The sequence below is a fragment of the Staurois parvus genome, unplaced genomic scaffold (genome assembly GCF_062004578.1).
Source record: "Staurois parvus isolate SC_StPar_1 unplaced genomic scaffold, SC_StPar_1.0 ptg000340l, whole genome shotgun sequence".
Classification (NCBI taxonomy): domain Eukaryota; kingdom Metazoa; phylum Chordata; class Amphibia; order Anura; family Ranidae; genus Staurois; species Staurois parvus.
In genome coordinates this window covers 1,703,648-1,835,996 of record NW_028318136.1, presented here as the reverse complement: position 1 = coordinate 1,835,996, position 132,349 = coordinate 1,703,648, and the positions used below count along the sequence as shown (strand labels likewise).

At 42.3% G+C, this 132,349-nt stretch overlaps 1 protein-coding gene across 1 annotated transcript; it reads right to left on the bottom strand.

The window, feature by feature from the left end:
• Positions 1–29,614: 29,614 nt before the first annotated feature.
• Positions 29,615–107,153, bottom strand: LOC149456944 (gap junction delta-2 protein-like). The gene is made up of 2 exons (XM_089684232.1): positions 105,957–107,153; positions 29,615–36,323 (listed from the first exon to the last, which is right to left on the bottom strand). The coding sequence occupies exons 1-2, from the start codon at positions 106,025–106,027 to the stop codon at positions 35,492–35,494; spliced, it is 903 nt and encodes a 300-aa protein (XP_089540358.1). The 5' UTR covers positions 106,028–107,153; the 3' UTR covers positions 29,615–35,491.
• Positions 107,154–132,349: the final 25,196 nt, after the last annotated feature.

The window sequence follows — 132,349 nt, the reverse complement described above, 5'->3', positions numbered from 1 at the left end:
ACCTTTAGTAGACATGAAAACCGAAGACCAGTTGGCAGCCTTACAAATTTGCAATGTAGACACCTAATGCTGAAAAGCCCATGATGCTGTAATGGATCTGGTAGAATGAGCCTTCACCAAAAAGGGAGGAACCCTATCTTTCGCTTGAGCCAACACCAGATGAACCCACCTAGCAATGGTGGAACAAGATTCAGGGAGCCCCCTGTGATATCTTTCCTGGAGCACAGTGGGAGTTTGATTATCTTTTTAGTGAGGCTGTGGTTGCGAGGTAGATTTTAACAGAACATTTGGGAGTGAAGTGCCACCTCCCTTTCCCTTTTGAAGCAGGGAAAAAGCATGAAAGAACTGTGTCCTGATTGAGGTTAAGGGACACTACCTTAAGACCTCACAGATGATGAGACTATCGGACGAACAATTGTATTTTTGTTTTGTTTTTTTGTGCTTGTCCCTTCAAATTTGCAGATAAACTGTGTATGAAGGATCAGATTCCTGTACGGAGTGTCAACTTTTTTCAAGGGAGGACCTGAAAGATTATGTAGGTCACATAATTCCTTGGCATTGTTTTATCGATTATATCCTATTTATTTGGGGAGGCACCTATTCTGAATTACAATCATTTCTGTCAAAAATGACTAATCAATTTAACCTGAAATTTACTATCAATTGTGTTAAAAAAACATCACGTTCCTTGATGTCACAATATTCATTAATAATGATGGAAGTATTGGTTCTTCGCTATATAGGAAGCCCACAGCAGGAAATACGGCAATACATGCCACAAGCTCATGCCCCAAGCCATTGATATCTAGTATTTGTTATAGCCAATATCTCGTAATTAAACGTAATTGTACGAATTCCATGGATTTTGCCGACTAAGCTAAAGCCTTACAGACATGTCTTCTACAACATGGCTATTGTAGGTCTTGTTTAAAGAAAGCTTACAATAGTCAAAAACCTTAATAGGTCCCAATTAATTGACCAATCCAAAATTCGATCAACACCATCGACCACTAGAGTTATTACTCGCTTTAGAGGTCAAGAGCACTTAGTGCGCAATATTCTAGGCAAATATTGGTATTTACTGCAGGCAGATGACACGGTTTCGCAGATCTAGATCTTTGAAGGATCAATTGGTACAGAGTCACTATGTCAGAAAAGATCTACCCAAATTGAAATCAAGGGGTACATCGCCGTGTGGAAAATATAATTACTGTCGTTATTTGTTAAGAGCTATTGCAGTTAATTTACCAAATGGACACATTTATACTCCTAGATGCTCAGTCAATTGTCAAACTATTGGTGTAGTGTACCTAATGCTATGTGATTGTGGGGCATTTTATGTGGGTAAAACCAAGCTTATGTTTTTCCAGCACATCCGCGATCACATTTCTCTAAGAAAAAAAGACTGGAAACTCCCATCAGTAGAAACATAGGTCATATTGGTGATAGACACCAATCGAAAATGCACTTTTTTGCTCTCGAGCACATCCCCATCCATGAGAGATGTGGATTGTCTCTTATTGCAGCATGAAACCAAATGGATTTTTACTCTGCAGGCTACCAAATTTCCAGGGTTAAATGATTCCATAAGTTTCAAACTCAATAGCTCAATTAATTTCTGTTGGATCTGATCCCAATAATGGCCATTTATCAATGGCTCTATATGTTTTGTCTTTAAATCAGGTATACTTATCTTATTATTATTGTCTATTATTGAATGGCATTTTTCGATTTTTGATTACCATATTAATATCGTTTAGTTACTGATGTTACATTGTTTTCAGCCTGGATATGTGAGACTCTTGGTGTTTTGGTTTCTGACTTGTTGGATGTTCACTGTTTCCCGCACACAAGCTTGTTGTTGCCAGTTTTTATCAACATTGCACTTTGCTGCTTTATCCTGTAGATGGCATCCAAATTTACTGCTGAGTTTTAGGATATACAACCAATCATTGGGTCCAATCATTGGGTCCATTTATTTGTGGCTCTATTGTGCTTTTCTGTGCAGTGATGACCTGTTTCTTTTGTGGTGTCTTTCGTGCAATGCTGTGGTGTGGAACCAAGTTGGTTGGCGCTGTGGCAAATGGATGGCGGAAGTGACATTCTACGCCGGTGGCTTGGCGTCATGACGCCGTCATTGTCAGGTGGGGCGACGTCAGTTTGACACAAATTGTGGTTAGATGAGGAGTTGGTGGTGTTGGGGCATACTTTGGTGAGACTGTAAACACTAATTTGAGTTGGCGGCTGTATAATAATGTATTGTAGGTCTCCCACTATCATTGAAATTAATTTTCTTTGTATTTTTGCTTTTCAGCCTTTCTCTCCCTTTGAGAATTGGCCTTTTTTGGGGCCGTGGTTGATTGCTGCCACCTTCCCCTTTATATTTCTAAGTGAACAATTGAGGTACATTTGGCATTGTTTCATTATTATTCATAATATTGACAGGGTACTTTGTTTTTACCCCTTTATTTTTCTTAAGTTATATTTTTTGTTTTCCATCTTATCCCATTATTTTTGGCTGTTCGATGCAATGCTACTAATATGGCGCTGATAATTAGTGCCCACTGAGCAGCTATTTGTTTGATGTACTTCCATCTCTACAAGGTATATTGTTGCCTAAATTGGTTGAGTAAATATGGGGACTTTGTGAGTGGTAGTTGATACAATTCTTGTATATCTTTACAGTGAGCCTATATGGGTTTCTCTGTCAACCATCTGAGTTGTCTGTGTTCAGGCTGATATCAGAACTTTGTTTCTTTAAACCACTCGCTAAGTGTTTTGCATATCCAAGTGCCCTATTGAACCAGTCATACAATAGCTGGTAAGTTGCTCTTCAATGATCTTTGAGACATTCGTTTAACCTCCCTGCCGGTATTCCCGAGTGTAGCTCGGGGTTAATTATCGGTGCCAAAAGTGGTAACCCCGAGCTACACTCGGGATTACCCTGCAGCGTTGCTCTGTGATCGCTGTTTCACATACCTTGTCCTTTGCTCCCGCCTGCAGCGTCCCCGGCCATCTCCGGCCGTTGCCGGCATCAGTCTTCCGGGTTGTAAATTTAAAATTTTGAAAGTAACATTCAAGAAATACACTAAAATCACATAAAATATCACTGTTTCAAAGAATTTCACATACATTTGTCCCTACTGCTTTGTCCTGTGCTCTGCCTGCATGTCCATGGCGCCCCTTTATGTCAAAAGCAGTTTTAGACCAGCTAGAGAACAGTGATCGTAAATCAGAACCACTTGCAAAATTGAGTGATGATTTGTGGGGAAATTCGCCATCAGACACTGAAAACTATACTAAGCTCAGTGATGTGCAAACTTGGCGCTATATTTCAAATTTCAGTGTTTTTGGTTTGATTTATATTATTGAATTAATTTTATTATGATTATATTATTTATTATTTCGTGTTTCAAATTTTCATACCCGGGATGTTTACTAGACTCTTGTTTGGACAGATTTCAGTGAGTTATTCCTAAAAATTACAGGCCTACAATAAAAAAAACTACATATTTCCATGCAAAAAAATATACCACTTTGAGCACAGAAATATTGACATCATACCACTAGGGAGGTTAATATATAGCATACAGTGCATCCAGAAAGTATTCACGGCGCTTAGCTTTTGCCACATTTTGTTAGGTTACAACTTTATTCCAAAATGCATTAAATTAATTTTTTTTCCTCCAACATCCTACAAACAATACCCCATAATGACAATGTGAAAGGTTCATTTTGAAATTTTTGCAATTTATTAAAAATAAAAACCGAAAAAAAAACACATGTACATAAGTATTCACAGCCTTTGCCATGACACTCAAAATTGACCTCTGGTGCATCCTCTTCCCACTGATCATCCTTGAGATGTTTCCACAACTTGATTGGAGTCCACCTTTTGGGAAATTCAGTTGATTGGACATGATTAGGAAAGGCATAAACCTGTCTATATAAGGTCCCACAGTTAGTGCATGTCAGAGCACAAACCAAGCCATGAAGTCCAAGGAATTGTTCGTAGACCTCCAACAGGATTGTATCAAGGCACAGATCTGGGGAAGGGTACAGAAAAATTTCTGCAGCGCTGAAGGTCCCAATGAGCACAGTGGCCTCCATCATCTGTAAATGGAAGACATTTGGAACCACCAGGAATCTTCTTAGAACGGGCCGTCTGGCAAAAATGAGCAGTCGAGGGAGAAGGGCCTTAGCCAAGGAGGTAACCAAGCACCCAATGGTCATTCTGAACGAGCTCCAGCATTTCTCTGTGGAGAGAGGAGAACCTTCCAGAAGAACCATCTCTGCAGCACTCCACCAATCAGGGCTGTATGGTAGAATGGCCAGACGGAAGCCACTTCTCAGTAAAAGGCAAATGGCAGCCTGCCTGGAGTTTGCCAAAAGGCACATGAGGGACTCTGATGAGAAACAAAACTCTCTGGTCTGAAGAAACAAAGATTGAACTCTGGCCTGAATGCCAAGTGTCATGTATTGGAGGAAACCAGGCACTGCTCACCACCTGGCCAATACCCTCCCTACAGTGAAGCATGGAGGGGATGTTTTTCAGTGGCAGGAACTGGGAGACTAGTCAGGATCGAAGGAAAAATGAATGCAACAATGTACAGAGACAGCCTTGATGAAAACCTGTTCCACAGTGCTCTGGACCTTAGACTGAAGATCTCTGGAGAGATCTGAAAATGGCTGTGCACCAACGCTCCCCATCCAACCTGACGGATCTTGAGAGGTACTGCAAAGAAGAATGGGAGAAATTGCCCAAAAATAGGTGTGCCGAGCTTGTGGCATCATACTTAAAACGACTTGTGGCAGTAATTACTGCTAAAGGTGCTTCAACAAAGTATTGAGCAAAGGCTGTGAATACTTACGTACATGTGTTTTTTTGTTTTTTTTATTTTTAATAAATTGCAAAGATTTCAAAACGAACTTCTTTCATGTTATTATGGGGTATTGTTTGTAGAATGTTGAGGAAGAAAATGTATTTTAATTCATTTTGGAATAAGGCTGTAACATAAAATGTGGCAAAAGTTAAGTGCTGTGAATACTTTCTAGATGCACTGAATGTATGATTACATATTTTCAATTCATTGATTCATATACTTATGTTTTTCAATCTGTTTAACACATTCATTATCATATTCTTTAACTTGGCATGATTTGTTGTAGGTGCTACATGCAAATACCTCCTGAAGAAGCCTTAATCATGTGAAACATGTTGAGAATTATTGCACCGAATATGTAGCACTGACTAAAATATCAAGTTTGGGATACTCAAATTGTATTTCTTTTATATGAGGTTTTTTTTTTCCATTTTTTATGGCACCTTTAAAGTCCAATTTACTCTTCTTCCCAATGAGTTTATTCTTCCCCTCTTTCTTTTTCTTGATATTTTTATGCCTATTGGGATGTGGTGCCTTTTGAGCTCCCCTCTGAATTTCAGAATTCTTTTATTTCTTCATCAATTAAGCAGATGAAAGGTCTGGAGCTAATTCTAAGTGTGGATCTATTGCTGTGTACCTACATCATGCATTCAAAGGAGCTGTCCATGCAAGTGAAACAGGTCATTGTAAGGCTTCAAAAATAAAACGAATCCATGAGAGAGCAGCAACATTAGGAGTGGCCAAATCAACAGTTTGGTACATTCTGAGGAAAGAATAATGCGCTGATGGGATCAGCAACATAAAAAGGCATGGATGTCCACAGAAAACAACAGTGGTGGATGATCGCAAGATCCTCTCTATGGTAAAGAAAAACCCATTCACAACATCCAGACAAGTGAAGGACACACTTCGGGAGGTGGGCGTTTCATTGTCAAAGTCTACAATCAAGAAAAGACTTCACGAGAGCAAATACGGAGAGTGCACCACAAGGTGCAAACCATAAGCCTGAAGAATAGGAAAGCCAGTTTAGACTTTGCCAAAAAACCTCTAAAAAAGCCAGACCAGTTCTGGAAATGCATTCTTTGGATGGATGAAACTATGATTAATCTGTACCAGAATGATAGGAAGAAAAAAGTGTGGAGAAGGCTTGGAATAGCTCATCATCCAAAGCACACAATGTCATCTGTAAAACAAGCTGGAGGCAGTGTGATGGCATGGGGATGCATGGCTTCCAGTTGCACTGGGTCATTGGTGTTTATTGATGATGTGACAGAAGACAGAAGCCGCAGGATGAATTCTGCAGTGTTTAGAGATATACTGTCAGCCCAGATTCAGCCAAATGCAGCATAGTTGATTGGATGGCATTTCACAGTACAGATTGATAATTAACCAAAACACACTGATCTGGTGCATTCCATGTGGAATTTTTGGATTCCCAAGTATTTGTTGGTAAACTTAAGATTTAAGATGGGACAAACATATGTTAGATTTTAGGACTGTGAATAAGTTGGTGTAAAAACCTAAAACCTTTCCCCCTCCAGAACAGGTATCCCCCCCCCCCCCCTTCCATGAAGGAAGCTGGTCTGAAGAGCCTGAACTCTCTGTGGAGAGGAGGGTAGGGAAGACATGAAGCAGGGAGGGGGTGGAGACTGAAACTCCAGTTTGTACTCTCGGGTGATGACAAATGGCCCAAAGGTCTGGAATGTCTTGAGCCCAGATGGCTATGAAGTTCAACGTGTGTTCCCCTACTTGGTTGAAAAAAAAAAAAAAAAAAAAGTTAAGGCTTTGGAACCAACCTTAGCTGGCTTGGGTGTCCCAATCGCTTTCCAGGAGTGGGCTTGGTAGATTATGCCTGTGAAGAACTAAAGAAAGCCTTCCTCTGAGTAGAGGTTGGGTACTTGCCCACAGAAATCTCAGGCTTGCATTTGCTAGGCAAAAGGGTACTGTTATTTCCAGTGACATTTTTGATGAAAAGTCAACTTCATCTCCAAACAGACATCATCATCCTGCAAAGAAAATCCACACCAGATGGGTTTTGCATGCTGGCTTTGACAAGGGATATTTAAGCCACAGGATCATGTGCACCTGGACAGAAAAACAGTCATAAACATATGATGCAGGAAGTTCGCCAAGTTCCATGCACAGATTTACTGCAGAGGAGCTGTCTGGAATTTCAGGTGCTGAAGGAGCTCTGGGTCTGTAGTGATAGGTCATGTTCTTGGGAAATGTGTTTCCTCCAGAGTCTGGCATACTGCCAGAGTGGAGATAACAGGCTGCATAGTCTGACCAATCAGGGTGAAGGAGGATTTGAAAAGGCCTTCAGGTCTCATAGCCATGGTGTTTTTAAAAGCTTGGAGATCCTCCACTGGTATCATCATCGATCTGGCGAATAGGGCAATAACTGAATCAACCCCCAGGCCCACCAGTATTTTCAGAAATTAGTCATCTATAGGATATTGTTGAGCAAAGTGCTTAGGCAGTGCATATACTTTTTCAGGATGCTGGCAGTCACTGTTTAGTATATCATCCATATGCCAGTGTACAGGAGAGGTCCTAGATGCTTTTTAAGGGAGCCCATATTGGTGGCCTTAGATTGGGAGCTTTTGGTGAACTGTGCTCTCGCACCTGCAGACTACGGTCAATGTCCAAGATACGTAGTACCATCTGGCTGAGTGTCAAGATGACCACCATGCTGTTCTGCACATAAGCATTTAATTTGAGCCACTGGGGACCCTAAGGAGGGCAGCAAAACTGTCCGGCAGTGCTCAAGCAGCAGGTTAACCCCTGGCCGCCCACAGTGAGAAGCCAGTTAGACAATTACAAAAGGGGTGGGGGCCAGAAGCAAGGAAGACGGCTTGGATGCCCCATTCACTTAGGAGGGAAAAAACCCCACCCTGGAAAAAGGAGGCAGCTAGGATAGCATCTACTCAGATCCTGGTGAGTCACACAGGAGAGCATAAGGGAATGACCCACAACACCCCTGACTTCACCTACTTCGGATGGCAGATCCCCTAGGAGGGGTTCAGAGTCTTCAGAGACTGTCACACTGGTGGGGATTGTCTATTGCGCCGGACCTCTATAGCACCCTTCTACTAACCCTACATTCCAAGGTGGGTGCCTAACATGGGTGCAAAAGCCCAAAACAATTTTACAATCAGCCCTGCATCTACCCTGGTGGGGACTAGGTACGATCCATGAAGTTCTCGCCATTGGATACTGATCCAGAAACTGAGTAAAATGCCACACCAGGGAAAGCTGATTAAAGAATTCAGCAAGTGCCACTAACAAGCACAGAGAGGATACAACCAAAGACACTAGCAAAGTACTGAGGATTGCTGGGAGCAAGATGGGTTTTATGAGGTTCTCGGTTATTTTATTTATTTTTTCAGTGTCCAATCACCTGAACCTACCCATACCCACTTTTCTGAATTTGACTGTGTCCTGTACTGTATCAACAGGAAATATGTTTGAACACATTTGCCAGTATTCAACAGGGTCTCCTGGCCTCATCTCAGCACTTTATTCCTCTTAACAGCAGCATTTCGTTGACATCCCTTTCCTATGTAGCTCAATGGGAGCAAGATCTTGGGTCAGCTATTGAGGGAGAGGACTGGAGAATTGCTTGAAAGATGGTGGCAAAATGCTCATTCAACACCACTGCCCTAGAGGCCGCTTCTAAAGTTCTCCTGCGGTGGTACTGGGTCCCTGCTTGGATTGCTTATACATATCCAGGCAGCAGCGACAGGTGTTTCAGGAACTGCAGTCAGCAAGGGAAAGTCCTAAAAATTTGGTGGTCGTGCCCATGTCTGATAGGCTTTTGGTCCAGGGTCTGCAGCTTGCTGCAGACTATTTCATGTGACTGTGCAAGGATGCCAGGTTGGCCCTTCTACATTGCCCTATTCTGGGCCTTTTCACATCCCAACAGAAATTGGCTTCCTATCTTTTTATCTCTGCCAAACGTACTATAGCTCAAGCTTGGAAGACTCCCTTGGTTGTTTTTCTGGGTGTGAAAACCCGGATGACTGCCATGATGGTCAACGAGTAGATGTCTAGTTTCCTTAAGGACTCGCACCCAAAGTTCTTTAAAGTTTGGGAACCCTGGATAAGCTACGCCTTTCCATCCCTACTTCCAACCAGTTATGGCAGCTTATAGCTGTCGCCTGTGCTGGTCCTGGGTCCATAATATCCTTTCTTTTCCTCTCTCTCATTTTTCCCTTCTTCTCTACGTTTTCCGTTACTCTTTATTCCATCTTCATTTCCCCCTTTCCTTTTATCTTGGCTGATATTTGTGAACAGGGACTGCCACTTCATAGAGGACAGTTTTGGCAATAATAGCAATGTGGCTTTGACCTTCCCACTGATCCTCATTGGATATGGTCCTAACTCTGCAGATTTAACATTATACATTGCCTACTGGGAATAGTTTTTAAATGCGACTGTTTTGAGGGCGAACCGTGAGCTTGTTTTGGAAAATTCAATAAATATATTGAACCAGAACATGAAATATGTTTGACACTTGTGAATAGTCCAACATCATTTCCATACTCTGCACAGTTAATGTACACCAACTAATCAGACTGTATCTGGAAAATATTAAGCTCAGTAATAATGTGCTCCAGTTCACTTAAAGTCTAATGGAATGCAGCGGCGACTGAGGCATCCAGTGCAAAAGATTTGTTGCCAGTAGTTCCATGAAAATAGGACTTTGGTACCTGACAGGTAAGCATTACTGTTGGGACTGTATGTGACTTGTACCTGCAGAAGTATTGCCGTAATGTTTGTGTACGATCAGTGTCCAGTTGTGAGTTCCACCCCCTTGCTCTGTCACCACAGCAGTGAATTGCACTGGGCTTGGAACATTGTCACAACATGCCCTTATTGAAAATGAATCCCTTAGGACTTGTTTACACTTGCAGCTGGGGAAGTAAAAATAGGCGGTTGAGAATGTGGTTTTACTGTCCTCTTAAGCTATAAAGGCAGACTAACTGGGTTGTACACATGCTGCGGCAAAAAATTTACTCGTCTCGTTCAGCAAGCAGTAATTCCACAGAACATGACCCATTCAGGTAAAATGAAAACAAAAGGGTGCTGTAGGGGTGTGCTTTACTGGGTTACAAGAACTGCCATTCTGAGTGCTTAAAAATATTTGCAACAGTCCTCCTCAAACTGCTAAGTCTAAAGCCTCAATAAGACAGGACAGTAAATGCAGGGAGTGGCCAATGTCTCCTTATCTTTCCCATAGTGCATTGAAAATCCTTTGTCATGGAATATGTGTTCATTTAATAACAGTAGGTGGTGTGTGTATGGATAGATAAAGTACAAAAATAAAGTTTTAAAAGTTATGAATTAAAAAAAAAAGTATAATTGACCGAAAGTTAAAAACAATGTTTTCTCTTGAATGTGTTTTTTTTTGTTTTTTTGCAGAGTTCACTGAAGGTAATCTGTTTACACAATTTAATTAAATAATTAGCTTGGATTGCCCACGATTGTGACCGCATTCTCCCTAACACAAACTATCACTTAATATGCTAGTAGTGGATGGAAACTATCTGTGTAAAAAGTGCCTTGTGGCTAAACAAACAAACATAATTCAAATCTTCAGTGTTTAAATACAACATGAGCCCACTATTTTTGGGATTTATGACTGAAATGCTAATATGGTAATATCTTGTATTTTAAAAAAGCAATTGTACTTTTAAGCTCTGACCACATTAATGTATTCTTGATCAGACTTCTAATTTAATGTTGTTAGCTGGATGTGACTGTACACATCAATATAGCTGCATATAGTCCCAAACAATGGAACAAAACAAATTACCGTAATCATGCACAACAGGGCACAGAACAGAAAGTTATAAACCATGGATTATTTGCCAATATGTTCAGGTGATTGGACACTGGCAAAATCTTTTCTGGGAACATCTCTAGTTCGCCCTCATATAACCCTACCAACTTCATGGGACTCCAGTTTTTAATAATGTCCTTAGGTGATGGACATCTGGTGTTTTTTTTTTTTTTTTTTTTTAATTTTCTACTTTGACACTTCTTTTAAGATCCAACTGCTTTACATCTGTACGTGGGGGAATAAAAGGTAAAAGGAAAAAGTAAGGTATTGTCAAGAAGGCCTTGGACCCTTAAGTTCTCTGTTTTGATTGATTACTATTTCTGTTATTCTGTCTGTTACGGGATCTGCGTATCCACATTTATCTATTTATGTATAATCCTGTTGCAGTAATAACATTGTAGATTCTGTAAGCACTGTTCCATTTTTTTCATTGTCTTGGCAATAAAAGTTGTTTGGATTTAAGATCCAACTACATATTACCTCTGGGCTCAGTAGCAAATTCTGGATTGGTTACTCGATGTACAGTGCATCTTATGAACCACACCTGGACCCCCCAAGCCTGTTCTTGTTTGTAATGTTTTCTTTAGGTACTGGATCCTGCGTTCTGCACTTAACATTGTACATGATGCAATGAATGTAGTTAGCTGCAGGGTGTTATACAGGCCCATGGGCCATTCATATGGCAGAGAGACCCTGAAGACCCCCTATGGGAATATGTCTGTTTCTTTGCTTCCAGTAGCTTGGCTAAGGTAAGACAGGATTTCCTTGTATTTGTCACCAGGTCCTGTTTTTACTTTACATGTGGGGTGTTATTCACTGGACATGGGCAAATGAATAAAGAACACAATGCTGTCTTTTAGGACCTGGTTCTGCTACAATTGCAACTCATGCCTTCTACCCTTCTATTTTGTGTTGATGCCCTAGAGAATGCACATCGCCAGGTCTCTAGGGTGGCAATGCTCTGTGGTGTAAAGGTTTGTCTTCTGAGCCTGCTTGCAAAAGGCATTTTGTGAATGCCTTTGGATGGTGAATGCCTGTTTGGTGAATCCCCTTATACATTTAGTGAGAGGGGGAAAGGTACTTTTACCCCACCAAAAACAACCTAAGCATAATACTACCTACTCTCATCAAGTTTTTTCACTCTCTAGGTGTCCTTCTTGAAGTCAAAGGTGAGTCCATCCTTTTGTTTGCAAGTCTTGGATGCCAAGATCCTCCAAGCCTATACAGGAGTCGTCCTCACAATGTAGTGGTGCCTTCATTCAACAGAGTGGGGAGACGTCTGTTGGCATTTGCACTGGTCTGGATCAGAGAGATCCTGGACTTCTGTGTCCAATCTGTCATTTCAAGTAGCTACAAAATAACATTTCTATCACTGCCCTATCCTTGAGTTGAGTTCTACCCTCCTATCTGCCAGCTTTACCTGAAAGACAAGCTGATTTATGGGCCACCTTGAGCCAGCTAAAGGCACAAGGAGTAATAATCAGAGTTCCTGCAGAGGAAATGCAAAGGGTTTTTTCAAACATGCACAGTCCCATAACTGAATGCAGCCTCATTTTGGCCTTGAAATCCCTAAACAGATATCTTCTTGTCTCCAAGTTCTGCAGAGTCTGCAAGATCTGTCATTGCTTCTTTCAGATCATGAAAATTTTTGGCAATAGTGGACATCCAAAGTGCCTATCTGTACCTCTCCATCTTTCCCATGCACTGGTGCTTTTAGTGTTTTGCTGTGAGAGACCAACATTTTCAATTTGTCTCTGTCATTTGGGTACTCCTCAGCACCAAGAGTCTGTACAAAAATGCTTGAACCACTTCTGTCCTGGCTAAGAACTCAGGGCATTCATGTCTCAGGGTACCTAGATGATCTACTGCTAAAAGTTTCCTTAGCCACAACACTGTCTTCCATCATCTGATAGGGACCGTTTTCTGCCTTATCCATTTTATTGCAAAAACCTTTGGCTTTGCACTTTCTTGTCAAGACCTTTACACAAGGAATTGTTCATGTAAATCCTCCTCTCCAACCACCTATGTCTCCCTGGGATTAAATCTGGTACTGTTGTATTTTCAAAAAAAAAAAAAAAGCTTTTTGGTGCCCATTCCTTCCATAAAGCATATCTCTAAGTTGGCAGCTTTTTCTGGTAAGGAGCTTTTTCTTGTCTTTCATAGGGAAAGGTAGTCCTGAGACCCAGACCCTCCTTCCTCCCCAAGGTAGTCTCTTCTTTTCACCTTAATGAGGATATTGCTCCCTTTCATAAGTCCTGCTCTGAAACATGCTAAGGAGAGTTCACTCCACTGCCTGGATGTGGTAAGAGCGGTTATGGTCTACCTACCTGAAACATCTTCCTTTGGGGAAAAAAACTTCAGAGTCCCCTTTTGCCCTTCCTGAAGGTCCCAAGAAGGAACATCCTGCTTCCTGTTCCACCTTTGCTAGGTGGCTCCATCTTCTCATTTCCAGGGCTTACAACCTGGCTTTCCCTATCGCGAACCAATCAATCACATCTGTGGTTGTTTAGCAGAATTTCAGCATTCATTTCGAAGGTTTGCAAAGTTGCCACCTGGTCTTATGTTAATACTTTATCGAAGCTTTACCAGGTGGTATTCAGGCCTCTGCTGATGCAAACTTCAGCTGCAAAGTACTTTAAGGTGGGGGGGTCTGTTTATGTTGTTGCCCACCTCTCATTTTACGGCTTGGGGATATCCCATGGTCTGTGAATTCCAGTTCTCTGTACTGTCATGTATGATTAGGATAATGGTAAATTTTGACTTACCAGTAAACTCCATATCTTAGAGTACAGGACACAGTCCCTCCCTCCCTCCCTTCTGCCCTGCTTCTCCTTATTGCTTGCTACAGGTGAAACTTGAAAAATTTGAATATCGTGCAAAAGTTAATTTATTTCAGTAATGCAACTTAAAAGGTGAAAATAATATATGAGATAGACTTATTACATGCAAAGCAAGATAGTTCAAGTCGTGATTTGTCATAATTGTGATGATTATGGCTTACAGCTCATGAAAACCCCAAATCCACAATCTCAGAAAATTAGAATATTGTGAAAAGGTGCAATATTCTAGGCTCAAAGTGTCCCACTCTAATCAGCTAATTAAGCCAGAAACAGCTGCAAAGGGTTCCTGAGCCTTTAAATGGTCTCTCAGTCTGGTTCAGTAGGCATCACAATCAGGTCAGCAGTCTTTCCCATGACAATTGTGCAGTAAACCATCATTGACACCCTCCATAAGGAGGGAAAGCCTCAAAAGGTAATTGCAAAAGAAGTTGGATGTTCACAAAGTGCTGTATCAAAGCACATTAATAGAAAGTTATGTGGAAGGGAGAAGTGTGGAAGAAAAAGGTGCCCAAGCAGCAGGGATGACCGCAGCCTGGAGAGGATTCTCAGGAAAAGGCCATTCAAAAGTGTTTGGGGACTTTCACAAGGAGTGGACTGAGGCTGGAGTCAGTGCATCAAGAGCCACCACACACAGACGGATCCTGGACATGGGCTTCAAATGTCGTATTCCTCTTGTCATGCAGCTCCTGAACAAATGTAAGAAGCGTCTTACCTGGGCTAAAGAAAAACAGACCTGGTCTGTTGCTCAGTGGTCCAAAGTGCTCTTTATTGATGAGAGCAACTTTTGCATCTCATTTGGAAACCAAGGACCCAGAGTATGGAGGAAGAATGGAGAGGCACACACTGCAAGATGCTTGAAGTCCAGTGTGACGTTTCCACAGTCTGTGTTGTTTTGGGGAGCCATGTCATCTGTTGGTGTTGGTCCACTGTGCTTCATTAAGTCCAGGGTCAACGCAGCTGTCTACCAGGGGATTTTGCAGCACTTCATGCTTCCTTCCGCAGACGAGCTTTATGGGGATGCCGACTTCATTTTCCAGCAGGACTTGGCACCTGCCCACACTGCCAAAAGCACCAAAACCTGGTTCAATGACCGTGGGATTACTGTGCTTGATTGGCCAGCAAACTCGCCTGACCTGAACCTCATAGAGAATCTATGGGGCATTGCCAAGAGAAAGATGAGAGACATGAGACCGAACAATGCAGAAGAGCTGAAGGCCGCTATTGAAGCATCCTGGTCTTCCATAACACCTCAGCAGTGCCACAGGCTGATAGCTTACATGCCAGGCCGCATTGAGGCAGTAATTTCTGCAAAAGGGGCCCAAACCAAGTACTGAGTATATATGCATGCTTATACTTTTCAGAGGTCCGATATTGTTCTATGTACAATCCTTGTTTTATTGATTGCATGTAATCTAATTTTCTGAGATTGTGGATTTGTGGTTTTCATGAGCTGTAAGCCATAATCGTCACAATTATGACAAATTGCGGCTTGAACTATCTTGCTTTGCATGTAATGAGTCTATCTCATATATTAGTTTCACCTTTTAAATTGCATTACTGAAATAAATGAACTTTTGCACGATATTCAAATTTTTCGAGTTTCACCTGTACATCTCTGGAGTCCCTCAGTGTGGATAGAATTTCATATAAGGGTGCACTGGGGGCAATCCCAGCCAAGCTTTTGCCGGTGTCCAATTGCCTGAACGTGGTGGCAAATAATCTATGGTGTATGACTTTGTCCTATGCCCTTTACTGTACTCCAAAATATGGAATTTACTGATAAGTCTAAATTCCTATTTTTTCATAAAGTATAGGACACAGGTTTAGTTTTGGTCTACTGGCTTATATGCATCCACCTTCAAGTGATTTGGGTACTGGAAAACAATTGTTTAGACTGCCCCATATAACCCCTCCCACTCCCCACATGCCATAGTTTTTTGTTAGTGTCCTTTGGTGTTGGATGTTTTTCTCTCCACTAAAAGAACCAGTGGGAATGTATCTGTAGATTCTGGTTCAAGGTTCTGGTTGCAATGTACCCTAATATGGTTGTTCCTGCTACTTTGGGCACTAAATCTTGTGATAAGTGCTCACCTTAGCATGTAGTGCAAATGTGTTAAGTCAGGTGCAGGGCACTATAGTGGTCCAAATAGGCTCCGCCCTATGCATTTCATGGAAACCCATTTCTTCAGGGACCTGGTCCCTGAAGATGTGGGTTACCACAGCGTGTAGGGCAGAGCCTATGTTGTGACATTGTGCACGCCTCCATCGGGCGCGTACCGCCATATTACCTGCCTGTATTCTGATATACTTGTGACTACCACATAGTATAATAAGTGTACATTGTGGAAGATATTGGGCATGGTTTTTGGTTCTTTTATTTCTAAGTGACAGTGGTGCTTTTCCTGGAGCTGAGGCGGGCAGTGAATCCTGGGTGCCATCCATGCAGATCCATCTGATGCTGACCTGCTGTGTTTGGGATGAGTGGTGAACCATGCTATTGTAACCTCTTATAATATGGAGGTTAACCCCTTGGTAAGCAGGTTTTTCTGATGGTCATGGTCTCTCACTCAGAGGTGCGATCCTTGAATCACAGCATCGGTGGGATAATAGGGGATGTACTCTAAGCCTCTATTATGCATGAACATTTATATATACTCTATTGTCAAAAGTATTGGGATGTCTGCCTTTACACGCACATGAACTTGAATGGCATCCCAGCCTTAGTCCATAGGGTTCAATATTGAGTTGGCCCACCCTTTTCAGCTATAATAGCTTCAACTCTTCTGGGAAGGCTGTCCACAAGGTTTAGGAATGTGTGTCTATGGGAATGTTTGGCCATTCTTCCAGAAGTGCATTTGTGAGGCCAGGCACTGATGTCGGACGAGAAGGCATGGCTTGCAGTCTCCACTCATCCCAAAGGTGTTCTATTTGGTTGAGGTCAGTCAAGTTCCTCCACCCCACACTTGCTCATCCATGTCTTTATGGACCTTGCTTTTCGTACTGGAGCACGGTCATGTTGGAACAGGAAGGGGTCATCCTCAAACTGTTCCCACAAAGTTGGGAGCATGAAATTGTCCAAAATGTCCTGGTATGCTGACATTTTAAGAGTTCCCCTTCACTAGAACGAAGGGGCCAAGCCCAACCCCTGAATAACAACCTCACCCCATAATCCCCCCTCCACCAAACTTTACACTTGGCACAATGCAATCAGGCAAGTACTGTTCTTCTTGCAACCGCCAAACCCAGACACATTCATTGGATTGCCAGACAAAGGAGCGTGATTCATCACTCCAGAGAATTCGTCTCCACTGCTCTAGAGTCCAGTGGTGGCATGCTTTACACCACTGCATCCAACGCTTTGCATTGCACTTGGTGATGTAAGGCTTGGATGCAGCTGCTTGGTCATGGAAACCCATTCCTTGAAGCTCTCTACGTACTGTTGTTGTGCTAATCCTGAAGGCCTCATGAAGTTTGGAGGTCTTTCCCTATTGACTCTGCAGACATTTGGCAACTTCTGCTGTGTGCTTCAGCATGCGCTGGCCCTGCTCTGTCATGTTTCATGGCTGAGTTACTGTTGTTCCCAGTTGCTTCCACTTTGTTATACCACTAACAGTTGACCATGGAATATTTAGGAGCAAGGAAATGTCATGGATGGACTTATTGCACAGGTGACAACCTATCACGGTACCACGCTTGAATTCACTGAGCTCCTGAGAGCGACCCATTCTTTCACAAATATTTATAGAAGCAGTCTGCATGCCTAGGGGCTTGATTTTATACACCTGTGGCCATGGAGGTGATTGGAACACCTAAATCTAATGATTTGGAGGGGTGTCTCAATACTTTTGGCAATATAGTGTATGTTTGCACTATTTCTGAGAATCATTACAAGTGTTAGACTAAATGCACTTTGATTTCATGCATCATAGCACTTTATGGATTTTTAAGATTTGTATGTATTCGTTATGTGAAATGTTGAACAGAATGACTTCTAAAGAATTCTGAATTTATTGAATATGAATTTATTTGCACATTAGCACTTTGTTGTCTTGCACATATTAGCACGTTATGACAGATTAACTTCAGTGTGTGTAGCACTTTATTGATTTAAAATGAGATTAAAAACCCAGCTATGCAACCTACTGTTCCCACAATGGCAACTTGTCAGCCCTGTATGGCCTAAGACCCTGATTAATCACAGATCCATCTGTCCTTGAACTCCTGCCTGTGACCTTGTGCTATTGCATGAACAGGTTGGCAAACATGCTTTGCCAAATGTGCAGGATGAGCCTACTATCTATTCAGATGTGCTGGATCCTTAGTGGGGAACACAGCTCTTCTGTGAATCCTTGGTCACCTTCATCAAGAAATTCACTGGTGGGTCCATAATGTCTTCAATAGGAAGTAGAAATTAGAGCTTGTCTCCACTTCCAAAAAATTCCATTAGTACACCCCCCCCCCCCTTACACAAAACACTAAACAGTTAATATAATTTGAAAATCCTTACCATTTAGGATAAAAGTCTAAATGAATTTTCATGACTCCATCTCTGTAATTCAAAAGATAACAGCATCTGCTTTGCAAGGTGGAAGTATAACAAAAGGGATTGCATCATATCCTCTCCTCTCTTTCTGCAGTAAAAGGAAACTACAGTTCCCATGAACCACAGAAAATTGTAGTGAATGTGGGTGGGTACACTAGGCCTGTACATTTTGATATGGCGCTACCCAATGCTTTAAGATTAGTGCTAAAAGGTGTGCTAAGAAATGGAAATCTAAAGTGCTAAAAAACACCTCCCTCCATTTAAGTGCATCATTTTTCAAACTTAAAATGTTTTTGTGCATTGCATTACAATTGCATCCTCCTCAAAATTAGTATACAATGTACTACAAAACACCTCCCTCTACTTAAACACAACATATGCTCATGTGTGAAATCTATACAGTTATAAATATTTATATCAGCCACTTATGCAAATATACAGTTTATGCAATCCCAGTAGCGAATCCTTGAAAGTGCTCTTATGGTGCAGTCCACATAAAGTGCTCTTAAATTGATAAATAAGTGCTATGTTCCTCCGTGTGAAACTCATGCTCCTCCCTTTTTTGGTTCCGCACTTCCCAGAACTCCAAGACTCCCTTTTTACATGCCCTTGACTTCCACCGTCTCCTTGGCTCTTCTGTGTCCCCTCTCAGTGTTTCTTGGGTCCCCATTCTCCATCTTCCTCTACTCCACCAATTATGTTCCAAGAGAACCAAAAAGCGGAACTCCAATAGTGTATTATCGTTTATTAAAACTTCACACAAATATGCAGAAATGCACTTACATTAAAACCATCCAAACCTGCTTTACTCATGGTTCAAGGATGCTCTTGCGTTCCATGGACCGGAACTATACATGCCTGATGAAGGGGTCCTGCGCGGCTCCGAAATGCTGCACTTTCTTTTGTGATGTGATCTTTTTGCAATAAAAACCTCTTTGGCCCATATTTGGAGATCCTTGCTTTGCTGGCGAATATGTAAATTTTTCCTATGATGTTTCCAGTCCCAGCTGGTAGTCGCTACAGCACCCGCCATTGATGAGCGGTATTTCCAGGAATGTGTGCGATGGGAATATAGATAAGAATGTCCCCTCCTGAGTCAGTGACAATTTCTCTCCACACCAGGTCTTCCTTTCAGTCCACTTCAGTCCAAACCACACTCACAGTCCCACTCTCAGATTGCCTTGTTCCCGTCCCACAGACCTGCATATGAGGCTCCAGCTGCTCTGTACACCTCCCTTGCACCATGACATCACACAACACACTCAGGCACCGCCTCTGCCAGACCACCCTACCAGCGCCACCCAAGCACACTGTAGCAGGCACTCGGATTGTCTTGGCTAGCTCAGGACCAGAACTGTACATGTGCAGTTCCAAGCCAAGCGTCAAAGCCATATTTTGAACTGGCAACCTTTTCCTGCCACTGGCGTTTACTGGCAGTAAATATACTGACTGTTGGCAACACTGACCTTTTAGGGATTTTCCTTTAATTGGTTTACTATTCCAAAGGCAGAAAGGTGGCATTTACCCTGAAGGTCATCAAAAAATTCCTCTGGGTCCAAAAATCTGCAAGGTGTCCTCTCTTTAGTAAGGGGATCTCCTGGACTCGGTGGACATGAAGGATGTTTACATCTCCGTTTTACCTCCACCTCAACACCTCCTGCATTTTTCTGCGGATGAACAGCTCTTCCAGTTTGTTGCTCCTGCCTTTTTACAAGTCCATGGCTCACTGGGTCTTCAATAAAGTGCTAGCCTTTGCCCTTGTCCTTGCAATGCCAAAGGCATTCAGTGATCCTTGTTGCACAAACTGGCCCATTAGGACAAGATACTCCATTTCACTCAGACTTCTGGCATTCCCTGTGGCCCATTCCAGTCCTCCCAGACCTTCTGTCTCAAGGGCCAGTCCACCATCCTGCTATCACAGCTTGGTTGTTCATGCCCAGGTCCTGAGCAGCAGGGATGTGTCTGATTTGGTCATCCCTATGCTTCTAAAAACTAGAATGTAATTTCTCCCATGGTCTGCCATTTCACCTGAAAGGTTTATTATGCCTTGTGTTAGAAGAGGAGGTTCCATCCTAGGAAGTACTCCATGTATCCTGGCATTTCTCCAGTCAGATCTGAATTATGTTTGACCTTGAGCACCAAGGGGATGACCTTGCTACTGTGGGCACTTGGCAAGGGGGAGGAGCCAGGACCGTAGGCAGGGGACCCAAAAAGAAGAGAATCGGGGAGGTTCTGTCTAAATTTTGTGCAAAACCATTACGCAGAGCAGGTTAATAAGATGTATTTTTTTCCTGTTGGCCCTGCCCAGTTCTCTTCTGTAAACTTCTGATACCCCCATGTTATGAAGATGAGGTAAGGGTAGGCGTTCTGTAGTACAAATCAAAAGCGTGCAGCCCTAGGCGACAATGTTGCTCATGTGTAGATACAGTATAGTGAATGTTGTTATCCTGAGACAGGAATTGTGATACTGGCAGGATCAGAAAGTGAAAATAGAGGATAAAAATAGACTATCACAGGGCTTGAAATTTCCACTCGCCTGCTCGCCAATGGCGAGTGGAAATTATGGTGGGGGCGAGTGTGTCCCCCAGGGCCGTCTTGCTGAGCAGGCTCGGAGCTCAGGCCGGATCTGTCATTGGCACTGGGAGCCGTCAGACTGCTCAATAGCTGAGCGCAGTGAAGCAAGGAGTGTGTGCTGTGCTCTCTGCCTCCCTCTAGAGTGCAGTACTCAGATCTGTGAGTGAACAACGAAGTACTGCAACTTTTTATGTGTGTGTACGTGTACTTGTGTGTTTGTGTGTGTCTGTGTATGCATGTACAATTGTACATGTGTCTGCGTGTATGTACGTGTGTGTTTGTGTGTATGTACGTACATCTGTCTGTGTATGTATGTACATGTGTCTGTGCGTCTGTATTTCTGTGTATGTACATGTATCTGTGTGTATGCGTGTCTGTACGTGCCTGTGTGTGTATACTGTACATGTGTCTGTATGTGTGTGTACATGTGTCTCTGTGAGTGTGTGTATATGTTTCTTTGTGTGTATATGTACGTGTGTGTGTGTGTGTGTGTGTGTGTGTGTGTACAGGTGTCTCTGTTTGTGTGTGTTTGTTGGTGGCGAGTAACTCTAAGGCCTGGCTAGTAGCTCAGGACTTGAAATTTTAAGCTCTGGACTATCACATCTAAAACTGATGCCACATGGTCGAGACTGCTGCTAGCAACAGAACCGCCAACAGTAGCTTAGTGGCTAAGTGGTTAGCACTTCTGCTTGGCAGCTCTAGGGTCCTTGGTTTCGAATCCCAACCATGGCATTACCTGCCTGGAGTTTGCATGTGCCTGTGTGGGTTTCCTCTGGGTACTCCGGTTTCCTCAAACACTCTAAAGATCTGCTGGTAGGGTAATTGGCTCCTGTCGAAATTGGCCCTAGTATGTGTATGTATGAATTTCAGTTAGGGACATTTGATAGTATGCTCCTTGAGGGTTAGGGGACTGATGTGAATGTACAATTTATATGGTAATTGCTGCATAAATTGACAGTGCTATATAAGTACCTGTGATAAATAAAAAATAAGTCAACATAACTAAGAGGCTGCATGTCTGTCCCTATGGAATCACTCCCTCAGAAGCTGAAATGCTCCATTGAACACTGCCAAATCTCAGTTGCTAGCAATGGGAGCGACATCTTGCTTCCTTAGGTAGTGAGGGAGTGATACTACAGGGAGGCAGGTTCTCATTGATTCTGCCGCTGGTGATTGCGGCCGCACTCTAGCTGCAGAGTTGCCCATCTGACATCAGCCCAAGGATTGGCAATCAATGTATTTCTTTGGTTTTTTTTTGTTTGTTTTTTTTGTTTTTTTGTTTCTTTGTTTGTTTCTTTGTTTTATATTTACACTTTAGGCCAGATGTGGCTTTAAAAGCACCCTTCTGCAATCCACCTTAGCCATTTGTATACTTTTTATGTATTTATGGTATAGACTTTGACACTCTATGATTTCATTGCATGAAAGACTATACATCCTGATGGAATTATATGCTCCATTATTTGTTGTGTACAGGGAGGGAGGTGTTTATTAAATTACATGGTGTAGCTGGTATCTGGAGAGATGCAATACAGTCATTACGAGTTCATAGTCTGAGCTTCGGCTTAATGCAGAAATGTCCTTTTCCCCCCTAATCCCCGACTGCTCATTCTTTGGTTGTCTGCTGATGTGAGGTTTCTTGGCTGTGCTCCATGTATTATTCAAGGGTTTAATGCATTTTCACTGTCTTCCATTCTGTTATGCTTCTTCCTTTCCTGCTGATGCTACAGAAATAGAAACACTGAATTTGTATTTTTTTTTCTTCTGTCCTTTTTACATTCTAAATTTAGCTGTGAGGCTGCCCTGCGGTTCTTGTGGCGCAGAGAAAGATGGGGGCTCGCGTGTGGAGGAGCGAACATGCAAGTCTCCGGGGCTACCTTGTTCTGCTCTGTTGCTGAAATCTCATTAACCGTTGCAGGAACCAAGGCTATCCAACCATATTCTCACAACGTCAGCCACTCCGTACATATGGAGTGTGTGACCTCTACTTCTCTGTCTTGGATCAATGATGATCTCAGCCCTCCCAATTCCAAGAGGGGGTTGCTAATGTATGACATATAATTGATTGCAGTAAGTTTCATTTATCTGACCAATCTCATTAATTGGTCTTATATTTGGGAAAAATGGTCAGAAAAAAATAAAACAAGGAAGGAATACCTCAGACTTTCATCCTATACTCCTGATCCAAGAACCTCCATAAAACAGCAGCCTGTCTTAGGCCTCATGTACACATGAATAAATAGCATATGGATTGTGCATACATTAAACTTAGTGCAATAATATATAATTTTTATATATATATAATTTTGACATTTAATACACAGATATTATATTGATCTTATTCAGTCCCAGTTCCTGAGAAATAAGGTGCAAAAGTGCTAAATACTTGGTTGTGAACTCCGTAATAAAGTGACAAATGCTCTACTCTGCTCAAAACGATGCCCCACATGGATTTGCACTCACCGTCATCCCATGACCACCTATCTCTAAGATGGTCTTATGCGCTTTGCTTGGGACTATCCCAGTGTGCTGCGTAGTAATGATCAGGGGCGGACTGACAACTCATGGGGCCCCGGGCCATAGGGGAACATGGGGCCCCTGTGTCCTTGCCCAAACTCAAAAAAGCCTCTGAATAAGGTACCAGGGGCATCTCATGGGGCCCCCTATTGACCCGGGGGCCCTCTGGCAGTGCCCCAGTTTCCAAATGGTCAGTCTACCCCTGGTAATGATAACCAATAATCCGTCTCAGGGGGATATACAGCGCTGCTAGTTGTGACTGATGTTCTATGACAGGTTTTGAACAGTGTTGCTAATGGTAACAGTGTAACTCCTCAGGGGCTGAATCAGAATTCCTCCTCTCCTCCACAGGCAGTAAAGCAAGAATTGCATAAAAATAGAGACAGAAACGGACATCCCATAGTGTGAAACCATAAAACTTTTAATATTGGGGAGAAAAAGTAAAAATACAACTCACAAGCAAAGTGCTCATAACCTGGCACTCGGTGTATTCAGCCTTGTTGCTTGTGAATGGAAACCAAGATGGCCGCCGCGTTCCAGCGTGCATTCCAAAGGGTGGAAGTGATGTCAGCGGAAGTTGCGTCATCAAACCTCAACGTGTTTCGATCAATAGATCGTCATCAGGAAGTGCACTTCCTGTCCACGATGATGACACATGAACCAGCTATACTGGTGTGGGCAGTATTGAGCCTGTAGTTTTAGCCTTGACTATATGAGAAAAATGGTTTACAAAATATTGTAACCTATGGCTTGGTTCACACTGATGCAATGCGAAAAACGCACAGGAATCGCTGCGTTTTCTGCATAGCACCACATTGCAATCACACTGGATTCATGTGATCTGCGTGTGTCAATTAACAGTTGACACCCCAAAAGCATGTCGCAGAACGCAGTGCGTATGCCTGAATTGGATAGCATGGGTAGGAACACCTATACAATCCGATTCCAGTACGGCAAAAAAAGTGCCTGCACCTATTTTCACGCAGATGCAGTGTAATTTCAGCCATACAAAATAATGGGCTCAAATCGGACCGCACAGGAATGCGGTGCGATTCCTGTGCAAATCACATGTGATGTGACAGTGCAAATTAGGGCTGAAGCTACCTACAGACATTGAGTGGCAGATGGCTGGCCATGTATTAAAATCCAGCACTGAACAATCTTTTCAGCCAAATGTCATAGAACCTTAGTTATTCCCATCATGCATAGAATGGAAGGGGTAGTAGTCTACTGACATTGCTATATTCCCTCGAATAATGAGATCCTGAGATGTACCCTAAAAACCAGAGACTCAAGTTCAAAAATGTAAACGTTCTCATGATGATGGCAAAAACTGACCAATATGGAAGTTTGTCAAATGTGGTGTGTTTGTAGGGGACCTTAAGGCAGCAATAAACCCAAAACCAATCATTAGATGTAGTGGCTGCATTCATTTTCTTTTTTAGCTTTCTTTTCTTCTGTTTTCATAGGTGATCTGGCCAATAATACACCTCCTGTATTATTGAAACAACTCTGAATGAATGAGTACAGGAGGCACAGCAGACAGCAGTATTGTCAGTCTTGGAGTGGGGAGTGTTGGATGGACTAGCAGATTTAAATCCACTAATTGAAACTCCAGCTAACATTTTATAAGCAGTTACAGCAACAGTTTTTTTTTTTCCTTTTGGGATAAAGATTTTACTTGAGTAAAACTGATCATTGTAACTTCCCCTGCTAGTGTTGAATGGTTTGTCTCATCCCTGTCACTGATATAATCTGCTAGAGAGCTTGCTCTTTTGAAAAATAACAGACTCACTGGCCAGATCACCAGATGAAAATAGAAGAAAGAAAGAGACTAAAAAAGAAAACTAATGCAGCCATCACATCTATGAACTGGTAAGCTGCAATATAATAAATGCTTGCTTTTGGGTTAACACAGCTTTAATCACAAATGACCATTCATTGAGTCTGTTTTGCACCTAACACCCAATCTGATTACACCTGTCATTTTGCTGCAAGCGTGACCATACAAAGAAAGGATTTTAGTAGTTGTGATCAGCAGTCATCTTATTTTCATGCATAAGATGTGACAGTATGGGGGTTATTTACTACAACTGCATGGTGCAAAATCTGGTGCAGTTTTGCCTAGAAACCAATCAGCTTCCAACTTTTATTGTTATTTTTGTTGATCAAGCTGAACTTATGCCGCGTACACATGATAAGAAAATTGCCTGAACAATTTCGCGGAACCACTGATCGAACGCTTTTTTTTTTCGTTGATGAGCAGGATGTTTTAACCAATAACGATATTGTGAATGAAAAAATCTGGGTAAACAACAGTGAAAAATGTTGCCGTTTCTATGCGATGGTATGACGGTCGTACTAAAGAAAAAATCTATCAAGCGCTATCACGCATGAGCGGAAACAGAAGATGATCCGGATGTTTATGTCCAAGGAATCTTCGTAAACACGAACAAAAAATCCAAATGTTAAAAGTAGATTGGCCTAATGAGATAATGAAACCAGAATTACGCATATTATATTTTTATGTATCACTATGTATGTATATAGGTAATGTAATAAACCAGGGCTTGAAATTTCCGCTTGCCCGCTCGCTAAATGAGAGGGGAAATTCCTTTCTGGTGAGCACAATAATGCCCTGCACATTTATTGATGGAGCGGGTGGCTTGCAATGCGATCCCCAGGCCCCGGGGATGGATTTGCGTTCCACTTGTGCTCCAAGCCTCGTTTTGAGGCCGACTTCCAGTTTCCGACTTCCAGCTTCTTCTTCAGGACCGCCATTACACTGGCAGTGCCACTGAGGGGACAGGTGCAGGAGAGGTCCGCTCTCCTCCGCTGAGGGAGACGCGAGGAGAGGCCTGCTCTCCACCGCCGTGGGGGACACGAAGAGAGGCCGATATTTTGATTGCACCCTATTGCTATTAAGCTATTGCTGTTATGTTTAAATTGGCATAATAAAGCTATGTTATAATTGCTGTTTTTTACATTTTGGACTCCTCATTCTAAAAAAAATGTAATTTCATAAGCTTTAAAAGGGTGGGGTTGGGGGATGGGTCTGGGGATGAGTTGGAGGCGGACCTGGGCAAGGTTTGGTGGGGCAACTGGTGGAGAGTAAGGTTTTTGCCTGGCTAGTAGGTCTAGACTTGAAATTTTAAGCCCTGTTAAACTATATTCTACTCATTGCTGTTAATTGTGTATATCGCTCGTTCTGGCCGGAAGGGCGTGGCTACAAGGTCCCATGCACACTGCATCACTTCTACTTGTACAGAAGACATCACCACTACGTATTGCCCGACGAATGATTTTTTTTTAGATTGGTTAATGTGGGCCACAATTTTGACCAACAAACGAACGCCTCTCGGTCATCGGATGACTGGTCGATTTTCTAATCGTGTATTCCCACCATTAGAAGCTGATTGGCTACCATCAATAGCTGCACCAGATTCTGAGCGCATGACTTTTAGTGATTCTCCCCCTGTATGTTTAGTGCTCTAAACGTATTAAAAGAAAAATACATACCATGTATGGTTTTATCGGTCCTGATGAGCAATATTACTGTATTTGAAAAGTCCACATCTGATCTTTCCCCCAAATTACCAAATGTTAAAATATTAATCTTCAGTTGTATGTATCACATTATTTGAATGTATTAGAAGCACTATTCATATTTTGTCACATTTTAGTTCTATTTTGTGTGACAGCCTTACAATTCACATTATTCACAGCACGGAATATTGCATGCTTCTTTTAGGCATGATACCTTTTCTATCACACAGAGAATTCCTCAGTTCAGCGGTTATAGATTGACTGTCTTGTTTCTGTGTTGCCTCTATTAATTACTGTAATGGCTCTGACAAGCTCAGTGCACACAGGTTGAATAATTTAGTTTCCGCATGACTAACCCACAATGAGCTTATAAACATAACATCAGCCCTGTCTGAGTTTGAATGGGAATTGCCCTGTCAAACAAGTGAAGGAGAAAGTGATCAAACCATAACCATGCCCAGGAACTTTTGTAACCTCATGAGATCCTACTGAGCAAAGGTGGGAAAATAGGACTGGGAAATAAATGACAAGTTATACATGGGCAAAAAATGGCTTGTCGTAATATGTCAGAGGGTCCATAATTGAACTGTACATAGGCTCTAAACAGGCAATTTCTACAATATGTGGGCAACAAAGGGGAAATGGTGGCAATTTGTGAGCAGGAAATGGGCAGTCTTGACACTACTTGGGTATTACATTATGTTGGATTTTAGACTCAAAGAACTTAAAATATAGACTGACGGGTAGCTAGAGTTTTTTTAAAAACAATATTTTCAGCGGTAGCCTAATATTTTGTTAAAGGGTCTGAATTCAAAAAGTGAAGGTCTGCTTGTTTGAGGGAACATCTAGAAATGTATGGTATTAAAACCAAAATGAAAATGTATTATATCACAGCTTACCGTTTCTTAAATGTGTTGGCTGCATTCGTTTATTTGAAGCCTTTTTTTGCCCTTTTTCACCTGTTGATCTGGCCAATAAGTCGGCCAAAAGTGGCAGTTAGAGTGTTGAGACTATCCATTTAAAACTGACAGTGATGCTTACAATGCTCGGCTTTTATTTTTGAGAAAAAAAAAATCAGTTGCTGTAAGTGCTTAAAAAGTGTTAGTTTGTTAGTCGGGTCCATCTAAAGCTGTAAGCACTTCTTAAAGTGGAGTGCCAGTTGATTTAAAAAAAATTAAAAAAAGTCAGCAGCTACAAAAACTGTAGCTGCTGACTTTTAAAATACAGACACTTACCTGTCCCTCGGTCCAGCGGTGTCCTCACCACTGCTGGTTTCACCAGTCTTCTTCTCTCCCTGGCGACGGCATCTTCACTGTGGGCACCCGGCTGTGACAGCTTGCGGCTTCACAGCCGGGTGCCCACTGCGCATGCGCGAGAAGTGCTGCACTTTGTGAATGGTCCCGTAGTTTTCTGGGACCTGTCACGTGTCCCAGAAGACTACGGAAAGGGAGGTGGGGGGGGAGGACAACTTCCGCTTCCGATTGCCTTAGGCGATCGCAGCGGAAGTGGGAGCGGGTACCTGTCAAATTCAGGTACCCGCTCCCCAAAGGTTCCAATCCTTAACGGGGAGAGGGGGATAATGCATTAAAACGAAACTTCCCCTTTTGGGTGTAGCTCTGCTTTAAGCTGACCATACACTAGAATTTAATTTGAAAACTTTCCTTTTAGGAACGTTCCTTCAATTTTCAGATCATTAGCGGGGGTCAAATTGATCGTTTTCAACCACAGTGGCAAGAAACTTTGGTGCTGGATGGAAAATTTTTTTTGAATTAAATTTCTAACAGCATATGTATTTTTTGTTTAGAAAATTACATTCATTCCAAAAATCTAATTTTGAAGTACTTTCAAATGACATTCAAATGTGCTGATAAGAATTTTTGGAAGAACGTTTGTTTGAAACTCTGCTTAACACTACCCTCTCCCCAAGTTGACAATGCTGCTGCCTAAAAGTGTCTACGATGTTCCTCCATCGAGAGCAGGGGCACCTTAAGGAAGGAAATGTGTTACTAGCTTGACCACTAGGTGAAATTAAAGGGTAAAAAAGGCAAACTAATGTAGCCATCACATCTAAGGAATGGTAAACTTCAATATGTTACATTTTTGTTTCTAAGTACCCCAACAAAATGTCATACATTCATTCTGAGAAATAGCAGTGAACTTTCTGGCATGTGAGAGTGACTAGGCACTCCTGTGCCTATAGCTTTATAGCTGTTTATGTGCAGTATGAGATATAAGGCTAGCCATATACATTTAGAAATCACTTTTTCCCCCATCCATGCTAAACGGGAATCTTTCTTGCCAGCTTTTGTATTCAGACAGCCGCAGCACTTGTGCCTGACAGAATACCCAAATGGCGACTGCATCTAATTAGATTGGTTTGCACCCAACAAGTATTTTGAGCCTGGTGGTGCCGACAGAGCCACCCGCATCTTGAATTTTGGCTTATTCAGCAGGAATTGTCAATTTCGAGCCAGGTATGGCCAGCATAACAGACTGCTGCCTTTGACTGCTATTCTTGGGAGATTTGGGATGAGATTTGATGTGATGTGCCTACTGTGTTGCTCACTGTTCTCCTTGCTGGAGTTTCTGACCTGAGGAAGCAAAGCCCTGCCTCTACCAAGATGGCTGCCTCCACACAGAGACACAGAACAAGGCATGGTTTAGTTAGTAATGGAGAAATATCAGCTGCAGGCAGACCAGGGGTAATACAGGTGACTAGTCCATTGCCCTCCTTTTTTTTTTTTTTTTTTTGAGCACAGCTTCCAGTTAGTTCCAGTTAGTCTGCTTTAAGTAAAAATTTCATCAATGAAGCCCAATATTATTAACCTTCATACCTTTAACATCTATTCATGACATATCAAGAAGATATTTATCAGCATTTATTTATTCATGTTTTTTTTTCCATTGGATGCCTGAGACTTATGATTCTCTTAATATTGCACCTGTTTGATAGCTGAAACCTGCATTGCATTGTGGGACTTGACATGCGCTGCATCGCAACTTCAAACCCTCCCACCCCCTTCCCCGTCAGAAATGTCACTTCTTGAATTCAGCAATTCATTGAGAGTTCTGTACATTTGGTTGATACGAGCACCGTTAATTAGCTTCCTTTTTGGCTGTATCCTGAGTCTGACCAGGTGTGCCGGTTTCGTGTCAGGCGGTGACACCACGAAACAGCACTGGTTTGCTGATGAAGGTGGGCATAATGTGAAGCAGATTTGATGAACTGACTCCGCATGGGAAATACCTCAAGAGATCCATAGTGCCCACTGTCATATCCCTCCTGAGGAAGAATTTGCAAGGTGCAGGCAGTGATTTCTTTTAGGGACTTTTTGTTAAATGTATCAAAACCCCATTACATGTCCCCATAGCAGTAGTTCATCAACAAAATAAATAAACTATTATTCCATTATCATAATGTCCAACATTTCTCTTTTTGTTTTTATAAAACAGGCTAATAAATACATGCTTGCATACCAGGTCATAATAATACAAAAATCTCAGGTTATGGTGAATGTGGAGCCTTGCAAAAAAATAAAGCAAATATGTATATTTTTAAATTCAGAAATATAATTAATCAGGCCAAAACTTGCTTTGCCTTCCACCAGAAGGTGTTGTTACTTGTATGTTTTATGGATCAGTTGATATGTAAGTGTATGGAGTTCATGGGACAGATTCAGCATTTCTTAAAGCTCAACTCCAGCCAAATCTTTTTTTGTTTCTAGTTTAAAAAATAGTAGGAATAAGATAGAACCTTCATAAGGTTTTTACTGCAGTGTGACTCCATTGTCAGAACAGAAATGGATGGATAAAGCTCTCCAGTGTGATAGACTGCAACAGTAAAATGGAGAAGGGTTAGAATCTCTGACAAGTGAGTATAACTATCTGTGTTTTCATGTCCTGGTGACAACTGAATCTCTCACTTAACCTGCTGGCACAGGAACAATCCAAACTTGAGAAGTATATACTTTTCCTACATCTATCCAGAAAAAGAAGGTTTTGGCTGAAGATAGGACTTAAATGTAACCAAACCAAAGCCCAATTTTAGTTTGATAAAAAATATCCAATACCAATACATTGAGGGTACAGTAAAAGGGTATATGGTAAATGTCTTACTAGTTTACTTGCTGCTTCAATGCGAAGAGCACTGACATTTCCAAAGGTGTTTAAAACAACTAAACTAGGAAGACATTGGCCATATATCTTTTTATCGTACTCGCAAAGAATTGTTTTTTGAAAACTGAATTTGGGTATTAATCTTAGGGCACCAAATATAAGCCCCAAGGAAGGTTGTTAAAGGGATGGTTCAACCAGCAGTGATATTTGGTTATAGGTAGATGCAAGTGGTCCAAACCACTTAGTTCTTGCCCCTCCCAGTATCTTCAAGTTGAATCCTTCTATCAAATATTTTTGCACTTTTTTTAGCTCCATTGTGAAATCTTCCTCTTCTTGCATTTGCCCTAATGTAAAATAAATGGGGACCCAGTGGAGAGCTTGATAACATTTTGAAATAGCTATGGCACATGGGCAGAGATGATAATTCAAGTGCAGATCATCATTGGTGTCTTTTGAGTGATATAAGATGCTAGAACAAATTTAGAAGGAGGCCAAATCTTAAAATTGATGACTGTTCACAGATTGTTTAAAATTTAAAGTGAACTTGTCATAAAAGTAAATATTCTTTGATATTTTTTTTGAAGTGCAGACACCACAAGGTGCTTTCATATTCCTTCAGTTGTATTTATATAATTTTTGGTGCAGTCAGTTCCTCTGCCTGCATCCCACTATGCAATTTCTATGACTGCGTAGAGTGTCTCTGATAATAAAGGTCACTGGAGGTCATGCCAAAGGTGTTCAATCTGAAAGAAGCCAATTTCTTTCTGCTGTGTGGCAGGATCAAAGGAAATCATAAAGTTATAAATTTTCTTTTTTTGTAGGATAGTTTTGCTTCTAGTACCTTACAAACAATTGACAAATCGCGATCGGCCAGATATTTGTCTAATCTAGATGGATATTACTACTTGCATTAACCTTGTTACAGTGATGATGTCAGCTAGGATTACATCATCAGTCAAGCTCAGCGGGAGTCTGTGATTATGTGAAGCTGCCAACACAGCTGACTGGTGGAAACCTCAGACCCAACATCAGGTCTTGTAAAAGGTACCTAAAAATATCTAAAAAAGAATAGTTCTTATTGTTCCTAACATAGGTTACTTCTTTTATAATCTCTTAATGAAACTGTCAGCTGAATGGTTGGTGTAATTAACAATAACTTTTTCCATACACTTTAATGCAGTAGATCTAATATTTGAAGCTACCCAGCTCCCCTTTGGTGGTGGCTGTAGTTGTTGAAGCCTGATCATTGTAAATTCAAGACCTCTTATTTTATAAGAATGCTGACACCAAACTCATCTAATTATTTTAATGCATGCTCATGCAGTTCTGTTGACCCCTGCCTGATACGAATGTTCAGACTACATGTACAGCTGACAAAAATTGATGGCCATGATGAAGGTTCCCAGATTATCATGGATTAAGCTGAAAAGTTTCCAAAACAGGAAATTCAGTAGGTCAGACCATCAAAGCACTGTATGCTATTGTTGGCCAAATGAGAAGTTGAATTGCCTGCGAGATTCTTGAAGGTTGAAGGAATTTCAGAGACGTGTCTGCCCATCTGCCCAAGCTATTACAAGTTGGTGTTTTCCACATTAAATATTTTTTGTTATCAATACTCCTGAGTGGGGCCAACAGGAATGATTTTATTGTGGTGGCCGGGCACAGCCAGCCATTCTAACTGCTGGAGTCCATCAGACAAATAAAAGTTGGAAAGTTCTTCAATACTCCAGAATCCACCCATATTGAAAATATCAGCTGGGTTGATCCCTCAAAACCTATTATAGACCTATCTTGTGCATTATGCTGGTTTAGGTTGTGACATCCTGGCCACTTTTTTAGTCAGATATTTTATATAAAATGGTGAGTTATTCTGTGTGGAATATGCTGATGGTATCTATGTAAACATGTATACTGTATGAAAATGAAGATAGCACCACAACATGCTGTCACGACCGTTAAATTCACTCCAAGTTTTCTTGGGCTTAAGCCTAGACTTTCATTATCCCAGAGACTTAACCTCAAAATTTCTCTTTTAACATGCAAACATATTTACTTAAAAAAATACCCTTACCTCCATACTTGTATCAATCCCCACTGTATAAAATCTGCTCTGAAGCCTTATCCTCAAACTTTTGTTGTAGCAGCAATGTCTCACATTGTTCTTTTTGTGAGATTTAATTGCCTACCTGCTAAGCGTTACAACTTTCACCTTTTGCCTTGTGCCCCTTTGTCTGCTTCCAGAATGACGTGTTTTTTTTTTTCTGCAGAGTGTTGCAGTATCTATTGAGTTATATTTTGTTTCATTATGTTCCTAACCATCTTGTACTTTTCCCTTCCTTGTCCAGTGTTGTTCAATTCTCTAATTTGCCTACTCAGACACGTTGCCAGTTGAGTGAGTTGCTGTACTGTTGCCTGAGTGCGGAGAGTTGTAGAGCTGTTAACAGATACATCCCACTACCTACTGAACTATGTAGCATTACATTTTATGCCTATCTAGAATTACATTTTTGTACACTACCTGCTTGGGGAGTGCTGCTGTGTTTTTTAAACGATTGTTATATTTTGCGGCATATCCCTACTTTCCTGTCTTCTTGTTAAAGATTGCTTTGCTCCCCTGCCTGCTGAATGTGGATTGTGCCCTGCCTACCCAATATTGTGTTGTTCTCCATCTCTATGCTGAGTTTTGTAGTGTGCCCTGCCTACCTAGTTGACACTATAATGCTTGCTGCCTTTATATTTACTGTTGGATGGTGCCCTGCCTACATAATTACATAACGGACATTGCAGTGTCCCCATGCTTACAAACTGAATATTGTAACATGCCCTTCCTGCCTAATGAATACTGTAGTGTCCCCCTGCTTACATGTTGAATATTGTAGTGTCCCCTTCTAAGCTATTGAATATTGTCATGTTCCCCTGCTTACATGTTTAGTATTGTAGTGTGCCCTTTCTGCCTAATGAACACTGTAGTGTCCCCCTGCTTACGTGTTGAACATTGCAGTGTCCCTTCTAAGCTAATGAACATTGTCATGTTCCCCTGCTTACATGTTGAATGCTGTAGTGTCCCCTTAGCAAATAAACCTTGTTGTGTTCCCCTTGCTTACATGTTAAATTTTTTAGTTTGTCCTGCCTACCTAAGTGTACCCCCAACTTCCTGAGATCAGAAAGATGGACACCTTTAACCACAAAGCATGTAGGTAAAGAACATGCCTAGGCCACATGCCTATACCACAACCTCAGGTAAGTAGACTGAAGAGAATTAATACCAAAACCAAATCAAACCAAAATTCATTTTGGTTAAACCCAAAAATTAATTTTTTGTCAACATTACTTTTACTTTATACTACCATTTAAAAATAACAATTGCAGTAACTCTCTTCCTATATGTTGAATGCTCTTCTGTGACCTGCCTGCCTGATGAATGTTGAGATGTACAATTTACTTCCTAATTCACCATTATTTTTGTGTTCCCCAGGTTGACCATTGAACATTAAGGAGTTCTGTGTCTTACTTGAGTAAAATGCATTCCTTTTTTTGCCAGCTGTGTTTCCTTGCCTGCCTTCTGAAAATTGTAATGGTTTTTGGTCTTTGTTTTTCCCTATCTGGCTTATTCACACTGTTTATTTACCTATCTGTTGCCCATTCCAGTGCCTTTTTTGCTGAGTGTTGTAGTGTTCTTCAACTTTCTTGACTAGGTATTCCTTGCCTTCTGGGTGCTGTACAATTCCCAGTCATCCAATGCGTGTAACAGTGTTCCCTCCTGTAACTGAGTATTGGAACATACCCATGTCTTCTAGTACTGTAGCTCATCTTTAACCTCTCTACTCTTTGTTTTCACTTGCCCTTCAATGTCTTTTTGTCTGCTTTCTGTTTTCCATTTAGTGTCTTGCAGTTTCCTCATCCCAAGAGTTTTCCTCTTCCTACTTAATGGCCTTTCCTTTTCTCTTTGCCCCACCAGTCTGTTGATGATGGTGTCTGCTTGCCCCTTTAGGTCCTCTGTTATGGTGTTTGTTTAAAAAAAAAAATCTGACTTATCAGTTTTTGAAACGTCATTTATGTTTCCAGAGCTAGTGAGGTGTGACTGAGGATTTTTTTGGGGGGGAGTTTGCAGCGCATGGGAAGTGAGAGGTATATAACAGTCATGAGAGGCTTCTTAAACTCCTCTCTAAAGTACCCCTATTTGCGTTTTTTTGTTGCTCCTCCCTGCCCAGTTTTTATGGCTTCTGAAGTGTTAGTGCAGATCTTCTAAATTTAAATACCCATCTAAGAACTCCACACTATCATTACTCCATTTAGCAGCCGGCATAAAAAAAAATATAAGGTAAAGATTACAACAGTACCAAGCAATATCCCTTCACTTTACAGTCCCAAAAATTGTCTTTATAAATAATGTCCCCATACTTGTGTCCCACCCTTTTCTCAAATATCCCGCCCCACTGGAAGCTGGGTTCTGCTTCCTGAAATAAGCCAGCAACTCCAGTTATCAAAAGGCTACTATCAAAGTCTGGAGGGTCTCCACTGATGGTTGGAAGACGGAAGCCAAACGCAGCCATATTTAATAATCCTCCAATTACATTCTCTATAGTATAGAGGAGAGCTCTAAACCATTGCCATGACCAGAATGGGGTCAAACATAAGCCGATTCACTGGACTGTGTCCTCCCCAACGTTGGCACTTGAGCCAGAGTAGATGGCTCCTTTTTACGCACCTCGCACACTGACTTTCTGCGAGCCTGAACTCCCCTCATTGCTGTCTTGATTTTTCTCCAGCCGAGGTGGTTAAGCTCGGCTAAGTTGAGAAGGACACAAATGCCGCTTACGGCAAACATGAAAACCAGGAAGACTGTCTTCTCAGTGGGTCGAGATACGTAGCACTCAACTTCCTTTACGCATGGGTAACGGTCACACTCAAAGATGGGTGGAACACTGAAACCATAAAGGAAGTACTGTCCTGCCAAGAAGCCGATCTCCAAAGCATTCCTGAAGAAGACCTGAATGATGTAAAAGCGAGAGATGCCCTCCTGTCGCTTGACCTTGGGGCTCTTTGCTGCTTTTTTAGGCGTGCTTGGGATCTCTTTTACCTCCAGGCAGTCTGGCTCATCCTTAGACGAAAGGTCCTGATTCTGCATCAAAATTCCATTGATGTTTTTCATCCTTCGGTTCTCTCGTGGCAGTTCCTTCTCTAAAAGGGGATAGAGGAAGGAATATCTCCGGTCCCTCTGCTTTGCAGACTGGTGGACAGAGTATGTGATAAAACAGAGGCTTGGGGTACACACTAAGATGATCTGGAAGACCCAGTACCGGATGTGGGAGATGGGGAATGCTCGATCGTAGCAGGCTTGGTTACAGCCAGGCTGAAGAGTGTTGCACATAAACATGGTCTGTTCATCTTCATAGACTGTCTCCCCAACGATGGCCACAATTAGGATGCGAAAAATGACCACCACAGTCAGCAAAATCCTGCCAAAGAGAAGTACACAATGAGTAGTCTATTATATAAAAGATCCATACATGTTTTGACACACACACACACACACACCTGTGCAAGAGTATTTGCCCCCTTCCTAATTTATTTATTTTTTGGGGGGGACATATTTGTCACACTAAATGATTCAGATCATCGAACAAATTTTTATAGCACACAAATATAACTTGAATAAATACAAAATGCAGTTTTTTAAATTATTTCATTTATTAAGGGAAAAAAAACTGTTCATACCGGCTCGCCCTATGTGATAAAGTAATTGCCACCTAAACCTAATAACTGGTTGTGCCACCCTTGGTGGCAACAACTGCAATCAAGCGTCTGCAATAACTGACAATGAGTCTTTCACATCGTTGTGGAGGAATTTTGGCCAACTCTTCTTTGCAGAATTGTTTTCATTCAGCCACACTGGAGGGTTTTCAAGCATTAACGGCCTGTTTAAGGGCATGCCACAGCATCTCAATCAGATTTAAGTCTGGACTGTGACTAGGCCACTTCAAAAACTTAACTTTTTTTTTGAGCCATTCAGAGGTGGACTTGCAGGTGTGTTTCGGATCATGTCCTGCTGCATAATCTAAGTGTGCTTGAGCTTGAGATCACTAACTGATGGCCAGACATTCTCGTTCAGATAGAGCGCAGAATTCATTGTTCCATCAGTTATGGCAAGTCATCCAGGTCCTGAAGCTGCAAAGTAGCCCCAGACCATCACACTACCACCACCATGTTTGACTGTTGGTATGATGTTCTTTTTATGAAATGCTGTTAGTTTAACACCAGATGTAATGGGTCGCACACCTTCCAAAAAGTTCCTTTGTCTCATCAGTCCACAGAATATTTGCCCAAAAGTCTTGGGGATAATCAAGATTTTTTTTCTGGCAAATGTAAGACAAGCCTTTGTGTTCTTTCTGGTCAGCAGTGCCCAGTCTTTCTTATTGATAAATCATGAACACTGACCTTAACTGAGGTAAGTGAGGCCTGCAGTTCTTTAAATGTTGTTCTAGGTTCTTTAATGACCTCCTTGTCATTGTGCTTTTGGAGTAATTTTGTGGATAATGGGTTTCACCATGGTTTGCTTGAGTCCCAAAGCCTTAGAAATGGCTTTGTAACCCTTTCCATGTCAATTACTTTGTTTCAAATATGTTCCTGAATTTCTTTAGATCGCATCATGATGTGTTGCTTTTTTTAGATCTTTTTTTTGCGTGCTTCACTTTGTCAGACAGTTTCCATTTATGGCTTCATTCACACTAGGGAATTTAAAATCAGGTGCGAAATCACCGCAGTTCATTTCAATGACACCTAAAACGTGGGGCATTTTTTCTGCGATCATGGCACGGTTTTCCCCATGTCAACTTCGCATACAAAAGGTCCTGGAACCATTTTTGGGTGTTTTGATCGTCCCACGATTTTGTTTGATCGGGGCATGTTTGTCGTGTGAAACACTACCCATGATCGTGGCAAGAATGCCCCATGTTTTTTTTTTTTTTTTTTTTTTTATTTTATTTAAATATTTATTAGTAATTTTTCACATAAATAACCATAAACAATTTCATCTCCATCATTATAAATATACGATTTTTTCTTATTGTTTCAATTACCCCCCTCTTAAAACCTTGACCCCATCCCCCCCCCCCCCCCACTCTGCATTTCCTTGACTTGTATCCAAAGCAAGCATAACCTACCCAATTTTTCTCTATAACATTCTACTCTTCACTTTCTCATACTTATTACGAAATTTTCCCATTTTTCCCATTTCACGAGGTATATCTCCAACTTATCTTCCTGTAGATAATATGTCTTCTCCATCTCCCTAGTCCAATTTACTCTCTCTATCCACTCCTCCTCTTTCGGTATTTCTTTTTTCTTCCAATATTTGGGGATCAGACTTTTTGCTGCATTCAGATAGTACCCTAAACCTAATTTCTTATACTTACTAACTGATATCTCTGAACTGTGTAGCAAGCACAACCCAGGGTCTAACCCGATGTTCAATTCAGTGATGTTCTCTATTAAATATATTATTTTTTTCCAGAATATTTGAATCTTTGGACATTCCCACCAAATATGAAAAACTGTCCCCACTTCCCCACACTCTCGCCAACACCACTGTGGTTTCTCCACACTTATCTTACCCTCCACACTCGGAACAATGTGCCATCTTGTCAAACACTTGTAATTTAATTCTACATCCCTCAAACTTGCATTTTCGTGAACTAATCTATTTATTTTCTTCTGTTTTCCTTCATCTAATACCACCCCCATATCTCTTTCCCAATTCACAATGTGCAATGGTTTAGAGTTTGTGTCTAAATCTGTGAGAATTCTATATACTTTAGCTATTCCATGTTTCCCATCACCCCGTGAGTCCAGCAACCTTTCAAACAAATTCCAATCCTTTTTCATTCTCAGGGGTTTTGGGAGGTTTCCCCAAAAACTTTTTAATTGATGATAACGCCACTCATCTAATCTAGTGAATATATTTCCCTTTTCCTTTTCCAACTCTTTAAAGGTCTTCAGTTTCCCATCCCCCATTATATCTCTGAGTTGGACATCCTCCTTTATAAGCCATCTACCTGTTATCTCTTCTCTACCTGGTGGAAAAAATTCTGTGTTTTTTAGTGGCATAAGTATAGAATTAAATTCCCATTTCATATATTTGTGTATTTTATCCCATTCCCTTAATACATTTACAGTGTACAAACTTAAATCTTCCTTCAATCCTCTATATTGTGTCGGTAGCCATATTATTCTATTCAAATTGGTTCCACTAAGTGTATTCTCTATTTTTACCCAACTTTTCTCCTCTAAATTAAACGTCCAATCAAAAATTCTCCCTAATAATACTGCTTTGTAATATCTCTTTATATCCGGAACTCCCAAGCCACCCTTCTCTTTATCTCTACTTAGTATTGCATGGGACACCCTTGGTTTTTTCTTCCTCCAGATATATCCCGTTATCATTCTTTTTATTACATTAAAAAAAGTTTCTGGGAGTTTAATTGGTATCATTTGGAATCTGTATATAATTTTTGGTACAATTATCATTTTTACCAAGTTTATACGACCTAACCACGATGGGATTCCTCTTTCTAATGCTTTTAATTCTCCCTTTACTTCATTTAATAAAGAAATATAGTTTAGCTTATACAAGTTTTTATACGACGCGCCCCATGTTTTCAGCTGCCATTGAAATAAATAGCACCTGGACACGCGATTGCGCGTTTTCACATTGTCAGAGTGCATTTTCAAATCGGGGGCAGAATCGTGGCGATTCTGCCTGTGATTTGAAAAGCCCTAGTGTGAATGGAGCCTAAGTGATTTTTTGCTTCAACAGGTCTGGCAGTAATCAGTCCTGGTTGTGGCAAGTGAAATTTTACTCCACTTTCCAACAAACGTGGTTAATCACAGTTCATTCATGATTTAGCAAGGGAGAGGGGGGTGCAGGCAGGTTTGGGCAGCTTTTTCCCTAATAAATGAAATCATCATCTATAAACTACATTTTGCATTTACTTGCGTTATCTTTCTGTAGTATTAACATTTGTTTGATGATCTCATTCATTTAAGGGTGACAAATAAGCTCATTGCATGAGCCAGATTTGATTTCAAGATGGCGGCTGTGGAGAGCAGCAGTGTGGGGAGAACTTTCCTTACAAGCAAGACAATGCTGGACTCCATAGACTAGTGTTCTTTTTTTTTTTTTTCTTTTTTTTTTTTTATACAGGGACAAGGTTTAGGATTTAAAAATGTTATTTCCATAGTAAGGGTGGAGTTCCTCTTTAATGTTGTTTCTGGTCCTAAAATCCAGCTAGAAGGGAGAACAGTATTAGAGGTGAAATCTCCCAACAGGGAGCTGGTGGCCCCCAAGAGATTCCCTTAATTTTCAGGGAATTCTTATCACTCCCTTTTTTGGTTGTGAGACAGGAAGTGAAAGTATGTCTTCCCAACGGGGCACAGATGACAAAAAACCTGACAGAGGTTTTAACCCTCCCTAGCTCTATACAAAATGAAAAAAGTTTTGCCTTTTAGTTCTTGGTAATGCTCCGATATTTTTGTTATTGTTGCATATTTATTCTTTAATGTGTATTTAAAACCATTTTTCTGTTAAAGAGTAGGAAATGGTTAAAAAAAATTTTTTTTTTCTTGCTGTGTTCCATTAGGGAGATTTCTCTCCCATATGACGTCCTTCCATTCTCACCGCGCATGCGCGGCTCAGGGAGCGCGCAGCACGGCGATCGGTGGTGCACTGTGTCCCTCGGACACGCTGTGCCACCTAACAGTGCCAGTCAGTGCCGCCTATCAGTGCTGCCTTTCAGTGCCCATCAGTGATGCCCATCAGTGCCACCTACCAGTGCCTCCTCATCAGTGCCACCTATCAGTGGCCATCACTACAGCCTCATTAGCACACATCAGTGAAGGAGAAAAAACACTTATTTACAAAATTTTATAACAAAAACTAAGAAACTTTTTTTTTTTCAAAATTTTCAGTGGTTTTTGGTTTGTTTAAGAAAAAAATAAAAAACCCAGAGCTGATTATATACCACCAAAATAAAGCTCTATCTGTCAAAAAAAATGCTAAAAATTTCATATGGGTACAGTGTTGCATGACCGCGCAATTGTCATTCAAAGTGTGACAGCGCTGAGAGCTGGAAATTGGCCTGGGCAGGAAGGGGGTACAAGTGCCCTGTAGGCAAGCGGTTAAAGGACAGCTTCACAAAATGTGGAGTTATGCTTTACACTATACTCTTTCATAAGAATATATATTTAAAAAAACAACAAAAGTTAAACTATATGCAGTATTTCCTGGATTACATTTCACATTTTCCTGCCTGATTTTCCTTACCGCCTGAAGTGATATTCATTAAATAGGATTTCACTGTTGCACTTTAATTTTGGCAGATAGGAATAAAACTACCATAGTCAGAAAAGCCTTTTTTGAATGTGCTGCTTCATGTAATGCAAATACACTTGAACAGCTGGTACTACCCCTGCAGGTGCAGTCAGCACACATCAGCAGAGCTGTCTCATGAAGTATAACTTTTATTTACACATTAATATGGATTTACCGTTACATGACATCATAGCGCGTTTAATTCCATCTTATACAACCCACCGAATACATTTCAAATATTGCTTCTTCCAGTGAACAGGCATGAAATGCTTATCGGAAGGGAACTATTGCACCAACTGCTGGAAGCAGGTCGTGTAAGAACCATGAACCTTGTCCAGGTATAATCAGAGCCTGTACATCTGTCATGCCCGTATGATGAGGGATGTGGATAATAATGAAATGCTCTCATGTCATTTCTCATTTGTGCTGGGCTGGTAAACGCTTCTACCAAGCTGATCTGACCAGACAATGTTTTCATGAGAATAAATATCCAGGCATAATGTGGTGAAAAATAGAAACTGGAAAGTAACTTACCCAGGTAGAGCAGTTTTTGAAAATCATCCCGCATTAAGTTACGGAGATGAGCAAAATGATATTACATCAAAGTGATTGTAAAGGTAAGAATTAAAAATACAAAAAAAAAATAAAAAAACAACCATTTACCTGCCCTGTGTAAGAGCAGCCCCACTCCTCTTCTACGGTCCCCACCGGCACTCCTGGTTCCTCCTTCCTGCTGAGTGCCCCATCGCAGTCCACTTGCACACTTGTGTGGGCTCACTCCTGAGCTGGCTCTCTGTGTCCATAAGACACATAGGGCGAGGCACAGCCCCGCCTCTGCTTTGCTTTCTCCTCTCTGGCTGTCATTGACAGCAGTGGGAGCCAATGGCTGCACACTGAAAAAACCTGCATTTAGAACCACTGTAAAACCGTATTCTGTGTAAAAATTGATCTTTCAGCAAGGGTGAACTAGAACATTGTTTGATTGCACTATATCTGCTACTACAGGAAGTGAATTCAATGTTATTCCATCACCTACTGTCAGGAATGGACTTGCCAGTAATGGTGGGACTCACCTGCCTTGTGGGCTGCAGTACCAGGGCTGGCCAGCGGGTGCTCTCAGCAATCAGAGACTCAACCCTGCAGTCAGCCAAAACACCTGAGGCTGATCACAGGTGTATTTAAGGGATGGCCAGACCTGCAGTCTGTGCCTTGGTGTGTGTTTTTCTATGGGCCCCTGTATCTTGTTACCTGCATTCCTGTTCCTGTTCCTGTTCCTGTCTGACTGATTCGTTGCCGACCCTGCCTGATCCAGACCTCTGCTGACTTCTCCTGTTTGATCCCTGGCTTGTGACCCCGACCATTCTCTGCCTGACCCCCTGTACCTACCTGCCCGTTAGTTGCTGTACCCGGCTCATGACCTGACTACTCTCTGCCTGCTCCTCCTGTTCCTACCTGCCCGATTGTTATTGACCCGGCTTGCCTGACGACGCTTGCATTGTATGTATTGTTATCTGTGGGTGGTTTGGTTCGTTTGCACTGTGTTATGTTTTAGTATTGCACTGCGTTTATGTATTGTTAGTATTAATAAATTATATTGTTTATAACTTATCTGAAGCCTGCGTTTCCCTGCGTCAGTTCACATACCTCTGGTCATACCCTGGAGCCTTGATACCTACCCATCAGTAGACCTGTTGAAGTCTTCTTTACAAACAAGCTAAGAATCATCTCATTCAGGTAGAAATGGGAACAATCCTAGGTCTATGACAGTGGTCTCCAAATTGTGGCTTGGGGGCCAGATGTGGCCCTTTGCTTATCTGGCCCCGGCCTTTGGGGCACTATTCCTTCCACTGACACCAACAATGGGGCACTGTTTCTTCCAATGATGCCAACTATGAGTCATTTACTCCCACTGATACCAGGTCATTTTCTACTTACACTGGCCACAGTACTAAAGTTTGAAGGATAGTAAACTGGCCCTTTGTTTGGAAAGTAGGGCAACTCCTGGTTTATGGGAATCGCAGACAATCCTGTCCAAAGACTCTTGAAATAAAGATCAATTGAATAGTTTTAAAAATCTTGTCTGGTCACTGTTCTTTCTAATGATATACAGTGGACATAAAAAGTCTACACACCCATCAAAAAATGTCAGGTTTCTGTGATGTAAAAAAATAAGACAAAGATAAATCATTTCAAACCTTTTTCCATCTTTAATGTGACCTATAAACTGTACAACTTAATTGAAAAACAAACTGAAATCTTTTTTTTTTCTGGGGGGGAAGGGAATAACATAAAATAATGTTGTTGCATTAGTTTGCACACCCTATTATAACTGGAGATGTAGCTGTGTTCACAATTAAGCAATCACATTCAAAATCATGTTAAATAGGAGTCAGTATACATCTGCCATCATTTAAGGTTCCTCTGATTAACCCCAAATAAAGTTCAGCTGTTCTATAAGGTCTTTCCTGAAATCTTCTTAGTCACATCCTACAGCAAAAGCCATGGTCCACAGAGAGCTTCCAAAACCATCAGAAGAATCTCACTGTTAAAAGGTATCAGTCAGGAGAAGGGTGCAAAAGAATTTCCAAGGCATTAGATATACCATGGAACACAGTAAAGACATTCATCATCAAGTGGAGAAAATATGGTGCAACAGTGACATTACTGGGAGGCTGCCAAGAGGCCTACAGCAACATTAAAGGAGCTGCAGGAATATCTGGCAAGTACTGGCTGTGTGGTACATGTGATAACAATCTCCCGTATTCTTCATATGTCTGGGCTATGGGGTAGAGTGGCAAGACGGAAACCTTTTCTTATGAAGAAAAACAGCCAAGCCTGGCTATGTTTTTTAAAAACACATCTGAAGTTTCCCAAAAGTATGTGGGAAAATGTGTTCTGGTCTGATGAAACCAAGGTTGAACTTTTTGGCTATAATTCCAAAAGGTATGTTTGGTGCAAAAACAAAACTGTACATCACCAAAAGAACACCATACCCACAGTGAAGCATGGTGGTGGCAGCATCATGCTTTGGGGCTGTTTTTCTTCAGCTGGAACTGGGGTCTTAGTCAAGGTAGGGGGAATTATGAACAGTTCCAAATACCAGTCAATATTGGCACAAAACCTTCAGGCTTCTGCTAGAAAGCTGAACATGAAGAGGAACTTCATCTTTCATCATGACAATGACCCAAAGCATACATCCAAATTAGCAAAGGAATGGCTTCACCAAAAGAAGATGAAAGTTTTGGAATGGCCCAGCCATAGCCCAGACAAAAATCTGATTGAAAATCTGTGGGGTGATCTGAAGAGGGCTGTGCACAGGAGATGCCCTCGCAATCTGACAGATTTGGAGAGTTTTTGCAAGAAAGAAGTAGGCAAATATTGCCAAGTCAAGATGTACCATGCTGATAGATTCATCCCCAAAAAGACTCAGTGCTGTAATAAAATCAAAAGGTTCTTCAACAAAGTATAAATGTAAGGGTGTGCACACTTATGCAACCACATTATTTTAGTTTTTATTTTTACTTTCCTCCACCTAAAAGATTTCAGTTTGTTGTTCAACTGAGTTGTACAGTTTTTATGTTACATTAAATGAGGAAAAAGTTCTGAAATGATTTATCTTTGTCTCATTTTTTTACATCACAGAAACCTGACATTTTAACGGGTGTGTAGACTTTTATATCCACTGTAAATTGTCACTAGCATGTACTCAATCCTCCCTCCTGTTCCACAGGCAAGCTGAGCATGCATGTTAATGCACCAACCTCTGGCCACAGACAGTACTATCCTGCCTGTATGTATAACTACTGCCTAATATCTACTGTTGCCTTTAGACTGGTACCACATATCATATTCAATATATATATCTAATATAACATAAATGCAGTTAAAGACTGCAAGTATGCTACAAATATGGTCAAAGACCACAAACCTGCTATAAGGGTTTTTGGAGCCTGGGTTGTAGACTGGTATACTGGAAATCCATTATTTAAGACTGCCAGATGTCACTGCTATTACAGCCCCTTTACAAATCAATGTTTCCACATTTGTTCTCCCTACAGCCCGCTTAAACATTACTCAATAAATACACTGTATTGCCAAACGTATTGGGACACCCCTCCTATTCACTAGATTCAGGTGTATAAAATCAAGCCCCTAGGCATGCAGACTGCTTCTACAAACATTTGTGAAAGAATGGGTCACTCTCAGGAGCTCAGTGAATTCAAGCGTGGTCCCGTGATAAGTAGCCACCTGTGCAATCCATCCATGACATTTCCTTCCTATTAAGTAGTCCACAGTCAACTGCTAGTGGTATTATAACAAAGTGTAAGCAACTGGGAACAACAGCAACTCAGCCACCAAGTGGTAGGCCACGTAAAATGACAGAGCGGGGTCAGCACATGCTGAAGCACATCGAAGCCTTACATCACCAAGTGCAATGCAAAGCGTCGGATGCAGTGGTGTAAAGCACACTGCCACTGGTGGACGTGTCTGGGCTTTGGCGGTTGGGCTTGACCACTTAGTTCCAGTGAAGGGAACTCTCAGTGTGTCAGCATACCAAGATATTTTGAACAATTTCATGTTCCCAACTTTGTGGGAACAGTTTGGGGATGGTCCTTCCTGTTCCAACATGTCTGTGCACCAGTGCACAAAACAAGGTCCATAAAAACATAGATGAGCGATTTTGGGATGGAGGAACGTGACTGGCCTGCACAGAGTCCTGACCTCAACCCAACAGAACACCTTTGGGAAGAATTAGAGTGGAGACTGTGAGCCAGGCCTTCCCGTCTGACATCAGTGCCTGACCTAACAAACGTGCTTCTGGAAAAATGGTCAACAACTCCCATAGACACCCTCCTAAACCTTGTGGACCGCCTTCCCAGAAGAGTTGAAACTGTTATAGCTGCAAAGGGTGGGCCAATTCAGTATTGAACCCTATGGACCAAGACTGGGATGCCATTAAAGTTCATGTGCGGGTAAAGGCAGACATCCCAATGAAAAAGGAATAAGTGAGCGCTAAAAGTCAGTAAGCAGCTAAGGTACCAAAAACCTCCAAAATAAACAATAAAACAGCAGGGTGTAGCGCTTATAAGAAAATGTTAAACACTAATAGTCGTGATATGATAAAAGAAACCATGCATCATATATCACATGTCGAGCCTTAGTAGCAATTTATAAACATGACGTTTAAAAGCATCAATATATTGAATGATGAAAGTTCCAAAATAGGTGACAAAGTGACCTAAGTGTAAATGCATGTAAAATAAATAGGTGTAATGCGTCCTAGGGAGGGGCTACAGCACTAGGACGCCATGCTTCCGGCACCATATCGGTCCCGGCAGCCATCTTGGATCACCATACTGGTCAGTGGTTTTTGTTTATTTACCTGGCTAATAAAGCACCCTCTGTTCCTACGGTATCACGCTATTGGCCTCCTTTTTTCTGAGCTCCTCGAGCGCCTACCATCCACAGAGGAGGCGAGCCATCCATGAGCAGTTGATGTCGATTTAAGAGGGGCACCAGACCTGACCAGACCTTTAAAGGGGACACCCTGGTTCTTTGAGATTGATATCCCAATACTTTTGGCAATATAATGTATGTAATGTGGGGGATGTGTACACCCAAGAAAAGGTTGTTAATAATAACCTGGGGGTCATCAATCCGAAAAATAACAATTATTGCAAATAATGAAAAACTAGGGGATTCAAGTATGACCACCAGGTAATTGCACAACAATATGTGTACTGTAAAATACGTATGCAATTCCAATATATAATTAATATATACGTATAGAAAACAAATATATACAAACATAAATAGTTTTTATAGTATGTCTATTGTTGTGAAATTAACTGGTGGTTATCCTTGAATTCCCTGGTTTTTAATAATTTGTAATAATCCTGCTAAACATTAGTGTTGCCACATTTTTCTCATAAAGGTCCATTATAAAAACATAAACAGAGGAAAGAGATGGGCAGCAAAAAATACTTGTCAATATATGTGGGTGGAAGGAGAGCTCTGTTGGGGAAAATTTGTGAGGGAAAGCTCTGTATTACTGAGGTGGGAGGGGGACAGTCATTTTTGCTTGTAAAGTAATGTGTGAGATGTGCACTCCTAAACTGTGCCTTCTGTACGCAGCATAGTCCTGAACTCTACCCTCTGTATGCATCATACGCCTGAACTCTGCCCACGGTACACAGTGCACTCCTGAACTCTGTCCTCGGTAGGCAGCATACTCCTTAACTCTGTCCTCTGTATGCAGCGAACTCCTGAACTCTGCCCTCTGTACGCAGTCTACTCATGAACTCTGCCCTCTGAACGCAGTGTACTCATAAACTCTGCCCTCTGTATGCAGTCTCATGAACTCTGCCCTCTGTACGCAGTCTACTCATGAACTCTGCCCTCGGTATGCAGTATACTCATGAACTCTGCCCTCTGTACGCAGTCTACTCATGAACTCTGCCCTCGGTATGCAGTGTACTCATGAACTCTGCCCTCGGTATGCAGTGTACTCATGAACTCTGCCCTTGGTATCCAGTGTACTCATGAACTCTGCTCTCTGTTCACAGTGTACTCCTGAACTCTGCCGTCTGTATGCAGCATACTCCTGAAGTCTGCCCTCTGTATAGAGCATACTTCTGAACTCTGCCTTCTGTACCGAGCACCCTCCTGAATTCTGCCCCCTGTACCCAGTGCCCTCCTGAACTCTTCCCTCTGTATGCAGCGTACTCATGCACTGTTCTCTCTGTACGCAGCATACTCCTGAACTCTGCTCTCTGTACGCAGTGTACTCCTGAACTCTGCCCTCTGTATGAGCATACTCATGAATTCTGCCCTCTCTATGCAGCGTACTCCTGATCCCTGTCCTCTCTACGCAGCATACTCCTGAACTCTGAAGGTGTTTGCAAAATATAGACCCATTGTGGAAAAAAATGCTCCAGTTCGTGTATTTTTTCTGTCGGGCTGTTTGGGCCTAAAGCAAATAAATTCATACTATAATCATAAGCTGCAAATTGGATTTGCACAAAAAAACAGTTGTCATTATTATAAGAGTGTCTATGTATGTGTGTATTTACTGTATATATGTGTGTGTGTGTGTGCGTATGTTTGGGCTTTGGGGTGTGTGTGTGTTTGAGCTCTGGAGTGTGTGCGTGTGTGTGTGGGTTTGAGCTTTGGGGTGTGTGTTTTTGAGCTTTGGGGTGTGTGTGTGTTTGAGCTTTGGGGTGTGTGTGTGTTTGAGCTTTGGGGTATGTGTGTATATGTTTGAGCTTTGGGGTATGTGCGTGTGAGCTTTGGGGGGTGTGTGTATATGTTTGAGCTTTGGGGTATGTGCGTGTGTGAGCTTTGGGGTGTGTGTGTATATGTTTGAGCTTTGGGGTGTAAGTGTATATGTTTGAGCTTTGGGGGGTGTGTGTATATGTTTGAGCTTTGGGGTGTGTGTGTGTGTGTGTGTTTGAGCTTTGGGGTGTGTGTGTTTGTTTGAGCTTTGGAGTGTGTGTGTTTGAGCTTCAGAGTGTGTGCGTGTGTGAGCTTTGGGGTGTGTGTGTATATGTTTGAGCTTTGGGGGGTGGGTGTGTAAATGTTTGAGCTTTGAGTTATGCGTGTGTGTTTGAGCTTTGGGGTGTTTTTGAGCTTTGGGGTGTGTGTGTATATGTTTGAGCTTTGGGGTGTGTGTGTATATGTTTGAGCTTTGGGGTGTGTGTATGTTTGAGCTTTGGGGTATGTGCGTGTTTGAGCTTTGGGGTATGTGCGTGTTTGAGCTTTGGGGTATGTGCGTGTTTGAGCTTTGGGGTGTGTGTTTGTTTGAGCTTTGGAGTGTGTGTGTTTGAGCTTCAGAGTGTGTGCGTGTGTGAGCTTTGGGGTGTGTGTGTATATGTTTGAGCTTTGGGGGGTGGGTGTGTAAATGTTTGAGCTTTGAGTTATGCGTGTGTGTTTGAGCTTTGGGGTGTTTTTGAGCTTTGGGGTGTGTGTGTATGTGTTTGAGCTTTGGGGTGTGTGTGTATATGTTTGAGCTTTGGGGTGTGTGTATGTTTGAGCTTTGGGGTATGTGCGTGTTTGAGCTTTGGGGTATGTGCGTGTTTGAGCTTTGGAGTGTGTGTGTTTGAGCTTCAGAGTGTGTGTGTGTTTGAGCTTTGGAGTGTGTGTGTTTGAGCTTTGGAGTGTGTGTGTTTGAGCTTCAGAGTGTGTGTGTGTTTGAGCTTTGGGGTGTGTGTGTATATGTTTGAGCTTTGGGGTATGTGCGTGTGTGAGCTTTGGGGTGTGTGTGTATATGTTTGAGCTTTGGGGGGTGGGCGTGTAAATGTTTGAGCTTTGAGTTATGCGTGTGTGTTTGAGCTTTGGGGTGTGTGTGTGTTTGAGCTTTGGGGTGTTTTTGAGCTTTGGGGTGTGTGCGTGTGTGAGCTTTGGGGTGTGTGTATATGTTTGAGCTTTGGGGTATGTGTGTGTGTGAGCTTTGGGAGGTGTGTGTATATGTTTGAGCTTTGAGGTATGCGGGTGTGTTTGACCTTTGGGGTGCACACCCTAATGCAACAGGCTGCACACACCTATGTCTCTGATTAAAACCAATAAACTCTATGCAGTCTCTATTCATGTAAATCATTTGCAATGCCCCTAGTAGGCACAGACCATGTGATCTAGACTGCCTAGGCTTTAGGTCACATGAGGGAGCCTGGGGGCAGCAGTTTTTTTTAATTCAAGGCAACAAAATGGTCCTTTTTTATAACCTCAAAATAGTATTTGATTCGGTAATGCTGGCAAATGCTGTATGGATTCATGCGAAGTATGAATTGTAATGTAGATGCTGCCTGCTTGTAATCTATTGTCTTACTGACTGTAGTAAAGTGTGTACTTACATATCCTTATTCCAATGCAGCATGTTGGAGTCCACCGCCTCCTTCATCTTCTTTTTCTGTGAGCGGGCAGGTAGCATTGCCAGTTACTAGGCAACCAGCTGCGACGCGTTGAAGTGGTGCTGCACGATGGTGGGAGGACAGCACTTTCTGAGTCCTTAAAGAGGCAGCTCCGGCCTTGTTCTGCTGCACCCGCTTCTGTGGTTGCATATCAATGCAGCATGTGTGAGGGGAGATGGATTCGGGAACACAAGGCCATCTTTGGGTGTACATCTGAGAACGGATCTATCCTATGTCAAGACTCTTCACAAGCTGCTGTGGAAGTGTAGTGTCAGGACCAGCTGTCTGGGCATTTATTGTGGTATTGTGGTGCGTTTATTTACAATAAGGATTTGTATTCATCACACACAGAATATCTGACGTATGCAGGTATTCAAGAACTGAACTACTGGATTCACCAAGTCTTTGTATTACAGGGTTAAATATATATATATACAGTTGTGTTCAAAATAATAGCAGTCAGACATCACTAACCTGATCAATCACTGTTTTTGGTAGAAATGATATTTCTACATGGCAAATCATTTACTAGCAGGGGTAGTAGAGTAATAGAAATCCAACAGACCCAACAGTCATGACATGCATACTGCTGATTCTGTGTAATTGAATCACTAATTGAAAGGGGCATGTTCAAAATAATAGCAGTGTGGAGTTCTATTAGTGAGGTCATTAATTCTTTGAAAAACAGGTGGCAATTATTGCCCTTATTTAAGGAAGGAAGGCAGCAAATGTTGTACATGCTGGTTACAGTGCATTTCTCTCTGAAATTCTGAGGAAAATGGGTCATTCCAGACATTGTTCTGAAGAACAGCGTACCTTGATTAAAAAGTTGATTGGAGAGGGGAAAACATATAAAGAAGTGCAGAAAATGATAGGCTGCTCCGCTAAAATGATCGCAAATGCTTTAAAATGGCAACCTAAACGTGAAAAATGTGGAAGAAAGCGAAAAACTACCATTTGAATGGATAGAAGAATAGCCAAAATGGCAAGGACTCAGCCAACAATCAGCTCCAGGAAGATGAAAGAAGGTGTAAAGTTACCTGTGAGTACTGTTACAATTAGAAGACACCTATGTGAAGCCAAGCTATCTGCAAGAAGCCCCCGCAAAGTCCCACTGTTGAAAAAAAGACGTGCTGAAGAGGTAACAATTTGCCAAAGAGCACATTGACTGGCATAGAAAAATGGCGCAACATTTTGTGGACTGATGAAAGTAAGATTGTTCTTTTTGGGTCTAGTGGCCGGAGACAGTTTGTCAGACGACCCCCAAACACTGAATTCAAGCCACAGTACACTGTGAAGACAGTGAAGCATGGTTGTGCAAGCATCATGATATGGGGATGTTTCTCATACTACGGTGTTGGGCCTATTTATCGCATACCAGGGATCATGGATCAGTTTGAATACATCAGAATACTTGAAGAGGTCATGCTGCCTTTTGCTGAAGAGGAAATGTCCTTGAAATGGGTGTTCCAACAAGACAACGACCCCAAACACACCAGTAAATGTGCAACATCTTGGTTCCAGACCAACAAGATTGACGTTATGGAGTGGCCAGCCCAATCTCTGGATCTTAATCCAAAAGAAAACTTGTGGGGTGACATCAAAAATGCAGTTTCTGAGGCAAAACCAAGAAATAGAGAAGAACTGTGGAATGTAGTCCAATCATCCTGGGCTGGAATACCTGTTCACAGGGGCCAGAAGTTGGTTGACTCCATGCAACACAGATGTACAGCAGTTCTCAGAAACAGTGCTTATACAACTAAATATTCATTAAGCGATTCAAAGGCAAGCAAAATCTTCCAACATTTTTCAGTTTATATAGTGAATGTTTGAGTTTGTAAAGAAAAATACAGTCTAATATTCACTTTTCTTCAAATTTTTTAGAGGAACAACACAAATTTGATCTATTTTTCTTCATGTTTTGATTTGGAATAGAATGTGTAGTGTTCCCAATGCATATGTGTGTATGGAAATAAAAGCTATTAGAAGGATTTTGAGCTTTATTCACTTTTTTCAACACACTGCTATTATTTTGAACACAACTGTATGTGTGTGTATATGTGTATATATATGTGTGTATATATATATATATATATATATATGTGTGTATATATATATATATATATATATATATATATACACTGATCAGCACATACATTATGACCACCCACGTAAACTGTTGAGGAAGGGACTCCATTAGACTTCTGAAGGTATGCTGTGGTATCTGGTGCTAAGCCTATCTGTAGAAGATCCTTTTAGGCCTGTAAGTTGGACCTCTATGGAGCGGACTTGTTTTCTCAGCACATCCTACAGATGCTTGATTGGATTGAGATCTGAAGAATCTGGAGGTCATGTCAACACCTTGAACTTGTGGTTGTGTTCCTCAGACCATTCTTGAATTCATCAGACCAGGCTGCCTTCTTCCATTGCTCCGTGGTCCATTTATGATGTTCATGTGCCCACTGTAGGCACTTTTGGCTGTAGACACAGGTCAGCATGGGCACCCTGACCAGTCTTAGGCTATGCAGCCCCATACAAAACAAACTGTGATGTGCTGTGTGTTCTGACACCTTTCTATCAGAACCAGCATAAACTTTTTCAGCATATTGCGCTGGAGTAGCACTTTTATTGGAAACAACTACACAGGCAAGCCTTCACTCCCCACGTGCATCAATGATCCTTGGTTGCCCATCACCCTGTTGCCAATTTGCTGGTTTTTCTTCCTGGGACCACTTTGGTAGTTCCTGACCACTGCAGACCAGGAACATCCCATACAAGCTGCAGTTTTGGAGTTGCTCTGACCCAGTCATCTATAAAATCGAAAAGTCTAAAAAAAACTTTTAGACTTTATAGATGACGTAGGAAGGCGTAGGAATACCATTCAGAATGAATGGCAGCACCATGCATCTCGTAAGAGCAGTGCAATTTGTGGTGGTTGTGGGTGCGGAAACAGGTGCAAATCCTACACCAGCAACCAACCTGCAGAATGCAGGCAAGTGTGAACCTAGCCTCAAGGTATCAGTGTGGATTTTTTTCTGTGCAAGAATCTGAAATGTGTATGCTGTTTTCTATGCAGAAAAAAAATCTGAAATTACACCAACACTGTGGTGTGAACAGAGCACATAGCTGACGTGCATAAAAACTCTATGAAACACATTTGAAATTTGATGTCAACGGGCATAAAAACTCACTGAAACGCATTATAAAACTAATGCAAATTGATGTGAAACTGATGTAAACTCATATCTCTGCAAGTGAAATCTGCGTGGTTTTCCAGTTTTCATGCACATATGGTGTGAACAAGCCTAAACAGACCAAGCTGTCCAGCAAAAGTGGCAGTTAGAAGGTTATAGATAAACCATTGAACATTGACAGGGGTGCTTACAATGGTCAGCTTTTATTAATTTATCTAAGGGCAGTTAAAACCAGAAGGCAGTGCAGGAAACCTATGTTCCATGCGTGTTTTCCATGTTTAAAACGCATTGCACTTTTGATCTGCAGCAGGTGTCAGTGTTAACTACACCTCTATCGCAGTGCCTGCACTACTACAGTAGTACCATGCAATGCAGTTTCTGTGTTTTGTAAAGTAGTGCAGGCACTACCAGGGGCAGACTGACCATGTGGAAACTCGGGCACTGCCCAAGGGCCCGGGGTCAGTAGGGGGCCCCATGAGATGCCTCTGGTACCTTTTTCATAGGCTTTTTTGAGTTTGGGCAAGGACACAGGGGCCCCATGATCCCCTATTGCCCGGGGGCCCCATGAGTTGTCAGTCTGCCCCTGGGCACTACTGTGATGGTGGAGGTGAACAGTAATGACTAGGTAACAACTAGGCCTCACTTAAAGTGTTCCTAAACCCAGGACCCTGCATTCACTATATCTGGTCTCTAATAGTACACACAACATGTAAATGCAATTATTTAAGTAAATATAAACTGCTAAATACCTTTTCTCATAAGCAGTATATAGCAGTCTTGTGTCTTCTATCAGTGTCCAGCTGAGCACTAGCTAAAGCTTGTAGGAGGAGTTTTCTTTCTGCTCTAGAAGGATGCAAAACCCCTGACCTCTGTCTGGACAGTGCTGATTGGCCCTGTGCTGAACACATGCACTATCCCAAGAGAAACAACCTCTCTAGCAATATACACAAAATTGAGCATGTGCATGGCTATGGTTCAGTCTGGAGATAAGAGGTGGTCACTTGAAAAAGAGGAGGAACAGAGAAAAAAGGATCAAACAGCCTTTTTATCCACTTCAAGTCCGGACACTTTCACCCCCTTCCAGTCCAGGCCAATTTTCAGCTTCCTGTGCTATCACACTTTGAATGACAATTGCGCGGTCATGCAACACTGTACCCATATGACTTTTTAGCATTTTTTGAGACAGATAAAACTTTATTTTGGTGATATGTATTCCCCACTGGGATTTGTATTCTTTTTTTTTGCTATATAAATGATAAAGTCCAAAAATGTTGAAAAAAAAGTGTTTTAAAATTTTGCAAATAAATAATCTTTCTTCATAAATCTTGGCCAAAATGTATTCAGCTATCTTTTTAGTAAAAAGAAAAATAGCCCAAATTAGTTTATAACCAAAAATCATATTTTTTTCAAAATTTTTGTTTACATTTTTATTTTATTTTTTTTATATTTTTTTTTTTTAACATACTGTCACCCTATCAGTACAGTGTTACCATAGTGACACTGTACTACTTGGGGGTGATGAAGATTTTTTTTTTCTTTTTTATACACTGATTGCTTTTACACCCATGAAGGCTGTAAAAGTAATCATTTCTCCTCTCTGGCTGTATTCCTGCAGCCATTGAGAAATACTGTGAGAGCTGTGATTGGTCACAGCTTGTCACATGGTACTAGGCTGTTGTGAATAGCCCTGTACCATGTGAGCTCTGTGATCATTCACATATTTCACTAGTAGTAAGCAATGATGGCAGGAAGTAACATCTTGTTTACTACTATTCATGTGATCACTGATTGACCAATCAGTGATCACATGATTGGGACCTCACACAGAGGTCCCGTACAATGATCTGTGCTCTGCTGTGTCCTCCGGACACAGCGGGCACTGATCGCGGTGCCATGTGCTCCCAGGGAGTGTGCACAAGCAATGGATGTGGGGGGACGGTTAGAAACATCCCCCCGCATTGGCAGCACTCCCATTCGGCTGTTTATTTACATGGTGTCATGAACCGCCTGGTGGGATCTCTAGCAACCCGCAGTGCGGGGTTCCCCAGGGCGCGGAGTCTAAGTCCCAATCTGCTTGTTCACCAGAGCCCCTGATGGTGGGGATGGACTTGGAGCAGACTGAGACCAGGTCGCAACCCCTGAGTACGCCCGACTGTGGTAGAGGTAACTGCCAGAGGTGTGTAGAAGAAGAGAGCCTGATGTGAAGAGGCTAGCAGACCTGGGCAACAGGGACTGGATCTGTGCGGGATGCATGGATGACCGTGAAGCTATAGCGTAGTCAGACAGCCAGGTCAGCAACTAACAGGCAGGTAGGTACAGGAGGAGCAGGCAGAGAGTAGTCAGGTAACGAGCCAAGTTCAGCAACGGGAGATCCAGTAACTTTACGTCCGTGCGAACCTAAAGTACAGAAACCTAGAGGACAGAGGCTGTCCTCGACTGGAATGTGGGGGGGGCACTGGAGACCATGGACCATTTTTTGGTCCAGTGCCCTTTCAATGCGGAGGTTCACAGGGGGGTAGGGGATGCCATTGGCTATCCCCGCCTCTCCTCGCCTCTCCTCTCTGTCTCTTCCTGAGCGGGTGTATGGCAACTTCAGAGTGAGGGAAGGTTTTGAGTTGTCTAAACTTTTTTTTTGTTAGCATAGTCACGCTTTTCTACACTTGGCACGCACGTTGTCTTCTGTCCACTAGGGACAAAATCCTGCCTGTCCAAGAGGTGGTGAGAGACACTTTTGGTGAGCTGGTGAAGGTGCTTTATCTGAAAAGGAGCAGGGTTGGGTCGGAAAGGAGTGCCCATTTATGGAGGGGTTTCCACTTCCAGCCTCCTTAAAGGTACCAACGCTGCCCCTTGTGGTGCTTGCTTGCTTTACTTTGCTTTGCTTTCTTTGTTCTGCTTGCTCTGCTTGGCTATCTATCCTTTCACTCGCCTAGATTTTGTACTCTCTGTTTTTGAAATAGGGCTGCAGACGTCTAAAGACTTACATGCTCTGCCTTGGCCTAGGTAGATTAGTGGTTTATATGTCAGGAACAAAACACCTGTGAGAATACGCAGCAGCCTTAGCCAGAAATAGGGACTGCGTATGATTTCTAGGTAGACTTCTTTCATCTTATTGTAGTAAGTAAGAAAGTCATTTATTTATGATGTTATGACTTATATCAACTGATAATAAGAAAAGCAAAGATAAACTGTAAGTAAGTAACAGTTTTGTTTAATTATATTTCCAGCTCCATAACGGCCTTCACCAGGAGTAAGGGCTGTAAAAACACCCATTTATATGGCGGGCCGCTGTGAAGAAAATTTTGGAAAGCTTATTTGACCTCTTTGTAAATATTAATGACAGTATGATTTGTAAATACAAATTAATGATATGACACATATTGCTAAACTGTATGACAGTAGCAGTTTTAAAATTAAAAATATTTCCAGTAACAAGGAGCAGACAGGAAAGTGGTCAGGACAAGCCAGGGGTCAGTGCAGGAGACGGTCAACAGGATCAGGATCAAAGCAGGGTCGGCAACAAAGGTACTTCACAGAACAGAGGAGCAGGAACAGGTAATGAGACCATACAGCAATTTACACATACCTATGGCTGGTTTAAATAGCGTGCCCTGCGCTGTCATTGGTGCCAGGCGCACGTCCGCGATCGCGAGTGCGCATGCGCGGCTGTCGCCGCTGTTGACCATGTCCTAGTGCCCGCCAGTTAACACGCATCGGCGTTCTGCGCATGCGCTGTCCCGTGTGCCACTGTGAGCCCAGGACTTTCTTACACATGGGCCAGATGGGAAGTGATTAAACAATGTAGATGATTAACCCCTTAGGTTCCACAGGAGTACAGCAAGCATGCTTTACTACATCTACAGACTGATTTTACTGTTGTGGGTTCAGTAACACTTTAACCTGTTCACGCCGCCGAATGCAAATGTGCGACCTCCCGACATCTGGGCCTAGACGCCGAGCGGCCGCACATTTGCGTTGTATTAAAAAAGAACATATGTGCTGAGAGCGCGCGCCCTGCACGCTCCCAGCACACATGTCCGGTACTCACGGAAAGATCCCAATCTCCTCTTTCGATTGGGACCTTCCCCGATCATGTGACGGCGTGCCACGGCGGTCACATGATCCTAAACCCCGCCTCCCGGCTTTTGAAACCCGTAAAGGGCCAGGAGGCGCCAGCGCCAAGGGGTTAACAACATCTTAGCAACATCCAGGGAGGTGTGTAATGGCCTCTGCCTATAGTAAGGGCATTGTTCAACTTTAGTCAGAGCCACAGTTTGTTTTTCTCCACAGACACCCCTTACCCACATAGACAGTTTTTTTTTTGTAGAGGTGAACTTACCCTTTATCTAGGAATTTGCTGTACTCTTTTACACTTGCTACTAACGTTTTTGTCAGTCCCTGAACCTTTTTTTGGGGGTTTGTAGTGATTGATATGCGCTGTCTGTCAGTAGAAGCAGATGGGGTCCTGATACGTCTTATACATAATAAAAGAGTACATTTATGACTGGAGGACTGCAGTTCTGTCATGCAGAGAGCGATGGACGCTTCCTGACTGCGTGCAGCGAGGAGCAGATGGAAAGGCCAGTCACACATGTGCCAAACTGTACCACAGGGCTCTAGCCATGCAACTCGCACACACAGCGCCACTGACTGCACAATGCCCTAGTGGGAATGGAGAGGAATTTGCACGAAGATGTGCCGGAGCAGCTGATGTCCCTCTGCCGGAGGTTGCCTGCAAACTTCAACCGTGCTAACTTTCCCATGATCAAGAAGTCACTGACAGGACAGCAAACTATTTGCAGCATTACTACTGATGGAGGGATTTCAAACCAACCCTTGTTTGGACACAGGGGTTGATTTATTAAGGCAAATAGACTGTCCATTTTGCAAGTGAATTTCCCCACAAATTAGTGGATGTTGTGAAAATTCACTTTGCAAAGAATACCCAATCACATGCAAGGAAAATTAAAAAAAAACAAATCATTTTCCTGTGCACGTGATTGAATTATTATTATTGTTATTATTATTATACAGGATTTACGTATATAGTGCCAACAGTTTGCTCAGCACTTTACAATATAACGGGAGACAATACAGCAACAATAAAGTTCAATACAAGAGGGATAGGAGGGCCCTGCTCCTTGGAGCTTACAATCTAGGAGGGAGGGGCTAGTGGTACAAAAGGTAGTAACTGTGGGGGATGGACTGGTTAGAAGAGTAGAAGATTCTATTATTAGCTGAGGGCAGGATAGGCTTCCCTGAAGAGATAGGTTTTCAGAGATTGCCTAAAAGTGAGCAGAGTAGGCGATAGTCTGATAAATTGGGGTAGAGAGTTCCAGAGAATGGGGGAAGCTCTGGAGAAGTCCTGGAGACGAGCATAGGAGGAGAAGACAAGGGAGCTAGGGAGTAGGAGGTCGTGCGAGGAACGGAGAGGACGGTTTGGGTGGTATTTGGAGACAAGATCGGTGATGTAATTTGTGGCAGAGTTATAAATGGCTTTATATGTTATTGTTAATGTTTTGAATTTTATCCGTTGGGCAATGGGAAGCCAGTGGAGGGATTGGCAGAGAGTGGAGGCAGATACAGAACGGTTAGTAAGGTGGATGAGTCTGGCATCAGCATTCATGATAGACTGAAGAGGGGATAGCCTGCGATGAGGTAGGCCAATGAGGAGGGAGTTACAATAGTCAAGGCGAGATATAACATGGAGTGAATAAGTTGCTTAGTGGTTTCCGAGGTTAGGAACGGGCGTATCTTGGAGATGTTGCGGAGTTGAAGTCTACAAGATTTGGACAGTGATTGGATTTGGGGCTGAAAGGACAGATGGGAGTCCAGGATTACACCTAGTGCCCTGGCATGAGGGGGGGACTGATGATCGTGTTATTGATCTTGATGGAGAAGTCAGGGGAGGGGGCATGGGCCGGAGGGAATACTAAGAGCTCAGTTTTGGAAAGATTGAGTTTGAGAAAGTGGAGTGACATCCATGCCGAAGTCAGCAGAGCTTCACCTCACTAAGCTCTGGGGAAAATTGCCTTGCAAAAAGCAAGATCCCTTGCAATGTCAATCGTCGATCTGCCTTTAGTAAATCAACCCCTTAGGCTTCCTGTCACCAAATGTGAAGGCTTTATTTCAACATACCTGTGTGAGGACAATTAAGCTGGCCATACATTAACCACTTCAAGTCCATACACTTTCACCCCCTTCCTGTCCAGGCCAATTTTCAGCTTTCAGCGCTGTCACACTTTGAATGCTAATTGCGCGGTCATGCAACACTGTACCCATATGAATTTTTTAGCATTTTTTGAGACAGATACAACTTTATTTTGGTGGTATTTATTCACCACTGGGATTTTTACTTTTTTTGCTATATAAATGAAAAAGTCCAAAATTATAGAAAAAAGGTGTTTTTCTTAAAACATTTTGCAAATAAATAATATTTCTTCATAAATCTTGGCCAAAATTTATTCGGTTATCTTATTAGTAAAAAAAAAAATAACCCAAATTAGTTTATAACCAAAAATTATAATTTTTCAAATTTGTTTTTGCATTTTTAGTTTATTTTTTCACATTATTATTTGTTTTTTGTTTTTTTAACATATTGTCACCCTAGCAGTACAGTGTCACCATAGGAACATTTTACTGCTTGTAAGGGGTGATGAAGATTGTTATATTTTTTTTTTACACTGATTGTTTTTACACCCATAAAGGCTATAAAAGCATATATTTCTCCTCTCTGGCTGCATTCTTGCAGCCATTGAGAAATACTGTGAGAGCTGTGATTGGTCATAGCTTGTCACATGGTACAAGGCTGTTGTGAATAGCCTTGTACCATGTGACCTCTGTGATCATGCACAGATTTCACTAGTAGTAAGCAATGATGTCAGAAGTGACATCTTGCTTACTACTATTCATGTGATCACTGATTGGCCAATCAGTGATCACATGTTCGGGATCTCATGCAGAGGTCCCATACAGCAATCGTGTGTTCCGGAGGACACAGCAGGCACCGGATCGCGGTGCTGTGTGCTCCCAGGGAGCGCACACAGCTTGAAAATGTGGGTGCCGTTTATGAACGGCAACCCGCTCCTGCACTGCTCCCATCCGGCCGTTTATGTACATGGGCCGGACAGGAAGTGGTTAAAGCGGAGATCCACCCAAAAGGGGAAGTTCTGCTTTAAGCCTTTGTCCCCGCTCCCCATTAAGGATTGGCACCAGAATTTGACAGGTACCCGCTCCCACTTCCACTGCAATCACCTAGGCAATTGGAAGCAGAAATTGTCCTCCCTCCCCCTAGTCTTGACACGTGACAGGTCCCAGAAGACTACGGGGCCATTCACAAAGTGCAGAGCTTCTCACGCATGCGCAGTGGGCACCTGGCTGTGAAGCCACAAGCTGTCACAGCCAGGTGCCCACACTGAAGGTGCCAGGGCCAGAGAGAGAAGATGGCCGGTGAAACCAGCAGTGGTGAAGACACCGCTGAACCGAGGGACAGGTAAGTGTCTGTATTTTAAAAGTCTGCAGCTACAGTTTTTGTAGCTGCTGACTTTTATTTATTTTTTATTTTTAGGTGGAACTCCGCTTTAAGTAATCTTCTTTCCTGCAACTGGTGGTTGCAGTAATGAAAATTGCACAATATCCCCATCAATACATTCAGTGCTAATGGGGGAATCCCATGGAGCTACTGTATTATGATAGCGGGAGGTTTCCCAACCGGCAGTGATCGAATGAAAAAAAATTCCAGACAGGCTGGTTGTACTGAAGTCGATTGATTGATCAACTTCATTACAACCAGCTTGCCCATAGATGGATCAGAATTTGGCCAGTCCCCACTGAATGGCTGAATTTCAATCCATCTATGGCCGGCTTTAGAAAGGAAGATTGTTCTGACCTTTTACAATAGATACATAGGATTTTAAAGCAGCTAAATTAGCATAATTAATTAATTGCATAAAAAAGGCACTCCTAGGATACATCACAAATAAGATGACCAATAGGGATCACATAAATAGTTCAGACACTCTGGGGAAAACAAAACTCCTCCTTTGCATTGGGGCTGGTCCTGCTCTGCAAGGGCCAAATTCTCTTTGCTCTGGCAGTCGGAGGTCCCTTGAAGTCGTCAAATCCAATGTAGCGTCCATAGACCTGTATTGGATATGAGGACTTGGAAAGACAGTCCATCACTGAAGTGTAGGGGAGTAGTAGAGAGCACTGGCTACCAGGGGATCAGAGGATCAGGTAAGTAAAACTGGTGTTCCTGGTTCCCTCAACCAGAGGACTCCAAACTATGGCTTTGCGAGGCAGATGCGGATCTTTGCTTGCATTTATCTAGCCCTTGGGGCACTATTCCTCCCACTGACACCAATGATGGGGTACTATACCTTACACTTACAGCATCGATGTGGCACTATTCTTTCCACTGATACCAATGAGGCTGCACTTTTCCTCCCAGTGTCACCAGTGATGGTGCAAATAAACTAATAGATGTTCAAATTAATATTTGTACCAAAATTTGTACAAAAATTCTCAGTCTATCCAATGATTTGGTGAATATTGTTTGGAACTACTTCAAAGTTTTGTTTGCATTTGAGTTTGGAATGAATGGACTTTACAAAATGAAAACCACATTTATAGTTATAAATTTGTTCATTTGAGAAAGAATTTGAGAAAACATTTTCATCCTGCTCCTTCAGATGTTCTTGTCACTGCGCTCAAAGCCAAGTATTGATTTGACCCCCACCAACAATTAAAACATGGTACGAATGTTCTTAAACCAAAACATGTTGAATTCTACTAATGTATGTCTGGCTTTAGTATGAACATTTGATAAAGTTTCAGATATATCCAGGGGCGGACTGACAACTCATGGGGCCCCCGGGCAATAGGGGTTCATGGGGCCCCTGTGTCCTTGCCCAAACTCAAAAAAGCCTATGAAAAAGGTACCAGGGGCATCTCATGGGGCCCCCTACTGACCCGGGGCCCTCGGGCAGTGCCCGAGTTTCCAAATGGTCAGTCCGCCCCTGGATATATCTGACATATGACATATAGTTTATAAAGCACAAAACGGTCACAGATTCCTAAAAATTGTAAGTGGCACATCACTGCAGATTATCAGAGTATACAATGTTTGAAATAAGCTTGGTATCAGAGATAAATTGGTTCTTTGAATGTCTCTGTAACAATATGGTGGACAGAAGTCTCTCATAAAATTAAGATGTAAGCCTTGCAAGTCCATAATTCCAACACGCTGCAAACCAGAGATTTACAGACAATTTGTTGCAAAAAATAGGCGAGCTAATTAAAGATGGACTCCAGGGAAGTACATGAAAGCACCCTATTATTCGCTAATCTTTTCCATCACAATTTATTTTGCAGTTCAGCAAATGATCTAAAAGCTTTACTTATACTGAACTGTCAAATACAGCTGTCCCCATGTTGTGAGCTAATGGGCTTCAAGGAAAGATACTTAGCTGGTAGGACGGCCAACCATAAAGAGATGTAGGGACAAAAACTATGTAATAATTAAGGCTATCTTTAAAATGCAATTTTCCCTGCATTTAATTATCAGCTACTAGCAACATTTATATAACATCTAAACATCACTCATGAGTCACAACTGAAAGCATTTGTCAGGGTCAGAAAGTTCAGTCAGTTAAACCTAAAGCAAATCTGTGTTTTATCCACTTAGGGCAAAGCAAAAAGTTGGCATTATTCCCACTGGTCCCCAAGAGCATATAATTACCCTTCATCTCCTTCCCCCTGCTCCATTCAGTAGCAGGAGCTGAAAAGAATTACCCATACTTCCATGTATGGAGGACTTGCTTCATGTGACAGCGCTGGTCCAATCAACACTGCCATGCCGGGCGTCCACACCCTTGTGCAACCTACTACTGCTGTGACCTATACCCTACACAGAGCTTTCTGTTCACTCCCAGCAGCTGATCGGAGTGGGGACTGAGTGAAAGGAAGGTAAGAATATGCTTCTGTAGAGGTCAGCATTAAAGTAAACTATTTATTTTTTATTTACCTTCATTGATTCACTTTCACCTTTTTCCCACCATGTTTTTTTTGCACACACGTCAAAGTAGTTCTTCACTCTGTTTAAATAATTAAATTTACTGTAGCTGCTGGCTTTTAAAAATGAACACTTACCTGTCCAGGGATCCAGAGCTGTCCTCACCCAGGCTGGTCCATCGCCAGCCTTCAGGTGCTAGCATGTTTAATGTGGAAAGCCAGCTATGACTTGCGGCTTCACAGCTGGCTTCCCACCACACTGCGATGCGAGAATCGTCCCGTAGCATGCTGGGACCTGCAACATGTACCAGGTGGCTGTGGGCTGGGGCGTGGTTGCAGAATTTCCGGTGGAATTCCATAGGTAATCTGACCAGAGGTGGTAGAAGATACCTACCAAAATTAGGTACCATTTCCAAAAGAATAAGAGGTGGGGGTGGGGGTGGGGCTAAAGCAGAACTTCCCCTTTAGGGTGAAGGTCTGCTATAAAGTAATCATAGTAGGCCTGAAGATTAGTTGAAAAAGCCCCCAAACATTAAATAACAGAGACCTGGAGAATAGTAGAAGTTCCAGTTTTTTGTCATATAATATAGTTTTATCAAATCTATAGTTGGAGTAAAAATACACTAAAGTAATTTTTTTGCATACAAACACAATATACTGTATTATCCAATGTTTTGGTAAGTTATAAAAGATGAAGCTTTTGCCAATTAAATAGATATCCAACATGTCAATCCTTGAAATTACACATGCCTAGAAAATTTCGACAAACATTGGTACCCAAAGACTTGAGAAGGTCTTGAGAACGCCCGATGGGAGGGGCGAAATGCATTGACGTATTTCCGGTCTGCACTCCGTGCGTCTGACGTCATTTCTGGTGAGTGGAGCGCACGCTGAGCGGTGCATTCCAGAGGCCATCTTTGGGAACTGTGCTGGTCTCTGTGTGGATCCTCTGCTTTATCCCGTGGCTGTGATGTGGGATTCCTGAATTAGGAGGCTGTAAAGTGCTCGTTTTCCATTTGGAGGCCATGGTTTCAATAAATGTGCTTTTTAAAGTTGCTGACATGTGAGTGGCCTTAATCTTTGCTTTTAATTATATTGTTGATTGGCAATATTACACAATTTTTTTCTCCTGGTTGAACGGTGGAGCCTATTCTGATGGTGAAGAATTCCATAGAGTGGATGCTAAAGAGGGTTTAGGATCCCTTTAAAATCCCTAAAGGCTTTTCATTCACCAATATCTGGTGAGTGCATTTGATGTTGGTTTGCACGGGTGGAAGGTGGAAGCTTCTTTACATTTGAAGAATTTTTGGAATTTCTATTTTCATCATATTATTATTGGGGATATTCACTATTAATTTATGGTTTATGATATATTTATTAGTATTATTCACTTTATGTAAAAAAAAATTTATTCTATTTAGAGGTCTATTTTTGCGCTGTTTATGTATATTTGTTATTATTTGTGTTTTTCACATTGCACAGCGGCAGTTTAGACTTTGTAGTTTTTTATTGGCGCAGAAATAGTTTTCACTTTATAACATAGCTTTATCCAATTGTTAATGTTCTCGAAAAGGCAATCCTAGGTCAACTTTAAAAAAAAAATTTCTTCTGGGGACTCCGCTTTAATTGAGAACTACAATGCAACAGCCGCAAAGGCTGTTGGGAGTTGTAGTTCATGAATTCACAGAACACTGAATGAATGATTGTGTGGGTGGAGACCTGCATGGCCGCATTTTTTTAAAACTGTGACAGCTAGCGGGGAGGAAAAGATTCCCCTCTAGCTGTCACAACAGGGAGCAGGGAGGAGCGGTCTGTGGGAGTGGAGGATCAACTTTTTTGGTGGGGAGGTTAAAGGTCTGAGTATACTTTTAATTTTTTACACTTTTTTTTCTCTTAACTGCATTGCTATCACATAGGGGACCAATAGCCCCAATATGATAGCATACTTATAGGCAGGGCTTTTTTTCTCAGAGAATAGGTACGGGAACTCCCCCCTTCTGAGCCACTTCTTGTCTCCAATCCCTACCCACCTCTGAGCACTATCCTTTGGTTCCACCCCTTATCCAGCTCCCAGTAACGCTTCTTTTAGAGAATATAGATCCAAGTATCATTTTGTGGTGCCAAGTAATTTGTATGGAATTTAATGATAGCAAGAAAAGCAGTAAAATAGATCTCCCAGCAACAATAGACCCTCGCAACAAAATACCACCCCAGCAACAATAGACCCCCATAAGCAACAATAGATCTCCCAGCAGCCAGAATCAATAGATTCTTCAGCAGCAAGCAACAATAGACCCGGTCCTCCCTCAACAATAGATTCCTTCCAGCAACAATTGAACTCAGCAACATAATACCCCCCCTTCCCCCACCAGCAACAATAGTTGCCCCAGTAGCCCAAAAGGCCCTTTAGCACACCCCAGCACCCCTTGCCATTCCATACATGCAGTGCAGGAGGTGCTGCGTTCCCCCACGTTCCTGCTAAAAAAAAAAATCCCAACTTAAAGGACAGGTTTTCTTTTACTAGATAGGGTCCATTTGATTCCAGAGGCCTTCTCTGAAGCTAATGGAGTGCAGATCACAAATACTCATTGCTTCCGGGTTCTTACTAGCTAGGGGAGGTCAGCAAATGTATTTCTTCCCTCTACCCAGCTACAACCACTTTGTGGGCCCTAGGCCTGCAGGTAGGATATGGATGCCCAGGACACTGGTAGTTCTTGAAACAAATACATTCATTAATTTCATTATACCTTTTTTCGGATTCGTTGACATTTGTTACTATGTTCATTCAGATATTCATATACTGTCACCTTCTTTGGGTTTTATATAGTCATGTAGAACAAGAAGCATTGATGCATCACAAATCTAAAGGCATTTCTTTATAGATCTCTTTGTAGCTAAAAACAAACTTATATGTACATGCTTTTTTAACAACTTGCCGACCAGAGAGGTCCTCCTGCATTGTCAGGTTTGAGTGGTTATATCAGGGCCATGGTTGCAGCTGCTGTCATTGTGACAATTGTGCGCCATAGAGACACGGACACTGTACATGACAGCCATCTTGTTAGGTCTCAGCCATGTTCTCTCCTGTCCTCCCTCCTCCCTTTTAAATGGAATGCATAGCTATAAGCTGAAACAGAGGTCAAAAGGATCTCTTATCCTAAATAAAACACAGATAGATCTGCTCCAGGGCTGTAAACCACCAATTAGTCTGGTTCCAGGGGGTCTGCTTGAAAACTACTTTCCTCTGCCCGATCGTAAAACAATAACTCAGTCAGTCATGACCTGTTAGGCCATTAGGGCTAGAGTGTGCTATAAAACGTACATTCCACATGCATCATTTTTTATACAATTCATAAACTACAGCAGGAACTGGGCACATTAATATGAAGTATATATTCGGATAGATCATTTTAATATGAGTCATACAAGACCTTACATCACTATATTAGTACCTACAAGAGAGAAGACGCAGTCTCTTTTATCCTGAGTTACAAGGGTATGCTGTGTTTGGTATCTTTGCATTTAGAATATAATTCTAAATATTAATCTGCCAGTTGCTAGGATGCTACCTTTACCTATTGATGGTTATTTACCTTAGTATGAAATTGTAAGGGATTTTGTCATAACCTTGGTTACCGCCTAACTGGATGATTGGTCATTTGTTCTCAGGAGACACCCCTTTGATATGATAGAAAAAGACTGACAGCCTGGAAAAAGACAGCTCTCCTTTAACATCTATCAGAGAACATCTACAGACTTGAGAGCCAAGGCAACCTTTTTGTTCGGACAATTGGACTCTGCTCAAACCAAGGACTTTTGCAGGTATTCTGCCTTCTGAACTCCTTTCTTTTATTTCTCTGTTGTTTTACTGTTCTCTTTATATCTTTGTTACATCTTTTTCTGTAAATATTTTAATTGCACCATTTTGGCCTATTTAATAATAAATCCTATTTTTTGAAAAGTGTTGAAACGGTCTCTAAATCTTTTAATGCAAACTAAAGAATCCCTGTCTCTGAAGAGTGCTACTGTATGTAATAATCCTCTGAATATATCTGTCTGTGGTGACAGTGTGTATTACAGACGCTTATACTAATATCATAGTGTTACTGCTAAGATTTGTGAGTTTCCTCTTTCTCTGTAAAAAGGCGGTGGTAGCAGTGTGAACGGTTAATTGCATAATTGACCTAACCCAGTAATAATCACTCTCAGGCTGCTGGCACATAGATTGTAGTCCCGCGAGCTGGAAAATTTTTGTGCAGGGTGCAGCTGAGTTGGGGCTATGACTTCTTTTTATCTCACTTCTTTAGTATTACCTCTTCACCTCTATGCCTTCAATGGATTCTAGAATTTAAAATGTCATACAGGTTTGATTAGATCTACCTATACCCAACCCCCTTGGGGTAGACACACAATTTTCTAGTGTACTTACCATCCTGTCCTATACCACTACTTCACATTTATCAGTCAAAAGGGCTTATTAGAGGATTGATCAACAGCGTTACCATAAGGATTCGTCCACATCAAGTCATGTTTATGCTGGTTTGGTCTATACTCTTGGTTAAACATATATATTTCTTAACGGACTGAGAGATATCCCATACCATATCCCGTCTGCAAAACGGGCAGTTTTCAAACTGTGTCTATGTTCGAACCGTAACCTGTACATGTATCTGTATTAACCTCCCTAGCGGTCTGATTATGTCATATTTCTGTGCTGAAAGCGGTAAATTTTTTTGCATCGAAATATGTATTTTTTTTTATTGTAGGCCTGTAATTTTTAGGAATAACTCACTGAAATCTGTCCGAACAAGAGTCTAGTAAACATCCCGGGTATGTTACAATTTGAAACACAAAATCATAAATTATAATTTAATTAATGATCACAAAAAATAATAATATAATAATAAATTTATTTCAATAATATAATCAAACCAAAAACACTGAAATTTGAAATTGAGCGCAAAGTTCGCACATCACTGAGCAAAGTCGCAATATCGTTTTCAGTGTCTGATGACAAATTTCCCCACGAATCATTATCACTCAATTCTGCAAGTGGTTCTGATTTACTATCGCTGTTTTCTAGCTGGTCTAAAACAGATTTTGACCTAAAGGGACGCTTTTTGGACGCCATGGACATTTCTCAGTTTCCAGGCAGAAAGAACAGTAAAAATGCAGGCAGGGCAAAAGACAAAGCACTCGGGACAAAATGTATGTGAAATGATTTGATACAGTAATGTTTTACTATATGATTTTAGTGTATTTAGTGAATGTCACTTTTTGTAATTTTCAAATTTCCCGCCGTTTCGTCCCCGTACGTCCCGACGCTCGCAGGGGACAGAACCCAGATGACAAATGCCGGAGGACATTGCCGGGGACACTGCAGGAGGGACATCGCGGGAGTGCAGGACAAGGTAAGAGATTGAGGGATCCCGGAGCAGCGCCGCATGGTAAGCCTGAGTGTAGCTCGGAGTTACCGCTTGTGGTACTGAAACTTTACCCCGAGCTACACTCGGGAATGCCACCAGGGGTGTTAATCTGCCTTAATCCTTTCAATAAAACAATTTTTTGAAAAAAAAAATTCATTAAAGTGTTTTTTTTCCCAAAAATTGCATTTAAAAAACCTCTGCGCAAATACCATGTGACATAAAGAATTGCAGCACCCATTATTTTATTCACTATGGCCTCTGCTTTAAAAAATATATATTATTTTCAGCGGTAATAAGTAATATTCTAGCAAAAAAATGCTGATTTTTATAGGAATGTCAGAATTGGCCTGGGGGTTAAGTGGTTAACTGTGTTTTTGTTTTTTTCTTTCCAATATGTTTATTAGATTTTCAGTAGAAACATGACAATAGAATTTGATAATTACACTTGCAAGAATAATAGCTTTCACCTTCATCGTTTGGAAGTGTACAGCAATAAATTAGTCAGACAAAGGTAACAGGTTAACAACTATAATTATTCCCTAATTAACACAGTCCAAAGGTCTTAATCCTTATACTGGGAGGATATATGGGCTAAGACCCAGGTACACCCCCATTACTAAAATGAAAAACAGGGGCCCAAGGGCCTTATCAGATCCATAGTAGGAATAGGAACTAGGAAGAGGAAAGAATTGTAGAAAAAGGAGAGAAGTGCACCTGATCCAGAGAGGAATTACAGACCCAATTGTATCATGTTAGGCATCTGAGAGATATCTGATCCTGAGGTCCTTAATTTTTTTAAAGTAATCCAGTCTGTTTTTCAAGATTACTGAAAGGCGTTCATTAACCGCTTCCCGACCGCCCTATAGCAGAAGCACTGCTACAGGGCGGCAGGGCTGCGCAAAATCACGTATGTATACATTTTTACATTTCTGGGTAGGGGGACGCGTGCGCAGCCCTACCTGCACCGCTATTGGCGGCTACAGATGTCAATCATCGGCTCCTGTCCAGAGATTCCCTCCCAGCACCCACTGCTTGCCAAGTATTACTGACAACACAACACAGGTTTCTCTCCTGCCAGCAGTAACATTCTGCTGTGTATTTCTTTGCACAGCAGAGAAATACACAGCAGTATGTTTCCCTAGTAAAACACATACATCACACACAGTAAAACAGCACACAGTTAACCCTTTGATCGCGCCAGATGTTAACCCCTTCCTGCCCAGTGTCATTAGTAGTGTCAGTGCTTTTTATTAGCATTGATCACTGTATTAGTGTCATTGGGATGTTAGTGGCAGTTAGTTCCCCCCAGTGTCAGAATGCCTGCCGCAGTCCTGCTATAAGTCACTGATCGCTGCCATTACTAGTATAGAAAAGTTTTTTTGATAAATTTCCAGTATATAGCCATTTGTAGAGGCTGTAACTTTCACGTAGACCAATTAATTTACACGTATTGGGATTTTTTTTTAGCAAAGACATGTAGCAGAATATTTTTTGGCCTAAATTTATAAAGAAATTAGATTTTTAAATTTTTTTTACTGGATATGTTTTATATTAAAATGTCAAAAATATTGTTTTTATTCAAAAATGTCAGCCTTTTTTTTATAATGCAAAAAATAAAAAACTCACCGGTGATCAAATACTACTGAAAGAAAGAATAAATTAAAAAAATAAATTTAATTTGGTGCAGCGTTGCATGACTGTGCAATTGTCAGTTGTAGTAACGCAGAGCTGAATTGCAAAAAATGGCCTGGTCAGGAAGGGGGGTAAATCCTTTGAAGGGCAAATGGTTAACCATGATCCAAGACAACTTGGATTTCAATAGGTAAAAAGAGATCGAAGGCGATTTCCAAGATCTAGCAATGGAGATCCTAGCTGCTGCAAATATAAATGTAATGAGCCTCCTTGTGTGTCCCGGTACCCCCTCCACTGGGTGTCCAAGTAAAGCTTGTAATGGTGATTTAGGAAGATTTACTTCTGTGAGGGAGTAAATAAAATTATACGTGCCGATCCAAAATCTTCTGACCTTGGGACAAGTCCACCAAGTTAGGTACATTGTGCCATCTTGGCCACAGCTATGGAAGCACAGTGGGAAGGTTCCCAGGATATAAGATGCTATTTGCACTGGAACCATATACCATGTTAAGAGGACTTTATAATTTGCTTCTATTGATAAAGGCTTTAGATGCATATGATGCCAACCTATACCAATCGTCTACTGCTAAGTCCTCTCCCATATCATATTCCCATTTATATATATATAAAACAACTTGGAGGAGGCTGAGGTTAAAATATTATAGATTTTTGTTATATGACCGGAGTGGTTGTGGAAGGTCCTGCATAGATGTTCCATTGCAGTAGAGGATGTTAGGTCAGAAGTCTGGTGTAAAGACTTTAGTGTGCTAATTGAGTATAGCGAAAAAATTCTGAGTTAGGTAGCTGGTATTTTTCCTGCAGGTATTGCCTTGACAAGACACCCCTAAGGTCACATTAGTCAGCAATTTGTAATAAACCCTTATTATTCCACCAGGCAAAATCTTGGGGGTGGAGACCTGGGGTGAAATTTGGATTCCCAAGTATCATAGCCAGAGGTGCATAAGGAGATTTGAATCTATGTGTTGCCATTAATCTGTTTCACAGACTCAAAGAAAATGAGAGGGTTGGGGCCAATATCACCGGTCTGTCTTTTGCTCGCAACCACATTAATTGGCTAATTGCCTTAGACAGAAGACTCTATAGACATCCAAAGCAGATGAGGCTGCCCTGTGTGAAAGCAAATCAACTGTACCAACTGTGCTGCTTGATAGTACTTGCTCAGGTCTGGCACTCCCGATTCCCCTCTCGATTTGGGCCTATCTAAATTTTGCCTATTCACCCTGGGTTTCTTGTTTAAACATATAAACTTCATCAGTTTTTGCTGGAACAGTTATAAGTTGGACATATGGACAAAAACTGGAGTTCTAAACAAGTATAATACTTTTGGTAGTATGTTCATTTTAATTGAGTACAATCGGCCAAACCATGAAGGAGGATTGGCAGTCCATCTATTGAGGTCTTCTAATAATTTTTTGTACAATGTGTGTAGAGTAGGAGTAAGAAAGATGCCTAGATAGGGGAAGAGCTTCTGATCTGAAAGAAACTGAGTCTTGTAAAGTGTGGTCTGCTAGGGATAAGTTAAGCGCTAGCGATTTAGAATGATTCACTGTGAGGCCAGAGATGGACATGAAGCATCGTAAAACCGAGTACAAATTTGGGAAGGAAGTGAGTGGAGAAGTAAGAATCATCAAGATGTCATCCGCTAACAAGGCACATTTATGTTCCCGATCCCTGCAGTAGACCCCTTGTATGTCAGGTGAACTATGGATCTTGATTGCTAAGGGCTCCTAGGCCAATATAAACAAAATTGGGGATAGGGTGCAGTCCTGTCTTACCTCTATGTATAGCAATAGGTTGCGTACCATGTTCCTTCACCAACAAACGAGCCATGGGTTTATCTTATATCATTTGTAGGATTTGGATACATTTGGAGTCAAACCCATAACGTTCCAGGGCAAAGAGATATTCCCAGGATACGGAATCAAAAGCCTTGTGGAGATCCAAGGACAACAACATACCCCGTCTCTTCCCACCTCCATCCCAATAAGATTGCAAGACTGATATGATATCGACCAGTCGTCTGGTTTGATCTGATTCCTGCCTATTAGGTACAAACCCTGCTTGATTGGAGTGGATATAGTTAGCGAGAAAGGAGTTCAAGCGATAAGCTAAGATTTTTGGCAACATTTTGAGGTCTACATTTATTAGTGAAATTGGGCGATAGTTCACACAATCACCATGGTCTTTGCCTAATTTGGGGATGACATGGATGTAGGCATTGTTTTCATTGGGCAATAGTGGAATGCTCTTTCTCAGATCATTATAGAAGGAGCATAAAGGAGGGGTTAATAGTTCTGCCTATTTTTGGTAGTAGCGTGTGTTTTTGTTTTTTGACTACAGTTGTCCTTTAGGGCCAGTTCTCACCTGAATCGCAAATGGGCTACAATTGCACTGGACTATACAGAAAGTGGTGCATGAACTACTTTTCAAAGATGCACTGCATTGTACCAGGCAAACGCACTGCGTTTGCGATCTGCACTGGAGGTGTTGTTAGGAATTTATTGACACCTGTAGCAGATCGCACACCCAGTGCATTTTAAACGCGGTGTGGGAAACGCGCATGGAACGTGAGTTTTCTCATACTGCGCTCTAGTGTGAAAGAGCCCTTAAAGAGATACTGCTGCTATTCAGGGCAAAGTGACAATGTCATCCTATAGCACAGGAGTCTTCAAATTTCAGCACAAGGGCCACAACATGTATATTTTACAAATAATCACAGGCAAAAAAATTTTTTTTTAGTTTTCTAAATCAATATGATATGATTTCAAACACCAGAAAACAGTGTCAGTAATACAAAGCAAAGGAATTCCTAATAAATTTGAGCCCATTAGAGTCCCCCTTACATCAAAGTCTCCATCACAGGCCCCTTACAACAGAGTGCCCATTAGACTCTTCCTTACATCAGAGCCCCCCTTTGATGAGAGTCTCCCCTTAAATGAGAGTCCCTGTTAGAGTCCCCTTTTGCATCAAAGTCCCCATCAGAGTCCACCTTACATCCAAGGGGTGAATTTGACCCGCAGGCCATACCTTTGAGACTCCTGCTATAGCCACCCTTCTCCAGGTATGTATACTTACCCAGCCAAGCTCCCTGCTGTATCCTCGCTGCAGCTCTCCTGCCTGTCTAAGTGTTGACATGGCTGCTACGGCCTGAGCACTGTCATATAGGGAAGGTTACATACTCCCCTATACCTGGAACCCTGCACCTTATCAATTATGTACACCCCTTGAATAGGCAAAGTGACAATGTGTCTGTAAGAAGATCAATAAATTCAGTGAATAAGTAAATGTCTGTAGACAATGTATTGATCTTATCTTAAATAGCTAAACTTAATTATTTATTGCGTGGTAAGCTCCAAAAAGCTGAGGATTTCTCTGTACGCAGCATTCTGCAGTGTGGTGCCAACTAGTCTGAACACAGCATTCACCATGTAAACTGTATTTATATTTCCTTGTCATCACTTATGTAGTGCCACAAACTCCAGGCACATATAAAAAAGCAAAAATTCTGGCATGTTTGTATTTTTAAATGAAACTAGCATAAGTAAGTGATTTGGCCAGTCATCTGTCATTTAGTCCTCATGCACACTGGACATTTTTACAGTGGCTGTTTTTGGCTTTTGACGTTTTTTTTCTACAGCCAACAACCCCCCCCAGCATGTTATCCTATGTGTCCATGCACACATAGACCGTAATCAATGTTTTTTGGCAGGGGCGTCTTTTGGCTGGAAAAAAAACCCAGGACTAGTGGGTTTCTAGATGAGTTTTTTAGCTGTAAAAACGCTCTAATGCTGAAAAACGTGGCGAAATGCGGTAAAACACTGGTAACATTAGCTGTGTAAAGTCACGTTAAAAACATGAGTTTTCAGCTTTTTTTAGGGTTTTTGCATTAGCGTTTAGCGTCGATTTCCTGCGCTTTTCCGCTTTTATTTTTTTTACAAAAAAAATTTTTTATTGGTCAAAAAAATCCGAAAACGCCGGATTGTGGCTTTTTACTGCGTTTTGTCACGTTTTTCAGTGTTAGAGCATTTTTACAGCTAAAAAACTCCTCTAGAAACCCACTACTAGTGGGGTTTATTTCCAGCCAAAAAAACATCCCAGCCAAAAAACGTTGATTACAGTCTATGTGTGCAAGGACACATCGGATAACATGCTGGGGGGTTTAGGCTGTAGAAAAAAACGTCAGAAGCCAAAAACAGCATCTGTAAAAACATCAAGTGTGCATGAGAATGAAGAGGGAAGGGCAGCACAAAGAGCAAATCAAGTGTGATGCGATGTGTGCACTGATAAATAACATACTAAGACCTCATTCACATACACCCGTGCTAAGGGCCATGTTCACCCGTGCAGGATGCACAGGTGCTGGCAGCCTGTTTAAATTATTGACAGGCAGATTGCTACATGGACCTGCATTGATCTTTATCCTGGAGTGTACATCCATATGGGTTCAATGCATGGATCAGAACCAGGGGCGGACTGACCATTTGGAAACTCGGGCAGTGCCCGAGGGCCTGGGGTCAGTAGAGGACCCCATGAGATGCCCCTGGTATCTTTTTCAGAGGCTTTTTTGAGTTTGGGCCAGGACACAGGAGCTCCATGATCCCCTATTTCCCGGGGGGCCCCATGAGTTGTCAGTCCGCCCCTGATCAGAACATGTGCATTGGACATGCAAGGATGTACACGCAAGTGAAATATGGTGTCTAAGTGAAAGACAGAGATGACCTGATCAGTCTTCCTTTCCATCACTGCTCAGTTGCAGGCTGTGGGCGAGGAGGGGAACAGACTGTATTGCATAACAGCAGGAGGTTAGTCAGGTCACCAACATGGCTGGGAAAATCTCAGGACTGGCTTGAAAAAGTTTAAATCCCATACAGCTCCCATAAAAGTTTTGAAACTGGTTTCCAACATAACCTACCTGAATGTTTTAGGTACTAAACCTGAGCACACAATGTATATGCAAAGCTCCATACACACCATGTTCTTTGTGGGAATCAAATCCAGGAAATTAGCCCTATAAGAACTCTGCGACTCAGCAACTGTTCTGCAATAGACATTGCTCTTCTTACAAACGATGGGTGATTCTTTATGTACGTGATGATCTGCACATTGCTGCTACATATAGTGGAGGAGTCTGTGGGCTCAATTCACAAACCAGTTTCTACCACTTTAAGAACTGCAGTAAAATACTTCTTAGCATTTTCCAAATATTTTTTTGCAATTCACAAAAAACACTACTAAATACCACATGAGCTATTTTATAAAGTGATCGGGTATTCTAGTAGTGAAAGCTAGTGGTAACTGGTTGTTAAGGAGCCTGCGGGTGCCCTTGGCTTTAACAACTATGACTCATCTGCTATCAGCGCGGTTCCCCGCTGACAGTAGAATGTAAACAAAAGAATCACCAGCATTAAAATGTAAAAAAAAAAACAGTGTAAGGTCCCCCCCAAAATCCATATCAGGCCCCTCAGGTCTGGTATGGATTTTGAGGGTAACTCCACACCATTTAAAAAAAAAATGGCATGGGGGGTCCCCACCAAAATCCATACAGCAGATGAGTCATGGCTGTTAAGGACGTGGTGGCTGCCCACTTCTCAACCACTTTCCGTCTGCCCTATAGCAGATATACTGCTACAGGGCGGCACGGGTGCGCAAAATCACGCATTTCCGAGTAGGGGGCATGCATGCCCTACCCACGTCGCAGTTCGTGGCCGCGGCTGTCGATCATCAGGTCCCGGTCGGTGATTACTCGCTGGCGCCCGGTGATTGCCAAGCATCTCCGATGGGGGGGGGGGGAGAACTGTTAGTAAACAAAACAGTTCTCCTCCCTGTTAGCTCCTGCACACTGATTTGGATGGCTGTGCACAGCACAGCCATGCAAAGCAGTGTGATTGCAGTGAAGCAAACACACACAGCAACTAGTAAAACATCACACAGTTAACCCTTTGATTGCCATACATGTTAAACCCTTCCTGCCCAGTGCCATTAGTACAGTGTCAATGCTTTTTATTAGCACTGATCATTGTATTGGTGTCACTGGGGATGCCAGTGGCACCAAGTCAGTTCCCCCCAGTGTCAGAATGCCCATCGCAGTCCCGCTATAAGTCGCTGATCGCTGCCATTACTAGTGAAAAAAAAATTCTGGTATATATATCGCCATTTGTAAACGCTATAACTTTCACATAAACCGATTAATTTACACATATTGGGATTTTTTTTAACAAAGACATGGAGCAGAATACATTTTGGCCTAAATTTATGATGACATTTGATTTTTTACATTTTTTTTTACTGGACATGTTTAATAGCAAAAAGTCCAAAATATTGTTTTTTTTCCTCAAAATTGTTGGACTTTTTTCTTTATAGCACAAAAAATAAAAAATGCACAGGCGATCAAATACCACAGAAAGAAAGCTCAATTACTGGGAAAAAAAGACAGCATTTCATGACTGCACAATTGTCAGTAAAAGTAACGCAGCGACTTAATGTAAAAAATGGCCTGGTCAGGAAGGGGGATAAATCCTCTGGAGGGCAAGTGGTTAATAGCCATGATATTTGCAGTTGTTAAGGATGCCTGCATCCGCCGGCTCCTTAACAACCAGCTAAAAATCAAACACATTCCTTAACTTTCTCATGCCTGGACCGCTACTTATTTACCGGATGCATTTATTTTTTTGTTTCCTTTAGTGAATTGACTTTAATGCCCTTTTATGTGAGATTTTTTTTTTTTAGGTGAATACCGCATAAAGCGATAGTGAATTGACATTTTCAGCATCACAAATGCGATATTTGGGAAAAATGTGTCAAATCACCTAAATACTGCATGCTTCAGTGAATAGAGCCCTATGTGTGTTGTATTGTGCAGTGCTCTGCAATGTGATATTATGTGCCGGAGTGTTAATCATCTTTGTAGAAATGTTTCCAGCACATTATTGCTAATATAAATTAGACATGAGATCTCTGTGGGCAGAATAATAATGTTATGCTTCTGCAAACCCAGAACTATCCATATTTAAAATTGAATATGCTAATTAATATCCTTGGCAGGCCTGTCCCGGCACTGCAAGAGGGTACACTTTTTGTATTGGTAAATGATCACTGTGCACTGTTCTTTGATTCGATTTTCTATCGTTTCTAAAAAACAAGACTAACAAAAGACTAAGGAACAAAAAACAAAATAGTCTACATTCCTGCAGCCCCATGAATGTAGATACTTTGCTGCATTCAGAGGTTGGTAAACGCCATCCCTGGACGCAGCAACACTGTGCTATGGTCACATAAAAACTGTCTGATGAGCTGTGACCAGTTTGAAAAATCGATTCTGGACGCAGATGAGCGATTACATGTGAACAACAATGGCTCCGACAATTGATTTGCACAGAGCACAGTTCTGACAGTCCCCACTGATAGCTGCTGCTGGTCATACACAGAGTGTGTAGGCAGTATTACCGCCTGTAAGAATCTACTGATTCTTGCTGGCAGTCACCTCTGGTGGCCCTTGTGGTGCCATTTAGCCATAGGGTAAAAACAGTGGCCACAGTAACTGATCAAGCACTAGCTTTGGCTTAGTACTAGAAAAATGACAGCCAACATTTTATTAGTTGCTTGGGGCAGGGCTACTTTATGTCCTCCTTCTTGTCTTGCTGGATGCTAGATCTCCCCATGCAAGAAGGGCTTGGTCACACCAGAAGAACCCTTATATTTGCATTGATAGGTATCTCAGAAAGGTCCACTTTAAAGAGAACCAAGCATGACTGGTTTTATGAAACAATCTGAATAATCAGGCCTAAATTATTGTAACAGTCTTACCTATTAAAGATTTATATTTCCTCCTCTATTTACTTTACTTCTGAATGTGACAATTCGGCTTGGGTGGGGGGGTCAGAGGCAGTGCAGTCCACATGGAAGCAACTGTAAGGAAAGCTAAATGAGAAGACAAACAGAGATTGTAATGCCTATGAAATGTATTGGCTTTGGACCTTTTGTTTCTTGGGTAATTTTTATAATAATGCATCGTTGCCCAGATGCCAGGAGCATGAGACATTGATGTAATTTTTCTAGGCCCAAGGAACAGAGTCACAAGATAATAGACTGCTTAAAGCAGATAAGGAGTGTTTGTGGGATAGAATGTGTTTGTGACATCTAGAAATGTTACGTTAGACTGCTTAAATTAGATAAGAACTTGTTTGTGCAATTAAATATGTCTACTTGTTTGAGAAGTTAGAAATCTTTAAGTTTAGGTTAGAGAAGAAGCAAAAGTGTGATATTCTTAGATAAACGTTGTTTGTTCAGTGTAGTGGCTGGGCGTGACTCTGTTATCCTCGGGGAACTTTTCTGCTAGCTTTTCCTAGAGTGGGTGTGGCGCCCGCTCACTGCGGAAAAGCTGCCAGAAAAAAGGCTTAAAACAGGAAGCTTGAGCCTGATCAAGGTGAGCAGCCTTCCTATGCAAAAGAGGACAGTTTAACGATGGGACTCTTGCCAAGGCTATATGGGCTCATCGGTTGGTCACGTTACGGCTTCTCCGTGACCCCCTGTGCATTATGGTTTCCGATGGGGTCTGTTCCTTCCCATCTTCCCACAGCTTTGGTAATGTATTAATTCTATGCTGTGACGCTGTCAAATTATGTGTCTATTTTATGCTTTAATGCTCACATTATTATTGGTGTGTGCTATTCTGCAGATTGTGCTGATGATATAAGATATATCCTCCTGTGTGTCATGTGATAATAACTGAGGAGGTTTTGACAGTGCAAGAATATTACAGTTTGATTCTGTTATTTCTTGGAGTGCTGAGTGACTGCTATGATGTGCCAGGGCAGGAGTTCATCCGGTAGTGGGTCTTTCACATGCTTAGAATAATTAATGGTGTAAATGCTGGTTAAACATACCTGTGTGTGACTACCTGTGTATTGTGTGTATATGACTTGCTTTTAGTTATTGTATCCAGCATTGCATTAAAGAGACTTTCATAAATAAGCCCATAAGACTACAATTAATACACTGTGGGGGGAATTTACTAAAAACTGAAGCACTCAAAATCTGGTGCAGATGCCAATAGTAACCAATCCGCTTCTATCTATAAAAAAAAACAATAAAACCTGGAAGCTGAATAGTTTTAATGCAGAGCTGCACCAGATTTTCCACTCTCCAGTTTTAGTAAATAATCCCCTCAACGCCCCCTTAAAAATGATCATTGTAACAATCAGAGCCCCTTCAGTTGGAAAAGACTTTTGTACCTTCATTATCTTTTAACAAGGACCCCAATTGTAAATAAAGCCTCAAATACATGTTCCTTTAGTAGACTTTCCTGTTCTTTCCTTCTCACTCCTCAGTGGCTTTACAACTTTAAACTGAATGAGGCCCCACTGTTCTCAAGGTTATAAAAGCAACACTTTGCTCAATACTTTAGAAAATGTTTTAATTCCTCAATAGGGATGAGCTGAATGTTCAGTACCAGCTAGGACCAGATTTACATCTCAGGAGCGTATAGGTGCCCCTCGCCCCATCCCAGAAAAAATACTTTTTTTTCTTGATAAAATATTTTCATATAAATATTTTTATATGTGTAAAGGGAATTGCTGCGAACTGTGATGTAAAGGGGAACTCTGATGTAAGGGGGTCTCTGGTCACCAGAACTCCCCTTTACACAAGAGTCTCCAAAATTCCCTTTATATCAGAGTCCTCAGAGTTCTCCTTTACATCAGAATCTGCAGGTTTCCCCCTTACAGTGCAAGGGGGACCTCTGAAGGGACTGATGTAAAGGGGAACTCTATTGTAAGGGGGACACTGCAGACTGTGATGTAAAGTGGAACTCTGATATAGGTGGTGGTCTCTGGTCACCAAAGCCCTCCTTTACCCTAGGTTCACACCGAAGTGTTTTATGCAGCGTTTTACATTTTGCAGAAACACGGTACAGTCCATTGAACATGATTTCCTAAGCGACATGTTCACATCGCCACGTTTTCACCCCGTGCGCTTTTTATAAAGGGTCAGGGGGGTTTTTTAACTCAAAAAGTAGCATTTTTGGTTCTACAGACTTCAATGAAACACTGCAGAAAAGCATGTATTGCGTTTTTATGTATTGTGCATTTTAAATCTGCCTAGCAATAAGAAATATTAAAAAAAATGAAAAAAGAAATGTAAAACGCAGCAAAAACGTGCCAAAAATGCAAGTGCAAAATGCAATGCAGAAACGGGTCAAATGCAACCTGCATAGGTGTGAACCTAGATCATAATCAACAGCGTTCCCCTTTACATCAGGGTCCGCGGTGTTCCTTCTGAGTTGTGATGGCTGCCATATACCACCTTTTAACCTGCCGCTGATTCCCTCTCAGCCCGAGCTCACCCTTCCCTAGCACTTCACTGAAAGAGGCAGGCATTGAAGAAGCAGCTATGAGTGATATCACTCTGCCAGCAGGAAATGTGTAATTTTATCAGCAAACGAGGCACTGGCAGCTTGTGTAAATCTGCCTGTGAGCCGATTTAGAAAAAAAAGTCCTTCCATGCTGCAGGTCCTGGGCCCTTGTGAATAAACTGAAAGGGCCATTCAGATCACCTGGGAGCCGCTGGAACTGGGAGCAGTAGCATAACTAAACTGTCTGCAGCTGTTTGTGCGCCCAAACCTGTGGAGAGAGAGAGAGGGGTGCACATCTCTCTCTCTTCATACAGACAGGCGTCCCTCTAGGAAGGGCGCCTGTAGGCACATGCCTATGGTGCCTATTGGGAAATCCGGCCCTGATACAAAAAACATTCAGACTGAATGTTTGCTATTCAGATGTTTGTCTGAATGCTAAATGTTGCCGGCACCTACCACATCCTTAGCAACCACTGACATCATACAGCCTATTCACTTACATGGCCAGGAACCTCCAGCCATAAAAGCAGAGGGGAAAATATAGGGGATGATATCATTGCCTACATATGGCCACATGACCATATTTGGGCAGTAATGTTGACCAAATATAGCAATGCCATATTTGGGCACTGATGTCAGCACTATCTCTGCCCCTTCCTTTATACTACCAATGACAGTTCAGGGAGCTGTCATTCAGCTAGTGGCCACATCCTCACATTACAGATTTTCTTCTGCTCCCCAGGAGGCGAGGAGTTACATCTTGGATGTGATTGACAATGGATTTACATTGTGGGACATAATGGTTGTGGGCAAGAGGCCATTGTTGAGAGCACTTGGTCTAGTACGGTTCAGGAAGGGGGAAGTCTGCAAGCTCAGATTAAAAGTATGGCATGGATTTTGAGAGGGGCACTAATCTTTTGCATAAAATCTATGCTAGAGCAGAAGGGTCTCATTCTATCTCATTATTTTTGTTTTTTGCATAGTGTTTAATTTAAACCTTTATACCAGATTTTTAATTATGGTTTGGTAATTTATTCCAGATCAGGGCAGTTAAAATAAACAAAAACAAAAACACAAACACTATTAAATTGCTGATGAATGACATTTCACTGCCAATTTATTTTCTTTTGTTAAAAATGGCATGAGGACCCCAACACAGGTTCTCTCAAAATACTTACCAGACTCTAAAGGGCATTTTGAAGAGTTCTATGCAGCTTTTTTTTTTTTTTTACAAAGAAAAACAAACCAGCAGGGAGCTGGCATTTAAACAGCCTTATTTTAATTTTGAAATGTCAGTGTTGCTATAGAACAGGGGTGCTGAATTAAAATTCATGGATGTCCGGTTGGTAACATTCTTTCTGCAGAGGTCCGAATCTAATTTTTCTTCTATGACTCAAATCCTTCACATTCAAACTCCCTTTTACATCACAACCCCCTTTACATTAGTGTCCTCAGTCCCTTCTTTCCCATTACAGCTCCCCTTACATCACAACCCCCTTTTACATCAGTGCCCCCAAACCTCACAGCCCCCCCATATCACATCACAGCCCCCATATCACATCACAGCCCCCCATACCACACTACAGCTTCCCAAGCACAGTTCCCCCCATATCACATTATGCCCACCATTTTACATCGGAGCCCCCCAACCTCACAGTCCCTCCATATCACAGGTCCCCCCTCTCACATCACAACCCACCCATGTCACATCACAGCCCCCATATCACAACACAGCCCCCCATAACACACTACCCCAATCACAGCTCCCCCTATATCACATCATGCCCCCCATATCACAGCTTCTCCCCCTCACATCTCAGCCCCCCAGTATTACAGCTCACCTTTTCTCATCACAGTTCCCCACTCTCACACCCCCCCATATCACAGCCCCACATATCACAACGCCCCCTCATGGCCTCCCCCATATCACAGCTCCCCCTTCACAGTAATACCTGAACCCAGGAGGAAGGAATGGCAGGGTGGACTCTTTTTCTGTATGTACTGGCCTTCCGCCGCTGCTGTTGAAGTTACAGCATTGTAGAGGGTGTTGGAGGAATGGTAGGGTGGGCTCCTTGGCCTAATGTACTCTGCTGTGAGTACAGCGGCAGTGGTGGTGTCAGCAGGTGAGTACATTCAGAAGACGAGTCCACCCTTCCATTCCTTCCATTCCTCCCACCCTCTACAATGCTGAGATTTTTAACAGCTGCAGTGGCGGAAGGAGAGGAGTCCACTCAGGCTGCTAAGTGGTCCGGCTGAGGTCCAGACAGGACTGTCACTTGGTCCGTTTCCAGACTGTGGTCTGCCATTTAGTGACACCTGTTATTGTAAGTTGTATTCATGGTACAGATGCATCACTTTACAGACAGATTTAGGACACCAATCCCACTCCTCCATCCCAGGCAGGTTATTTAAAAGAATTTGGCATTTTTTAATGTTTCACTTTAGGCATTATTAAAATGGCTGCTCCCAGCTGCAGTTAACTTTTTGTACAAATTTTGCATTAGTACACATCCCCCAGGGCAGTGTCCAGCACCCCTGTGTCATATGTATAGCAACCCCTAGCTTAATTGTCAAGAAAATGGTTAATATTAATTTTACAGATTTGCTTCCAGTGATAGCATTGGGGTTCAATTCAGTATCAAAACTTTTGTAATGTTAGCCAAACCCTGCTCACACAGCCTAGGTAAATTCAGCTCGTCCACATTTCTCAACCATGTAAACACAGTGGAACCTTCATAGTTTACTCCAGCACTGTTTCAAGCATAAGAAAGGATAAGTTTGGCAGCACAGTGGCTAAATGGTTAGCACTTCTGCCTGGCAGTACTAGGGTTGTTGGTTCAAATCCCGGGGCGGACTGACCATTTGGAAACTCGGGTGCTGCCCGAGGGCCCGGGGTCAGTAGGGGGCCCCATGAGATGCCCCTGGTACCTTTTTCAGAGGCTTTTTTGAGTTTGGGCAAGGCCACAGGGGCCCCATGATCCCCTATTGCCCAGGGGCCCCATGAGTTGTCAGTCCGCCCCTGTTCAAATCCCAACCACAGCACCACCTGCCTGGAGTTTGCATGTTCTCCCTGTGTCTTCTTGGGTTTCCTCCAGGTACTCCAGTTTCCTCCCACACTCCAAAGACATGCTGTTAGGCTAATTGGATTCTGTCTAAATTGGCCCTAGTATGTGTATGTACGAACATGAGTTAGGGACCTTAGATTGTACACCCCTTGAGGGTTAGGGACTGATGTGAATGTACAATATATATGTAAAGCGCTGCTTAAATTGATGGCACTATATAAGTACCTGAAATAATAATAAGTTCACCTTTTGGAACATGTTACATGTTCTGCCTGTATTTAGGGTGGAACAAGTAATGTGTTCCAACAGCTACAGCCTCTCCCCACCTCCCTGTGACAGCGAAATGGGGATCATTTACCCTTTGCCCACTGTCACTATTTGAATACAGAATGGTCATGTGGGGCTCTGTCCACATGGCCGCATCATTCATCGCAGTTTTCTGTGAATGCACAAACTACAATTACAGTCAGTCTGACAGCTTGTAGTACTGAATGGACTGCGGGGTTGCTGATGAGCAGACGCGTAGTTCTTTCACAAGCACTGCAGCTTGTAAACAGTCAGCCTATATGAAGGTACGGGCTGAAAGCTGCAGGGCTTGTCTGCAGGAGTCTTGCACTGCACCCCTGATCCATTGATGTTTTCCAGGCTCCTTAGGGAAAAATAATAATGCACCTTTTTTTTCCTGCAAAAATATGTGCATTTATTATTTTTTCCCAAAAATGTGAACTTATCCTTTAAGCTGGCCGTACGCCGATAGATTTTTTTTTTGTTCAGCCTTCAAGTTGAACAATAGAAATCTAACATTCCTTCATCCACGCTAAACACTACAAATGGATAAAATGTCTAGTGTGGCTATCAGGGGCGGACTGACAACTCATGGGGCCCTCGGGCAATAGGGGATCATGGGGCCCCTGTGTCCTTGCCCAAACTCAAAAAAGCCTATGAAAAAGGTACCAGGGGCATCTCATGGGGCCCCCTACTGACCCCGGGCCCTCGGGCAGTGCCTGAGTTTCCAAATGGTCAGTCCGCCCCTCGGGGCTATTGTATTCTGGCAGGCAGTGCCTGCAGCTTTCACTATACCCTAACATGCGTCTCATTGAATACAGGCGCTTTTTAGTCTGCTTAGATTGGTGGGAATGGGAGACATTAAAATGTACAACAATGCATCCAGCCTGAAGGAGCCTTGAATTATTAATGCCAGTAACAGGATGAGCTATGGCTGGGCCACCCTCAGCCTTCTTGAGAAGGTGCCAGCACGTGGTGAGACTTCTCTCACTAACTAGAAGAGGTGTTGAGTGCCTATATGGTGTTAATGAGCTACAAGCTATAGATAGTAAAAGCCAGCGCCTCTTCTATCCTCATCCTGTGATCCAGGAATCTGCAATACCACACAGGCAACTGGATTATCTCCTATATGCCAAGTCAACTTTACAACACAAGTGAGTGGAGAACAATGGTCCTTATTTATAAAACCTTGCACATGGCCAGCCACTGTATTATACCATTTCTGACCCCTGATTTTAGTGAAGTTATAATATCACCATTTGGGTATACATCCAGCAGTGACCATTACCTCTAGTAAATGAGCAGTGAAAATTTGCTGGCTAGGATGTTACCAAATTCTCAGGGCTTATTCACACTTGTATGATGCAGCAAAACTCTTGCATTTTGCTGCATGAAAATGCATGTCATAGTTACTTATAGTTACATAGTTAGTCTGGCTGAAAAAAGACAAACGTCCATCCAGTTCAAACATTAAAAAAATAAGAAGTTATAATCCTATACCCACAGTTGATCCAGAGGAAGGCAAAAAAAACCCAGCAAAGCATGATCCAATTTGCTCCTGCAGGGGAAAACATTCCGAATGTTGAATTTTAAATCCCATTCTATCCTGTTTGGCTGGTTCACATCTATGCACTGCAGTGTAAAGTGAAAGAGAAAGGGAAACTCTATGGGCCTGTTCACACCAACACGTGTGCTTTAACATGAGCGCTGCATGCACAAGGAACTGTGTAATTCCATAGTTAGGTTGGATTCATATGATTGCTGGATACAGAAGAACACTGGGTGCCTGAATTTCCCTGGCAGAGGATTGCCGGTGGCAGCACTGCAACATACAGGCTACTGCTATTTGAATTTTGCTGAGCAGGGGCACACTGCACTGTCTTTTGGCTACATTTAGTACTAAAAGTTGTTGTGCTCTACCTTGAAACCTAAATAATAAACTATTCAGATATATGTGTAAAACATATAAAATCAAAAATTGTGCAAAAACATAGTCCAAAAAAGTCCACCAGTCCATGGCAGGCCGGTGGCATGATGATGTCAGCACAGGCACACCTCCTGGTGTGCCCTGGGGTTCCCAATCTCTGTGCTGTCTTGCTGCAAATAGTCCTCCAGCATCTTTGTGGATGCTGTAAGTTCTCCTGTGCTTTGAGGTCTTTACCTTTGGTAAGAAGCCGATTTTTATCAGTGGTGGTGAAACTCACAAGGGGATTCATGGAAGATTGTGCATGTCACTTGATTATACGTTAATTTTGGTTGACTTTTACGGACTATGAATTTTGTACTCTTTTGGTGATTGCAGGTGTTTTACATATAAATAGTTGATTTAATGATTTACGAATTAGGTTTAAAGGTACAGCACAACAAATTTTGGCCCTGGATTTGTCACACATTTGTATTTGGGTGTATTTGAGTGGTGCTGTACACATGTACATGTTCATTATGTAGGACTCATTTTCACACTAAGCGCAATTTTTATTTTGAATTAAGATTTTGGCTACATTTGTCTTAGTTTATTACTTTGCCCCCCATCGTTGAAGAGGCATTTGGAAAAGGGTCAAAACCACCTCCTAATCTTCTACTTTTGCTGCCCATGTAAATCCAATCCTAAATGTCTACAGATATTAACAGGTTGGCCACTAAACTGTGCAAGAAGTCAGGTCATCAGTGTTTCAATGAGCTATGTACAAACATCCAAAGAGAGCAAACTCAGGGCACACGCCCAACTTTTGCCCATTGATTAGCTGTATTATGCTGACAGGCTAGACTTTCCTTGCAAAGCTCCCGGGAGGGTTTCCCTCTATTTTAAAGCCTTCAACATTGGCCAAAAGGGGGAAAAGAATGATAACCAACTAGGAAAAAATCTATCCTTCTTAACTGTTTCCCCTCTGCCCTATAGCAGAAATACTACTACAGGGCTGCAGGGGTGTGCAAAATCACATATATATACGTCAGTTTGCATCTCCGGATAGAGGGTGTGCGCCCTACCCGTGCTGCCATTCGCGGCCTCGGCTGTCAATCACCGGGTCCTAGCTGGTAATTGCTTGCCGGCACTTGGTGATCGCTGAGTATCTCCGACAGGGGAGAGACCTGTATGTAAACAATACAGATCTCTCCCCGTCAGCTCCTGCACACTGCTTTGTATGGCTCTGCATAGCACAGCCATACAAAGCATTGCGTTTAAAGTGAAACACAGACATAGCCCACATAGTAAAACAGCACACAGTTAACCCTTGATCGCCCCACATGTTAACCCCTACCTACCCAATGCCATTAGTACAGTGTCAGTGCTTTTTATTAGCAGTGATCCCTCTATTGGTGTCACTGGGGATGTCAGTGACACCAAGTCAGTTCCCCCCAGTGTCAGAATGCCCACCGCAGTCATATAAGTCACTGATCACCACCATTACTAGTAAAAAAATAAATAAAAAAAATTACAGTATTATTATTATTATACAGGATTTATATAGAGCCAACAGTTTGCTCAGCGCTTTAGTATGTATACCGCCATTTGTAAACGCTATAACTTTCACATAAACCAATTCATTTACACGTATTTGGATTTGTTTTAGCAAAAACATGTCGCAGAATAAATTTTGGCCTAAATTTATGATGAAATTTGATGTTTACATTTTTTTTACTGGATGTGTTTTATATCAAAACGTCAAAAATATTGTTTTTTTTTTTCAAAATTATTGGTATTTTTTTATTTATAGCACAAAAAATTAAAAACGCACATGCAGTCAAATACCACTAAAAGAAAGCTCTGTTTGTGGGGAAAAAAAAGGGTTAAATTTAATTTGAGTGCAGTGTTGCATGACGCCGTAATTGTCAGCTAAAGTAACGCAGCGCCATATCGCAAAAAATGGCCTGGTCAGGAAGGGAGGTAAATCCTCTGGAGGGCAAGTGGTTAACCTTGATGCTAAACTTAGCAGATTTTAAAAACACAAATTACTACAGCTCTGTGTTAAGCAACACATAGATGAATCACTTTTTTTGCAGCTCAATTAGCGGGTTGAAGGAAAAAAAAAAATGACTTGAATGTCCCATCACACTTTCGAGGTAGATGGGGGAATCCTCCCTGCTGAGCTTTTGCATTCTGACGGTGGGGAGATTTCCCCTTCATAAGAATACACTGATCAGCACAGCCGGCTATAACATATATTATTATACATTGCATACAGATGTTTCAGGCTTGTTGGTTATCAGCACTGCAGTTCATATAATCAATGGCTTCTATGAAGTATTAACCTATAACCTAGTAACCTATACCGCTGCCACCTCCCCCTCTCTGTTGGGGTCCCCCAAGGCTCTGTCCTCGGGCCCCTTCTCTTCTCCATCTACACCTCCTCCCTTGGTCAACTGATACACTCTCACGGCTTCAACTACCATGTCTATGCCGATGACACTCAAATCTATCTCTCTACCCCTCACCTCACCCCTTCAGTCTCCGCCTGAATCACTAGCCTTCTGAACGACATATCAGACCGGATGTCACTCCACTTCCTCAAATTAAACCTTGCCAAAACCGAGCTCCTAGTTTTCCCCCCAGCCCGCCCCCCCCCCCGACCTCTCCATCACGATCAACAACGCCACCATCAGCCCCCCACACAAGCCATAGTACTAGGTGTCATTCTAGACTCCAATCTGTCTTTCCAGCCCCAGGTCCAATTGCTGACAAATTCATGCAGACTCCACCTCTGCAACAGCGCCAAAATACGTCTGTTCCTAACTCCAGAAACTACAAAGCAACTCATTCACTCCTTTTTAAAATCTCCCGACTTGACTATTGCAACTCCCTCCTCGCCGGCCTACCCCAACACAGGCTATCCCCGCTTCAGTCTATCCTGAATTCTGCGGCCAGACTCATCCACCTTACCAACCGCTCCATATCCGCCACCCCCCTCTGCCAATCCCTCCACTGGCTTCCGATTGCCCAACGCATAAAATTCAAAATATTAACATTAACGTACAAAGCTGTTCATAACACTGCCCCAAACTACATCACCGACCTGATATCCATCTACCTCCCAAAACGCACTCTCCGCTCCTCACAAGACTTCCTTCTCTCCAGTTCCCTGGTCTCCTCCTCCAAATGCTTGTCTCCAGGACGTCTCCAGGGCTTCCCCCATCCTCTGGAACTCACTACCCCAATCCATCAGACTGTCACCTTCCCTCCTCACCTTCAGGCGCACCCTGAAAACCCATCTCTTCAGAGAAGCCTCACCTAATTTGCTGATCTCCTCCGCTCTTCCCACCACTCCATCCCCCACAGCTATTTCTTCCTGTACCACTATCCCCTCCCTCCTAGATTGTAAGCTCCAAGGAGCAGGGCCCTCAAACCCCTTGTGTATTGTATTGTTACTGTACTGTCTCGTGTACTGTCTGCCATTATAATATACAGCGCTGAGCAAACTGTTGGCGCTATATAAATACTGTATAATAATAATAAAAAGTAGGGCTTGTGGAGCAAAGAGAAAGTCTGGTTATGATGTGGTGGTCCAAAAGGTACTAAATATCCCCTCCACTGAACTAATGCGGTGTATAACCAGCAGTCCTGGTACATTTTTCTCTGTATTCTAACTGATACTAGCTTGTAAGAAAACATTTAACTAGTTTAAAAATACTATCCGGAAGAATAGGCATTAAATGTCGTTAATGACATTTAGCAAGGATGTTTGCAGACATGGTAGAACTAAAGAGGGGAATACCATGGACAGAAGAAGAACTAGGTGTAGTCAGCAGCTGATTACAGAAAAAGAGCTTAGAACAGGGCAAACATGTATTGGAAATCTCTCTACTTTACAATGCATCAGCAATGACTGTGGGAGTAATAGACAACTCCTCATTACAACTGCCAAGCAAGCTTTCTTAAAGTAAGACAGCTTCAAATTGAAGACACAGCAGGACAAAGCTTGATAACATTGAAATGAAAACCTTTGCTTGCAGCCTGAGAACACTTAATTAGGACACTCGAGATTCGAAGCCCTCAACCTTTGCCAGCTTGCGATTCCCATATAACTATATGCTAAGCCATAATAAGTATAACTAAAAATCTGTCTCTTAATAAAGTTAAAGCAAACCCATAAAGGTGACCAGGGCTGCTGTTAGAAACCATGGGGCCCCATACAGCCAACCTGACAGGGCCCTCCTAAAAAAAAGAGAAGTTTTTATATATATATATATATATATATATATATATATAAAACTCGGTGCAGAGATATTCACCCTGAGGTCATCACAGAGGACAAGGGGGCACTCTTTACATCTGGAGGAAAAGAAATGTAATCTCCAAACACGGAAAGGTTTCTTCACAGAAAGAGCTGTGGAAATGTGGAATAGACTCCCTGAAGAGTTGGTTCTGGCCAGCTCAGTGGATTGCTTTAAAAAAATCCTGCATTCTTTCTTGGATACACAGAACATAACTGGATACTAACATTTATAGGTAAAGTTGATCCAGAGAATATCCGATTCCGATCAGGAAGGAATTTTTTTCCCTTCAGGAGGAAATTGGATCATGCTTTGCTGGGGGTTTTTTTTGCCTTCCTCTGGATCAACTGTGGGTATAGGATTATAACTTTTTTTTTTTTTTAAATGGTTGAACTGGATGAACTTTTGTCTTTTTTCAGCCAGACTAACTATGTAACTATATATATATAAAATATGCTTCAGTTATGAATGAACACAGTGAATGATTGGTACCAATCACTCATTGTATTCATTCAGTAAGGGGCTGGTAAATGTGACATATTTACTGGACCTTCCCCCACTCCCATCCTAAGGATCCTATTGCGTGACTGCAGCTGCCGGTGGGAAGGAGAGGAGGGAACCCAGCAGCACTGCAGGGGTGGGGGCACACAGGGGGGCCTGGGCAGCAGGGGGAAACACATGGTGCACAAGGAGGGTGATGGGTGCAGCAGGGGGAAATTACTGGAACCGATCTGTATGGCTCCTTCTGCAGCAGCTGAAAGCCAGCAGGAGGGAGAGGAGAAGGCAGCTTTCAGCTGCTGCAGAGAAAACCATACAGGGGATCGGTTCCAGTAATTGCCCCCCCATTGTGCCGATCACCCTCCCTGCCCACAGTCGATTCACCCAGCTGCCTGGGCCCCCCTGCTAGCCTAGGCTTCGTACAGGAGGACAGGTGGTACCCCCTTATCCACGGCCCTGCAGGTGACCGTAACAAAGCAGACCTTTTACCCCTGGTGACAAGATAAGGCTTGCTCCATATACAGTCAGGTCCATAAATATTGGGACATAGACACAATTCTAACATTTTTGGCTCTATACACCACCACAATGGATTTGAAATGAAATGAACAAGATGTGCTTTAACTGCAGACTGTCAGCTTTAATTTGAGGGTATTTACATCCAAATCAGGTGAACGGTGTAAGAATTACAACAGTTTGCATATGTGCCTCCCACTTGTTAAGGGACCAAAAGTAATGGGACAATTGGCGTCTCAGCTGTTCCATAGCCAGTTGTGTGTTATTCCCTCATTATCCCAATTACAATGAGCAGATAAAAGGTCCAGAGTTCATTTCAAGTGTGCTATTTGCATTTTGAATCTGTTGCTGTCAACTCTCAAGATGAGAGCCAAAGAGCTGTCACTATCAGTTAAAGCACATCTTGTTTGTTTAATTTCAAATCCATTGTGGTGGTGTATAGAGCCAAAAATGTTAGAATTGTGTCGATGTCCCAATATTTATGGACCTGACTGTATCAGCCACTCTCCTTTGCTTGAGTAGCCATCAATGCCTTTATTTCACAGCGATCTTGCTCAAAGCAGTGGCTTAAGCCTAGTACACACGATCAAAAAATCGTACGAAAAATACCGCTTTCAAAGCGATCATATGATAATCTGATCATTATTACACAGCTTTCATCTGAAATTGATCAAAGGGACAAGCATGAAAAATGTTCCCGTACAATACCAGATCATACGATTTTTACTTAATTAGTAGTTTTCCTCCGAAAATACAATACAAATACATTATATCACTTTCAAATTTTTAACCACTTGCCCTCCAGAGGATATACCCTATTCCTGACCAGAAAATTTATTGTGATATGGCACTGCATTACTTTAACCTCCCTGGCGGTATTTCGGAGTGTAGCTCGGGGTAAAATGTCAGTACCAAAAGCGGTAACCCTGAGCTACACTCGGGCTTACCATGCGGCGCTGCATAGGGATTCCCTGCAGAGCTTACCTTGTCCTGCGCTCCCGCGATGTGTCCCCTGCAGCATCCGGCTTGTCCCCTGCAGCATGCCGGCATCCGGCTTCTGTGTTCCGGTCTCTGTGACGTCGGGACGTACGGGCACCGCCGGCAGCGGGAAATTTGAAAATTTAAAAATTTAAAAAAATTTCATTTTTTTCCAAACAAATTTTACATAGTAAAACATTGCTGTTTTAACCCATTTCACATACATATTGTCCCTAGTGCTTTGTCCTGCACCCTGCCTGCATTTTGTCTGTTCTTTCTGCCTGGAAACTGAGAAACGTCCATGGCGTCCAAAAAGTGTCCCTTCAGGTCAAAAGTGGGTTTAGACCAGCTAGAGAACAGCGATAGTAAATCAGAACCACTTGCAGAATTGAGTGATAATTATTCGTGGGGAAATTCGTCATCAGACACTGAAAACGATTTTGCAACTTTGCTCAGTGATGTGCGAACTTTGCACTCTATTTCAAATTTCAGTGTTTTCGATTTGATTATATTATTGAATTAAATGTATTATTATTATATTATTATTTTTTATGATTATTTATTAAATTATAATTTATGATTTCGTGTTTCAAATTTTATCCTACCCGGGATGTTTACTAGACTCTTGTTCGGACATATTTCAGTGAGTTATTCCTAAAAATTACAGGCCTACAATAAAAAAACTACATATTTCCATGCAAAATATTGGTACCACTTTCAGCACCAAAAATCTGAAATAATCATACCGCTAGGGAGGTTACCTGACAGTTACGCTGTCATGCAATGTGGCACCCAAATGAAATGTATGTCCTTTCTTCCCCACAAATTATTTTTTGCGCTATAAACAAAACAAGACCGCCAATTTTGAAAAAGTCCCCTATATTTTAGACTTTTTTCTATAAAACATATAGAGTAAAAAATGGAAAAAATCAAATTTCGTCATAAATTTAGGCCAAAATGTATTCTGCTACATGTCTTTGCTAAAATAAGTCCCAATATGTGTAAATTAATTGGTTTACGTGAAAGTTATAGCATCTACAATGGCGGTATATGTGCTGGAATTTTTTTATTTTTATACTAGTAATGACGGCGATCAATGACTTATAGCGGGACTATGGGGGGCATTCTGACACTGGGGGGAACTGACATGGTGTCACTGACATTCCCAGTGACACCAATACAGTGATCAGTGCTAAAAAAATGTACTGAAACTTTACTAATGGCACTGGGTAGGAAGGGGTTAAGATCTGGGGCGATCAAAGGGTTAACTGTGTGTTTGCTTTACACTGTAAGCACACTGCTTTGTACGGATCTGCTATGCAGAACCATACAAGCAGTGTGCAGGAGTTGAAAGGAGAGAGATCTGTATTATTTACATACAGTTCTCTACCCGTCCGCTGTACATGGTGATTGCCGGGTGCCGGCGGGGAATCACCAGCCGGGACCCAGTGATCGTCAGGTGAGGACGCCAATGGTGGCATGGGTAGGGCACGTGCATGGCTCTCGCACGCCCCCTGCCCGGAAATGCAAAATCACATATATAGATATATTTATACGTGATTTTGTGCACCCTTGCCACCCTGTAGCAGTATTTTTGCTATAGGGCGGCAGCAAAGCGGTCAATCTGTCTGTAGCACTACCCCCTTACGAATCACTAGAGATTTGGGTCCCCCTATAGTCCTGCATAGCCAGGCAACACGCATTTTCACATCAACTTGCATCCAGGAGACAGTAACCAGTCCTTGAGCTTTGTTTTGAAGTTTTATTAAGGGATTTGAACTGGGATAGGGTTAGGGGTGTATAGGATGCTCAATGGAACTGTGAAACCAAGGACAACTTCCTGGAACTAAATACAAGTTTTTTTTTACAGCAAAATCCTGTTCTTGGAGAGCTGGCCGGCATCTCTGGGTGTAGCCCAGATACTCCTTTATCCAGCTGCTTGGAGGAATCCCTGAGCAGGAAATACATTGCCTGTCACTTTAAGGTGAGACAGTCCCGGGTAGTCGCTAATCTGATTTCCCACCAGAGTGCTCCTTCCTCTATCTGGCTCAGGGGGTGCAGGTTTACTCACTTAGTCCTTTTCCTGTGTTGCTGGTGGGTTGGGGGCTGCTACCAGGCTTTCTAGCTGGGCTGCTCCTTCCCTGCCACACAGGTGATCCTCCCTCAAGGGGCCAGTGAAGCCGCAAGCTTTCCTCCTTCCAAGCCGCTCTCCCATCTGGGTCCCCTCCCAGGCTCCTGCTATCCAGCTTCACAGCCTCATCTTCAACCCAAGCTCTCCTCCAACTCTCTCCTGCTGCTGAGTAGGCTTAGTTAATCTTAAAGGTTGTCCTGGCCCCTTGCCTAGCCTCCTGTTGGGGATTGGCGAGGATCCTTTAAGAGTATAGACCAGCCACTCCTCACCTCTGCACACTGCTTCTAGATCTTTCTCCAAAGTTCTAGAGCACGGGAAGATCCCAGAGAGCTGGTCTGCAGAGCCCCTCAGCTCTGACCTAAATTTGACCTTGCTAGCTATCACACTCAGGCTGCTATCCCCCCTAGCTAAGAATTAAAGTCTAGCTCCCACTAGCTGACTAAGAGGGTGCTACTTGTCGTACAAGAATTTTCGTAACTTTAGTAATTTCTTCACTTTCAATATGAGAATAGCATACAAAAAAAAATGGATGATCATTCGTCCAATATTCTCATTGTGTGTTTGGGGCTTTACACCTGAAAGCAGCTGGCTGCCTTGTAGAAGCAGAGATTAGGGGGGCCCAATCCTCCCCCCAGGTATGTGAGGTGCATTAATGGCCATGCAGCCCATGGGAAGAGAGGTGAAACAATATGCTAGTTTTGGGTCTATTTTAGGGGTTACATTTTAGAGTTAGAAAAATGCAAACCTTGATTGAATATACAAGGTCCACTTTCCTGCCAGCCCCCCACCCCCAAATAAAAAAAAAATCACACTCTTACCTTGCAGTAACATGTGTATTAACGCAAAACACGTTCCATGTGTTGGTGCAATGCAGTACCATTCATTCTGAATGAAGAGTGCAAAGTGTTGGGTTCTAGGTAACTGTAGGATTAAATATTAGGGGAGGGCTACATGTCACCACCCTGGCTACTCACTCTTCATTGACTTTTGTTATTGGGCAACAAAAGTCTCATGCTAGAAAAAAAAACAATGCACTAGTGTATTATAACAGAGGTCACCTTATCATTAGATAATATTTACTCTCTACGAATTAGATTGATAATCCCTCATACACTCTACACAGGCTGATAATGTTGATAATCCTCCATTCACAGAGTTTATCACAAGTGAATTTTAATAACATGCCTCTTTAGCCCACTTCTCCCATGTCCCCCCATGACCACAAATACCTTTTATATGTAGTAACACAGTTGCCTCCGGAATAAAATAAACATCATATACAATAAATAGAGTATTAATTACTGAGTTATCCTTCAAAGTTTACATACGATAATTAAATTAAGAAATGCTGTCCCTTGGAATTTTGCTGCCTTAGGCCTTCTCTGCATTGTTTTATACATCATATATAAATGATGGTAGCTTCATCCATCATTCTTTGATGCTTTATTTTGGCAGAATAGTTGATTACAGGCCTTTGAGGAGAGGACATGGTCTTGTCAAGAGAAGGACAAACTGAGGCTATAAACTTAGAAGATGGCTGTAGGTTTAGAAATCTGGATAAAAGGAATGCGGTTATGAAATACAGTACATGGGTTGCCATTACTGAACCCTCCTGGAAATGCTAGTTGCCTAGCTGCATATAAATCTGCTGGATTCAGTACTGGGTCACTGCAGACCCCTTTATCAAGACAACCCAAAGCCTCAGATTTGGCCTTACTTTTTTGTATTGTTGTTTTAACTCCCCTATATACTATAGAAGCCCATTTTATGTGCTTTGTTATATGTGTATATGGCCAAATTTATTAAAGATGAAGCTGGCTAAGATTAAGCCTGAACTGAATTTTGCATCTGGATTGTCTGAATGATAAATACCTTACATATACCCTTTCAGTGGACTATTATAGCTGTATTTCCATAATCACCAATAGGTCACCATTTCTAGACCTCTAGTCAGTTGCTGGTCTGTCTTTAAAAGGCAATAGCACACCAATTATATTAGCTACTGGGAAAGATGTGGAAAGCTTAAACTGCACAGTTACATGAGCCATGAAATACCCATCACCCACTACTGCAATTAATCCTGCCTATTTATTACTACACTGGTCATATGACAATGGTGGGTAGCTGCAGTCTTCCGCCAATAATACAGAATCATACAATGCTGTAATTATATGAGATGAATTGTATATGGTCTTCACAATTAATTGCAGATGCTTGCAGTTACATGCCATCCTTTTGAGAGCACTATGGCAGTGGAGGGTTGTAATCTGATTATATTTGGTACCCAAACCCCCGTTTTTTTATTAAAGTTAAAACCCCATCAGGATTTCTTTTTTTTTTTTTTTTTTTAGAATAAAGTTATTTTGATCCATGTAAAGAACAGTGAAAAGTACAAAAGGTAGGAGATAGCAACATATTTCAAAATAATCCCCCCAAAAATATACAGTATATAGAGCTTCTATTCATGACATGATGAGCTGTTGATCATATCCTGATTGGGAGGGCAGTATGGAAGGTTGACTGCCAAGTGCGGAATGTTAGAAACAAAGAAGAGGCAAGAAAGACAATAAAGGTAAATTGATTAGAGGAAGGGGGCAAGACAAGGGAGGGGAGAGTGAGTGGCATAGCAGGCCAAGCTGCATGTCAAGGCCCAGACTGAAGCAGCAATTAAAACAGATCAAGGGAAAGGCCAGTAGACCAACCCTGAAGGGTCAAGCCATGGGGCACAATGCTTATCAGAGTCAGTCGGAGTGATTAAATTCTTGCGTACCTATAAAGAGAACATAGAGGCTCCACAGAGCAATGTACGTATCTTCAGTTTTAATGTAATAGACTGTTAGGTTTCATCTTCATCAGGAGGCAAAGTTCAGCAACCCAATGTGTGACATAAGGTGCAGTCATGGAGTACATAAGCATTACAGAAGCGATTAAAAAAATTAAGCAGCATCACCCCTGTCAGGATTTTATTGATGTCAAGGGAGCATAAACTGATCGGTAATCCAATATTTTTCAGGTGCTACTGGAACAGAAGGTGAGAAGAAATCTTGCAATGGGACAAATGTTCCAGTGACAATTGTCTAACAGTCTGGAGAGATTTTACTTCACTCCCTGTAGTGTCTTCGGAACAGGAATCGAAGGGAAAGCTCTCCATTGGGACAAAGACAAAAAGAAAAACTGACAGGAGTTCTTGTTCAATATTTTTATTGGGCAAAGAGTGAGAAGTACGATACATAGAAGTGAGTTTTACATCTCCACAGTGGTAGTAGGGTAAAAACATATAGTTTCAAGCATAAAACATGAAATATTATCGAATATCATATGAGGCCTCAAAGTTTAAACTAAAAGCCAACCAGAAGCCCATAGGTGGAAATATACCATAGCATCAAACCTATGAAACAGAAATAAAGGGAAAGGAACAGAGAGAGAGAAAGGGAAAAAAAGGGAGGGCGACTAAAGGGCCAGAAACCAGGAAAAAAAGAGAGAGAAACAGGGATTCAGGAGCACTGGGACTGCCCATCAAAGTAGGCCCAAGCTAGCTGGAGGGAGGGTGGGAAAGGCGTACATCAACCACGGTTCCAAGATTTTGAGAAACTTAATCTGTGAATCATTTTGAATACTAGACATCTGTTCATCTTAGCATCAGAGAAATCATGTGGACTAACACCCCCTGGAAGGGGACTGATGCTTTTTACCAGGCTTGGGCTATAGTTCTGATGGCTGACAGAAAAAGATAGGAAGCAAGCTTGTGTCGGTGAGCAAACAAACCCATTATAGGGCAGTATAGTAAGGTAAACTTGTCCTCTCTGCATATCAGTAGGTGAAACAGGGTAAAGAGGGGGCTCAATACGTGAGACCAAAACCTAATCAATTTAGGGCATGTCCACCACATACAGTATGTATGATGTCAACTCAATGACCACAACCCGGAAGGCAGCAGTCACTATAGGATGGATTTGCATAAGCGATACGAGCTGGAACCCAGTGCCAACAGAATGTCACCTTATATGATGCCTCCAAGGTAACTGTATTAAACGAGCTTTTAGCTACAGAACACCAGGCCTTGCTTCAGCCCGCTAAGTCTATTTCACCTGCCAGATCCTGTTCTCATTGAGTGATATAGGAAAGGGAGGTGTAGGAAAGGCAACCGTTCAGAGAAACATAAAGGGCAAAAATAACGAGGGAACAAGGCTATAACTGGCAGGTATGTTCAAAGGCATATTTCTGGAATGGGTATGTGGAAAGTCTATGTAATGAGGTAAGCCAGTGCTGTAATTGTAGATAACAGAAGAACTCTGACTGAGGGATGTCATGGGTCTCTCAAAGAGAGGTCCATGTGGGAAAGGACCTGAAAGTTAGAAAGTGTAGAACGTGGGAGAAGCCATTGGCTACCCAAGAGAACGCCTGTGGTGGCTGATCTAAGCTCGGTGGAAAAAGAGGATTGTTAGTTATAGGAAGCAAGGGCAAGAAGAGTGACATAAGACCACCAGAGTATCGCAAGGAGTCCCATACTTCTAGGTAATGATGCATAAACAGACTCAATGTAGCCGGGCGGAGGTTAGATACCAAAGAAGTGTTGAAATGTCAATGGGGGCACAATTGGGGAGCTCCAAAAGGGAATATTAACGGAAGCATGAAGCAAGGATGATTGAGAGATCGGAGCAGCCTGATAATATTTAGTTATATTAGGGACCCCTAGGCCCCCCTGCAGCCTATGCACAAAAAGGGTTGCTCTGGTGACTCTAGGGTGTTTATTGGCTCAAATAAAGTGCATGATCCTATTCTGGAGTAATCGGAGAAAATATGAAGGGACCCACACTGGTAGAGTGAAAGTAATATAATAGTTTGGGCAGAATAGTAATTTTCACAGATTTAATCTGATTTATCCAGCTCAAATGTGGAAACTGGCAGGATTGCATATGAGTAGATAAGGAGTGAAGCATCAGGTAATAATTTGCAGCAAATAAGGAAGAGCAAGAAGGAGTCAGGTGAATGCCTAGGTAATCAAGAGAGGATGATGTCCACTTGAAAGGGAAGTGAGACTGCAGGTGGGTGACCAGGTCGGGTGCCAAGGTGACATTAAGGGCAACAGTTTTGTCTAAATTAATACAGAGGCCCGATATCAATGAAAAACAAGCAAGGACTCGCTGTAAGTTAGGAAGAGTGACAAGAGGGTTGGTCAGAGTCAGTAAAGCTTTGTCCGAAAAAAGATTGAGCTTGCACTTGTGACCTGAATAAGGAAAGCCTGTCACATTATGGTCTGCCCACAGGGCCACTGCCAGCGGTTCAAGCATTAGAACAAAGAGTGCTGGAGACAAGGGACACTGTTGCCTCTCAATATAGGGAAGGAGGTGGAACAGTACCCCACATATTTAACCAAGGCCGAAGGAGCTAAGTACAACACAGCCTTTTTCATCTGGGGTGCCATCTGGGTTCTTTACAGATACTGCGGCAAAAAGTCTAAAACCTGTCAACATATGGTGGGTGGATCAAACCTACTAGTCAGTACTGAAGGGCAAAGGCGTATTTGCTTGGTAAAAATAAATTGCCTTTAAAGAATAAATTCACCTTTTGACGAAAACAAAAAATTAAATGCACATTTTTTTGCAGCTTAAAAAAAAGTGCATTTATTATTTTTGGATGCATGTGCCTGTAAAACATTGCACCAGCCATCAGCAGATGGCTGGTGCCATACAGGTCTCCTGTAGACCTGTCAGTATATCTGTTTGCCATACGGGATGTACAAGAAAGCAAATATACTGACAGGAAGATTTAATGAACTACCACGGCGCTCCACAGCGCCGTGGTCATTCATTGAGGACTACTAGACGAGAGCTGCTAAGGATGTTGGGACTTGTAGTTCATTCATTCACAGAACACTGTGAATGAACAACACGGCCATGTGGGTGGAGCCCGAAACGAGCACACTTTTATTTAACAAAATTACAGTTTGTACGGAGAACTTCTCCCCATACTTCTGTCACAGGTGGTGGTGGTGGTGGGGGGGATTAGCATTGGGAACACTTTGCATGTTCAACTCCAAAAAAAAATGGGTGGAACGTGTAACATGTTCCCAAAGCTGAATCTATCCTTTAATGTTGGGTGTCCTATATGTGTGGATTCTGCTGTGCTATGTAAAAAATTTAGTTTAGATTTTGTTGCATACTAGAATGGGGTGCTTCGAGATAGGTTGAGAAACACTGCAATGGAGTGGCACTTGAGTCTGCTGGGGCTACTGACATCACATCTCAGATGGATGTGATCAACAGCAGTCTCAGGGCTATTGGATGTCTAAACAAGGCAGACATTTTTTGTAAATGCAAAAAATATGTAAAACACAAATATAATTGTATGGAAAGATTTGTTAAAAATGATTGGCCTGGCGACAGAATCTCTTTAAAGCTCAACTGCACTTTATAAAAAAAAAAAAAAAATATGTTGGTCTTTCACAAAATATAATAGTGTAATACCTCCTTTCAGACCCTCCCCCCCACAGACTCTGGTTTGTGATCCAGTGCTGCTTCTCTTCCTATTTGAATAATCCCAAATGTCATTCTTGACTCATTTCTTGTGAGGCCACAATGTCAAGGTCCTGGTGGTGCATCATCAAGCAGCCCAGGGCTTATTGGAGAATACTTCAGAGAACAGTGGCATGTCATTACATGGTACCATCACCTGCAGCAGTGAGGACTCAACCACTTGCGGAGGAAGAGAACTGATGTGGCTCTGATGAAGAGGGGGCCATCCCTCGAAATGCATCAACCTCTTTGGAGGGTCTTCCCATACTTGGGATTCATCGAGGAGACCAAACGGTTACATGTACATTGTGGAATTTGATGTGAAATTGATTGTGGAAGTTGTTTGTGAGTATACATCTGCTTTTCTTAATTGTAATAAAATCATTGCAAAGGTAATGCACTAGCTTGGTGTGCCCTATGTTTCTTGTTTTTGCAGAGGAAGAGAACCCATGGCATAACATGACTGCACTGAAGACCCATGCAATCCCTCTGAAAAGCGCTTTTCATAGAGCCAGACTAAATAGCATACTGTCTCCTTCTGAATGCCTGCTTTTTTGACACCTGAATGGGACATTTTAATAGGAATGCCACTCTGCAACTGCCCCATTCGCTTGAATAGGTGGCATTCAGCGGAGATACTGCCTGTTGGACGGGACCAATAATTTTTGCCTTGGAATGTCTACAAACATATTTGGCCACCGCAGCAGCTTAAAGTAGAACTATAAGCAAAACATTTTTCTTTTATTTTGGATAGAATAAGGGAGAGTTAAAACCCCTGTTAGTTTTTTGTGTCACCATTGGTGTCCCTTTGGGGAGATTTCCTTCACTTCCTGTCCCATAGCTAAAAAAGGAAGTGAGAAAATTTCTGTAAATTACGGGAATTCCTTGGGGACACCCAGGTCCCCAGAACTAATGTCCCCATTGGAAAATTTCTCCTTGCTTTTCTGGGGGCAACCCAAAATCTGGGATTTCTTTTACTTTGACTTTCAATGATAATGGTAAACAGGACAAATAGAGAGGATGAATCACCCTAACAGGGGCACAGACTGCAATAAAAACTGACAGGGGTTGTAATCCATCTCAACTGTTTCAAAACGTTAAAAAAAAATTTTGCCATTGTGCAGAGCAGGTAAGTATAACATTTATTTTTTTAAATTACCTTTAATCTCACTGTAACAGGGGCTATTGAAAGGTGGTAAAACCACAGCTCAGACACCTATTTTACCTCCTCCCCCTGGCAACCAGTGTGAAAGTGGTCATAGGGAAGGTTTTACTTAAAGCGGAACTACTCACCTTTCCTCCAATGGTCCTGCCTTGCACCAGCATTTTCTTCTATGTGCTGGTCTTCGGCCATCTACATTGGCTGGCGTAGAATGATGTCACTCCTGTGCATTGCCATAAGGCCATGATTCCAACATACTGGCCTGGTGCTGTCAACTAAGCTGCCGTCACTAGACAATAATTCCTTTAGCTTGGATGGGGGGGCAGCAAGGACTGACAATCACATGACCACTGCGATTAGCTGTCATGGTGGTCACATGATCAGAAGCCGGTCCTTCCTACTCCCGATCATTACCAAGAACTGGGAGCTGTCTTCTATAGCTGGGTCACTGTGCTGGGAGTATGTAACAAGCAAGCTCCCAGCACAGAAACCTTGGCCTCCCATGGACACATACTGTATGTGTGCCATGTGGGTGTTAAAGCCCACCCTCTTTGTCACTGCACATAGACATTATGTAGGTGGCAAGAGGTTGAGGGCTCATTCACACTAGCTTTCCTCTCTGAAGAGTGATCTGCGTTCAAATCTCTCTTCAAAGAGCATTTGATGGGCGGTCGGGAGGCGTCTGCTTTAACCCCTAAACCCCACACTAGTGCACAGCAACCACATGCATTGCTCACAGTTTTGGAGTGACAAGTGATAAGGGATAAAATTCCTGCCACAGCCATGACACAAAGCATTGTGGCTGCAGCATGTGTACATCCCTGGCCACTGTCTCTGCAGAAAAGGGGGTAGTGGTTGGCAGCAGTAAAAGCGCAGCTCAACCGCAGGGTTTTTACTGCCCTCAAATACTATTGTGAACAAGCCCTAAATGTGAACTGCAGTATCTTACCCTAGGGTTTGTAGGTCCCCAGGAATATTGGAATTCTGGTCAATCAGGGCAAGAGGAGACTATGGAACATTGGTTGGAATGTATTTGTTTTACTGAAGGCTTTGCAAGAAATAGAAATAATGATAATGCACCTAAAATGGAGTTCTCTTAGCAGATCCCAGCATCACAACAACATTGTAGGTTCAGATCAGATGAAACCCAACATGGCAGCACAATATTGTACAAATTCTTTCTGAGCAGCATTGTACCTGAATGGTTGGTTTACCAAACCCTGTAAACAAGAGCCTGATGACGGTACTCTTATTGTTTATGGGGGTGCTGCAGGACCAAAATAAAAAAGAGCTGTAGGGGAGGATTTACTAAAACTGGAACACTCAGAATCTGGTGCAGCTGTGCATGGTAGCCAATCAGCTTCTAACTTCAGCTTGTTCAATGAAGCTTTGGCAACAAAACCTGAAAGCTGATTGGTTTCTTAGCAGAATTGCACCAGATTTTGCACTCTCCAGTTTTAGTAAATAATCCCCTTAATGTCCCCCTTAAAAATGATTGTTGTAACAATCAGATCCCCTCCAGCTGGAATATTCTTGCGTTGAGACCCTCACTCCTTCATTATCATTTATCAAGGACCCCAATTTTAAAAAAAGCCTTTAGCCCAAGATGGCAGGGCTACATGAAGGTATTTAGGTTTACTGTAGTCAGATCAGTAAAAAGATTCTTATTGATTGTTATAGGATACTACACCTTCCATTGCCTTATTAAATTAGAGCGTAAAATGTGTAACATTCAGCAAAACATCCAGCAACAGCAGTAATATCACACTATGTATTATTCATTATATAGATATGAGCTCAGAGTTGTAAGAGACACTGCACGCGCAGAACTGGTTCAGCCACCTATTAGACATGAAAGGAGCAAATGAAGCACCATCAAATCTGAACAGAGCTGGCATACTCATAACAGACCCCCCCCCCCTCCTTCCCTGTAAAACCTCTATCCTAAAAAATAAGCCAGGGCTACGAGCAACTATAATGTGCAAATCAGAGTAACACACCAATGTAAGGAGAGCATTCTTCCCACTGACTACCAATGTAAGGGGCATTCTTCCTATTGACCACCAATGTAAGGAGGGCATTCTTCCCACTGACTACCAATGTAACAGGCATTCTTCTTATTGACCAACAATGTAAGGAGGGCATTCTTTCCACTAGCTACCAATGTAATGGGCATTCTTCCTGTGGACCACCAATGTATTGGGTATTCTTCTCACTGACTAACAATGTATTGACCACTCTTCCCCCTGATTACCAATGTAATGGCCATTCTTCCCACTGACTACCAATGTAATGGGCATTCCTCCCACTGACTACCAATGTAATGACCATTCTTCCCCCTGAATACTAATGTAATGACCATTCTTCCCTCTGAATACCAATGTAATGTCCATTCGTCCTATTAAACACCAATGTAATGCGCATTCTTCCCACTCACTACCAATGTAATGGCCATTCGTCCTATTGACCACCAATGTAATGCGCATTCTTCCCACTATTTAAGTAATGGCCATTCTTCCCACTGACTACCAATGTAATGGTCATTCTTCCTATTGATCACAAATGTAATGGGCATTTTTCCAATTGACCACCAATGTAATGGGCATTTTTCCAATTGACCTCCAATGTAATGGCCATTTTTTGTTCTGACCACCAATGTAAGGAACATTCTTCCCACTGACCACCAAGCTAAGGGCATACTCATAACAGACACCCCTCCCCCTTTCCCTGTAAAACCTCTAACCTAAAAAAAATGAGCCAGGGTTACGAGCAACTATATTTTGCAAAGCAGACTAATCCACACGGACCAATCAGAATTCATTTTCCAGCAGTCATATTAATAAAAGATGATTGGTTCATTTTGAGTCCATTTAAAAATTGAATTAAAAAGATAAAACCACAGAGACTACACAGGGTTACCAAACGGCCAGGAAAATGGCAAATGGAGTGTGACATTTCATGGGGGGAGATAGAGAAGACTGCAGGGAACGAGTGATCTTTATGAGATGGCAATTAACGTGTGTACATGAATATATAGTGTAGCGTCCATATATCACTCAATGACAGGTTTGCACGGTTATGCTAGAGCTTATACGTTACCCTAGCAACACACAAGACATATAGTAAATAGTGGGAACGATGGTGGACACACCTAGTACATTCACAGAGACACTGCCGTTCTGTGAATGCTCGCTTCAAACAGCTGTCGTTTTGCCTGTGCCAATTTATCCCTGCAAGCACCTGTCGGTGTGCATTGACTTGTGTGTTATGATGCAGGCATGGCGCAGGGCTCTGATTCCCAGGGCAGCACCGTAGGATGAATTTTTTGGGCTGCTTTAACCATTTGAAGTCTAGAATGCACCGCTGATTTAAAAAAAAATTCTAGTTTCCCCAGGTGATGTGTCGGATGGGTATATGACGGTGTCAAATCTGGGTATTCAACCCAAGCACTCCATATTTGCACACCAGTCACCACACCCACTCTTTAATCTACCTGTCGGTGAGGATATCTGCAGTCTAATTTGGAGTACGGTAGGCCCCCCTGGAAGGTAGCAGGAGACCATGTTGCTCATTGAAGTGGCATGGGGCCGTATTTCTCTGTAGGGTAGCAAGGGGCCATATGGTATTGGTAGAGCAAAAGTGGGCCAAAATCTCAATAAACTGCTCATGTGGATAATATGGGTTGTTTTGCTCTATAGGGTATTGCTGCAAGGTGTGGGCTAGGCAGTATGCATCATGCAAGTGTTGTCTGAAAATCCAGTCACCATCCACACTGATGATCCCATGGACCCCAGCCCTCCCTCCCTTGGTGGTGTACCATTCTCTTACCTCCCTATCATGGTGGAGTGCTGCTGTACCGCAGCCTCCAGCAGGCGCTCCAGGATGGTCCACTCGCCCATCACGTCCGCCTCTTGCCCCGCCGTGCTCAGCTCGGACACCGGAGAGGAACGAGCTGGCTCCCCTCTCCAAATCACCTTTCCCAACAACCGATCTCCTCCTGTCGATTTTTTACCGATTGCTCCTTGGCAGCATCATCAGCCGGGGAAGGGGGGGGACGGGGAGAGCCAAAACTCTCCTGCTCCTCCTCCACTCTGGCCCCAAGTCCTGTCCTCAGCTCACCCCAAATCTCTGATATGGGGCAGGTAGCATTTCCTTGACCACTAGTCACCTTGCCCCAGGAGATGGCTGCAGGCGTTGCTACACAGACCAGTGCACACCCCTTAGCTTAAATGATTGCTCTAAGCCTAAAATCAATAGCTATCCTGCACTAATAAATTAAAAGGATCCCTGGCTGAAGCAGGCGGCGAGCACCTCTTCTGCTTCTTATAAGATGAAAAAAAAAGGCTGCCTTGACTGGTTAGTGGAACCCCTTCGCCTTGTACATGAGAGCCTGAGCTGCACTGCTGCTTAATTTTTCTGCATTTCCACCTTCCCCAGCCAGGTCGCTGTCCAGTGCTGAAACAGCTGCTGCTCCAGATTAGTATCCTTGCTGCCAGTGATTAGCATCAGTTCCAGGTTATCTCCTCTCCCTCCCTGCCATCTCCTCTGCTTCTGTTACCTTCCAGCCGCCTGCTCCCCATTCATTCCCTGAGACTACCTGCTGGTTCCCCTCCTCTCCTTGTGTCATAGCATCCTTCGAGCTGCTACCTTCTATGCCCTCCCCCTGCTTCTCCCTTTGTCTCCCCCTCGCTCCTTACTGATCCCTCCCTTCTCCGATTCCTCCAAAGCCTGATGTCTCTCTGTCACTTTCCCCTCTACGCTCTCTCGCTCTTTCCATTGCTTTCTCTGTCTCTTACATGCTGCCGTCTCGTTTAATCCGGATAAATGACTCTGTCTCTATTGGATGGGAGGAGATTTTCAGCCATATTATAAGCTGATTTCATCCTGCATCCTTCCCCGATTTCTGCAATGGCTTGTGTGTCGGAATGTAGTCAAGTGATTGATTGTGGCCGTCTCCAATAACCAGGGGATGCTGGGTGTCTCCAATCCTCGTTCATTCAGTAGGGCAAAGAGCAATGTGCAAAGTGTAGTAACCTATGGCAACTAACAGGAGTCATCATTCCCTGATATGAGCCCAAGAGATCTAATTGGTTGATATAGGTTACTGTACTTTTTGCGTTACCATTGCGGTTTGTGCTGCTTTACCGAATAAGCCCATTACGTGTCTCTGTGTTGCCTCAGCCTGGCCTTCTGCATTATGTCATCTCTCCTTTTTTGCCACAATATAGATTTTACAATTCCTTTGTTCCTTTCTGTTTCTTTATTAGCCCACCCATTTATTTGCATCACATTCATCATTTGATCTCCATCTCCCAATGATTCGTTCTCTACATTTATCAATCATTGAGCCATTTGCCCCCACCAGAATGCTTAAAGGACCAATATAACCACTGTGGCCATATGCAGAAAGTTATTAATAACAGAAACATGTATGTAAGAGTTCTTACCTTATGCTGAACAAGTATTTTAGATAGTAGACATTCTGCTTTAACTGTTCAGGGTGTTATCTGCCTTTTGAGGCTCTAAAAGGCTATAGATATTGATAGGGGTTCCCTGAGCTGTGGCTAGTTGACCTCCCATCTGAGGGTAGCTTCTTAGTTTCATGTCCATCACCACTTGGCAGAGCCAGTAGCATGACACCAATAATCTTTTTAGCTGTCTGTAGGGGTAGCATTCTGCCAACCATTGCAAAGTAAGGCATTCTTCTCCCTGACCACCAATATAAGGAGCATTCTTCCCACTGACCACCAATTTGAGGTGCATTCTTTCCACTGACCACCAATGCAAGGAGCATTCTTCCTACTGACCACCAATGTAAGGAGCATTCTTCCCACTGACCACCAATGCAAGGAGCATTCTTCTTACTGACCACCAATGTAAGGAGCATTCTTTCCACTGACCACCAATGTAAGGGGCATTCTTTCCACTGACCACCAATGCAAGGATCCTTCTTCCTACTGACCACCAATGTAAGGAGCATTCTTCCCACTGACCACCAATTTGAGGAGCGTTCTTCCCACTGACCACCAATGTAAGGAGCATTCTTCCCACTGATCACCAATTTGAGGAGCGTTCTTCCTACTGACCACCAATGTAAGGAGCATTCTTCCCACTGACCACCAATGTAAGGAGCATTCTTCCCACTGACCACCAATGTAAGGAGCATTCTTCCCACTGACCACCAATTTGAGGTGCATTCTTTCCACTGACCACCAATGTAAGGAGCATTCTTCCTACTGATCACCAATGTAAGGAAGATTTTTCCCATTGACCACAATTGTAATAATATTTTATGACAAATATCTTACATTACAGATCTCAGTGTAAACACATCATCTGTAGGATTACTGTACATAGTGTAAAGTTATGCATTAGTTTGTTGACATGTTTCGCTGTCAATACCGCCTCTTCGGAACACAACACTCATATGTAACAGGTATCCATTACTTATCTGCAATTTGACAATTTGAGAAAACACATATATATATATTGTGTGTGTATATACAGTAATATATATATATATATATATATACACAGTAATATATATATATATATATATATATATATATAATAGACTCTGTCTTATATTTTTGTTGGCTGAACAAAAAACACTAGGTCTTATTTTCGGGGTAAGACTTATTTTTTAAATGTCCAGGTGTGGACAGGGGGTGCAGAGGTGAGCTGCAGGCAGTTGTGGATGAGGGTTACTATAGAGAGGGCCGGCTGATGACAGTTGTGAGCTGCAGTCAGGTGTTGCAGAGGTGACTTGACAGGTGAGTTTCAGACAGGGTGCAGGGGTGAGTTGCAGACGTGGGATGCAGAGGTGAGCTGTGGCCAGGGGGTGCAGAGCTGAGCTGTGGCTGGGGGGTGCAAAGGTGGGTTGCAACTCAGTTCACCTCTGCACCCCCCAGCCACAGCTCACCTATGCACCCTGTCTGCAACTCACCTGACTCAATTTACCTCTGCAACACCTGACTGTAGCTCACCTTTGCACATTCCTCCCCTCCCCCTTTACTGCCCTCATATGGTTAGCTAGCTTTGCAAAACACAGCTGTCAGCAGCCAGCCCCTCTCTATAGTAACTCCCGTTTCGGGTCTTATCTTCCTACACAGTGCACCAAGCGCACTTACTCACCGCTCCACCTTTTCCCCACTGGCCGGTGATCACCTCTGGGGCATTGGCTTCCATGCATTAGACTGCAGGAGGCGATGCCCCACCCCTAAACACACTGCATAGTGCGCCCGCAGATATCTATTCCTTCCCTGCCCCACAGTGAGTACAGAGGTACAGAGGTAGGGAGGTTCTGTGGGAGTGGATGGTGCTGTCACTTCAGCCGTGCTTCTGTGTTTATAAGAGACAGTAGATATGGGTGTGCGCAGGGCCAGTGCTGGAGGTGGCGGAATGGTGTTCCACCATGTTCCGGCTGAAAAAAAGCCCTGATCACAACTAGGTCTTATTTTCGGGGTAGGTGTTATACTTTAGCAATTCCCAAAAACAGCACTAGGTCTTATTTTCGGGGTAGGTCTTATTTTAGGGGAAACGGTATGTATATATATATATATATATATATATATATATATATACACCCTGACCCCGAGGGAAAGAAGCAGGAGGGCAGAGGCAAGAAGAAAGCTCTCTGCCTTCCTGCTTCTTTCTCTTGGGGTGGCATTTTTCACTGACCACCCTTGTAAGGAGCATTCGTCCCACTGACCACCCATGTAAGGAGCATTCTTCCCACTGACCACCAATGTAAGGGGCATACTTCCCAATGACCACCGATATAAGGGGCATTCTTCTCACTGACCACCAATAAGGGGCATTCTTCCAACTGACCACCAATGTAAGGGGCATTCTTCCCACTGACCACCAATGTAAGGGGCATACCTCCCATTGACCACCAATGTAAGGGTCATTCTTCCGACTGACCACCAATGTAAAGGGCATACTTCCCACTGACCACCAATGTAAGTGGCATTCTTCCGACTGACCACCAATGTAAGTGGCATACTTCCCACTGACCACCAATGTAAGGGGCATTCTTCCCACTGACCACCAATATAAGGGGCATTCTTCCAACTGACCACCAATGTAAGGGAGTTTCCACATTGACCACCAATGTAAGGGGCGTTTTTCCCACTGACCACCAATATAAGGGGCATTCTTCCAACTGACCACCAATGTAAGGGAGTTTCCACATTGACCACCAATGTAAGGGGCGTTTTTCCCACTGACCACCAATATAGGGAACATTCTTCCTACTGACCACTAGTGATGGTCTAGATGTTTGAGTCGAACATAAGTTTGACTTGAACATTGACTGTTTGTGTGCTCGGCAAGCACATGAATGGTGAGGGCGTTTGGAGGGCTGTTCGCCCGCTGTGCCCCACAATGCACTGCGCTTTCACAGTGCATTGTGATTGGCCAAAGCAATGTACCTCACCACAGGTCAGATCCAATGCTTTGGCCAATCACAGCATAATTGGGTGGCGCTAACAGTGATGTCACTGTCCAATTGGAAGGCAGAAGACCTGATTTTTTCAACTGCAGATAATTTACACATACAGGTTTTGTTCCTCCCCCAGCCATAATCCTTGCTAACACAAAAGCATTGCAGCACAACTGATCGGCCCCTTGTGCAGCTTCTCCCTCTCCCCGTCTGAGCTTTGCTGTACAATACATTGCAAAAGACCGATACTAGGTCCAAATGAGGTACATACACTGGTGGCATTACAAATATAAATGTAATCATGTGTTAATAGTACAAAGCTGCATTAATCTGTGTCTCTTATGGGCAGCACAGTGGCTAAATGGTTAGCACTTCCACCTAGAAGTACTAGGGTCGTAGGTTCGATTCCCAACCACGGCACCACCTGCCTGCGTGGGTTTCCTCTGGGTACTCTGGTTTCCTCCCACACCCTAAAGACATGCTGGTAGGTGAATTGGATCCTGTCTAAATTGGCCCTAGTATGTGTATGTCTGGAGTTTGCATGTTCTCCCTGTGCCTGCATGGGTTTCCTCCGGGTACTCCAGTTTCCTCCAACACTCCAAAGACATGCTGGTAGGTGAATTGGATCCTATCTAAATTGTCCCATGTATGTATGAATGTAAGTTAGGGACCTTAGATTGTACGCCCCTTGAGAGTTAGGGACTGATGTGTATGTACAATATATGTGTAAAGCACTGCGTAAATGAATGGTGCTATATAAGTACCTGAAATAAATAAATGTTGTCCTGAAGTTCAGCTTTAACATATTTTACCATTAATAAACAACTCTTGTTTTATATGAATACATTTCTGAATAATGTTCAGTGGTCCTTTTAAATATTCTAATGTGTCAGTAGACAGCATGCCACCTGAATTTCCTAAAATAACATCTGCTATGCTAATCTAGAGGCTCATCTATTCATGTTTTGCATTCATTATTGCACTACTGGGGCGTAAGTAACAGATTTGTCAACATTTGTTTTTTTTTTGTAAAGTGTAAAGTTTTGTAAAGTTTAAGAATATCATCTTCCATCTTTTGAATTAACAACTTTCACTAAAATATAACCTGGTGATCCTGCCATTAAGGTCCTTGTTTAGGCACTTCCTGTTGTCATTGCTCTGTCCTTGTTTCTCAAACTTATCTTGAGTTGTCACCTGTCATAGCACTTCCATTGGAGGAGTGGCTGTGCCACTTTCAAAAAACTAGTCCTGCATAGTGACATGTAGTTACTCCCAAAATAAGTGCATGGCAAGAAGTTGCTGCAAGGAGGCTGCAGGAAATCAGCAGTGCTAAAAGGAAAACAAAAACATGAAAATAAGTTAAAAAATAATATTTTCGATATAAAAAAAAAGAAAAATTTTTTATGATAGAGGTCTGATTATGTCCATATTTCTGTGCTCAAAGTGGTACATTTTTTGCATGGAAATAAGTATTTTTTTTATTGTAGGCCTGTAATTTTTAGGAATAACTCACTGAAATCTGTCCGAACAAGAGTCTAGTAAACATTCCGGGTATGTTAAAATTTGAAACACGAAATCATAAATTATAATTTAATAAATAATCATAAAAAATAATAATATAATAATAATAAATTGAATTCAATAATATAATCAAACCAAAAACACTGAAATTTGAAATATAGCTCCAAGTTCACACATCACTGAGCAAAGTCACAAAATCGTTTTCAGTGTCTGATGACGAATTTCCCCACAAATCATTATCACTCAATTTTGCAAGTGGTTCTGATTTACTATCGCTATTCTCTAGCTGGTCTAAAACCACTTTTGACCTAAAGGGACACTTTTTGGACGCCATGGACATTTCTCAGATTCCAGGCAGAAAGAAGAGTAAAAATGCAGGCAGTGTGCCGGACAAAGCACTCGGGACAAAATGTATGTGAAATGCTTTGATACAGTAATGTTTTACTATGTGATTTTAGTGAATTTAGTGAATGTCACTTTTAAAATTTTCAAATTTCCCGCCAGTTCCGTCCCCCGTACGTCCCGACTTCGCAGGGAACAGAACCCAGAAGACAGATGCCGGCATCGGCCGGAGGATTGCCGGGGACACTGCAGGAGGGACATCACGGGAGCGCAGGACAAGGTAAGTGAATAAGAGATCCCGGAGCAACGCTGCAGGGTATTCCTGAGTGTAGCTCGGGATTACCGCTTGTGGTGCTGAAACTTTACCCCAAACTACACTCGGGAATACCGCCAGGGAGGTTAAATGTCAGCCAGTTAGGGTTTATATCTACTTTAAATAGTATATCCATTCAAGGCATGAAAACAATCAATGGGGTGGATTTACTAAAGGCAAATAGGCTGTGCACTTTGCAGGTGCAGTTTCACTCATTTTCCCCAGAGCTTAGTAAATATGGTAAAGCTCTGCTGATTTCCATCATCCAATCATATACAAGCAAAAATTTTTTTTTTGTTAAATTGTACTCGATTGGGTGTTCCTTACAAAGTGAAGCTTCACCACATTTACTAAGCTCTGGGGAAAATGAGTGCAACTGCACTTGCAAAATATTTGCTTTTAGTAAATCCACCCCAATGTTTTTTTGTGCTATCCAGAAAATACTGCAGCTGTGCTAAAATAGCAACACTCACTCAATTTGCTTTAATAGAAACCCGTCACAAGGAAAACAGAGGCAGCTACTGCTGAGCTGTTCTAAAAATATTAAAATTTCATGTCTGTCATAGTGAGCCTTTGTCTTAAATACTTTTAGTTACCTTTTTTTTTTCCTTTTTTCTTTTTCCTTTTTTTCTTTTCTTTCTGTGCTCAAATGCATTTTATGATCCCCTAGAATGCTGACTTTGTCTTTTCACAAGTCTTCAAATATATTTGGACTTTTGCTTAATTGATGACCATGTCTTATGGCTGTTGGAGGTCTCTCCTTATTCATCCAGATGTTACTGATCTATGTCTAGCAGGAGCTATCCAGGAGTGTGCCGGTATCATCGCCTGGTAATTGCTGTTTTTGTGTTTATTTAGCTACATTATGTTTTATATAATTTGTGTATGATTACTTATTGAGTTTATGTTATTTGGTTTTTGTTTTAGTCTATTGTAGGGTTTTATGTTTTGTTTTGTTCCCTGAAGAAGTGGGTTGCATCCCACGAAACGCGTTGGAATTTACAAGCAAAACACCTCTCAAGTGGATATCAATCAGTTACGTGTTTTTCAACACCTATGAAGTTGTCCAATTAGGTGTTGTTTCAATACAATTTATGTCTCCACTGTTAGCCAAGCATTTTTATTCACTATTTCCATAGTTTCTCTGTCCCTATGTAGTGGCTGCGGTTCGTTGCGGTTGACACCCGTGACACCTCAGCGTCTAGGACGTCAGCCACGACTTACCACGACCTTTCTTTTTTTTGTTGTTTTTGATTGTAATTTTATGTTTTTTCATGTACACAGTGGCTAAATGGTTAGCAATTCCACCTGGCAGTACTCGGGTCGTTGGTTTGAATCTCAGCCACGGCACCACCTGCCTGGAGTTTGCATGTTCTCCCTGTGCCTGCGTGGGATTCCTCCAGGTACTCCGGTTTCCTCCCACACTCCAAAGAGATGCTGATAGGTTAATTGGATCCTGTCTAAATTGGCCCTAATATGTGTATGAATGTAAGTTAGGGACCTTAGTTTGTACACCCCTTGAGGGTTAGGGGCTGATGTGAATGTACAATATATATGTAAAGCGCTGCGTTAATTGACGGCACTATATAAGTACCTGAAATAAATAAATAAATATGCCTATCAATTTTTTCCACCAATAGGTGGTTTTTTAACCTAATAAAAGGTGTTCAATCCTATCTATTGCCTATATGTGTTTAGTATATTTCCAATGTTATGGTGTGGTACCTTCAAAGCCCCATTAGCTTTTTTAGTTATGGTTTTTCTCAACTTTTAGTCACTGACCTAGCACAAGTATGCAAATGATGCATTTTGACTTTACTCTGACTTTCCACCTCCTGAATACTTATTTTCTGTCACTGACTCAGAGGGTGGACAAAACAACAAGGCAACCAGCATTTTCAGAAGCAGATCAGCAATGCTACCCCCTGTATTGCTCTCATGATAGGCTTCCATTAAGATGATCTCTCTGTAATTTTGCAGCAAGAATATAGAGACCACCTCACAAGGTCACTGGGTGGGTAGCATACTTTCCCAAGCCTGTGCTGTCTAACTTCTTTTCTCTCTACTTCTTGTATCACACTCAAAGTTCAAGATTGGTAGATTAGAGAAACTTCTAAGTCTTGACATTTGTTTACATCAGGCCAGAATGATTGTTCTGGTTCCAGTTCCACTTGCAAGTCCAACTCTAATTGGGTTTGATTTATTAAAGGCAAATAAAACAGTCTGCTTTGCAAGGGAAGTTGCTCTTTGCAAAGAAATTTGCCCCAGAGCTTAGTGAATGCAGAAAGTGCAAGGAAAGTGGAAGTGCAAGGAAAGTGCTTGCATATGATTGGATGATGGAAGTCCGCATAGCGTCACCTCATTACTAAGCTTTAGGGCAATTTCCCTCGCAAAGTGAACAGCCCATTTGCCTTTAGTAGATCAACACCATTGACTTTTTTCCCCCATGATTTACCATTATCTTCTTTCATGTATACGTTCTTTCAGACTGGAAAGTTTGTGTCAGGGCAGGAGCTGTGGAACAGACAGGCAGGCCTAGAGGCAGGGCACGCACTGACTGACGACAACCACCACCCACAGACCGGAGTCCCTCAGGGCGTGGAGTCTAAGTCCCAGGCTGCCTTTCACCAGGGCCCCTGATGGTGGGGATGGACTTGACGCAGCCAGGAACCAGGTCGCAGCCCCCGAGACACCCCAGCTGCGGTAATGGCCGCCACCAATGGCATGTAGCTGGTAGGAATCAGATCAGACAAAGCGTAGTCGGACAGGCCGGGTCGACAACAACGGGACAAACGATACAGAACAGTAGACAAGAATCACAGGTCACAGGCCGGGTTCAGCAATGGGAGGTCAGATCAAAGGAAAACGCAGAGAATGGTCTAGTCACAAGCTGAGTCAGATTCCAGGAGAGTCACGAGAGTATACACAGAGCTGTTGCAACACTAACACACAAGACACGAATGCAAAGGGCACATACGGACAACAGACCACAACCACACCCCTCTGGGGGATGGACCTTAGAGGCCTGAAGGCATAAAAGACTCCCACCATGCTCTTTGCAGAAACCCAAGATGGATGCCAGCACATGGAGCAGCACAACCTCTGGGAAAAGGTAGAACCTTGACAGTTTGAGGCCCAATATTGAACCAGAGATGAAAGGTTAGAACCCATAACTAGAGAAAACGATTTTTCTGGATTATACTAAAATGTACAATATGGTTGCCACTTTTTCTTTAAAACCCCGGACCCCACATTCATTTTATCTGGTCTCCCACAGTACACAGAACATGGAAATCCAATTATTTAAGTAAATATAAACTGCTAAATACCTTTTCTAATCAGTAGTGTATAGCAGTCTTGTGACTTCTATCAGTGTCCAGCTGAGCACTGCTTAATCTTGTAAGAGGAGTTTTCATTTTCCTCTGACTGTCCTATGAGGCTGCATGACCCCTGACCTCTGTCTGGATATTGCTGATTGGCCCTGTGCCAATCACATACACTCTCTCAAGAAAAAAAAAACTCTCGCAATACATTCCAAACAGAGCATGTGCAGACTTGCCACTGATGCTCTGTACTATGGCAGATTGATTGGGAACAGTAGAAGAAGGAGAGGATCAGAGAAGACAGGATCAAAAAGCCTTTTTTACACAGCGCGGAGGATTAACCCCTTTTATATACTTTTGTATACATACTCTTATAAATAAATGTAAACAAACATGTATTAAAACATGGACAATGTCAGTAGGGCAGCTGATGGTGTCAGTAGGGCAGAAACTGGTGTCAGTCGGGCAGTGGATGGTGTCAGTCATTTTTTATTATTTTTTTATCATCTTAGATTTTTTTTTTTACAATTTTTTTAGGAGACCTGCTGGGGGGCTTTGGTGAAATATCAGGGGTCTAAACTGACCTCAGATGTCTCACTTTCCCCCGTCCTTTTCTCTGCAGCCTCAGCTGTACAGCCTGTACTGGACAGTGAATGAATGGGAAATGTTCTGTGCTGAGCGGCTTCCTCTTCATTTACAAACTGAAGGATAGTAAACACAGTTTACTACGCTTCCGTTATGAATGAATGGTAAGTGAATGGAAAGGGGCTGGTAAGAATTATTGTTTGTATTGTTATTACATTGTTGATGTTAAAAAAGGAAAGTGTATGCTGTGATCATAGAAATAATTTTCAGGTCACAGAGAGTTTTGTGTTTTTAGTCAGAAAGCTCCTGTCTGCATACCTGGCAACTTGCCAGCTTTTGCTCTGACAGTCCAGAGGTTACCAGATTTCCTGGCACCATGCTCAATTCTCCGGCTGCCTGATGATTGACAGGAGTGACTGGAGCATCACTCTGGTCAGGAAGAGCAGGGAGAAGGATAACTGATGTCGGGAAGATTCTGCTCCATGATACCTCCGATTGCAGTTTACTGTAAGCAGCAAGAGTGCCAACAGAGAAAAAACATCCTTCTAAATACAGACGCATGCTGATGAGTGAGGCCTAATTACCCGTATTCCTGTCTCCCCTTGTCATGTGATCTATTGCATAATCAGAGATGGAAAGAAGAGGCTGCTGTCATGCCCAGGTAGCCACTGCACTAAGAAGGAGGTTTGAACTGTGTGCACACAGAGGATGGGGGACAGCAGCTCAGCCCCACAGCTTCTCTCTACCCCTCAAAGCCCCCTAAGATCTCCTTAGACCTCCTCCCTCCCTTAGAGCCTTAGGCTACTTTCACATTGAGGAGTTTTTGAAGTGTTTTTGCATTAAAAAAAGCGCCTGAAAAGCACAAGAAAAATGCTTCCCTGTGTATGTGAATGTATATCTATGTATGTTTTCACACTGAGGCGTTGCGCTTGCAGTGCGGTGTAAAAACTCCTGCGTGCAGCTTCTCTGGAACATGTTTGGGGAGTTAAAAAAAAAACGCCCCAGAAATGCCTCCTGCCATTGAAATCAATGGAAACGCCTCAAAAACGCCTGAAAAGCACCTCAAAAACGCCTCTGAGAAGCGTGTTTGGTGCAGTTTTTAAGTCACGTGTCCTTTAACCACTTGCCTACTGGGCACTTTTACCCCATTCGTGCCCAGGCCAATATTCAGCTTTCAGCACGCTCACACTTTGAATGACAATTGCGCGGTCATGCAACATTGTACCCATAGGAAATTTTTATAATTTTTTTCACACAAGTAGAGCTTTCTTTTTTGGTGGTATTTAATCACCAAGTTTTTCTTTGTTACTTTTATAAAATTTAGCAAACAGGTAATTTTTCTCCTTCACTGATGTGAGTTGATGAGGCTGCACTGATAGGCAGCACTGATGAGGCTTCAGGGATAGTTAGCACTGATAGGCAGCACTGATGAGGTGGCACTGATGAGGCGGCACTGGTGGGCATTGATGAGGCACTGATGATGCTGCACTGATATGCAGCAATGATCGGCACTGATGGGCACAGATAGGCGGCACTGATGGGTGGCTCTGACTGGTGGCATTGACTGACAGCACTGACGGGCAACACTGCTGGACAGTACTGCTGGGCAGCACTGATGCGTGGCACTGCTGGGCACTGGTGGGAGGCACTGGTGGGTGGCACTGCTGGGTACTGATTATCAGTGCCCTGGTGATCATTGCTGATCTGCTCTGTGACAGTTGCCGGATATCAGCAGTACTTTCCTCATGCTGTAACCGTGTGAGGAAAGTGCAGCCGACAACCAGCAACTGAATTTACTCGGTGATCCGCTGTGCCATTGGACACAGCTGATCAAGTGGTAAAAGGCTGCTGTGATTGGCCTTTTACCTCATCACGTGATCAGCTGTGTCTGTAGGATACAGCGATCACGGAGATCGCCAGGTGCGCCCTTCTGGGGGCGAGCGGGAAGGCGCATTCTGGGAGGACGTCATATGACGCCCTTCCAGAACTGGATAACAGCGCTGTAGCCGTCATTCGGCTATAGCGCCATTGGCAAGTGGTTAAAAAAACTTTCAGAAAGGTCATGTGACTTAAAAACTGCACCAAAAACACTTCTCAATGGTGTTTTTGAGGTGCTTTTCAGACGCTTTTCAGGTGTTTTTAAGGAGTTTTCCATTGATTTCAATGGGAAGAGGCATTTTTGGGGTGTTTTTTTTAACTCACCAAACATGCCCCAAAGATGCTGCAAGCTGGAGTTTTTACACCGCACCGCATGTGCAATACCTCAGTGTGAAAACATACATAGATATACATTCACATACACAAGGAAGCACTTTTCATGAGCTTTTCAGGCATTTTTTTTTTTTACCCAAAAACACTTCAAAAACTCCTCAGTGTGAAAGTAGCTGCCCCTTAGAAAAATGCACCCAATAGAGCCCCTCAGCCTTCCAACGCTGTTCCTCTGCTTCCTCCCAATGGCACCACCATTGCAGCAGCAATTTTTCCTCTCACTGCCATTGCAGCAGCATTTTTTCTCCTACTGATACCAACACAGTAGCATTTTAGCTCCCACTGATACCAATGCAGCAGCATTTTTTTGTTCCCACTGTCCTTCTGCTGACACCATAGATGCAGTGGCATGTTATTTTCTCCAGTGACACCACTGACAGTGGAATTTCCTTTCCAGTGACACCACCGACACAGCGGTATTTTATCCTTCATTACCATTAACCCCACTTTTTACAGAGGGGTTACAGTAGGGTGTCACATAGACGGAGAGAGCTCTGTACTTCTTCAGTATATAGTTTTAGGTATACACAGTATCAGGGAAGTCATATTCACAGAATATATCTTACACTTCTCTGACAGTTATCATTGTTAGGCAGATGGAGCTATTACAGTCTGAAAATCTTTATCTACTAATTGTCAGCTTCAGTATAGCCTGCAGCAAAAAAAGGAGGAAAATGTTGAGATTCTGCTGACATAAATTTATCAAATTCTTTATTTAATGTTTTAGTTTGGATCCTAAGGGCAGGAGCTCCACATTAGCTCCTCGTTTGCTCCTCTTATTTGCTCCAGATTCCATATAGTGCCCTCATTCACTTTGTGAATAATGTACAATAATATTGAAGGAAAATGTAAAAGAAAAGAGAATCTTTGCTTGTATATGATTGGATGATTAAAGTGGAATGAACTTTAAGCTGATCTCAAAACTTTCCAAACACCCCCATTCCCCCCATCTGCTGTCACTAGTCAGTATCCCTGATCTCCACCACACCAGTCACATGATGACGCTGTGACAGTATGTAAAAAAAATTGTAGAAAAAACTTTCCTTTATTTAATTTCTTTAATTTTCCAATAGATTGTGACAAATTGCAACTTCAAAAAACTTGCCATGCCTCTTGCTAAATACCTTGGACTGTCTACTTTCCAAAAAGGGGTCATTTGGGGGGTATTTGTACTGTCCTGGCATTTTAGGGTCTCGAGAAATGAGATGTCAATACATCTGGATTGATCAATTTATACAATTTATATTCCTATAGTTTACAATTTATATATACCACAATTTATAGGCTACAACTTTCACACAGACTAAATAATATACACTGATTTAAGTTATTTTTACCAAAGAAATGTAGCAAAATACATTTTGGAATAAAATTGTAAAGAAAGATTGTTTGCAAAATTTCATAACAGGAACTAAGAAAAACTTTTTTTTTTATCAAAAATTTCTGCATTTTTTTCTTTTTAATACCAGTGGCGATTAAATCCAACCAAAAGAAAGCTCTGTTTGTGTTAAAAAAAATACAAATTTCATTGGGGTATAGTGTTGCAAGACTGAGCAATTGCCAGTTAAAAGTACAGTGCTGAACAGTAAAAAAAATGCCCCAGTCATGAAGGGGGTAAAACCTTCTGGAGGTCAAGTAGTTTAAAAAAATCTTTCTGTTTTCATTCATATGTCATGCATGCCTGTGAAATGTTTGCATACAGACCGGAAGTAGTTGCAAAGGGATTGGAGAGGTACAGCAGCACTGAGAAGCAACAAAGAAAGCAATATTTCCTACCAGAAGAAAAATAGTGTGTTTATGATATTTATTGCTTTATCAAACAAATTGGCTTTCAGATAGAAGTTACTTTATCCCCTTTCATACCACTGTAAAGAAAATGTTGTGGAGGTGGATGTGTATTTCTGGAATATCATTAAAAAATAGTGCATCAGAAAAACACACTCAAGTGGCCATTGCACCAGTGAATGGCTGTGCTCTGAATTCTCACTGGAAATTTCAGATCACAGTCATTATGCACAGAGCCAATGAGAGTGGTTCTGTACCTTTTGAACCAGTCACAGCCATTGCAAGTATAAACACTAGTGTTTACAAACATTCAGTCCATTTACAACTGAGAAAGCTCCCTTTCCTCAGTTGTGAATTAGCTGCATGTTTAAACACAGGAAGAAGGATCGTCAGATCGAAGGTTACGATGAGACATTCTAAAGTGCCACTGACCACCAATGATAATGGGATAATTTTTTCGAAAGGTGTGGTGGTGGTGGCGGGGGTGTTAAAGTGCCACTGACCAGCATTCATTTTAACTCTTGCTTGTTTATGCCTAGACCTTGGAATACACTTTCACTTACTCAATCCTCTACTTACGCAGGCTCTTCCTTACTGGTAGACCGGTCTCTGCAGCCTCTTCTCCCCTACATACAAAGAAACAAACAGAGGGCGCACGGGCCTAGTGCATTACCTAAGAAAATGAGTTTATTGTATAAAAGTGGTATACTCACAAAAGGATAAAAATCAAGAGCACATCATAGGAAGTACAACATTGTCCAATCTTCCTTGATGGTTTCTTAAAGGGGACTATAGACCTCCAATTGACTGACGCGTTTTGAGGCTATGCCTCTTCCTCAGAGCCATTACCTCAGGTTTGTTTCTTTGTATGCAGTTCATTTAGATTTCCCTGGTCCATTGAGGTCAACAAAGCGGGCATCCTTTAGGCATCCTATGTGTGGTTAGTTACTGTGGAGTCCATCGTCCAGCGCAGGAGTTGAAGCATTTGCACGTCTTTTCTTCTGTTAGATCTTCTCCCCTACACCCCGGAGTTCTAAGGTCCCCTGACATCATGAAAGCTGATTCAGAGACCAAAGTACAGAATTAGACATGAAGATGCCAAGGGACAATCCACTTCTGGAGGGGAGCTCCGTTTGCTGGGGGGAGCAGAGGATCAGGTACATAAAAGTACCTTTCATGGTCCTCAAGGAATAAACAAGCAGCTAACCGGAGTTCAGGAACAAAAAAACAATCTCACAATCATTGGTGGTCAGTGGCATTTTGACCCACCCCCAGCCACTCACCACACACACACCTTAAAAAAAAGAGCCCACCGTCATTGGTATCTGGAAAGTAGCAGTGCTTTTCCTGTTCCCTAGACATGAATGAGCAGGTATCCCTTGAAGTACGGGTGCAGCCCCACTGCAAAAAAAGGGCTTTTTTTCATGACTGTGGTATTACAGATACTTAACTAGTAGCCGACCGCAGATAGCCGAATGACGGCTGCACTGCAGCCGGCCAGTTCTGGGTGGACGTCATATGACGTCCTCCCAGAACACGCTCTCCTGCGCGCCCCAGGGGGCGCGCACCCGGCGATCTCCGTGATGGCTGTGTCCTACGGACACAGCTGATCACGTGATGTGGTAAAAGGCCAATCGCAGCGGCCTTTTACCACGTGATCAGCGGTGTCCAATGACACGCTGATCACAGGGAAATGCAAGTGCCGGTTCTCGGCTGCACTTTCCTCACGCTGTCAGATCGTGAGGAAAGTACTGCCGAGAACCGGCAGTTGTCAGAGCGGGGATCGGCACCGATCATCAGGGCACTGATGATCAGTGCCCTGATGATCGTTGCCCAGCATTGCCACCCGCAAGTTCCGCCCACCTGTGCCCAGCAGTGCGCCCACTAGCTCCGCCCACCTGTGCCCAGCAGATCACCCACCTGTGCCCAGCAGTGCACCCACCTGTGCCACTCAGCAGTGTCACACACCTGTGCCCAGAAGTGCCACCTACCTGTGCCCAGCAGTGCCACCCACCAGTGCCCACCCACCTGTGCCCACCAGTGCCACCCACCTGTGCCCACCCACCAGTGCTGCCCACCAGTGCCACCCACCAGTGCAGCCCAGCAGTGCTGCCAGTCAGTGCCACCAGTCAGTGCCCAGGGGTTGTGCCAGTCAGTACCACCAGTCAGTGCCCAGCAGTGATGCCAGTCAGTGCCGTCTATCAGTACCCATCATCAGTGTCACCTATCAGTGCTGCATATTAGTGCCGCCTATCCGTGACACCTCATTAGTGCTGTCTATCAGTGCCGCATATCCGTGCCACCTCATTAGTGCTGCCTATCAGTGCCCTTTAGTGCTGCCTATCAGTGCCCATCAGTGCTGCCTAATCAACGCACATCAGTGAAGGAGAAAAAATACCTGTTTGAAAAAATTTATAATAGAAACAAAGAAACTTTTTTTTTTCAAATTTTTTGCACTTTTTTTATTTATAGCGCAAAAAGTAAAGCGCCCAGTGGCGATTAAATACCACCAAAAGAAAGCTCTATTTGTGAGAAAAAATGATCAAAATTTCATATGGGTACAATATTGCATGACCGCGCAATTGTCAATCAAAGTGCGGCAGCGCTGAAAGCTGAGAATTGGCCTGGTAAATAAGGGGGTATAAGTGCCTGGTAGGCAAGTGATTAATGGCTGTCGTAACCTTTTTGTTTCTTACCACCACCTTTACTTGTGTCACACACCCCCCCCCCCCCTTCCCCAATAATAGACAACACAGTCTTATTACTTGGAATTCAAAAAGCCATAGCAGCCATTTTTATTGAAAGAGCAATAAAATACAACTTTATTAAAACTTACATTTCTTTTTTAAATGTGTGAACATAACTAACCACAATGTAATTACAGTAACTATCCTCCTTAAAGTCTAAAGGTCTTTTAAGGCAACTTGTATTCAACATACCGGCTATATCTACCACCACATAGACTTGAAGGCCCCCAGCCGTAAACACACCAACTCGAGAACAATTTAATATTCAGATAACCTCAACACAGCCGAATGACTCTTAATACATTACTCCTTCACTTAACTAGGGAAGGTACACCCATAACTGAGATAGGCCCAACCCACTCATTCTCCAACAGTTTTACCAGTCACTGCCTTAAAAGACCCTGTGATCCCTGTCCAACTACTACGACACAACCCAACACGAAAACGAAGAACACCCCGAAAAAAGGAGAAACAACAAGACAAATAACAAGGCGAAGAACACCTGTAGCCAAATAAGTATCACGGGCTCTTTGCTGTACCAGCTCCAACTGACCCTGAGAAAACCGATCCACCCCTATTTTCCTTCCAGGGCTCACCCTGCCTCGCCCCATGTTCCTCCAATCAAATGGGACCTCAAACTTTTAAATAAAGCTAACTAATTCTTTCACCCCTTGTTACTCCAGCCTATCCTGCAAACCCAGTCATTTCTGGCCTTACGCCTATGCTGCCCATCTAGCTCCAGGCCCTGTTCTTTTTCCAAAGTTCACTTTGAGCAGAGGGTTTAAAGTGCCTCTGACCACCAATGATAGCAGTATCTTTTTTTTTTAAACTATGAAAGGTAAATGGAAGCAAACCCAAATTTTTGGTCTTTTCCTTTATATAGTAACAAAACCCAGTGGTTATTAAATACTACCAAAAGAAAGCACTGTCTTTCTGAAAATCAATTATATAAAATTCATTGGGGTCCAGTATTGCATGATGGTCAAACTATCATATTATTGAAAATTGAAAAATGAACTGGTAATGAAGGGTAATACAGACTAGTACTCAGGTGGGTAAAGCAGACCTTTACCCCCAAACATAAAATTGGTAGTGCATGCACATTCTAAAACATTATTAAGTCATGTTTACAGTGGAAGAGGTGTTTGGAAAATTTACATTTGTTTTCTTCCACTTTCTATTTTTTAGTAGTCACTGGTGATATGGCCAGGGCCTCAAAGATGCCTCCTGGGAAAGCTACGCCACCAGAGCCTGGTCACCTGATCTTATACACGTCCTGCAAGTGATCTCTCTTAGTTTGTTATTATTCAATATCAGGGGCGGACTGACCATTTGGAAACTCGGGCACTGCCCGAGGGCCCGGGGTCAGTAGGGGGCCCCATGAGATGCCCCTGATACATTTTTCATAGGCTTTTTTGAGTTTGGCCAAGGACACAGGGGCCCCATGATCCCCTATTGCCCGGGGGCCCCATGAGTTGTCAGTCTACCCCTGTACAATACAAACCAGGTCACATACGATGCATGCGCTGTACGAGACCGATGCTTGTTATTGAACAATAAAAAGTAGTGTCAGGTGTTGTACAGCGCAAGTGCCAATCTTGCACATTTGTTGTACGTGACCTTGCATTGTTTGTATTGGGTAACAAAGCAAGGTTACGTACAATACGTGTATGTGATGAAGCGTAAAATGTCATGGGTGGGCTGGCACAGAGTAAGGAAGAAGAAGCCATCCACCATTTTTTTTTTTTTTTGCTGGTGTGGGTTTCCCAACTACGGCAGAGGAGTGATGACAAGGACTGCAAAAAACCTAAAGGGAAACGATGAGTGACTAAGTTCTTTGTTTTTTATATTAATATTTTTATGCTTTTGTCACTTTTATTTTGGAGGAATGTTTGCTTTAGAGCTCTTTCATACTGATCTGTTTCACATGCATTCTTGGGGTAAAAAAGCAGAATAAAATGCACAAAAAAATTTATCCCTCTAAATTCTATGGAACTCTTCACCAGTGTGCTGCGGGTGTGGTGCGTGCTACATTTTTGCTGCATATATAAAAGCCACACCAAAAACACACCTTCCCATTGAAATAAATGGAAAACACATAAAAAATGCAGTTTTTGGTTCGTTTTTTGAGTCACATGTGCAAGGTTCACAGGTACATGATTGGAGTCAGCAGTTCAGAAAATGTGACAAAAATGCATTAAAAATGTGGAAATCGCATATGCATTTTTTCCACATTTTTTTTCAATGGAGCAGTAGGAAAGCACCCATAGCCTCCCTGGCGGTATTCCCAAGTGTAGCTCAGGGAAAAGTTTCAGTACCACAAGCAGTAACCCTGAGCTACACTTGGGCTTACCATGCGGCGCTGCTCCGCGATCCCGTGGTCACTTACCTTGTCCTGCGCTCCAGCGATGTCCCTCCTGCAGTGTCCCTGGCAATGTAATCCAGCGGATGCCGGCATCTGTCATCTGGGTTCTGTCCCCTGCGAGCGTCGGGACATATGGGGGACGAAACGGCGGGAAATTTGAAAATGACAAAAAGTGACATTCACAAAAATCACTAAAATCGCATAGTAAAACATTACTGTATCAAAGCATTTCACATACATTTTGTCCCGAGTGCTTTGTCCTGTGCCCTGCCTGCATTTTTACTGTTCTTTATACCTGGAAACTGAGAAACGTCCATGGCCTCCAAAAAGCGTCCCTTTAGGTCAAAAGTGGTTTTAGACCAGCTAGAGAACAGTGATAGTAAATTAGAACCACTTGCAGAATTGAGTAATAATGATTCTTGGGGAAATTCATCATCACACACTGAAAACGATTTTGCGACTTTGCTCAGTGATGTGCGAACTTGGCGCTATATTTCAAATTTCAGTGTTTTTGGTTTGATTATATTATTGAATTAAATTTATTATTATTATATTATTATTTTTTATGATTATTTATTAAATTATAATCGTGTTTCAAGTTTTATCCTACCCAGGATGTTTACTAGACTCTTGTTTGGACAGATTTCAGTGAGTTATTCCTAAGAATTACAGGCCTACAATATAAAACTCCAAATTTCCATGCAAAATAATGGTACCGCTTTCAGCACCAAAAATCTGAAATAATCATACCGACAGGGAGGTTAAGAAATGCTTTTCTGATTGGTTGCTGTGCATTATTACACTTGCAAATTACAGCTGTTCTTTGCTCTGCCTTTAGCTGGCCATACACATTATACTGATTGTACAATCTCTGTGCCTTTGATGGTGGGAATTATATTATCCCATAGATAGTCTTTTGAAGCTTCCAATTAGCATAATTTGGGCTTGAAGTATTTTTGGTGTAAGAACACTGAAAATGAAGCCTTTACATTTTAGAGAACCCGTACTGACTTCTAATTTTATTCTATATTAAAGAGAGTTATTTAAGCTGTGCTTATCTCAAGGTCAGTAGATATTTTTTCCTGCTAATCTCTCTGTTATAAATAGCGACACTGATTGGTTTGAAAAGCGGAGACATTTTTGTGAAGATGGTTTCTAATTTTAGTACCAAACTAGCGATTCTTCCACTCTTTCTAGATGCTAAAGCTGACTTGGCAGCACTGTGAGAGATTACTGAAGGAGGATTTTAGCAGTGAAATCTGTTTTCAGACAAAACCCATTTTATCAGTAGCAATTGCCGCCGTTCACAAATGCTAAAGTTCACTCAGCGTATGTTACCCATAAATCCATTTTAAAGGGTTTATTTTACTTCATGCCACATAATGTTAAAAGGTTCAGTTCACACATTTGTGGCTTACGAATGCTTGTGTTTATGATATATTTTTTAAAAGGTGTTTATTTTGCATTTATAAAACACAAACAATAACAGGAAAAAGAGACAAATGATAAATGATAACAGGAACCCAAAACTAAAACCTAAGAGCAAGGGTACACAGAAAGGGATCAGAAACAATTAACAAATTATTGCCAGGCCCAGGGGCGGACTGACAACTCATGGGGCCCCCGGGCAATAGGGGATCATGGGGCCCCTGTGTCCTTGTCCAAACTCAAAAAAGCCTGTGAAAAAGGTACCAGGGGCATCTCATGGGGCCCCCTACTGACCCCGGGTCCTCGGGCAGTGCCTGAGTTTCCAAATGGTCAGTCCGCCCCTGGTCAGGCCATAAGCCTTTTACAGAGAACAGTAAGAAGTACAAAACACAAAAGCATAACAGATCAACAATCAAAAACAGTCAAACCCACGGTCAAAACACACACACCAGACACAAACAGCCACAAACATCCGCACCATCATTTCCCCATATGCACCAGAAAAAAATCACTAGCACTTACATTCCATCACTCAAACCATTGAACCCTGTGGTTGTGATAAGAGAGTATCCCCCCAGAAAGAGTCTGCCACATCCAGCCAAGGCTGCCCGATTTTTGTGAATTTTTTAGGGTAGACCCGTCCCTTACAGATCAGCTTATATTGAGGAAGCACTAGATTGACCATTCGATAAAATCGATGTATAGAAGGTGGCGTGTCACCTTTCCAGTTTAACAAAATATGTTTTTTAACATAAAACAGGAGCAGACGTAGCGTAGCAATATCCTAGACTGAGTGTGAGGGACAAAATGATTCAAAATACCCAACAGGCCAACCTCTGGGGTACATGGCACCGGCAAATGCAAAGTTTCATCAAAGAAAGCAAAAAGATCCTGCCAGTATGAGGCAAGTGCCGGACAGGCCCAAAACTTGTCCATCAGATCAGCACCCTCAATGCTGATATATTTTGGTTATTATTTTTAGTACATATTTTAATTTATCTTCATATATTTTGTAGCAAAACCCATGAAAATACATGAAAAAGTGTGTAGGGTTCCTGACATAGGCTGGACTGCCTCTAGTCTAAATGTATCACTTGCAGCTAGGCTGTAGTTCTGGTTGTTATTGTTATCTGGATTTGATGCGTTTCCCTAAACCCAGAGCATTGTCTTTTTCTGCCTGCTACTGGGGAGTGTTTTTAAGTAGATCAGATGAGAAGATACACATTGTGAGTTATGAATATTTATTTTAACTCTGGCCAATCACTAAGAGGTTTATGCCAATGATGTGAGTTGGGAAAGGGTAAAAATATACGGAAAATCCTTCTAGGAGAGTCTTTCCTTCCCAGGCATTGTCTGTAGAGGATATCAAAGGGATCCTGGTTTTTGCCTTCTGAGGTCCTTTGTCTCACAAGCCTGCTCCCAGAGGACAACTCAGTACCAGAGCCAGGGCCCAATGATTGGAAGTTGACCTTTGCTAGGTGCTGGAAACACAGGAAGGTAGTTACTAAGGTTCAATATTACAGATTGCCAATCTAAGATTGAAGGACCACTATTAGCCTGTTAGAGTGGCTGAGGATACTTAAGGGTAGCTGTCTATATGGCCTATCTAACCTACACTAGCCTGTGGCAGATGCAGAAGAGCTCAACCTTGACCTGCAGCAGAGGTCAGTCCATTGAGAGGAGGGATTTTTTGCTGCTCTTTTTAGGTATTGTGTACTCCCAACCCTCTATCCCCCAGATCACGGTTTCTCAACCAGGGTTATGTGGAACCCTAGGACTCCTCCAAAATTTGCTTGGGGTTCATCGAGCAATAAAAGATTTCTGTCTTTCAGTTGTGTAACCACTGGCATCAATTATCTTTTTGTGATGAAAAAGAAAAGAAGCGCCTCTAAGTGCAGCAGAACCACTTTTATTAAATACCAAATATAGGAGAACTCACATGTATTAGTAGTAAACAGGTATGTATTGTGGTACAGTTTCAAAGAGGTAGAGGAACGGCTGTGTCTCAGCTTTGGACAGCCGCGTCTGCACCCAGGAGTAACGTGGTGACAGAAGGGAGAAGCTGGCCGGCATGAGTAACTTCACGAAGATGGTGCCTGGAACGCATATTGAGGAGCGAAGTTAGCGTGATGATGTCAGGGACCAGCATGCATAGCGACGCGTTTCAGAGCATGCGCTAACCTCTAAGGTTAGACGCCATCTTCGTGAGGTTACTCATGCCGGCCGGCACCTCCCTCCTGTCACCACATTACTCCTGGGCGCAGATGCCGGGACACAGCCGTTCCTCTACCTGTTTGAAACTGTACCTCAATACAAGCCTGTTTACTACTAATACATGTGAGCTCTCCTATATTTGGTATTTAATAAAAGTGATTCTGCTGCACTTAGAGGCGCTTCTTTTCTTTTTCATCACAGAGAGTTATGCTACAATACTATATGAAGCTTGCCCAAAGTGCTTCATGGACCTTTATGCAGCCCTAATTTATTGGACTTTATGGACTTTCACAATCAGTTTGTTAATTGGTGGTAGTTTTTGCGCTGATTATCTTTTCTTTCATCAATTATCTTTTTAGCTATCTTAAGGGAGGGATCTTCCCAATGACCACAAAAGTAAGGAGCAATCTCCCCACTGACCATCACACTAATGTACTGTGAGCTGTAAATATAATAATTATTAGCACGGGTTCTCTGAAGCCAAAAACTTATTTCTAAGGTTCCTCCATGTTAAAAAGGTTGAGAAAGGCAGCACTAGATATTTGAGCCAAACAAATCTGCAAAAAAGAAGATGGACAGAGTAGATGTCTGTCTTTCTGTTGCCACTGGTGGGTTGGTGAATGTACGGGACATCTGTAGGCCAAATCACCCATAGAAAGGCTAGGGGGGGAGCCAATAAAATCCAATAACTTATTCAGGGGTGATCCCTTTAGGTGCAATAAGGTACATTATCTGGACTTTTTTTTTCAGAGGGTCCCGGATGTTCTATAATCAAAGGTGGTTGAATTTCACCTCCTGATGTCATTACTTAGCCTCATTCCTTCCACACTGTTGAGGAAGAAATAAATGCCAGGTATTTCAGATATGGATAAGAATAAGACTTTCTTCCCATCCTCATATGTGACAGTGCTGGTGTTTGGTGATTGGTCCACATGGAGACAGGGAGCTAGTCTTAGCCCCGAATGGGCCCTTGATCCCTAGGGAAAGGAGCTCTTGACTGCTTAGAAGTATGGCATTTCTAGATACTGTCGTTTTAAGCCATAAAAAATAATTAATGGGTAGGTATCTCCAAATAAATAAAGGGACAAGTCAATTGGGTTCTTAAATATTGCAAAGCGGTGGGTACTTTGCCTCTTAGACTTTGCAACTGCACAGCAAGTAGGAATTGCAGTGGTGACATCAAATTGCTGCAGCAGACAATGCCTTTGGACGTACATGAAATACAGATGGCCAGCCTGTGTTTAGTTTTCAGGGTAGTAAGTACAGACAAGGACTCTTTATACCTTGCTAATGACCAGTGAGGATGCCCATTATGTGGCTAACGGCAAGGCTTAGGCCCATGCTACCCTTGCAATCTTTAGGCTGAAGAGCAGACCATTATAGAGGACAGGGCAGAACAGAGAAATACTCACCCATCTGGGGTTCACTTCCTCATTTGCTGGTTCAAAGAAGCGAGTGACATTCTGCAGAATTATTGCCAGGGAGGGAATGACATGTGAAAACAGGTGAGAATTTTCACTGCACTTTCTGTGATTCAGTTGTTGGCGACAACAGCGACAGGATACCAACCTTGACATTGGCTTTATGTTGCAAAATGAGGCAGGTAAAAGTGCAAATTTCAGGAGATGAAACTGAAATTTTCATCTGTCTTGATTAACTCTGAAGAAAAGCTGGATACCTGCAATAACTGCTATGATCAGTTTACTTCAGTGCATGCCCACCAAAACAGGAACCACAAAGTGGTTGTAAGGGTAAAAAAAAATATATTGGTATACTGGCATAGTACATACCGCTTGTTGGAAAATATATTACTAAAAAAAAAAAAACACTTTCTAGGAGGCTGAAGGAACAGCAAGGTAGCATTTTTGGAAAATTTTGGAATTCTTCCTTCTGTAGTTATGTACTGATTCAGCCCAATGAAATAGATCCTGCATTTATGGCAATCTGTTTTGAATATTACATTCATCTGATGGACCTTTTGGAACCATCCTGATAATATGAACTTTTTTCACTGCAAAAGTGGAGAAACGAAGTTCCAGCACCTCCAGCATTGTATATAACGGCAAGGGGTGATAGGGTGTGCTGGAGGATCTATTGTTGATGGCTTCAGAAGTATCTATTGTCCCTTGGGGGGTATCTATTGTTGTGGGGAAGGGGGGGTCTATTGGTGCTGGGGAGGTCTATTTTGCTGATGGGGTATCTATTGTTGCTGGGGGAGTCTTATGTTACTTGGAGAGATCTACTCTTGAGGGAGGTGTCTATTGTTGCTGGCTGCTGGGAGATCTATTGTTGCTGGTAGGGGGTCTATTGTTGCTGGGTCGGATCTATTGTTACCGGGGGGTATTTGGTTGCAGGGGGTCTGCTGTTGCATGTGGATCTCTTGGTGGTCTATTGACTCGAAAGGAGGGAGATGCTGCACCTATTGTCTGAGAACAAAAGGCATACTGGTAACACTAACTGCATAATTACTTGTTTTGCTCAACCCTGTATATCTTAAATGCCTAGGAAAACAATAAGGAGAGAAATACAAAAAAGGTGCATAGCAAACCACCTTCTGAACATGCTGGTTGCCCAGCTGTCAGAGGACTTTGTATTACAAATGACTGGCCTGTAATAAGCATGCAGCTAATGAAACCAGAGGAAAGTCAGACCTCCTGAATGGAATACCTGTTCTTGGTCGGTGGTTTAAAAAGTGTGTATTACCCTACCTTTTTTTTTTTTCTTTGTAAGAGCATGAGAAGCATTAAAACTCGTGTGAGTTTGCTGTCTGTACTACTTTGAAAAGACTTCCTTTGACTTTCTGTCCTGGAAACTCAACAAGAAATCAGAGAAAATCTCTGCAATGTGAGGGAAATTCTCCACCTAGGTCCCTTTTACATGGGCA

Bases quoted from the DNA above. Each gene is read 5' to 3' on its own strand.
- LOC149456944 (XM_089684232.1), bottom strand. From the start codon at position 106,027: ATGGGCGAGTGGACCATCCTGGAGCGCCTGCTGGAGGCTGCGGTACAG. The intron at 36,324-105,956 runs GTAAGAGAATGG...TCTCTTTGGCAG, and splicing joins CACTCCACCATGATAGGGAG to GATTTTGCTGACTGTGGTGG.